General features: G+C 40.8%; 2 protein-coding genes across 2 annotated transcripts; both read right to left on the bottom strand.

Annotated features, from left to right (window-relative positions):
* Positions 1–34232: 34232 nt before the first annotated feature.
* On the bottom strand, positions 34233–98873 carry LOC122557632 (vesicular glutamate transporter 2). Its single transcript, XM_043705411.2, has 12 exons — positions 97696–98873; positions 95816–96068; positions 95250–95368; positions 71400–71514; positions 70183–70270; positions 69987–70073; positions 66517–66659; positions 61534–61683; positions 55274–55406; positions 42243–42353; positions 36454–36581; positions 34233–35069 (listed from the first exon to the last, which is right to left on the bottom strand). The coding sequence occupies exons 1-12, from the start codon at positions 97779–97781 to the stop codon at positions 34737–34739; spliced, it is 1746 nt and encodes a 581-aa protein (XP_043561346.1). The 5' UTR covers positions 97782–98873; the 3' UTR covers positions 34233–34736.
* Positions 98874–112617: 13744 nt separating this feature from the next.
* Positions 112618–143878, bottom strand: LOC122557631 (transmembrane 7 superfamily member 3-like). The gene is made up of 12 exons (XM_043705410.2): positions 143724–143878; positions 140488–140642; positions 138735–138870; positions 136005–136125; positions 129565–129736; positions 126300–126477; positions 122733–122825; positions 121178–121258; positions 119565–119717; positions 117105–117202; positions 114936–115098; positions 112618–114193 (listed from the first exon to the last, which is right to left on the bottom strand). The coding sequence occupies exons 1-12, from the start codon at positions 143836–143838 to the stop codon at positions 114021–114023; spliced, it is 1638 nt and encodes a 545-aa protein (XP_043561345.2). The 5' UTR covers positions 143839–143878; the 3' UTR covers positions 112618–114020.
* Positions 143879–144179: the final 301 nt, after the last annotated feature.

Below are 144179 nucleotides of genomic sequence, written 5' to 3'. Positions count from 1 at the left end.
TATGTTTTTTGCCCACTTGATTTTTTAAAATTCCATATCATCCTGTAAAACAGGTAGTATAGCAATGTCTGACCACACTGCTGTATATATGGAAACTAAGGCGAGGAACAATGGGACATCCCCTCGGCATTGGCGTATGGACCCCTTCCTAATGAAAGATAGTAAATTTGTAAAGTACTTCTCTCAAGAATTTAAAACTTTTTTAGAAATTAATTGAGGTACAGCTAGCAACCCGTCAATGATGTGGGAGACCATCAAAGCTTACACACGAGGCTTGATCATCTCCTACTCAGCGACCCAGAAGAAATTAAAGGGAGAACAACAGCGTCTGCTTGAAGCCCGCTTAAAAGCGGCTGAAACAGCATACACTGATAGACCTTCTATTATTAAATTGCAAAGGATTACAGCTCTTAGGACAGCTCTAAACACTACGCTTACTCAAACGGCTAAGAGGGAAATATTATTTGCAAAGCAAAGGTTATATGAATATGGCGACAAACCGTAGATACTTAGCATTTCTTGCAAAGAAAAAAAAGGCCCCTCAGACTATTACGTCTATCAAGGAAAGTACGGGTATTTTGACTCATGATCACAAAAAGATTAATGCGATCTTTAGAGAATTTTATTCTGAGTTATATAAATCACACGATTGTGAAGATAGGACGAAGAGGATGCAGTCATTTTTTAAAAAATTTGACTTTTCCAGGCCTAACTCCGGAACAAGTATCGGTCCTAAATGCTCCTCTTACACTCCAAGAAATACTTGATGCAATTAGGCAACTTCAAAATGGTAAGGCGCCGGGCCCAGATGGTTTTCAAGCTGAATTCTATAAAGAATTTACAGAAATACTGGCTGGTCCACTTATGGACATGTATAACTATGCATATAGTCAGGGCTGTCTCCCGCCTTCGCTGAAAGAGGCAAATATCTCTCTTATCCTTAAAAAAGGAAAGGACCCAGAAGATTGTACATCATACAGACCAATATCCTTGCTAAATGTAGATTTTAAAATCCTCTCTAAAACGTTAGCACTGAGACTAGAAAGGATACTGCCACATATTATAAAGGAGGATCAGACGGGGTTTATTAAGAGCCGTATATCATCCAATAATGTTAGAAGGGCTCTGAATATGATTCAAGCTTGTCATCAGGGAAAGATACCAGGAGTAGTGGTTTCATTAGACGCGGAAAAGGCATTTGATAGGGTCGAATGGTCATATTCGTTTTACATATTGGAGAGGTTTGGCGTTGGACAGGTGTTTACCAAATGGGTCTCAACATTGTATAGTGATCCCAAAGCAGTTGTGGTTACCATTGGATTAGGTTCGGATAGCTTCAGTGTGGGTAGGGGCTGCCATCAGGGATGTCCCCTCTCGCCATTGTTATTCACGCTAATAATTGAACCACTAGCAGAAGCTATACGAGCTGATCCTAATATAGTGGCCCCAAGGATTGGTACAGGTAAACATAAAATCACCCTTTACGCAGATGATGGTCTTCGATTCCTCAGTAACCCTTTGATGTCCATACCTCGCTTAATCCAAGTTATTAATACATTTAGTGCATTCTCAGGCTATAAAATTAATTTTTCAAAATCGGAGGCTATGCCAATGGGTGGCCTTGCTATGATACCCCGCTTAGCGGACGGATCCCTTTTTCCCTTTCGCTGGTCCCTGGAGGGCTTCTTATATTTAGGCATTTTTATTACTCCAGTATTTGGTCAGTTATATAAGGCTAATTTTGTGTATTTATTGGAAAGGATAAGGCAGGACCTCCAGCGATGGGGAGACCTACCAATTTCCTGGTTGGGTAGAATAGCACTAATCAAAATGAATGTTCTGCCCCGTCTCCTATATCCTATGAGAATGCTTCCGGTGATGCTGCCGAGAACAGCTTTATGTAAATTATATGGCTGGCTGGGTTCCTTTATCTGGAATCATAGGCGGCCCCTATGATTCACAGGCCACATTTGCTAGCCTCAAATCTTCTGGCACTACTCCTGTAGACAACGAGGACATAAAAATCAAGGCCAATGGCTCTGCAATCTCCTCCCTTGCTTCCCAGAGAATCCTAGGATAAATGCCATCAGGCCCAGGGGACTTATCTATTTTCACCCTTTCCAGAATTTCCAACACCTCTTCTCTACATACCTCAAAGCCATTCATTCTACTTAATGGTGACTCAGTATTCACATTGACAACAATGTCCTGTTCCTGATTGAATACTGACGAAAAGTATTCATTCAGTGTCTCCATAATCTCTTCAGCCTCCACACGCAACTTCCCACTACTATCCTTGACTGGACCTATTCCTACCCTAGTCATTCTTTTATTCCTGACATACCTATAGAAAGCCTTAGGGTTTTCCCTAATCCTACCAACTAAGGACCTTTCATGTCCCCTCCTTGCTGCTCTTAGCTCTCTCTTCAGGTCCTTCCTGGCTACTTTATAACTCTCAATCGCCCCAATTGAACCTTCACGCCTCATCTTTACATAGGCCGCCCTCTTCCATTTAACAAGGGATTCCAATTCCTTATTAAACCACGGATCCTTCACACGACCCTTTCCTCCCTGCCTGACGGGTACATACTTATCAAGGACACTCAATAGTTGCTCCTTGAACAAGCTCCACATATCAATTACGCCCTTGCCTTGAAGCTTACTTTTCCAAGCCACACATCCTAAGTCATGCCTCACCGCATCATAATTTCCCTGCCCCCAGCTATAACTCTTGCCCTGTAGTGCACACTTATCCCTCTCCATCACTAGAGTGAAAGTCACCGAATTGTGGTCACTGTCCCCAAAGTGCTCACCTACCTCTAATTCTAACATCTGGCCTGGTTCATTACCCAGAACCAAATCCAGTATGGCCTCACCCCTTGTTGGCCTATCTACATATTGTGTCAGGAAACCCTCCTGCACACATTGGACAAACACTGACCCATCTAACGAACTTGAGCTATAGCTTTCCCAATCAATATCAGGAAAGTTAAAGTCCCCCATAACAACCACCCTATTACTTTCACTCTTCTCTTGAATCATCCTCGCAATCCTTTCTTCTACATTTCTAGGACTATTAGGAGGCCTGTAAAAAACTCCTAACAGGGTGAGCTCACCTTTCCTATTCCTAACCTCAGCCCAAACTACCTCAGATGGCGAGTCTTCATCCATCGTCCTTTCCACAGCTGTAATACTATCTTTGACAAGCAATGCCACACCTCCCCCTCTTTTACCCCCACCTCTGACCCTACTAAAACATTTAAACTCTGGGACCTGCAACAGCCAATCCTGTCCCTGTTCTACCCATGTCTCCATAATAGTCACAACATCGAAGTCCCAGGTACCAACCCACGCTGCAAGTTCACCTACCTTATTTCGTATACTTCTTGCATTGAAGTATACACACTTCAAGCCACTTTCCTGTTTACAGGCACCCTCCTTTGAAATTGATGCCATGTTCCTAACCTCCCTACACTCCAGGTCCTGCACCCTAAAGCTACAGTCTGGGTTCCCATGCCCCTGCAGAGTTAGTTTAAACCCCCCCCAAGAGCACTAGCAAACCTCCCACCAAGGATACTGGTGCCCCTCAGGTTCAGGTGCAGACCATCCTGTTTATAGAGGTCCCACCTTCCCCAGAAAGAACCCCAGTTATCCAAATACCGGAATCCCTCCCTCCTGCACCATCCCTGTAGCCACGCATTTAACTGTTCTCTCTCCCTATTCCTCGACTCTCTATCACGTGGCATGGGTAACAAACCAGAGACAACAACTCTGTTCGTTCTAACTTTGAGCTTCCAACCTAGCTCCCTGAAAGCCTGCCTAACATCCTCAGCGCTCCTCCTACCTATGTCATTGGTGCCAATGTGGACCACGACTTCGGGCTGCTCCCCCTCCCCCTTAAGGACCTGGAAAACACGATCAGAGACATCACGTACCCTTGCACCTGGGAGGCAACATACCAAACGTGAGTCTCTCTCGTTCCCACAAAACCGCCTATCTGTGCCCCGAACTATTGAGTCCCCAATTACTATTGCTCTGCTCTTCTCCACCCTTCCCTTCTGAGTAACGGGGACAGGCTCCGTGCCAGAGGCCTGAGCCCCATTGCTTACCCCTGGTAAGTCGTCCCCCCCACAAGTATCCAAAACGGTATACTTGTTCTTAAGGGGAACGGCCGCAGGGGGTCCCTGCACTGGCTGCTTCCTCCCAGTCCCCCTCACTGTCACCCATCTATCTGCCATCTTTGGAGTTACTACTTCCCTAAAGCTCCGATCTATGACCCCCTCTGCCTCCCGAATGATGCTAAGTTCATCCAACTCCAGCTCCAGTTCCCTAACACGGTCAAGGAGGAGCTGGAGATGGGTGCACTTCCTGCAAGTGTAATCAGCAGGGACGTCCATGGCATCCCTCACCTCAAACATGTTGCAAGAGGAACATTGCACTGCCTTCACTGCCATCCCTCTGAAAGTAACCTTTTTTTAAAAAAAAACTGGGTCTAAAGAATAGAACAAGCAAAATGCAGCACTTACCTACTTACCACAACGGGTCTTATTATTTAGGTTAGAGGAGGAGGGCGGGTGGGAGACACTACCTCTGTAGTGCCTCAGGCTCTTCTCCTGCGCGCTTTTAAAGGGAAATAAAACCTACCCGCTGCCCCTGTGGTCTTCGTCACTTCCCCCTGCTGCTCCCGTTCTTTCTGTGACAAGAAAAAAAACACCGCTGCCCACTACCGGTAAGTAATTTTAAAACAAACTGTCTCACCTTAGCTGTAGCCTTCCGGGTTCCTTTACACTATTATCAAGGAAGAAATAGCAAGGTATCTCAATAGAAATTGTCTTGTTGGGCAGACACAGCATGGGTTCATGAAGGGCAGGTCATACTTGACAAATCTTTTGGAATTCTATGAAGACGTTACAAGCAAGGTGGACAATAGGGACCCAAAGCATGTGGTGTACCTAGATTTCCAAAAGCCCTTCGACAAGGTGCCGCACAAGAGGCTGCTGCATAAAATAAGGATGCATGGTGTTATTGGTAAAGTATTAGCATGGATCAAGCATTGGTTGACTAACAGGAAGCAAAGAGTGGGGATAAATGAGTGCTATTCTGGTTGGCAATCAGTGACTAGTGGCATGCCTCAAGGATTAATGTTGGGGCCGCAATTAGTTCCAATTTATATCGATGATTTGGAGTTGGGGACCACGTGTAGGGTGTCAAAGTTTGCAGATGATGAGTGGCAGACCTAAGTGTGCAGAGGACTGTGAAAATTTGCAGAGGAACATAGGTACATTGGGTGAGTGGACAAAGGTCTGGCAGATGGAATACGATGTAAATAAATGTGAAGTCATACATTTTTGTAGGAGTAATAGTGAAAAGGATTATTATTTAAATGGTAAAATCTTCCAGCATGCTGCTATACAGATGGACCTGGGTGTCCTTGTGCATAAATCATAGAAGGTCGGTCTGCAGGTACAATAAGTAATTAGGAAGGCAAATGCAATTTTGTCCTTCATTGCGAAAGGGATTGAGTTTAAAAGCAGAGAGGTTATGTTGCAGCTGTACAAGGTGCTGGTGAGACCAGACCTGGAGTACTGTGTGCAGTTTTGGTCTCCTTACTTGTGAAAGGATGCACTGGTACTATAGGGGGTACAGAGGAGGTTCACTAGGTTGATTCCAAAGTTGAGGGGGTTGGCTTATGAGGAGTGACTGAGTAGATTGGGATTATATTCATTGAAATTCAGAAGATTGAGGGGGAATCTTATAGAAATATATACAATTATGAAGGGAATAGATAAGATAGAAGTAGAGAGGATGTTTCCACTGGCAGGTGAAGCTATGACATGAGGCCATAGCTCCCTCAAAACTAGAGGGAGCAGATCTAGGATTGAATTGAGAAGGAACATCTTCACCCAGAGGGTTGTAAATCTATGGAATTCCTTGCCCAGTGAAATAGTTGATGCTAATTCAATAAATGTTTTTAAAGCTAAGATAGATTTTTTTAACAATAAAGGAATTAAGGGTTATGGTGAGAGCACGGGTAAGTGGATCTGAGTCCATGTAAAGAATAGCCATGGCCTAATGGAATGGTGGAGCAGGCTCGAAGGGCCGGATGACCTACTCCTGCTCCGAGTTCTTATGTTCTTATTCAGCAGCAGCACCTATTCTAGCTTAAGTGTCTATAATGATATCAGGGAGGTCATTTGGACTTATAAGATGCTATCCAAGCTGGACTCTCTCTTCATTTCAGATCCGCACCTACACATCTGCAGCTGAGGTCAGTAGGCTGATTAGGAAGAAAGTTTGTATAATGTTCCTTTGAGTAGATCACCATTTTGCTCTTGATTGGATTTATTGTGGTCACATGTACCTAAGTACAGTGAAAAGTTTTCTTTGCGAGCAGTACAGGCAGATCATAGTAAGCAAGGGCAAACAGAGCACAGGGTGCTTGGACAGAGTGAGGCATACAGGTTATGCTGCACAGGAAGTGCACAAAGCAAGATCAACATTATTTGAGGTTAGAGAGTCCATTCATCAGTTTAATAACGGCAGGGAAGAAGCTGTTCCTGAACCTGTTGGTGCATGTGTTCAAGCTTCTGTATCTTCTGCCTGATGGAAGAAGTTGTAGGAGAGCATTATCAGGATGGGAGGGGTCTTTGATGATGTTGGCAGCCTTTCCGCAGCAACAAATGTAAGTAGAGTCCATGGCTGGGTGGTTGGTTTCCGTGATGGTCTGGGCTGTGCAAAACACCTTCTGTAGTTTCTTACGGTCCTGGGCAGAGCATTTGTGTACCAGGCCATTATGCACCCAAGCGAATACTTTCTATGGTGTATCTGTAAAAGTTAGTGACGGTCCTCATGGACATGCCAAATTTCCTAAGGAAGAAGCATTGTTGTGCCTTCTTGACCATCGCATCTATGTGGGAAGTCCAGGTCAAGTTGTCAGTTATTGTCACTCCGAGGAACATGATGCTGTCGGCCCTCTCCACCTCAACTCTTTTGATATAGATGGAGGTGTGTTCTCTTCCCTTCTTTCTGAAGTCAATGATTGGTTCTTTCATTAAACTAATAGATGTTGATGACAGGGAAAGCTTATAGTTTGATATTTGCCTTTAAAATGAATAACTCTTTTTGAAACTAGTAATTCAATTTTCAAAGTTGAAGTTCAATATCAGCCCTGATTGCAGTGAATGTTGCACTGGCCTCAATGGCAAAAGCAGCCTATCCCTGTTCATACTTCTTATTACCTTCAGGTCAATCCTTAGGCTATCTCACTTTGCTTCTTTGATAACCTCTTCAATAACCCTACTCTGATGTGCAGGTGTCAGTGTTGGATTGGGGTGGACAAAGTTAAAAATTTAAGTTATCTCGAGAATATCACTTAAAAGAAGTTTTGGGATTTACATATTGATGAACTGAAACTTGCAACCCATTCGAAAAGATGAAAGACTCAACAGCAATCTAGGTTTGTTCAATATATCATTTCAGTTGCATGACACTGTAATCTTTTGCTATAAATTTTGTGTCTTATGATCCTCTTCCAAAGCTACCTAATGAAGGAGGAGCGCTCTGAAAGCTAGAGCTTCCAGAGAAGCCTATTGGATTATAACCTGGTGTTGTGCGATTTTTAACTTTAACCTACTCTGACTCTAGTCGTTCCTCTAAGTGAGTTATATTTTTCCATCAAAAATGTCTTTAACCATCATGAATCAATCATAGTCTCAGCAGCATAATCCCCAGTCCTAGTGGTTGATGATTTCCATTAGCTATGTCTGCTTTCAGCGAGAGGAAGCTCCCAAGAATCAGAAGGTGGTTCAGAATTTCCAAGATATCACCATTGATCTTAAACAACAGGAGGAAGTGTTTTTGCTGTAGGAGCTGGTTGTAAGAGGACCTTAGTTCTCCAGATGTTCAGTGCAAGTCTGATTTTGTCATCTATTTTAATGGAGCAACAATGACATGTAGCTGAATTTCTATATGAGCATGTGCATATGTTTTGCGCCTGAAATTTGAGTGATTTAAATCTTGGATTAAAGGAGTTATGTGTTGAACAGATTGCCATCAATTCTGCAAATTATCTCCACGTCTGTGAGTAATTTGCTTGAATGAAGTGCATTACTGCAGTGAGGATGATGAAGAAGAGAATTGGTACAATAAAGAACATCCTTGTTTGTTCATTTATAATTACATGAATATCTCACCATGTCCACACTAAACCACTTATTAGAGACTGAAAATTATTAGCAACTTAAATGATTCAAGCTATGATCAGTATTGATAAAGACACTTATTGCCCATTGGTATGAAGAAACTGCGTTAAGTATCCATAACATTTTGATATAAAGTAACTCGATAAAGAGAAATTCAATGCATGCCCATTAATATTTTGCCATTAAAAACTGAAAGAACTGCTGTAAAGAAATGCTGTAAATCAGAAACAAAAACTTCTGAAAAGCCCAGCAGGTCTAGCAACAACTGTGGAAAGAAATTAGAGTTAATGATTAAATTAAGTTCTGAGGAAGGGTCACTCGACCTGAAACATTAACTCTGATTTCTCTCCACAGCTGCTGCCAGACCTGCTGAACTTTCCCAGTGATTTCAGTTTAATTTTTTTGTCATTGTTAAGCTTCAGAACTGACCTGGATACATATTGATTCATAAGGCTTTTGTTCACGCAGAGCTATGCCAAAAAGAAGTATTATCATTATTGGAACACAAGCAATTTGCAAAAATATCAGAAAAAGGCAGAAGTTTGTCAAACTGCCCAGAGATCTGGTGAAGATGTAATGGGCTGAATGGCCTCTTTCTGCATTGTAATAACATTGTGATTCTGTGAAATGAATGCACTTTTTCCTTTGTTAGTGCTCAGAGCAAAACTGACATTGACTGAATTTGATGATCCTGCTGACTGCACAGATGGTGTGTACAACTCTTGGCAGACAGGAAATATTTATTTCAAAATTAAATATTAAAGTAAGATTAAAATAGCAAAGAACAGCTAATCAAAAATGCTTGTTCTGTTTGCTTTCAAAATTCAGCTCCTTCCTTATGGTGATGGATTTTCACTCTTCCTATTCTCTAGTTACTGACTTCATTCTCTCCTTGGCAACAGTCTGAGATTAAACCCGTCTCTTCTTATCCTGATATCATACTTTACCTTAAGCTACGTTTCTGAGTTAACATTTACATCATTACTCAGGTCACTCATCCTCACTACCGTTACATCACTTGACCTCATCCTTGTTTCAGCTAATTTACTACTTATAGCCTTACTCACACCTTCCTTATGTCTAGACTTGGCTATTAATCCATTCTTCTTTATCCTAACTAATCCATTTAGATTTTTATTATGTCTTAACAACTTTAGCTTTAACCTTCAGGGTTTTGAAAGTGAATGAGGTGGCCGTGAGAACAAGTGGTGGCTTCATAAAGTTTACAAAGTTGGATTCTCATAGTCTCACTGGGGTTTTGACTGCATTTTGCCTATGATTTGAGGTGGTCCCCTCAGTTAGCCACTATGACCAGATACAATTACTGTCCCATATGCACAAGCCTGATGGAAACTCATGCCTACAAAACCCGCAACATCCCCACTTAACTCTCCCCCAGTAAACAATGCAAGCCCTGTCTTTGAGGGCACTTTCTCTCTAAGATGGGTGGGCCATGTTAGGAATTTTCGTGACACCTGGTAGCCACCATGATAATAAAAATCTAGACCACAATCTTTCCCATCTCTGACTTCTCTGTGTGTCAAACATGCTGCGCTGGCTTAGATAGAAGCTTGGCTGTCTGGCAAGTAGCAGAGAGTGAGGATTAAAAGGTTCTTTTCAGGATGGGCAATCGGTGACAAGTGGTGCTCCACAAGGCTCAGTGTTGAGACCACAACTTTTCAATTTATGTATTAAAGATGGAGGAACTGACGGCATTCTAGCTACGTTTGCAAAGATAGGTGGAGAGGCAGGTAGCATTGAGGAGGAAGGGGAGGCTGCAGAAGGGTTTGGACAGGTTAGGTGAGTGGGCAAAGAAGTGATAGACGGAGTACAGCTTGGGAAAGTATAAGGTCATGCACTTGCATAGGAAGAATATTTTCTAAATGGCAAGTGCAATGAGATGTGAGAGTTCTCGTCCAGATTCTCTGAAGGTAAACTTGCAGGTTGAGTCAGTAGTTAGGAAGGCAAATGCAGTGATGGCATTTATTTTGAGAGGACTTGAATATAAAAACAGGGATGTACTTCTGAGGCTCTGTAAGGCTCTGGTCAGACCACAGTTGGAGTATTGTGCACAGTTTTGGTTCCCATTTCTCAGGAAAGGTGTATTGGCCCTGGAACGTGTTCAGAGAATGGTCCCAGGAATGAAAAGCTTAACATATGGGGGACATTTCAGGACTCTAGATTGATACTCAATGGTGTTTAGAATGATGAGGGGGGGATCTAATGGATATATACAGAATACTGAAGGGCCTGGACAGCATAGATGTTGGGCAGATGTTTCCATTCATAAAGAGTGTAGGAACAGAGGACATAGCCTTAGAGTAACAGGAAGATCTTTTAGAACAGAGGTAAGGAGAAACTTTTTCAGGCAGACGGTGGTGAATCTATGGTATTCCCTGCCACAAAATGACCTGTGGAGGCCAGGTCATTAAGTGCATTTAAGACAGAGATATATAGATTCTTGATTGTCAAGGGAATCAAGGATTATGGGTAGACAGCAGGAGAATGGAGTTGAGAAACTTATCAGCCATGTTTGAATGGTACAACAGACTTGATGGGCTGAATGGCCTAATTTCTGCTCCTATGTTTTCTGGTCTTATTAAAGTCATGAATGTGGAATCCCTATTATAGCACCCACTCTAAAGAAATTTTTCATTGAATTGGATATTCAATGCAATACCTCTATGCAATACCTGGAACAATCTGAAAATCTCCGATCAAAATTGGAGACTTTGGATAGTTCTGATGAAATTAAGTAACCTTGTTACTTGGGAATGTATAGACTATTAAATGCACAGAGAAAACCAACATACTGTGGATGCTGGAAATCTGGACTACTGATTATTAAATATATAGTCTTAACTCAGAAGTAATGAACAAATATACAACATACTTAGTTCATGTATGCCCAACCACACCTTCCGTAAACTATTTACATCCACCAGGACCCAAAACTCACTCTGGGATATGGTAACCACCCAGACACAACGCCCCTCCCCGACAGGACCCAACAACTACCCTGGGACATGGTATTCCAACCTCAGGACCCAACAACTACCCTGAGACCTAACAGCCCAACCCAGATCCAATATTTCACCATCTGGTGGATGTACCCTCCTGAAAAGCTACAGGGAGAGGCTGAACAGGCCGGGGCTGTTTCCCCTGGAGCATCGGAGGCTGAGAGGTGACCTTATAGAGGTTTACAAAATTATGAGGGGCATCGATAGGATAAATAGACAAAGTATCTTCCCTGGGATAGGGGAGTCCAGAACTAGAAGGCATAGATTTAGGGTGAGAGGGGAAAGATATAAAACAGACCTAAGGGGCAACTTTTTCATGCAGAGGGTGGTACATGTATGGAATGAGCTGCCAGAGAAAGTAGTGGAGGCTGGTACAATTGCAACATTTAAGAGGCATTTGAATGGGTATATGAATAGGAAGGGTTTGGAGGGATATGGATCGGGTGCTGGCAGGTGAGACTAGATTGGGTTGGGATATCTGGTCGACATGGACAGGTTGGACTGAAGGGTCTGTTTCCATGCTGTACATCTCCATGACTCTATGACTCTATGACCCCTACCACCCTATGCCCCACCCCTACCTCCACTGTCACTGGATGAAATGTTAACATATTCCCCCCATGACCTCTGTTACCAGTCCAAAGCATCCATTCTCTCTCCCTGACAGTCTTCACTTGACCTCATGTCCCTCCCTCACCCACCCCCTTCCTGGACCCAACCTGACCCTCTTGACCTTTGGTCCTGAGCCCATTTACCTGACAGACACCTCAAACACTGCACCTGATTTCTCCAGCCTGCCCCGACATACTTGACCCCTGTGCCTCATTGCAACTTGCAATTTACACCATCGCAGTACATATATCCTACATATGGGCACTCTGGCAGTTTACCTATGCAATACCACCTACCCTTTCATCACAATTACCTTCTATTTGCTGTTTGCTGTTGAAGTGGCTATCAGGGTCTTTAAGTTTCAGAATACAATACAAACATAGTTTGCTGTCCACTGCCAGTTCTGTGCTTCAGAGTAGAAGTAGTGTGCCCTATTTGTGAGGGCGCTCTAAAAACAATCTCCCCTCTGAAATTGCAGAGCTCTAGTCCTTCATTAGATAAGAAGGGCTAGAGAGGTGATCTGTACCTCCTTGGAAAATCTGGTCCAATCCACAGTCTGATCCCCACCCTGGTCCATTAGCCCTTCACCAACAGGGCAAAAACCAACAGCAGAAAGCAAATTTCATTCACATTGTTGACACCATATGCAAGATGAGACATACTCACCTGTTCACTGAATCCCAGTGCTCAGCAATCCCTCCAAAGATGATCCTGACCAAAAACAGAGAATGATGAGTGATCCTGAAATTGGTATTCAGTCTGATGACCCTGAGAAGTTTGCCAGTTGAACAACAGCTCAATAGGAAGAAAAAGCTTATTCTTCTGCAATTTCCATTATCGAAAAATGAAAGAATACAGGAAGAACTATACACAGCCTGAGACAGGGTATGATAAATAGTGAGACAGAAAGTTAGTACAACAAAAGAAATAATGAATCAATGTTTTGAAGGATCTCCACAAATGTTTTGAGCTACAAAATATGAAATGAGTGACAAATTCAAATAGTATAATTTGAACTTTCACAGTCAAAATATGACATTAGGGATGTGCACAGGTTATCAATCTTCAGGCCAGATTGCCAAGTTAATAAATATGTTACTATCTTGGATAAAAGTATTTCTGGGACATTCGAAGTACCCACAAAAACCTGCTTTCAGTCAATTGCTGGAACGGTAACAATTGTACAAAAAGGAAAAGAGATTTGAAACAGAGATCTGCCATGCTTTGTGCAAGTTTCCATGTGAGGGTCATGCAAAGTAACACAATAAATGGAATTGTTTTGTCACTCACTGGCACAGTCTCAAGATTTAACAGCACCATGAAATGCATTGTTTCAACTGGGAAAGAAAGAACAAACTGGTACCATAAGCCCAGTTTTAGTCTCCATTATTTGCTATTAACTCAACCAGGAAGTGATGTTGTGGAAATATAAGTGAAGGGCTGTTTCTGCCTTTCACCCTAATGTGAATCACGTACATTTCTGACTCTACTCAGAATCCTTTGACAGAAACAACCAAAATCCTTAGTTTAAAATGCTGATGAAGACACAATAGTGGCATGTAAATGTTTTATGCAATGTTCTGTTAATTGTTTCATCCAATGCACTATTTCATCCACTCATGCCTATGATAGAGATGTTGCAGTTGTTACTTTGGATGTAAGTCTACACAGCTGCAAAAACTACATTTATTGGACTTGTAGATCACTTCTGAAGTGTTCTCTTGAAGTGGGCTAAGAATGTGTGTGCTGTGAGTTCATGTATTGCTTTCTGTTGTATGTCTTTGGAAACAGCCATTGAAGGTTTGTGGTTGAGGTAAACTGTTCCTCTTTTCTGTACTGTGTATAAGAACCTATTCGTAGAACATAGAACGTTACAGTGCAGTACAGGCCCTTTGGCCCTCAATGTTGCGCCGACCTGTGAAATTAATCTGATGCCCATTTAACCTACATCTTAACGTCAGCGAGTCTATTACTGTTCCACTCCCCTATTACTCTCTAAGTGAAGAAACTACTCCTGATATCTGTCCTAAATCTGGCACCCCTCAATTTAAAGCTATGTCCCCTCATGTTAGCCTTCACCATCCAAGGAAAAAGGATCTCACTGTACAACCTATCTAATCCTCTCATTATCTTATATGTCTTGTTTAAGTCACCTCTCAACCTTCTTCTCTCCAATGAGAACAGCCTCTGTTCCCTCAGCCTTTCCTCGTAAGACCTTCCTTCCATACCAGGCAACATCCTAGTAAATCTCCTTTGAACCCTTTCCAAAGCCTCCACATCTTTCCTGTAATGAGGTAACCAGGACTGCATGCAATACTCCAAGTGCAGCCTTACCAGTGTCTTGTACAGCTGAAGCATGATCTCATAGCCCCGAAGTTCAATCCCCCTACCTATAAACACTAACACACCATATGCCTTCTTAACAACCCTATCAACCTGGGTGGCAACTTTCAGGGATTTATGCACCTGGACACTGAAATCTTTCTGTTCATCTACACTGCCAAGAATTTTACTATTAGCCCAGTACTCTGCATTCCTGTTGCTCCTTCCAAAGTGAATCACCTCACACTTTTCCACATTAAACTCCATTAGCCACCTCTCAGCCCAGCTCTGCAGCTTATCTGTGTCCTTCTGTAACCTGCTATCCACAACTCTGCCTACCTTAGTGTCATCTGCAAATTTACTAATCCATCCTTCTCCACCCACTTCCAGATCATTTATATAAATGACAAACAGCAATGGCCCCAAAACAGATCTTTGCGGTACACCACTGGTAACTGAGCTCCAGGATGAACATTTCCCATCAACAGCCACCCTCTGTCTTCTTTCAGTTAGCCAATTTCTGATCCAAACGGCAAAATCACCTTCAAACCTGAAACTCCGTATTTTGTGCAATAGCCGACCATGTGCAACCTTATCAAATGCCTTACAGAAGTCCATATACACCACATCAACCACTTTACCTTCAGCCATCTGTTTTGTCACCCTCTCGAAGAACTCGATACGTTTAGTGAGGCACGACCTACCCTTCACAAAACCGTGTTGACTATCCCTAATCAAACTATTCCTTTTCAGCTGATTATAAATCCTATCTCTTATAACCTTTTCCAACATCTTACCCTCAATTGAAGTAAGATTCCCTAGTCTATAATTACCAGGGTTGTCCCGACTCCCCTTTTTAAATGAGGGAACAACATTTGCTATCCTCCAGTCTTCAATCAGTGAGCATTGGTAAAGGATGAACCAATCATGAATCTTCACAAGAAGAGGCACTTGTCTAAACAACACGAGGAAGTTTATTGCATGATAGCACCATGCACCATGCAATTGTGGGCGGCACGGTGGCACAGTGGTTAGCACTGCTGCCTCACAGCGCCAGAGACCCGGGTTCAATTCCCGCCTCAGGCGACTGACTGTGTGGAGTTTGCACGTTCTCCCCGTGTCTGTGTGGGTTTCCTCCGGGTGCTCCGGTTTCCTCCCACAGTCACAAAGACGTGCAGGTCAGGTGAATTGGCCACGCTAAATTGCCTGTAGTGTTAGGTAAGGGGTAAATGTAGGGGTATGGGTGGGTTGTGCTTCGGCGGGTCGGTGTGGACTTGTTGGGCCGAAGGGCCTGTTTCCACGCTGTAATGTAATCTAAAAAATCTAATAGCAGCAAATGTTATGTTGACTAATTATGAATAATTACAAAGACAATCAGGAGCCAACACTGATCTCACTGGGATCTATTACTGGAATCCTTGATTTTTCACCCAGGACTCTGTGACATCATCAGACTAGATGGAGCCTAACGCAGTCTCCAATATTAACCATTTAAGAACCACTAATTCATAGGACCTCCCTCCCTCTCCCCCAAGCATTTTCCCCCATCAATAATATTTATACATTCATATATAACTGCTCTTAGATTTGTCAAAGACCCTTCAGACTATCAGGCTCAAAAGCACGTGGTCTGGAGATTTCACAGTTCTTCTGGAATATATATCCATTGGACTTGAAAGAACAGCACGTCATTGGCTTCATAACTGCTAACTTTAATTCTGAATTTGTGAGTATTCTTTTTATCTCTTGGATAATATTTCTGTGGTACCCAATATCTGACTTATTACCTTGTCTGGAGGTCCCTTAACTTCCTGAGGAATTCTATCCTGCTAATTGAGCTAATTACCTGATAGCATCATCTGAAGGTTGTTTAGTGTCATGAATACTCCTCATGGAAGTAGGGCAGTTTGCTACAAACAATGATCTGTTTCAGGTTTGGTGGTTGTTTAAAGGTGAGAAGTGGAGGTGTGGGGAAGATCTTGACGAGGTGCTCATCCTCATTGATAATGTGTTGCAGGCTGCAAAGATCATGGCGTAGTTATCCAGTTCCTGGGAAGTACTGGACAACAAAGGTACCCTGTCGGTTGCAGTTCATGTCTGTCTCCTGAGGAGGTCATTAGGTTCCTCACTGTGGCATGTCGGAACTGGCGGTCGATGAATTGAGCATCATACACCGTTCTTATGAGGGTATTCCTGACTATTTCCAAGTGCCCATTACGTTCCTCCTCCTCTAAATAGATCCTGTGTATGGTAGGTGTCACAAAGGCTGATAGCTAAGTTCCGTACCAATAGGGAGGGCCTCAACCGGGACCTTGGGTTCAAGTCACACTACAGGTGACCACCATTGCACTATACACACACACAGCCACTCCTACAAACACACACACACAAGAATTTCTATACACACACATACACACAGACATATATATACACAGACACGCACACAGACATTCACACACACTCCTACAGACACACACACACTCCCACACTCACACATGCATCCTCTCACAGACTTAGACCACTTTACACTCACACACGCACACATATACACTCTCTCACACAGACACAATCCCCCACCCCAGACGCACACACTCCTACAGACACACACACACTCACACATGCATCCTCTCACAGACTTAGACGCTCTACTCTCACACTCACAACCCCAACCCCAGACAGAAACACACACAAAAACCCACATGCACACATGTACATATATGTTTGTGGGGTGAATTTGTACTTGCAGAGTTACATTGTACTTTGCTCAAAAACTGCATGACTGCATGACCCCACCACCAGGGATATATTTCCCTCCCCACCCCTTTCCGCCTTCCGCAAAGACTGTTCCCTCTGTGACTACCAGGTCAGGTCCACGTCCCCCTACAACCCACCCTCCCATCCTGGCACCTTCCCCTGCCACTGCAAGAACTGTAAAACCTGCGCCCACACCTCCTCCCTCACCTCTATCCAAGGCCCTAAAGGAGTCTTCCACATCCATCAAAGTTTTACTTGCACATCCACTAATATCATTTATTGTATCCATTGCTCCCGATGCGGTCTCCTCTACATTGGGGAGACTGGGCGCCTCCTAGCAGAGCACTTTAGGGAACATCTCCGGGACACCCGCACCAATCAACCACACCACCCCGTGGCCCAACATTTCAACTCCCCCTCCCACTCAGCTGAATACATGGAGGTCCTGGGCCTCCTTCACCGCCGCTCCCTCACCACCAGATGTCTGGAGGAAGAACGCCTCATCTTCCGCCTCGGAGCACTTCAACCCCAGGTCATCAATGTGGACTTCAACAGTTTCCTCATTTCCCTTCCCCCACCTCACCCTAGTTCCAAACTTCCAGCTCAGTACTCTCCCCATGACTTGACCAGACTTTCCTACCTGCCTATCTCCTTTTCCACCTATCCACTCCACCCTCTCCTCCCTCACCTATCACCTTCATCCCCTACCCCACTCACCTATTGTACTCTATGCTACTTTCTCCCCACCCCATCCTCCTTTAGCTTATCTCTCCACGCTTCAGGCTCTCTGCCTTTATTCCTGATGAAGGGCTTTTGCCCGAAATGTTGATTTCGCTGCTCCTTGGATGCTGCCCGAACTGCTGTGCTCTTCCAGCACCACTAATCCAGAATCTGGTTTCCAGCATCTGCTGTCATTGTTTTTACCACCTTCATGTAAGACTCTGTTAACTCACCTTTTAGATTAGAATCAGTCTAAACATTATGGCACAGACAGGGAACACAGGGGGCTAACACCTTCAACATATTATCTGGCTGACACCAATTGTTACAGTTAACCTGAGAATGTAACTTTTTAAAAATGTTTTGTGATTTACGTATGAAAGAAGTGAAACTATCATGGTATTCTAACAGATGAAAGACTCAACAAACATTCAAGGTATTTTTCAAAGTATAATTTCAGTTACATCACACTGTAAACGTTTGCTATAAATTCTGTGCCTTACAATTGTGTACTCCACAACCACCTGATGAAGGAGTGGCGCTCCGAAAGCTAGTGCTTCCAATTAAACCTGTTAGACTATAACCCGGTGTTGTATGATTTTCGTCTTTGTACACCCCAGTCCAACACCGGCATCTCCAAATCATGTGACCAACTGTTGAGAAATGCAAACCTTGAAGTTAACTTCAGAAAAGACAAAGAACCATGAGGCAAGATCTACAAGACCAAAAGCTGATCACTTCACTCGAATCAGAGTGGTATTTGTTTAAAGCCAAACTTATACAGTACAAGTTAGAATTAGAGTTAGATTCAATTAAGTTAAAGCTAAGGTAAAGTGAAGTTAAATAGAGTGTACAAAGTTAAAAATCACACAACACCAGGTTATAGTCCAACAGGTTTAATTGGAAGCACACTAGCTTTCGGAGCGATTAGCCCCCTGTGTTCTCTGTCTAGATTGTTTAGATTGATTCTAATCTAGAAAGTGAGATAAATTCATGCAGTTTTTGAGCTCAGAGTTCTACATACTTCCAATTAAACCTGTTGGACTATAACCTGGTGTTGTGTGATTTTTAACTTTGTACACCCCAGTCCAACACCAGCATCTCCAAATCTTAAATAGAGTGAGTTAAGTTAGATGAAGTAAGAAGCAAATGTTGAAATGAATGTCTGATTTCTATTGAGTATTGATAAAGAAGGGTTTGTTGAATTAAAATCTGTGATGACTCTCTTTCTTTTCTGTGCCACATAGAGGTAGAATTCCTGATTCAATGTTTTGAGTATTCCTTTCAGGTAACACTGTCAAGTTGCATCTTCAACGTTGCTGTAGTCGTTGCTTCTACTACCTCTTCTTTCAGGCACTTGCACCTTCTGTGTAAAACACTTGCCTCTCATGTGTTCAAACTTTCCCCCTTTAACCTTAAACTGGTGTGCCTTAGTAATTTACATTTCTAATCTGGGAAAACAACTCTGATTATCCATTCTATCCAAGTTTCTCACAATTTTGTAAATGTCTGTTTGGTTTTATGATGTTTGAAGTTGAAAACATTTCCATCAGTAATGTAAAGTCATGGTCTTACTTACTGCTAACAGTATAAACCAGTGTTCCCTCCCAAACTAGGTAACATCAAAAAATGATTATTTATTTTCAAGTTCCATCAGCTATCCAAGAAGCTCAAAGAAATCCTCTACCAATGCCTCTTTATTGCTTAGTCAAAAACAATTTATTTTTAAACCAGTTGTTCTTTCGGAGCTAATTTAACACCTGGTAATGCAAGAAGGTTGAGATAAAGAAGTGTATACAGTCTCAAAAGTGACAAGCATTGCTAATGAATTACATTTTCAACTCTGTGTTGCAGTATTACTCACAGAAGGTCTTTTGTCTGGAGAATTATTCCACCTGAACATGTAGTCTCATCTCTGAAACTCATCCCCACAACAAATCTAAAATTAATGAGAAGTCCCTTGAGGTAAGTAAGTTCTGTTAAAATCAGGCCAATAGAATCATTAATTTCCCCATAAATGCCTCTGATATAGAACAATACAGCACAGAACAGGCCCTTCAGCCCACGATGAGACCAAGGAATCTTCCACTCAGTGTAGAGTTGAAGGGTACTACATGGATTCCCAGAGGGCCACCGTCTCCAGAAAACTCCACCTTCTTTGTCAAATCACTGTAAGCATGTTTTGAATGCTTGTCTGTCAGTCCTAAGTGATCTATTCTTACATCATCTGTTGGTGCCCAGTTCGCTCCCACTATGACAGGCTTCACGTCTTTTTCATTGGTGGGTGTTCTACCACATTGATCTCTGCATGAGTAATCCTTTGTAAGCATTTTTCTTTCTGCTTTGCAACAGTTTCCTACTTCAATATACCTTATGGAAGTGACCTATAATTTTACAGAAAAAGTATTATTTTGTCATAGCTGGACACTGCCTGTGCCTGTCAGGTTTTATTTGCTCCACAGCACTAACATTGACTCTAACTCTGACTCATACTATCTGCTGTTTGGCTTATTCTTTGTGTTGGCTTGTCATGTATGTCTATAGAGCATTTGTCTCCACACTGTCTCCAATGATATGGTCCTCCTCTCATGATTTGTTTATCAGTCTTCCTTGTTTCTGCGTTTGTTGAATTTTGAATAGCTCTCTCCAAAGTCAAATTTTTTTTGTACTGTTGCAAATCTATTCAAGACTCAACACTAATTCAAATAATAATTCTGTCTCATTTTAATTCTGATGTCAAAGTTCCTCATTCACAGTTTTCTCTTAGTCTGAAGAGGTAATTATTTGAATTATCTATGGATTTCCTTGGATACTGAACTCCACTGTAATATATTGTTTGATCTCTGGTTAAAGTAATTATTTAAAACTTTAAAACTTCAAAAGCATCTAACTTTCATTTATATTTTTATGACTTGTAACATCATCAGTTTTATATTCTATTCTATTAAATAAAATAGAGATTTTCCTTGTTCAGCTTGAAATTTGACATTTAGTTTTATAACAATTCTGTATCTTCAGAACTGTTTTCTTTACAATGTCTGATACTGTTTGACCCATCTCTGACATCAACTCTGTGAGATAGCATTTGTATTTTCAACCTTTTCCTTTTGTGTGGATATTTATTGCTACTACTTTAACACTGTTTGAATTTTGCCACATTTTAACTGCAGTCAATAATCTTCTCATATTTAAACTTTAAAATTAACAACTGACAATGTTGTTTTAAGTTGCTTGTCCCATGACACTTGAAAATTTTACACTCCACATTGCTACAATTTTATATTCTTGTCCTTGCTTAAAAGCTTTTAAACTCTGTACTAAATCAAAGCTATACAATATTATTTCCAACAAAATCTTAATCAGTATTATGGCTAAGCTGTAGTGTTTTTACTTCCTTAAAGTTTAAAATTGTGCTAATAGCAATATTGTATCCTGTACTGTTTGTTGAGGAGTTTTCCACCACTGTTCAAAGTGATAATTTCCCATCTTCTGCAGCCTAGTTGGAGTTTATCTATGGCAAGATGGATGCTTTCTCACAATTCTTGGTCTAAAGCAGAATGTATGTTTCTGTCCCAAAAGCCAACTCAGGAACTCTAAAAAGACATGAATTGCGCACAACACACACTCAAAATAAAATTGGATAATGAAGATATGGAAGATTCTCAAGATACAATCAGTGCACTACTGACATGCAAGACTCCAAAACAGGGGAGGTCCATGGCCTAGTGATATTATTGCAAGACTGTTGATCCAGAGACCCAAGTAATGTTCTGGGGACCTGATTTCGAATCCCATCACAGCAGAGGGTGTAATTTGAATTCAGTTAACTGTGGAAGTAAGAGTCTAATAATGTCCATGAATCCATTGTTGATTGTTGGAAATACCTGTCTGGTTCACTAATGTCCTTTAAGGAAGGAAACTGCCATCCTTACCTGTTCCAGCCGACATGTGACTCCAGACCCACAGCAATGTCGTTGACTCCTAACTAGCTTTTGGATTAGTGGTGCTGGAAGAGCACAGCAGTTCAGGCAGCATCTGAGGAGCAGCAAAATCGACGTTTCGGGCAAAAGCCCTTCATCGGGAATAAAGGCAGAGAGCCTGAAGCGTGGAGAGATAAGCTAGAGGAGGGTGGGGGTGGGGCGAAAGTAGCATGGAGTACAATAGGTGAGTGGGGGAGGGGATGAAGGTGATAGGTCAGGGAGGAGGGTGGAGTGGATAGGTGGAAAAGAAGATAGGCAGGTAGGACAAGTCATGGGGAGAGTGCTGAGCTGGAAGTTTGGAACTAGGGTGAGGTGGGGGAAGGGGAAATGAGGAAACTGTTGAAGTCCACATTGATGCCCTGGGGTTGAAGTGTTCCGAGGCAGAAGATGAGGTGTTCTTCCTCCAGGCATCTAACTAGCCCCTGGGTAATTTGCGATGGGCAATTATTGCTGGCTTGGCCAGCGACACCCTCATCCTGAGAATGAATTTTTAAAAATCTGAGTTGAGAACACTTAAATGGGAAATCTAACTCACCATAATGTTAGCTCAACAAAAGATCTAAAAGGATTGTCAAACCACCTGCACTGTTTGTATATGATTCGGAGATGCCGGTGTTGGACTGGGGGTATACAAAGTTAAAAATCACACAACACCAGGTTATAGTCCAACAGGTTTAATTGGAAGCACACTAGCTTTCGGAGCGACACTCCTTCATCAGGTGATTATGCTTTGGCTTCTGAACTGTTAAATTTTCAGTTATTACTCCTGTTTGCAACACTCTAATGCATTTACATTTTCACATTTAGTGATTTTTTTGGGATGTAGTGATAATGCTTTAAGGGATATGTTGTTTTATGAGTTTGATATGCTAGTGAGTCAAGGGCAACGTGTAAACTACATAGTCAGCTGCTATGTGCAGTGCAGCCACAGTAGTACCAAGAGAAACTTGCATACATACTCGTCTGTAATTGCAAATTAGAATCTAAGCTGTTATTAAACCTGCTTGGTCTTTTGAAACAAACTGAAACAATGTTGTGCAGTTCTTTCTCCTGATTCCATCTGCTGGTAATACTAGACAAGTCAAATCCACACATCTATAACACCAAATTAAAAAAAAACAAATTTACATATAGACAGTTTTGAAAGATCTTAAAATAATCAACAAAACAAAGTCTCAATCTTTTTCTTTTCACTTCTGTCTTAACCTGAAATAACTCCACAGAGGCCAGTATCCCATCACTCTTTATTTACGCATTGAGAGTCCTTGACACTGATCCAATTCTCTCAGAGAAGGCTCTCAGAGTGAACAGGATGTCTCCACCTCCTGTTCTTATCTGTCAGCCAGAGCTCCCTAATTGGACCAGGTTAACAGCCCCTATATGGGAACTAATTTTCTATGAAGTCCACATGGCAGACCTCGATACAATCACTACAAACCATTTAATTTCTTACTTAGCTAACAATTTCCAGTTCTGATGACTTAAAGCTCTTCTAACTTCTGACAGCTTTAAAACTTTTGTGTAAATTCTGACAGCTTAGAGACTTCAGAAAGTAAATCCTTCTACTACAGTGAAACTCTCTCCCTGAAGTGAAAGCTGATTCTCAATCGGACTCAAACAACTAATGGCCCCTTGTCTGTTTCCTCTGTATTTTATATATGTCGACTTAATAAACATTTTATTCATGCATGTCGTAGGTTTCCTACGCTAAGCACTTAACTTAGGTCACATGCACTTTTGGAAATTATGCCTTTAGTTCACTGTTCCAAATGACTTTCTGACATCTTTATAAAAAGTTACCTCTGAGAACTGACACCACAAATCTTGTCTACCTCTATTTTATATTCAAATTTTAAAGAGTAATCTGAACCCATTATCACACAAGATGATGTTTAAGAAGCTTGGCTTGCTAATAACTTTGAACTAATATGTGTCTTGCTGGGGTAAAAAGAAAAGAGTAAGTAATGCATCAAATGTAACTTCTTAATCCCTCAATGGACTAGGCTTGAACAAATTAAATCACTTGGCCAGAATTATTGTTTCTCAATATTAAGTATTCAGATGCTCAAACCAACTTTAGACTTTAGGAGGTAAAAACAATGACTCCAGATGCTGGAAACCAGATTCTGGATTAGTGGTGCTGGAAGAGCACAGCAGTTCAGGCAGCATCCAAGGAGCTTTGAAATCGACGTTTCGGGCAAAAGCCTTTTGCCCGAAACGTCGATTTCAAAGCTCCTTGGATGCTGCCTGAACTGCTGTGCTCTTCCAGCACCACTAATCCAACTTTAGACTTTAATCAATTTTAATGATGTCTAAATTGCATTATGCAGAGCAACCAAAGTTTAGAGGAACATTAGACAAATACTTTATCCATCAAAGGCAGCTGGTAAATCAGGACAAATTTGAGTTGCAATGGGACCCAGAGATAAGACTCCATAAAGCACAAACGTGATATGATAGCTGTGTTTTGTACATACCTGACTCTATCTCACTCCTGTTTAATTTCAAGCTCTTCATCGGTAGATTACAAAACTACAAAAGCTAAACTATAAAACTACAGCGAATAAAAGCCACATCAAGGATGATCACAGCCTTTTATTAGACAACAGCCTAGTGCTGGAAACAGTCCAGTGTTTGTTTTTTCTTAATTGAGCCTGGAAGCTATATAATGCGAGAAAGTTCAGAGTGACCCATATCAGTTGCAAATAATATTTAGGTTTCATTTATTGATAAAAGTATACAACATGAACTAACAAATGTTATTCATTTGTTTTGCTGTTCTATGATTGAGCACAGAATTAGCCCAAGGTCCCCCCAGTCATTAAACTTGCTAGACCCTTCACCTTATTAAGGAATGTAATAACGAGGAAAACCAATTATAGCAAGCTAACCTGATGCTAATTTGCAATAATGCCTGTATGCTTACTAGAGCAGTGAATTCATGTTCAACTAATCACTGTTACTACTTGATTTGTAGACACCACCTTGAATTATTAATCAAATGTTAGCGAATTTCCCATGGCATCAGGAAATGGAGTGAATTTTGGTCCACTTTACATTCGCTTGTTTTTTTCTTCATTGACAAGCTGTGAGCTTCATCGGCTAGACCAGTATTTAATCACCACCCTTAATTTCCCATGAGAAGGTGTTGAGCTGCCTTCTTTAACTGCTACAGCCCATGTTGCACATTGTACCCACAGTGTTGTTAGGAACAGATTTCTCGGAATTTAACTCAGTCATACTAAAAGAACAGCAATATTGTTCAAAGGCAGGATGGTGTATGACCTGAAGAGGATTGTGCAGCTGCTGGTACTCCTATACATCTACTGCCTTTGTCTTTTTACACATTTGAGTTTGAGGGCTTGAAAAGTACTGCCGGAGGAGGGTAAGCAAGTTGCCATGGTGTATCTTGCTGATGGTATGCACCGCTGCCACTATGCTGTTGATAGAGGGAATTAATTTTTAAAGTGGGAACCAGAAAGCTAATCAAATGGGTGTTGTGCCCTAAATGGTGTTGAACTGTTTATGCGTTGTACACTTATCCCAGCAAGGGAAGCATATTTCATCAAACTCTTGACTTGTGCCTTTTAGATGGTGGAAAGGCTTTGTGGAATTAAGTGTTGAGTCTGTCACCATAAAATTCTCAGAACCTGACATAATTTGCTAGTGACTGTACTTAAATGGCTGGTATAATTATGCTGCAGATCAATAATTTCCCCAGGATGCTAATGATGAGATGTTGAGTAATGCTCATACTTATGAAAGAGACACAGACATTGCTGGAGAAATGCAGCAAGTCTGGCAGCTTCTGTGGAAGGAGAAAGCAGAGTGAACATTTTGAATTTGGTATGACTCTTTTTCTGACCTGAGAGGTATGGGAACATTAGTTTTTTGGATTAATTAAAGGACTTTTAATGTACTAGTAATCCTTGATTTTTGATTAATGAGATTTTGCCATTTTATTTTCATTTTATCACCTATGACTCTAATAATCTTTACTGAAAACAAAATATGCTGGAAATTATAATGGATCAGGCAGCATCTGTGGAAAGAAAGTGAATGTTTCAAGTCTAGATGACTCTTCATCAGAGGCTCCTCCAATAATCTGTGCCTCATTCATGATAGCATGGTTCTTACCTGACTCCCAGTAATCTGGAAGAACAAACGCATGGCAAAACATAGCTTTCCTGGGCAGGTTCCTGTTTCTTCAGTTTGTTTTGGCTGTTGCCTGCCTCAATTAAGGCTTGTAATTTTAATTTTAAACTGTCCCCAAGGGTACTTGATCTTACCCCTGCAAAGCAGCAGAAGAGCAGCCTGAAGAATATTAACTTTCAACTTCAGCTAATTCAGATGAAGACCCACAGCCGTCCAAATCCAGATAAGCAACCTTGTATGTGAGGCAATAAAGATTAAACAATGTTATTTTTAATCATGTTCATATTAACTATGACTTTTTATATTAACATTTTGCTGTCTGTGTTTAACATTTCAGGAATGTAACCCAAACACTTACAGTGGTTTCCATGGGAATACCTATTTTGATTAAGAGGTTTCACTTAATGCCGTTATTCTCAGGGAGGTAACCATTGCATAAATGGAAGACTATCTGTCTTGAGTTTTTTTTAAATCAATGTGTGTTTTTCTATAACAGTAATGCTTTGAATTGGAAAATAGGTTTCATGTCAGCAAAGCTCCCAAGGTTGCCCGTTGGTGGTTGGTAGCTGACAAAAGCAAAATACTCCAAATGCTGGAGAGCTGAATTTAAAACAGAAGCATCATATTAGATTTGAAACGTTAATGTTGATTTGAACTATGTTTTCCAGGAGATAGATGAAGAAATGTGGTGATCAGGGCATATGTTGACATCCAATAACACTAAGTTGGCATAAGCTCTATAATTGGCCAGACATTTGTGTACAGGATCATATGTTAACAAAGAGGGCGTGCTGAGCCATGGAAATGGATAGCGAGGACTAGATGTTTACCAGAGATGTAAAGATCCTTGGGATGGGATAAAGAGGCATAGGTTAGCCTGTTAATATGAGGGCTATATGGAGGGCATTCGAGAGTCTGAGTTGCCTTTGAGTTTGCATGGGATTGGTTTGGATGGGTATGGGAAATATGTGTCGAAATACGATGGGGCAAATGTTTTTTTTTGGTTTCAATATATTTTTACTAAACCCAGAGCAGGAAAGAAGGCCTTACCATAGAATCACAGAATCCCTACAATGTGGAAGCAGGCCATTCAGCACATTGAGTCTGCACTAACCCTCCAAAGAGCATCCCACCCAGACCTACCCAATCCCTAAAACTCTACATTTACCATGACTAATCCACCTAACTTGCACATCTTGGGACTGTGGGAGGAAACTTGAGCACTTGGAGGAAACCCATGCAGACACAGGGAGAGCATACAAACTCCACACAGACGGTCACCCGAAGTTGGAATTGAACCTGGGTCCCTGCTGCTGTGAGACAGCTGTATGAACCACTATGCCACCATGCCACCTTCAGCCAACAGCCTCATATCTTATCCTCGGCCACCCCTTGCCTTCTGAGGACCTCCACAACCCGGAAAGAATTTCTGATCTTCCCAGGACACATCTCCACAGGACAGGGCTTGCAGGGATAGATAGTGTCTCGTCTCTATGCTCCTGACCCATGAACAAAAATCAAGGCCACAGAATTTCATTTCCCTATGGAACATAAAACATAAAACAGCAGAGCACAGTACAGGCCCTTCAGTCCTCGGTGTTGTGCCAATCATTTAACCTACTCCAAGTTTAGACCAAGCTACATAGCAGCCACGTCATTTACAAAATACCGTGCAAGGACTGTAACAAGCACTACATTGGACAAACACACAGAAAACTAGCCACCAGGATACATGACCACCAACTAGCCACAAAAAGACATGACCCTCTCTCAATAGTATCCTCACATACGGATGAGGAAGGACACCTCTTCGACTGGGACAATACGTCCATCCTAGGACAAGCCAAACAAAGACATGCACGAGAATTCTTAGAAGCATGGCATTCCAATCGGAACTCTATCAACAAACACATTGAGTTAGACCCCATCTACCACCCCCTGAGAAAAGGAACAGGAAGTGACTTCACCACAAGAAATAACATCACCACAGGAAATGACAACACCCAACCCAAAGAAACCCAAACACATAAATAGAAAGCAGGAATTTTCAGCATTGCTTCGCATGAGGTCCATTGAAGATGTTACCTAGTAAGGTAATGAAATGTCTGGAAATGAACCTTTCAGCTCAGCAAACAAACCTGCATTCAAAACCTCAACCTAAGCTACAAATCTTCTCAAAACTCACCAAGCTACATACCTTTCATTGTACTATCTTCCATGTGCCTATCCAAGAGTTGCTTAAATGTCACTAATATATCTTAGTCTACTATCACTGCTGGCACATACCCATCACTCTCTGCGTAAAGAACCTACCTCTGACATCTCCCCTAAACCCTTCCTCCAATCACCTTAAAATTATGCCCCCTCATGATAGACATTTCCACTCTGGGAAAAAGTCTCTGGTTATCTACTCTATCTATGCCTCTCATCATCTTGTACATCTCTATCAAGTCACCTGTCATCCTTCTTTGCTCCAATGAGAAAAGCCCTAGCTCCCTCAATCCTTTCCATTAGAAATTCCCTCCTGCCCAAGCAGCATCCTGGTAAATCTCCTCTGCACTCTTTCTAAAGCTTCCACATTCTTCCTGTAATGAGGCAACCAGAACTGAACACAATATTCCAAGTGTGGTCTAACCAGGGCTCTACAGAGCTGCAGCATAACCTCACAGCTGTTAAACCTAATCCTCCTGCTAATGAAAGTCAACACACCATATGCCTTCTTAACAACCCTATCAACTTGGGTGGCAACATTGAGTGATCTATAGACATGGACCCCAAGATCCCTCTGTTCCTCCACACTGCCAAGAATCCTATAACTAACCCTGTATTCTGCATCCAAATTCGACCTTCCAAAATGAATCACTTCACACTTTTTCAGGTTGAACTCTATTTGTCACTTATCATCCCAGTTTTGCATCCAGTCAATGCCCCATTGCAAACTACAACAGCCCTCGAAACTATCCGCCACTCCACCAATCTTCATGTTATCAGCAAACCATTCCACTTCCTCTTCCAAATCATTTATAAAAATCACAAAGAGCAGAGGTCCCAAAACCGAAGCATGTGCAAAATCACTGGTGACCAAGCTCCAGGCTGAATACTTCCCATCACTACCACCCTCTGTCTTCTGTGGGCCAGCCAATTCTGTTTCTCGTCAGCCAGATTTTCCTGTATCCCATGCCTCCTTACTTTCTGAATGAGCCTACCATGGGGAACCTTATCAAATGCCTTGCTAAAATACATGTAAACCATATCCATTGCTCTACATTCATCTGTCACAAAGCTAGTCCCTTTTTTCTACTAAAAACTGTTCCTTGGCTCAAGGAGACTCTGTCCTTGATTTTTTTTCAGATGGGCAATAAACCTGGCCGGACTCTGATCAGTCTGGTTTGGTACAGAGATGAAAAGGATTTTGAGAGGCCTTTTGTTTATATGTAAACAGGTGAGATTTCAGGCCAAAGTGGTCATACTTTAGAAGTAACCTGTATAAAGAAAGGGTAGAAGTCAGCTCTTCAACTAGCTGAGCTGAACTGGTGAGGTGTTCAACCAGGAGCTGTGTGGAAACTCTCTCTCTCTTTCTGCCCTTCAGCTTCAACCTGTAATCATGTGTTCTATTTATACTGGTTTTTAAAGGGAGTTTGCTTATTGGGACTGTTGTGTATATTCGGAACAGCATAATTAATTCTATTTTGGTTAGACTGAGTTTTGTATGGGTTCTTTGTTCTTTGCATTTCATTGTATAATTTTGTGAATAAACTTTTGTCTGTTTTTAAATCTAGTAGTCAATTTAGCTAACTTAATCCAGGTAATTGTCATTGTATACTTACAAAAAACAATTGCAAAGTTATGGTCTGAGCTGCCTGCTTAAGAATGTTTAGAATAATCTGGTTTAGTCCATAACACATCAATGTGTTTTTTTTGTAACGTCCTCAAAGAATTCAGTTATGTTTGTGAAGCATGACCTGCCTCTCACAAAGCTATGCTGATGATCTCTAATCAAACCATGGCTTTCCAAATAATCATAAATCCTCTCTAATACTTTGCCCACCACAGAGAAAAGATTGACTGATCTGTAATTCCCAGGATTATCCCTATTCCCTTTCTTGAACAAGGGAATAACATTTGCCACTCTCCAATCATCTGGCACTACTCCAGTGGACAGTGAGGACACAAAGATCATTGCCAAAGGTGCAGCAATTTCTTCCCTCACTTCCCATAGTAATCTAGGATATATCCCATCTGGCCCAGGAGATTTACCTATCCTTATGTTTTTCAAAATCTTCAACACATTTTCCTTCTTAACATCAACCTGTTCAAGCATATCAGTCTGCTTTGTACTCTCCTCAGAAACAACAAGGTCCCTCTCAGTAGTGACTACTGCAGCAAAGTATTCATTAATGACCTCCCCTACTTCCTCCGACTCCAGCTGCAAGTTCCCTCCACCATCCCTGATCAGCCGTACCCTCACTCTCATCATCCTCTTGTTGCTCACATAAGTATAAAATATTTTAGGGTTTATCTTAATCCTACCTGCCATGGTTTTTTCATGCCCCCTTCTAGCTCTCTTAAGTCCATTCTTCAATTCTTTCCTGGCTACCTTGTAACCCTCTAAAAGCCCTGACTGATCCTTGTTTCCTCGAACTGAAGTAGATTAGATTAGATTCCCTACGGTGTGGAAACAGGCTCTTGGGCCCAACAAGTCCACACCGACCCTCCAAAGAGTAACCCACCCAGACCCATTTCCCTCTGACTGATGCACCTAACACTATGGATAATTTAGCATGGCCAGTTCACCTAACCTGTACATCTTTGGATTGTGGGAGGAAACCGGGGCACCTGGAGGAAACCCACGCAGACACGGGGAGAATGTGCAAACTGCACACAGACAGTCGTCCAAGGCTGGAATTAAACCTGGGAACCCTGGTGCTGTGAGGCAGCAGTGCTAACTACTGAGCCACCGTGCCACCCCAAAGCTTCCTTCTTCCTCTTGACTAGATGTTCCACAACTCTTATCACCCAAAGTTCTTTCAATCTACCAATCTTTCCTCACCTCAGTGGGACAAGCCTTTGGCTAACATTTCAGCCTCACATTTTTCAAAGCCACAGGATAAATTAATTTGAAGGCAATTGAGTCCATTGTTTTCAGAATACAAATCTTAAAATGTTTAGAATCTGGTTGCTCCTTAATAAATTCAAAGGCTTTGATCCTCCTGGAGTATTTTCAATTGTTTACGAAAGGAAGAAATCTTAACTTCTCACCTACATCTGCCTTTCACAATGTTGAATCTATGACTGATTTATTTCCTTGTATGGTCAGATACACCATTCATATTGACTTTCTACATCTCGTTAAGGGCTTAGCATACACCTTTCAGAACTCAGGAGCCCTACTTTAAGTCAATCAACATCAGTTGGCTCTAGTGTTAGGGATCAGCTACATTGCTCTGTGTTGCACTTACCACAAATAAATGCATAAATGGTCCATCCTGTTGAAGTAATCTAAACAGCTCACAATTTACCAAGTGCAGTCTGATCAGAACACCATTTAGCTTTAACATGACATCTGAGGATTTGAGATCAGCTGGACTTGTTAATGTGGCCCAGTTACCTATTTTGCTTCATTTTTATGGCCCCTTGTACTATTTAGACATGGGGCCAACAGGTCAACCATTACTCCTTGGTACTTTTCTACTTGTCCATGCCCCATATGATGCACAGAGACAGATACCTGATCCTAATAAAGTCACACTGACCCACAAATGCACCAATAAATGTCTTGTCATCAATTGCTTCCAAACCTCATTAGAGAGAAAGAATGCAATGAAAAGCAACCTGCTTGTGGTGAATGCAATGTAATATCGCCTCATTGCCATTATATTGCCTTGTATTAAGGAGGTGATGGCCTAGTGATATTGTTACTAGATTATTAATCTAGTAACTCAAGTAATGTTCAGGTCCAAATTGACCTGTGGTGAAATTTGAATTCAATTTTTAAAAAATAATCTGGAATTAAAAGTCTAATGATGACTATGAAACCATTATTGATTGCTGGGAAATATTCATCTGGTTCCCTGTTGTCCTTTAGGGAAGGAAATATGCTGTCCTTACCTGGTCTGGCTGACATGTGACTCCATACCCAGAGCAATATGGTTGAGTCTTAACTGCTCTCTAAGCAATTAAAGATGGGCAGTAAATGTTGGCCTAACCAGCGATGCCTACATCCTATGAGTGAATATATATATTAAAAAATTATTTTTTCAATTATACCTTTCTTGCACTGATCTCCATAATTGTTCCTGTTGCTAGCGTTTGTATTCAGACACAAATGAACAGCTTTCATTTTTGTTTGATTACTAATCATGATTCTTTGAAATAAGAGAAATAACATTGACAATTTGTTAATGTTTTCAGAACCTGTTTCCTAGTCTTATCGTCCTTACAGGCAAAGTCCAAATTAGAAATTTAAAAGCATAGATATATAGGGTTGCACGGTGGCTCGGTGGTTAGCACTGCTTCCTCGCAGTGCCAAGGACCAGGGTTCGATCCTAGCCTCTGATGACTGTGTGGAATTTGCACATTTTCCCCATGTCTGTGTGGGTTTCCTCCAGGTGCTCAATCCAAAGATGTGTAGGTTAGGTGGATTGGCCATGCGAAATTACCCATACTGTTCAGGGATGTGTAGGTTAATTACATTAGTCATGGGAGATGTAGAGTAATAGGGTAGAGATATGAGTCTTGGTGGGTTACTCTTCGGAGGGTTGGTGGGACTTGTTAGGTCTAATGGCCTGTTTCCACACTATAGGGATTCTATGATTTGGTGATAAGTTCAGTCAGTTTACAGTTTCACTCTGCACCTTCTCTTACACCAGGTTTGTTCAAACAAATGAAAAGCCATGAAAAGTGCAAGAAATACACAACCCATGGAGCAAAATCTCATAAAAGACCTACATGTTCTTTTATGGGAGAGCGCACTTAAAAACTGTTTGTAAAACATCAAAACATCAAAATACTGTCCTTAAAGAAAAACAAGCATGGAGATGTGACTAGTGATTGTGATTCACTCTTTCTGCAAAGTATGGAAGGAATGTTTCATTTTCAATAGGAAAACATCCGAAGCGTCCAAAACTCTTGTAACAAGCTTACGACTTTCAAAATGGCCAATACTATCTGCTATTGTTTTGTTATTTTTGATGACGTGCTGTAAATGAAAAGGCACATCTTTAAACTATTTGCTTGAAGAACATAGCTTTTGTTTAAAAGTATAGATAGAGCTTTTTATTAACACTTCTTGCAGCAACAAAAGTGACACAGTCCACATCGTTCCAAAGTACACAGCAACAGCATGACCACGTTTCACAGCACTTTGAGGCACAAAGTAAGGGCAACACCTTCAGGTCAAATAGGTTTCCCCCTGTAGTAATAGAAGACATTCTCGACTTGTATACTGGACAACAGACATCAAAACAGCCTCCATCCACTAGTATAGTATAGCCAACAAATATAAACAACCCTTTTCCCTACACCATCTGAAATGCACAGTACAGCAGCAAATGGTTGATGCAACTTGGGAACTGTACCAATAATCAATAGAAATGTGATCATCTGTGGAGAGTGATTTCAATCTAGGGTGTGGCGTGTCTCAAGCAGAATCCAGCATAATTCTTACCGACAACCAAAAGCTATATCAAACTACATTAGTGGAGCACATTTAAGAATACAAGACGATGCGGGTTATTATGTGGATTTATTGCTTTTTACACAAATGCTGCAGTCCTTGATGAATCCAATAATATGGAGGGGAAATGGTCTTAGCCGAGAAGGACATTGAGTGATGCAACACCTAAACCTGATGAAGCATGCCACCTTTGGTCATTGATGAGGATTGCCACTCCAACTTCCTCTTCCTGGTTTGTCAGTTGAATATTTTGATGCAAATCCTACATATGGGGGTAAGATAAATTTCTGTTCAAGATTTTTACTATAAGTTAAAAATTTGCAAAGCATTAACTGCTTTGAAGTTCATAAATAATCTCTTTCTTTGGAGTGTTAACAGTATTAAAATACATCTAACACTTAAATAAGTGATTTGTTTTATTATAAAAGCTATTCACTTATCTAGAATATCAATAATTTACATTAAATTATTATTATATGTGTCCTATTGCAAATCTTTCTTGCATACTTCTTTTCATAGTAATGGCGAGACTTGTAAAATACAAACTGTTTGGTTGGCTTATTGGAAAATTGAAGGCAATCTTACTACACAGCCAAGATGGACATAATGATACATGCATTTTGGCTAGCAAACGTATGAAGACTCTAACCAGGATGTAAATGCATTTATTCAATGGGATTTTATTGATAAAATGATTCATTTAAGAAAAATGCATATTTTAGGAAGTACACGGGGCATTAGGTTTTAATTTCCTGATCCTGTTTGAGAAATCTTCATGCCCCAACTATCTGAATATCTACTTAATATACATTAAACTTTGGCTCAGATCCACTGGAACAGTTTAAAATTAACTCCTTTGTCTGAAATTCAACAAAATGATTCACAACCTAAACCTCCTTTTGAGCACCGGTGATTGAATTTATCCTTTATTTCTGAGTAAGGACTCAGTAAACTGCACACAGCCTCTCCTGTACTTAAACATTCTTATTCCTGTTAAATCTCCTGGCAGTTTACTGGTCAGCCAGCAGAAACTGAACGTCCCCCCCCCCCCCCCCACCAAACATGAAGCCCAAGTCATTCTAAAATGGTAAAGCCTGGATTGAGATGATGCACACCACCATTTTGTACAGATTGCACTCAAATGCTGCTTTGTTAAGTTGTACACCGTTAACAATGCCATTCTTATGTGTGGACATTCACACCACACAAGTCTGTGCAAACAATCACAAATGAATCTTGGACACAAACACTACAAAATATTGAATAGATATTTCTTTCTTTTAAAATTTTCTCCCTGTTATGAATAGTCCCCTTCTTCATGTTCTTTATAGTAGTAGGAATCTTTAACTTCCTCTTGTACAAACTCTTCCTTTTTCTCCCAGCCATTTGGCCAGCCACCATTGCTATAAGTGGTGGCCCCATAAGACTTTGTCGTGCCATAATTCTGAGTAATGTCCCCAGTTTCTTCCGCCAGTTCATCTTCATTTATAAAACCACATTTTTCATCGCTTGTTTGTTCAGGGTCTGCCCAAGGCTGTTTCTCACCAGATGCAAATAGCCCATAAAAAATGACTCCTGCGTAGTGCACCAAGGCCGCAATTAGAAAGACATACTGCCACTCGCTCTGTGTCTGTGAACAAAAAACATAGTGAAACCTATTTTGTATATCCACAATTTGCCTAAATAGTGTGGGCTTGGGATGTTACAAATGTGCACTGCTGAAAATCTCAACTATTCTCTTGGTATTCCTCTTCCAATATTACTCCTCTCCCCTTAATCCCCTCGCCCCTTCCTGAAGCATGCACAGATATCATATTCTTCAATTACATCAAAGAAGAGACTGTGGTGTAGTGGTTTTGTCACAGGACTAGTAATCTGGAATGACCAGTGCATGTGGTGGAGAATGGGTTGAATCACATCATGGGAAATGGTGACAGTTGAACTCAATAAAAAGCCAGCCTAATTGTGACCATGTAACCACCATTGATTATCATAATATTCACTATCTTCCTTTATGGAAGAAAATCTGCACCCTTACCCAATCTCCACAAGAACAGCATTGTGGTTGACTCTTAACTGCTTGTCTGGGCAATAAATGTTGGCCTAGCCATATGAATGAACAAAACAAAAAAAAATCTAGATTTATAATTTAATTATGCTGCTTGTACTTAATTATGATGCTACTTGGATAGATCTCCCAACTGAAGATTTTCAAACCAAACTGAATGTAGATATTGGGCTTGTTATATTGTAGTGGCGTGCTGGCTGTTTGGAAGTCTGTGGAAGAATATAAAATAATATTGTCCATTGGACAATTAACAAGGAATATCAAGTCATCTAATGTAAATCCCCAAACTGTCAAATGATTCAGTGATGGTCAAATATTGTGCAACAATTTGCATAAATTGCTATGAAGCAAGAGCCTTTGCATGACTGGAGAAAATTGAGCAGCACAGGTTATGGCAAAATAGATTTTACGTAATGATATTACTTTAACTTGCGCAATAACAATTTAATATCCAAAATCATACAAAGCATTTTATAAGAGGAAAACCAATATTCCTCAATATTTTAAGAATACATAGCCCAGACAATGATAGTTAATTAATTAGCCTGGGATGCCATATTTATAATTCTAAATCCTATTCTAATGCTATAATTAAAAGTGTTTTTTTACAACACCTTCAGAATAGTTTGCAACCAAAGGTCTGTACATTTTAATTCATCCAGTGTGGCACACAGCCTGGAGCACAAAACAAAAGGAAGGCCCTGGCTAAAGCAATAATAAACCCAGGCTAGAATTGCATCTTTGATGCCCTGTACTGGCTGAAGTACAGGAGACAAGAAATTAATTAACACACCATAGACAGAGACTCCCTCATACAGAATAATATTGCCAACCCTTTCTAAGCACAGGACAATCAGTTTGTTGATGTAGTATTCCAATACCTTTTTTAAAAATTCAATTCCACTCAAACAGTGCTTTATAGTTGTTGATCAAACAAAAGTTGTACCTTGTTTTTTGTCATTGCTCCAACAATTACTGGACAGACCATTCCAGATAGTGTTCCCACGCCATTGGAAATTCCCATGAGAATACTGGCATATCTTGGTGCTATATCCAAATGATTAACATTGAATCCTAAATGCAAAGTGAAAAAAAAGGTTATAGAAGTGTCTATGTTGCAAAGCACAGTAAATAATTAACTGGGGAGTCAGGCAATGGTTTGCTTTTAAGTCCACTGTAAAACTGCAAACTGAAAGGCACTCCTATTCATCACAATACATTTAAATTGCTTAACTAAACAAAGTCTTAGTAGAACAAAGTGGAAGTTCAGTCAAGTGCAATAATCATTGGAATCCATATCGAAGAGTGTAAAGTTACTTATATGGGCTAACAAGTAGTAAGTAACATTCATGCCTTACAACTGCAGGGCAAAGGTCATCTCCAATAAAGAGAGAATCTGTATCACTCCTCAACATTCAATGGCGTTACCATTTGAATTCCCAGCCATCAACATCCAGAGAGTTACCAAAAACCAGAAATAGAATTGAACTATCCATATAAACACAGTAGCTACAAGAACATGCTAAAGGCTAGGAATCCTGTAATAAATAACTCACCTCCTGACTCCCTAAAGCCTGTCCATAATCTGTATGTTGCAAGTCAGGAGTGTGATGGAATATTTTCCATTGGCCTACATGAGCGCCTCTCCAATAACACTCAAGAGCATTGACACCATCTGGGGCAAAGCAACCCATTTCATAGGCACCGCATCCACTAATATTCACCCTCCCCACTGGAATTGGATTTTCCCCAGTTAACCATTTTTATTTTGGATTGTTCTTTGAACTTTTACATTGCATCATAAAGTTTAGGGTGACAACGATCACTGTCACTTAATGTCCTCCTAATGACACTTGATCCACTTGGCTCATCTCATTCCCAAGAACCAAGTCTAGGAGTGCCACTCTTCTTGATGGGTTGGAAATATTCTAGTATAGAAAGGTTTCATGAACACATCCTCACTATTCTTTACACTTCTACTGTCCCAGTTTATATTTGAATAAGAAATATTTCTCATTTTTACCACCCTATAATTTTGCACATCTAATTTCTTGCAAACTTGTTCATCTACATCCTTCTCACTCGTTGGCGCCTCTCCAATAACACTCAAGAGCATTGACACCATCTGGGGCAAAGCAACCCATTTCATAGGCACCGCATCCACTAATATTCACCCTCTCCGACACTGAGAGCAACAGTGTTATGAACTATCTACAACATTCACTACAATAGAAATTCACTGAGGCTCCTTCTATAGTACCTTCCAAACCCATGACTGTATCAGTCTAGAAGGATATGGGAATACCAGCAGCTGCAAGTTCTCCTCCAAGCCACGCACCATCCTGACTTTGAGCTATAAATTATGTGTCCTATCAACCTACCCCACTAGCTACCTGATGAAGGAGCAGCACTCTGAAAGCTTGTACTTTCAAATAAACCTGTTGGGCTATAACCTGGTGTTATGTGATTTTTAAAATTTTGTCCACCCTAGTACAACACTGGCAACTCCACATCTTGAAACATTTTGCCATTCCTTCAGTGTCACAGGTTCAATATTCTGGAACATCACCCTCTCCTGCCTACCTTCCCTCACTAATGTGTCCATCAACAGCAAATGGACTGCAGCAGCTCACTGCTACCTTCTGACGGGCAACTGAGATGAGAAACAATTACTAACCCAGCCAGCCACTTCCCACAAGTGAATTACGCATAGCTCTCAGAGCTGTCTTCTAGCTAAGAACAAAGAACAAAGAAAATTTACAGCCCAAGAACAGGCCCTTCGGCCCTCCAAGCCTGTGCCGATCCAAATCCACTGTCTAAACCTATCGCTCATTCCTAAGGATCTGTATCCCTCTGCTCCCCACCTACTCATGCATCTCTCCAGATGCACCTTAAATGAATCTACCATGCCTGCCTCCACCACCTCTACGGGCAACATGTTCCAGGCACTTACCACCCTCTGTGTAAAATACTTGCCGCGTACATCCCCTTAAACTTTTCTCCTCTCACCTTGAACGTGTGACCTCTTGTTATTGAATCCTTCACCCTGGGAAAGAGCTTATCTCTATCTACCCTGTCCATACCCTTCATGATTTTGTAGACTTCAATCAGGCCCCCCCTCAATCTCCTTTTTTCTAATAAAAACAATCCTAATCTACTTAACCTCTCTGCATAGCTAGCGCCTTCCATAACAGGCAACATTCTCGCAAACCTTCTCTGCACCCTCTCCAACGTGTCCACATCCACAAGTAAAAGGAGTATTCCCCTCCTTTTACTTCCCTCCCTGTCCTGGCTGAAGCATCTATATCGTCGAACATTTAGTTGCCAGTCATGCCCTTCCTTCAACCAAGTCTCTGTGATCACAATAATGTCATATTCCCAGGCGGGAATATGACACTCCACCCTCACCCACTCCAACCTCTCACCCTCGGAACGCGCAGCCCTCCACTCCCTCCGTTGCAACCCCAACCTCACTATCAAACCAGCAGACAAGGGAGGCGTGGTAGTAGTTTGGCGCACCAACCTTTACACCGCTGAGGCCAAATGCCAGCTTGCAGATACCTCCTCCTACTGCCTCCTTGACCATGACCCCACCCCCCACCACCAAACCATCATCTCCCAGACCATCCATAACCTCATCACCTCGGGGGATCTCCCATCCACCGCCTCCAACCTCATAGTCCCACAACCCCGCACCGTCCGCTTTACCTCCTGCCCAAAATCCACAAACCTGACTGCCCGGGCCGACCCATTGTCTCCGCCTGCTCCTGCCCCACCGAACTCATCTCCACATACCTTGACACCGTCCTGTCCCCCTTAGTCCAAGAACTCCCCACCTTCCTGAAGAAAGGCTTATGCCCGAAACATCGATTCTCCTGTTCCCTGGATGCTGCCTGACCTGCTGCGCTTCTCCAGCAACACATTTTCGGCTCATATTCCCAGGCACCAATTCAAGCCCTAAGTTTGTCTGCCTTACCCACTATACTCCTTGCATTAAAGTATATGCACTTCAGACCACCAGTTCCTTTAGGTTCATCTGTTCTTTGCCTACTCTTCCCCTTGGTAATGCTAACTCCATCTAGAATGTACAAATTGTGATAATGGATTCTTGTAAAGACAGTCATGCTGCACTAATCCAATAATGGAAATCCTCAGGCTAGTGTCAACAGAGAGTTAAATGGAAGGCTGTTTTTTTGTAGTTCTCCAGAGTTTTTTTTATAAAAGATGAATAGGTTTTAAATGACTCCCCTTTTACAATTTGACAGTTCTTTGATAGATTATTGGTCCTCACAAGATTCTGCACTTGTTACAAACAAACATGTGATTTTTCTAACAATAACAAGGGGCACCTGAAGTCTCCCAAAGGGTACCTTTACACCATCTAGGGGCAGCTTACCGCCCTCTAAAATGACTCAGGACCAGATTTAAAGAGGTACTTTACCTCTCTGATGAGATATTTTAACTATCTGAATGAATCCACAAGGTTCAGACCTACTCTTACCTTGGCAAATCCACACATAACTTTTCAGACCCTGGTACTAAATATCATCCAGGAGTGGAGGCAGTGGATGATTCAAATGGCCAGCTGCCTCTCTAACTCACACATGAATTCATCCTGAACCAACTCTATTGCTGACCCTGTGAAAATGAGAAAAGTCACTTTCAATAGACAATAGACAATAGACAATAGGTGTAGGAGTAGGCCATTCTGCCTTTCGAGCCAGCACCACCATTCATTATGATCATGACTGATCATCCTCAATCAGTATCCTGTTCCTGCCTTATCCCCATAACTCTTGATTCCACTATCCTTAAGAGCTCTATCCAACTCTTTCTTGAAAGTATCCAGAGACTAGGCCTCCACAGCCTTCTGGGACAGAGCATTCCATACACCCACCACTCTCTGGGTGAAGAAGTTTCTCCTCATCTCTGTTCTAAATGGTCTACCCCTTATTTTTAAACTGTGTCCCCTGGTTCGGTTCTCACCCATCAGCGGAAACATGCTTCCTGCCTTCAGAGTGTCCAATCCTTTAATAATCTTATACACCTCAATCAGATCCCCTCTCAGCCTTGTAAACTCAAGCGTATACAAGCCCAGTCGTTCCAATGTTTCAGCGTAAGATAGTTCCGCCATTCCGGGAATTGACCCCATGAACCTACGCTGCACTCCCTCAATAGCCAGAATGTCTTTCCTCAAATTTGGAGACCAAAACTGCACACAATATTCCAGGTGCGGTCTCACCACGGCCCTGTACAACTGCAGAAGGACCTCTTTGCTTCTATACTCAATTCCTCTTGTTATGAAGGCCAGCATGGCATTAGCTTTCTTCACTGCCTGCTGTACCTGCATGCTTGCTTTCATTGACTGATGTACAAGAACACCTAGATCTCGTTGTACTGCCCCTTTACCTAACTTGACTCCATTTAAGTAGTAATCTGCCTTCCTGTTTTTGCCACCAAAGTGGATAATCATACATTTATCCACATTAAACTGCATCTGCCATCCATCCGTCCACTCACTTAGCCTGTCCAGGTCACCCTGTATTCTCCTAACATCCTCCTCACATTTCACCCTGCCACCCAGCTTTGTGTCATCAGCAAATTTGCTAATATTACTTTTAATACCTTCATCTATATCATTAACATACATTGTAAAAAGGTGCAGTCCCAGCACTGATCCCTGCAGCACACCACTGGTCACTACCTGCCATTCCAAAAGGGACCCGTTTATCACTATTCTTGCCTTCTGTCAGCCAGCCAATTTTCAATCCATGTCAGTATTTTGCCCCTAATACCATGTGCCCTAATTTTGCTCACTAACCTCCTATGTGGGACTTTATCAAAGGCTTTCTGAAAGTCCAGGTATACTGCATCCACTGGATCTCCCTTGTCCATCTTCAGAGTTACATCCTCAAAAAATTCCAGAAGATTAGTCATTCATAAATCCATGCTGACTCTGACCTATCCTGTTACTGCTATCCAGATGTATCGTAATTTCGTCGTTATAATTGACTCCAGCATTTTTCCCACCACTGAGGTCAGACTAACTGGTCTATAATTCTTTGTTTTCTTTCTCCCTCCTTTCTTAAAAAGTGGGACAACATTAGCCACCCTCCAATCCACAGGAACTCATCCTGAATCTATAGAACATTGGAAAATGATCACCAATGCATCCACGTTTTCTAGAGCCACCTCCTTCAGTACCCTGGGATTTAGACCATCAGATCCTGGGGACGTATCAGCCTTCAGACCTAACAGTCTCTCCAACATCATTTCCTGCCTAATATAAATTCCCTTCAGTTCAGGTCCTTCAGCCACTATTACATCTGGGAGATTGCTCGTGTCTTCCCCAGGGAAGACAGGGGCAGGATTTATTCGATTTCTAAAAACTCCTGTTATTTTCACTGTGTGGAGAGACTCTCCGATATGGAAAGGTTCTTGGCCTCATCACTATTGTTTCAGATGTAGTCACATCATACAGATAGCATTCTTTTCTGTCACATCATGAGATATTTTGATATTCAGATATGTAGAAGATTCAGTTTCTGATTTATACTACAATATATTCAGAAATTGTGCAATAAATAGTAAAGCATTGTTAACAAAATCAAACTACAGTAGAATTTAGAAATTTGAAAAATATTTAGCATTCCTAAAGGCAGATACAGTTCAGTTGACAGATAAACAGCAAAATATATAACATACTCTATTGAGGTTTTTACGGTATTGCCTCACCTGATATAGCAAAACCGCTGAAGCCAACAGCCATGACAAGGAATGAAATCGCAACCCCTCTCGTATGTGAGTAGCCCACCACAAGAAGAAATGTTGCTTCCATTCCAAAGCCTATAGGAAAATAAACGACATGCAGTTACCTTCCAGATCAGAGCTATTGATAATTCTGGCATTATGGTATTAATGATATATATACTGTAGTAAATGAATAATCTCCTGACATTATGAAATCTGTCACAGTTTAGGACTGCAACATATTGTTACAATTGAAGACAAGGATGTCATTCCTTTCTGTTGTAGTCCCACTCTTCCATTGTTTACAGTAAATTTTAATGGAATTGCGTTGGTGATATGGCCAATTATCTCAGTCCCAGACCCTCTCAAGTTCAATGTTAAGAACAAGTCAACCAGGTTCCTTTAGTAAACTGGTTTATTACCAAAAAATCGGTTTACTCAAAGAACGATACAAAGATTATTGACAAACAGTTTAGATTACGCAGATAGATATATATTTTACAAATAAACACATCCACATCCACATACAAACACACAAGCACACACGGAAACTCTCAGGAGGTGTGGTAACTTTAAAGTACTTTTGCCATGTCACAGCTAAACTCATGAAAAAAAGCTAAGAGATTGAATCATAGAATTTTACAGTACAGAAGGAGGCCATTTGGCTTATCATGTCTGTACCGTCTCCTGAAAACGTAACCAGCTCGACAAATTCTCCAGCCCTATCTCCGTGTGCCTCTAAATCTATAACTTTCAAATATATATCCAGCCCCCTTTTGCAACCTCATATGGAATGTACCCTCATCAATCTCTCAGGCACTGCATTCTAAATCTCAACAACTCTCTGAGTGAAGACATTTCTCCACATCTCACTCCTAGCTCTCTCGTTGACAATCTTGAAATCGTCTCCCCTCTGACAGTCCAAATAGTGGAAACAGAATTTCCTTCTTCACCCTGTCAAAATTATTCAGAACAGCTTTCAATCTTGTTTGATACAAGGAGAATAAGCCCAATTTCTCCAAACTTTCCTTTGTATCTAAAATCCTTCATTCCTGGTATCATTCCAGTAAATTTCCTTTGCATTCTCTCCAGGGTTTAACATCGAGAATAAGGTGCCCAGAATTGAACACAATACTCCAAATACAGTCTGACTAATGATTTGTGGAGGTGTAGCATCACTGCCTTACTTTTATACACTATACCTCTATGTATAAACCCAAGGAGCACATAAGACTTAATAGAGTCATAGAGATGTAAACAGACTCTTCAGTCCAACCTGTCCATGCCGACCAGATATCTCAACCCGATCTAGTCCCACCTGCCAGCACCCTGCCCATATCCCTCCAAACCCTTCCTATTCATATACCCATCCAAATGCCTCTTAAATGTTGCAATTGTACTAGCCTCCACCACTTCCTCTGGCAGCTCTTTCCATACACGTACCACCCTCTGCATGAAAAAGTTGTCCCTTAGGTCTCTTTTATATATTTCCCCTCTCATCTGAAACCTATGCCTTCTAGTTCTGGTCTGCCCGACTTTGTCTATTTATCTTATCCTATCCATGCCACTCATAATTTTGTAAACCTCTATAAGGTCACCCCTCAGCCTTCGACGCTCCAGGGAAAACAGCCCCAACCTGTTCAGCCTCTCCCTATAGCTCAAATCCTCCAACCCTGGCAACATCCTTGTAAATCTTTTCTGAACCCTTTCAAGTTTCACAACATCTTTCCGATAGAAAGAAGACCAGAATTGCATGCAATATTCCAACAGTGGCCTAACCAATGTCCTGTACAGCCACAGCTTAAAAATGTATTGCTGGAAAAGCGCAGCAGGTCAGGCAGCATCAAAGGAGAAGGAGAATCGACGTTTCGGGCATAAGCCCTTCTCCTACTCCTTTGATGCTGCCTGATTTGCTGCGCTTTTCCAGCAACACATTTTTAAGCTCTGATCCCCAGCATCTGCAGTCCTCACTTTCTCCTGTACAGCCACAACATGACCTCCCAACTTCTGTACTCAATACTCGTACCAATAAAGGAAAGCATACCAAATGCCTTCTTCACTATCCTATCTACCTGCAACTCCACTTTCAAGGAGCCATGAACCTGCACTCCAAGGTCTCTTTGTTCAGCAACACTCCTTAGGACCTTACCATTAAGTGTATAACTCCTGCTAAGATTTGCTTTCCCAAAATGCAGCACCTCGCATTTATCTGAATTAAACTCCATCTGCCACTTCTCAGCCCATTGGCCCATCTGGTCAAGATCCTGTTGTAATCTGAGGTAACCCTCTTTGCTGTCCACTACACCTCCAATTTTGGTGTCATCTGCAAACTTACTAACTGTACCTCTTATGCTCGCATCCAAATTATTTATGTAAATGACAAAATGTAGAGGACCCGGCACTGATCCTTGTGGCACTCCACTGGTCACAGGCATCCAGTCTGAAAAACAACCCTCCACCACCACCCTCTGTCTTCTACCTTTGAGCCAGTTCTATATCCAAATGGCTAGTTCTCCCTGTATTCCATGAGATCTAACCTTGCTAATCAGTCTCCCATGGGAAACCTTGTCAAACGTCTTACTGAAGTCCATATCGATGACATCTACTGCTCTGCCCTCATCAATCTTCTTTGTTACTTCTTCAAAGAACTCAAAAAAGTTTGTGAGACATGATTTCCCATGCACAAAGCCATGTTGACTATCCCAAATCAGTCCTTGCCTTTCCAAATACATGTACATCCTGTCCCTCAGGATTCCCTCCAACAACTTGCCCACCACTGAGATCAGGCTCACCGGTCTATAATTCCCTGACTTGACTTTACTGCCCTTCTTAAACAGTGGTACCACGTTTGCCAACCTCCAGTCTTCCGGCACCTCACCTGTGACTATCGATGATACAAATATTTCAGCAAGAGGCCCAGAAATCACTTCTCTAGCTTCCCACAGAGTTCTCGGGTACACCTGATCAGGTACTGGGAATTTATCCACCTTTAACAGTTTCAAGACATCCAGCACTTCCTCCTCTGTAATCTGGACATTTTGCAAGATGTCACCATCTATTTCCCTACAGTCTATATCTTCCATATTCTTTTCCACAGTAAATGCTGATGCAAAATATTCATTTAGTATCTCCCCCGTTTTCTGTGGCTCCACACAAAGGCCGCCTTGCTGATCTTTGAGGGGCCCTATTCTCTCCCTAGTTACCCTTTTGTCCTTAATATATTTGTAAAAAACCCTGTGGATTCTCCTTAATTCTATTTGCCAAAGCTATATCATGTCCCCTTTTTGCCCTCCTGATTTCCCTCTTAAGTATACTCCTACTTTCTTTATACTCTTCTAAGGATTCACTCGATCTATCCTGTCTATACCTGACATATGCTTCCTTCGTTTTCTTAACCAAACCCTCAATTTCTTTAGTCATCCAGCATTCCCTATAACTACCAGCCTTCCCTTTCATCCTGACAGGAATATACTTTCTCTGGATTCTTGTTATCTCATTTCTGAAGGCTTCCCATTTTCCAGCCGTCCTTTTACCTGCGAACATCTGCCTCAAATCAGTTTTCAAAAGTTCTTGCCTAATACCATAAAAATTGGCCTTTCTCCAATTTCGAACTTCAACTTTTAGATCTGGTCTATCCTTTTCCAATGCTATTTTAAAACGAGTAGAATTATGGTCGCTGGCCCCACTGATACCTCAGTCACCTGCCCTGCCTTATTTCCCAAGAGTAGGTCAAGTTTTGCACCTTCTCTCGGTACATCCACATACTGAATCAGAAAATTGATTTGTACACACTTAAGAAATTCCTCTACATCTAAACCTTTAACACTATGGCAGTCCCAGTCGATGTTTGGAAAGTTAAAATCCCCTACCATAGCTATCCTATTATTCTTACAGATAGCTGAGATCTCCTTACAAGTTTGTTTCTCAATTTCCCTCTGGCTATTAGGGGAGTCTATAATACAATCCCAATAAGGTGATCATCCCTTTCTTATTTCTCAGTTCCATCCAAATAACATCCCTGGATGTATTTCCAGGAAAATCCTCCCTCAGCACAACTGTAATGCTATCCCTTATCAAAAATGCCACTCTCCTTCCTCACTTGCCTCTCTTTCTATCCTTCCTGTAACATTTATATCCTGGAACATTAAGCTGCCAGTCCTGCCCAATCCTGAACTATGTTTCTGTAATTGCTTTGATATCTCAGTCCCATGTTCCTAACCATACCCTGAGTTCATCTGCCTTCTCTGTTAGGCCCCTTGCATTGAAATAAATGCTACCTTGTCCCTGCCTGCCCTGACTGTTTGACTCACTTCTGTTCTCAACTGTACCAGTCTCAGATTGATCTCTTTCCTCACTATCTCCCTGGGTCCCATCGTCTCCCCCCACCATCCCCTCCCTAGTTTAAATCCTCCCAAGCAGTTCTAGCAAATGTCCCTGCCAGTATCTTAGTCCCCTTCCAATTTAGGCGCAATCAGTCCTTCTTGTACAGGTCACTTCTACCCCAAAAGAGATTCCAATGATCCAAAAATGTGAATCCTTCTCCCATACACCAGCTCCTCAAGCATGCATTCATCTGCTCTATCCTCCTATCCTGCCCTCACTAGCTCGTTGCACTGGGAGTAATCCAGATATTACTACCCTTGAGGACCTTCTTTTTAAATTTCTGCCTAACTCTCTGTAATCTCCCTTCAGAATCTCAACCTTTTCTCTTCCTAAATCGTTGGTTCTAATGCGGACAATGACCTCCTGCTGGTCCCTCTCCCCCGTGAGAACATTCTGCACCCTCTCTGAGACAACCTTGATCCTGGCGCCAGGGAATCAACACACCATTCTGCTTTTTCGCTGCTGGCCACAGAAACGTCTGTCTGTACCTCGGACTACAGAATCCCCTAACACAATTGATCTCTTGGAAGCCAATGTACCCCTTGTTGCATTCGAGCCAGTCTCAATACCAGAAACTTGGCTGTTCGTGCTACGTTCCCCTGAGAATCCATCACCCCCTATATTTTCCAAAACAGCATACCTGTTTGAAAGGAGTATATCCACAAAAGACTCCTACCTTAGGTGCCTACCTCTCTTACCCTTCCTGGAGTTAACCCATCTATGTGACTGTATCTGAGACCTTCTCTCCTTCCTATAACTGCCATCCATCACATACTGTTGCTGTTGCAAATTCCTCATCGCTTCTATCTGTCTCTCCAACCAATCCACTCGATCTGATAAGATTCACATCCAACAGCATTTATGGCAGATATAATCCGCAATAACCCTTAAACTCTCTTTAAACTCCCACATCTGACAAGAATACATATCACTGTAAAGGCCATTTTTGCTCCTTCACAATCTACAGACCCAGAAAATAACACCGTCTCATTCCTCTACAAAACACTGCACCAGGTTAAATTAATAGCTATGGCTTATATTTTAAGTTTAATCGAGAGACTTATCTCCAAAAACATATAATCAATAAAGAACCCACTGTACTCACTAATACAGCCTTTCTCTTGGACAGATTTAAAACAACAATTAACTTATCTGATTCTGTGTTGTGAACTTCGCCCAAACCGCATCCTCCAAGATTAGTTGTGAAATTCACTGTTTGTTAATTTTCTCAGATGCACTCTGATGTCCAGCGACACATGGCTTGCTTAGCAACATTTTGGTAAGAATGCACTTGAACCCTGAGGTCCCTCTGCACCTATACTCAAGGTTGCACCATTGAGCCTGTATTGTGTGTCCTCCCATAATGGATGATATTAGCAAAGGATAGAGTGGGGCTCTGACTGAACAAGCCAAGAGTAAACTGTTCACTGAATTTCTCTGCATTGAATTTCATCTGCCAGGTATCGACCCATTTGGCTAACTTGTCAATTCCCTCTGAAGTCGCTATGCATTATTCTCACAATTCATTTGCACATTTAGAGATTTGCCCCCAACACCCATCTCCAAATCATTTGTATACATCATAAAAAGCAAAGTCAGCTCCAGTCTTAGAAATGCCCATCTATAGAAATATCTATTTCCTATCCTTTAGCCATCTTCTAATCCATTCTGCCAAGGTCATCAATCTTATACATTTCTGACTGGCTAGCCAACATGCCATGTGGCATAGTATCAAATGCTTTCCAAAAGTCTAATCGTACAACTTTCAGAGCACTGCCCTCCTCCACTGTCTGTGTCAACTCATCAAAAACTCAATTAAATTGTCAAACATAACCCTAACTTTGACAATGCTATGTTGACTATCCATTATTAACTTATTTTTATCAAAATGTATATTTATCTTCTCCCATATTCTGACCTCCATCGGTTTTCCACTATTGACGTCAAGTTGACAGGTCTGAGGTTTCCTGGGTTATCCCTTGCCCCATTTGTGAATAGCAACATCGCATTTGCAATGCTCCAGTTTAATCCTGTGTTCAGTCGGACCTGGAAAATGACTGTCAATGACTCAGCAGCCATCTCCCTTACTTCTCTCAACAATCTAGGATGGATGCTGTTCAGGCCTGGTGACTTCTCTACCAGGATTATTGCCAACTTTTTTAGTACCTCTTCTTTATCTATCACTATACTGCTCAACACCTATTGTCGCCAACTTATAATTTAGTAAAGACAGGAGTCAAAGTATTCATTTAGTACCACGGCCGTACTCTTTGCTTACTATCCCGTTTTAACACATCACTTTGGTAACTTGTTATGTTCTCTCTACCTTAATTATTTTGGATTATTTGTTACTTTGGTTAGACCCTCAGAATGTTAATCTGATCACCTGCAGAGACTTATTATTCAATGCTCCTCTTACACCATTTGTGTGATCTTTTGATTTCTCTGCCTATAAATTCTGCACCTGTGTGTTTCTCTTCACTTTACCTGGAGATCCCTGCTCCTTCCAAGTGCAACATTGTACCAAATGGCCTTTCCTTGGCAAAATATCCTTTGTTTGAAAGTTCAAAATATATTTAGGTGGGTCCACAAAGTCTTCTAAAAATAATAATCAGATCACATCTCATAACAAAATGTTTATAACAGTTTGGGTTACAGAATGATAGAATATTCATCACTTTGTCTGGATGGGTGTAGTCAAAACAGCACACAAGAAAATTGACTCCATGTTGGCAAAACTGTTTACTTAATCAGAACCATTGCCAATGAATTCATTATCAATCCCTTCCACAGCCAACCCACTGCATCCATTCTGCAGTGAGTAGTTTAGCAACTCGTCAAAATTACTTCATTCATATTCCACAAACTCTTGAATTCTATCATCCAGAAGGAGCATGACAACGCATGGATATATCTTGGCCTACAAGTTTAAAAATCAATTCATACATTATTCACACTGTGACCATTACTTTTCATCATATCAGGGACACAATCCAAACAAAATAGTGGAAATACCATTACCATTTGACATACAACAATTGAACAGTTGTCAACCACCAACTCAGAACAGCCATAAATGTGCCCTTTCCCTGAGACTTGGGAGAGGATTTTGCATTTTGGGTTGAGGCCTTGCTATAAGATCAAATGCAGGCCCCGCACATATCCTTTCCTCATGCTTCCTTTAAATCATCTTTATTCCAGCCTTAGCCTCTTTTTTGCATTTGAGATACTGTTCCAGATTTCCATTATTATTATTATTCCAACATTGTGTTCAGAGCAAGGATTTTACCTGCATCATCCGCTTAGTGGCCTAAGGCAGGTTCACCCTCCAAGCCAGGAAGGTAACTGTCCTCTCGAAGCAGGAAGGCCAATGGCAGAACTTCCAGCATTGAAGAAACTGCAATCTGAGGTTGAAATAGGGAGGACACCTTGATCCTGAATCATCTCTAAACAGTTTTAACAAAAATGAAGCACAAAATGGGCACAGCCATCAGCATTACGGAAGGAATCCGTGGTTACAGCAATCACCAGATGGACTTGGGAACCCTCAAAATGGGGGGTTCAGGAGTATTGGCCCCTGGTTGGGAACCAAAATGTGCACGGGGCAGCTGCCATGCTCTCGGTGGTTCTGTGGATGTCTAGAAAGGTCCAGCTGCCTGCCAACTTTGGGCATTAGTGACATTTTAATGAAGAAACTATTCTGCACTTGAAGGCAGATAACTGCACCATTCCTGATCTGGCTTCCAGGAACATGTCTCAGGAAGCAGTGTGCCCACCAATGGCACCAGTGCCCGCTGCCCCCTCAGAGTAAATGTTCTGCCCCAAACAAAGGGTCTGTACATAGTAATTAATTCTGTGTGAAGGAAGCAAACTTCCTTTGATGCAGCACCTTGTTTAGAACTTAAAACAGCTCTGAGTATTTTACAATTAATAATTCCAACTTGTACTATTGTCACTGCTATTATGTATCCAACACTGCTGCCAATTTGTGCTTTTCACAGTTACAAAAACAACTAATGTAATAAATCAACAATTTAAGTAAATTTGTTGAGGTGTTACAAAGCCTACTAGAGATTCCCAAAATTACAGATGATATAACTAAAGCCTAGAAAAATTAGACCAGGAGGAATCCATGTGAAACCCTTTTAACCTGCTCTGCCATTCATTATAGTCATGCCTGAACATCTAACTCAGTATCCTGTTCCCATGTTCCATCATATTTTTTGATCTCTTGAGATCCAAGTACTATAACACATTTCCTTCTTGAAATTCTACAATGATTTGGTCTTGACTGTTTTCTATGGCCCATAAAAGAACCATAAAACACTACAGCTAATATATTAAACCATAAATCATAATTTAAATGCTATAGTTTTGAAAAATGATTTACATTAGTTATTTATGTTTCTGTTCAACTTATTCTGTAATACATAGTAATTCTAATTGACAATTTTTCATAGTATTAACTATGAAAGGTGTTTGTATTTCAAATGCCATCATAACTATAGAGTGCATCAACGCAGCAGTGTAATAAAATAATTTTGAACCTCAGAAGCAAAATTACAAAACACTATATATTACTAAGCAACTTAAGTAGTTTCCAAGGAGATTTCGAGAGGTAAATCAATTCATCAATATGATGATGAAACAGTTGAACCAAAATTATCACAGACATTGTTGGCTTTTGCAAAGGTCTGAAGGCAATGACACAATGAAATATTAATCTATGGTAGATTGCAAAATTTGAAGTCAATAAAGAAAAAACTGGAATGAGAAAGCTAGCCTAATGGTGACCACATAATCACCATCAATTACTGCAAATAACCACCTGGATTGCTGGTGTTCCTTAAAGAAATCTGCTATCCTTACCCTGTCTGGACTATGTGTAACTCCAGACCCACAGCAATGTAATTCACTCTTGGCTGCCCTTTGGACAGTAAATACTGGCCTGGCTAGCAGTGCCCACATCTCATGAATAAATTTGTGAAATGTGTGTGTCTGTGTAGAGTTTGTACATTTGCCCTGTGTCTATGTGGTTTGCTTCAGTTTCCTCCCACAATCCAAAGATGTGCAGATTAAATTAATTGATCGTACTAAATTGCACATAGTGTTCAGTGATGTGTAGTTTACATTCATTAGTCAAGGAATGGGTCTGGGTGGGGTTGCACTTTGGAGGGTCAATGTGGACTTGTTGGGCTAATGGCCTGTTCCCACACTGTAGGAATTCTAATTTTCAAAAAAGCTACAAAATCTGGACCATTGTGCTAATGATGTACCATTTTAGGATTGTGTTGCCCGCCGTGATGTAATTGAATAATAAGGTGTATTCAATTTTCTAATAATTGGTGTTAATCTGGTCAAGCACACACATTTAATAAATTTATTGTGCCAAAGAAACTAAGCAGGTTGTGCAGCATCAGTTTAGAATATCCAAAAAAGAATCATATCGAAAGCACGGACTATGCTTCTCTTTGTGCAGATCTCCAGCATCCGTAGTATTTTGCCAATGTTTTTCCTCTATACTTCTTAGCAGCCAGAATTTGCAGATGTGTGGCCTTAGATATTCCACCATATTTCTGATGAGGCCTGAGAGCGGCTCTAAAGAAATATCTAGCCAAGAAGTTAATGATTAGCAGATACTGAGGTGGAGATAAGTACCACCTCATAGAGAACTCAGGACTAAATTGGATTACCCAGAACGCTTCATAACATGAACTGGGGTTGGAAACAAGCTCTTTGTTTTGATATTTTATGAAACATATAGATCTCTTATGTTAAGCTAACATGCTATTGGGAAACCTGCGTCAAGACAAACTCAATATTTTATTCTGCCAATGAAGTAATCTTGCTATAGCTTGGGGCAATTTCAGAACTTCAGAACTGATTGTTATTTTCTTACTGTTAGTCTGTAATTTTGTTACTAATTGTACTTCTTCTCTTGTGTTAACGAGATTGAACTTGACCATTCCTTGCAGAATAGATGTTTTGATCGTTTCACCCCACAATCCTTGAGGTTATGAATTACAAATGAATCTGTTTCCATCCTTTGAACTTGATTGGACTCCAGAGGCTGAACTGCAAGGTCATATTCCATTACAGCAAGTATTCTTTACTCTTTGCCTGCATGCCCTTAAACCCATATAAGAAATCTGATATTCGCCAACAGCAAACGTTTCTGACCATATTTCATTCAAGCCATGTATACAATAAAGCAGCAGGTTCAATAATCAGGTTATGTATCTAAACAATATTCTATTATTCTCAATATTGCAGATTGCTCAAATGACACTAACCATTTATGTTCATAAAATATCGTCAACATAAGAATACATCTCAAGGCACTTCACAGTGGTTTTATAAAACAAGTTATGACACCAAGTCACATAAGAAAGTATTAGGTTTGATGACCAAAAAGCCTGGTTAAGGACACCGATTGTGAGGAGTGCTTTTTTTTCGTTCTGAATGACAGATAGTGACTAGTCAGTACTGCAGTGATCAATACTGGGATCACAGCTATTCACAATAAACATTAATGATTTAGAGGAGGGAATAAAATGTAATATCTCAAAATTTGCAGATGACACAATGCTGAGTGGAAGCATGAGCTGTGAGGAGGATGCAGAGATGTAGCAGTGTAATTTGGACAGGCTGAATCAGTGGGCAAGTGCATGGCAGAAAAGATATAATGTGGATAAATGAGAGGTTATCTACTTTGGTAACAAAAATAGGAAGACGGCTTATTATGTGAATGGCTGTAAATTGTGAGAGGGGAATGTTCAAGGAAACCTGGGTGTCCTCAGGCACCGGTCACTGAAAGTAAGTGTGCAGGTGCAGCAGGCAGTAAAGAAGGTAAACTGTATGCTGGTCTTCATAGGGAGAGGATTCGAGTACAGGAACAGGAATGTCTTAACGCAATTATACAGCGCATTTGGTGAGGCCACACCTGGAATATTACAATCAGTTTTGGCCTCATTATTTGAAGAAGGATGCTATAGAGGGAGGGCAGCAAAGGTTGATTACCAAATTGATTCCTGGGATGGTAGGACTGATGTATGAGGAGAGGTTGAGTCGGTTAGGATTGTATTCACTGGACCTTAGAAGAAACCTATTAAATTCTAACAGGACCACACTAGTGAGATGCAGGAAGGATGCTCCTGATTGTGGGAGAGTCCAGAACAAGGGGGAGGAGTTTAAAGACTGAGATGAGGAGAAATTTCTTCACCCACAGAGTGGTGAGCCTGTAGAATTCACTACCACAGGAAGTAATTCAGGCCAATATGTTACATGCTTTCAAGAAGGGGGTAGATATAACTCTTGTGGCTAAAGGAATCAAGGATATTGGGGGAAGATGAGATTAGGGTATTGAACTTGATGATCAACTGTGATCATACTGAATTGTGGAGCAGGCTCGAAGGGCTGAATGGCCTACTGCTATTCCTATCTTCTATGTTTCTATGTTTAAAAGAGTAAAACGTGGTGCAATAAGGGTATTCCACAGCTTTAAGGACAAGGCAATTGAAGATAATGCTATCAATGGTGAGAGATTAATATTAGGATGTACAGGAGGTCAGAATTAGAGGAGTTCAGATTAAGAGAGTTGCTGAGCACTCTTGTGGCACAGTGGCATGCCCTTATCTCTGAGCCAGGAGATCTGAGTTCAAATCCCACCTACTTCAGGGGTGTGTCATAAAAATACTGAACAAGCTAATTGGAAGCTATCTGAAAAGTGAATCATGGGTTCTGATGGTGCAGTGGTAACTTCTTAACAAATAGGTCTGGACTAATAACATTTCTGATTGGGCTGATCAGAAAATATATTTAGGTATTTTCTAACCCTAACCTTATGAGATTAAATCAGTCAATTCACAACCTTAGTGTCACATTTGACACCAGGATGAACAACTGGCCTCACATTTGTGCCTATATACTAAGATACATATTTCCACTTCCATACCATCTCCCAATTTCGCTTCTGTCTCAGTTCATTTGTTGCTGAAAATTTAATCCTTGCCACCATTGCTTCTCCAATTGAATATCCCAATGGCTGGACTCCCACATTACGCTCTCATTGATGTCACCCAAAATTTTGCTGCCTGTGCCTTAACTCATACCAACTCCCATTCAACTGTCACCCGGTTTTAAATTTCTCATTGTTATTTTCAAATTTGTGCATGACCTTCCCCTTCTCCCTCCACACAGGGTTCAAATTCCTCTGTGATATCTGCAAAGGTCTAAATCCGAGCTCCAAATTTAAGTGTTTCCAATTTTAACTCTTCCACCATTAATGGCCGAGACTTCAGCTGCTTAGGTCCCAAGCTCTGGAATATGCTCCCTACCTTTTAGACACTCCTTGACTACACTTTCAGCCATCTGACCTAGTTTTTTTTATGTGATTCGGTGCCATTACATTCTCTATAATACACCATGAAACACGGTTTTGTTATGTGAAAAATGTCAAATATACACATGTTGTTGTTGTAGGATCTACACAAAAGAGTCAAGTGTGAACTACTATATTCCAAATACGAGGTGTACCACTCTACGGCAGGTATAGTTTGAATGGAATGAGTTTAGAAATTTTTAAGCAACATTTCAATAGCACTGCCCCTCCCACCCCTAAAAACAAGACATACCTCCACAGTTCATTATCTTTCTGACATTTGTGGTTGAAAGTATCCTTTTGCTTCTGAGGTGATCAGCAATCTGCCCACCAATGGGTACCACAATCGTCATGACAAGATGGGGCAAAGCTGATAGAATCCCCACCTGGAATGATAAAATAGTTAAAGGCAACAGGGAGTATTGTTTATCCACTTTTATAAATGGACAGAAACAAATATGAATTACTGGAATTAAATTACTGAAGATTTTCTCTGATAAGATTGTGAACAGACTGACTTAATCTCATTAACTCTTCAAATATATTTTCTCATCAACCTGCTCAGAAATGTTACCAATGGGGGGCTGTAGCTCAGGCCTATTTGCCAAGAAGTTATCACTGCAGCATCAGAATCCCTACTTCACTATTCAGATAGTTTCCAATTAGCTTGTTCAGGGATGTTATAATATACCTTTAGAGCAGATGTGACTTGAACCCAAATCTCTGGCTCAGAGATAAGAACCACTCCCACTGGAAAACAAGACTCCTCAGCAACTTTCTTAATCTGAACTCCTCTAAATCTGACCACTTGATGTCAAGTCCAAAGTAGTTCAAAGGCTACAAGAAGGTTAGGACTATGGTTTTAGAACAGCCCAGCAGTTTTCATCCACTCTCAGTCTATTATCACATTGTATGGTTTGCCTTCAGCTCAGACCACCCATTCTCTGTTACCCTTTGCTCTCATTATCACTTATTCCATTTCTCTTCCGTCCTGGATCGCTATCCGCAATCCACTCCACCTACCCCCTATCATGTACCTCTCTCTCTCTCCCTCTCTCTCTCTCGCTGGGTTCTATCACCACCCATCCTCTCACCTCTCCCATCCCATCTCCTCCCCTAACCTCATCTTCAGCATAAATACCAGATTTTCCTAGTTGCTGTCAGTTCTGCAGAAGAGTCACCAAACTCATTATGTTAATTCTGCTTTCTTCCCATAGATGCCATCAGACCTGTTGCATTTTGACAGCAATTTCTGTCTTTGTTTCACCAGAAGGCTATCAGTAGTGAATTTGCAGTAAGTTTTTGCTTAAAATACATGCTGTTTTCAATAGGATCTCAATAGGTATTGGCAAAAATAACACAGTGTAAAAGTACACAAGGATGAAAAGAAAGTTATTTTGATAAAGAAAAGAGGTGTTTGTAAACTGCTATAGGGAAAGGTGAATGGACCCTGAAGAGTATTAGCTTTGCTGTATGCAAAGCCATGATTTCACTGGAGACGTTGGCCTATTATTCTTTCACAGGATGAAGGCATCACAGCAAAGGCAGTATTTGGATCCCATCCCCAATTGCCCTCACATTGAGTGGATTGCTCAGTCACTTCAGAGCACTGTTTAGAGACTTTTTGATAGATCTGGAATCACATGCAGGCCAGACCAGGTTAGGATGGCAGATTTCCATCCCTAAAGAGTATCACCGAAATGTTTGGGGTTTTAATGACACTTGTCATGTTTAATACAGTTAATTTTTAATTCTGGAATTATCAATTGAATTAATTTCCACCAAAGCAGGTTGAATTAATATCCTTGGGAAATTAGCTCTGCCTGTGAATCATGAGCACAGTGACATTAACACAACACTTTTGTCTTGCCTGTTATAGAGTCATAGAGTCACAGAGTCATCCAGTACAGAAGCAGACCCTTCAGTCTAATCAGTCCATGCCAACCATTATCCCAAATTAAACCAGTTCCACCTGTATTTGGCCCATAACCTTCCAAATCTTTCCTATTCATGAACTTATCCAAATGTTAGAACTGTACCTGCATCCATCGCTTTCTCTGGTAGTCCATTCCACATGCTAATCACTCTCTGTGTAAAGAAGTTGTACCCTCATGTCCTGTTATATCTTTCTCCTCTCACCTTAAAAATATGCCCCACAATTAATTTTTAACTTTGCTATTATCAATTAAATTTAAATTCCCATGACAGCAACTTTGAACCCATATCCAGAGATAATTAGCGGGGCCTATGGCATTAACACAATACCTCCATTGATGTGTTGAATATTTAGACTAAGCTAAGAATGTCTGTGTTCATGAAGATGTAAAATATAAAAAAAACTCAGCTCAGCTCCATTGCTTTCATTCTAATGATGTATCACAGAGCCTTTTACTTGCAATACCTTTCCTAAAAGGCTTTCATGTCCAATAAACATTCAACATAATATACTTACATCTAAGCACAAACTTGAGAAGTTTTTGAAAACCAATTTTGGACCTCATCTCACATATTCATTATTGTGAGATTAACCAAACAAGAAAACAATTTAAGTGTGTCGTGTGAAGAACTAATTAACTCTTCACGCACAATTGAGAGCAGTTATGAATTTGTAATAAGGAGGCACCAAATTACAAATGGATGAAAATCTTTTTTTAAAAATATGGAATTATAGAAAAACCATGACTGTCATTAACAGTGACTGGCCTCTGTATTTTTAACCAGGCTTTTCAGTCTTCCTGGAATTCTGGTGAGATTTTGGCAAAATGGTAGTTCCAGTGGCCAACTCCTAATTCTACCTTTGGCATCCACAGTATTTTGATTTATTTATCCTAACCCTGATTTCCTGGGTTCAGACTAAGTAATGCATTTTAGATAAAGGCAGATGTGACAATTAACTATCACTCTTTATGAACTCTCTTCCAACCTCTTCCATCAGGCAGAAGATTCTAAAGCTTAAACACACGTGCCACCAGATTCAAGAACAGCTTCTTCCCCGCTGTTATTAGACTTATGAATTAACTTCTCAAATTTCAAATTTAATGTTGATCTCGCTCTTTGTGCGCCTTCCCTGTGGTTGTAATATTGCACTCCTCACTCTGTCCAATCACCGTAATACACTTTCTCTGGCATGATTTGCCTGTACTGCATCCAAAACAAAACATTTCACTGTACCTTGGTGCATGTGACAATAATAAATCAAAATTTTTAAAAAAAGTACAAACCAAATGAAGCACTTTTAAAATGCAGTCACTGGGACAACGTCATGATGCACAGAAGACAAATTGCAAATAGCAGGACCCCAACTCATTGATGAGACAATGACATTTAAGAATGGTGCATGAGGGACAAATAGTGGCCAGCACACTGGGGGAGTAACCAATTGTCCACTTCTTTGCATTGTAACATGGGATCTCACATGAACATTTGGAAGGACATGGTGTTACCATCACTGAATCCCCCGCTGAGGTTTATCATTGACCAGAAACTCATCTGGACTCACCACATAAACACAGTGGCTACAAAAGCTACGAATACTGTGGCAAGTAACTCAGCTCCTGACTACCCAGAGCCTGTCCATCATCTACAAGGCACAATTCAGGTGTATGATGGAGTATTCCCAACAGCTTGAATGAGTGATCCAGCTCCAGAGATTTGACACAATCCAGGACAAATTTTCATTGGGAGCACATCTGCAAGCATTCACTCCCTCCACCACTGACACTCAGTAGCAGCAGTGTGTACTATCTACAAGATGCACTGCAGAAATTCACCAAAGGTTCTTAGACAGCACTTTCCAAATCCACAACCACTTTCATCTAGAAGGACAAGGGCAACAGATACTTGGGAACACACCACCTGCAAGTTCCCCTCCAAGCCACTGACCATCCGGACTTGGAAATATATTGCCATTCCTTTACTGATGCTGGGTCAAACTCCTGTAATTGCCTCCCTAAGTACATGTGGGTTTACCTACAGCATGTGGACTGCAGCAATTCTGGAAGGTAGCTCGTCATCATCTTCTCAAAGACAAGTAGGGATGGGTAATAAATACTAGCCAGCTAGTGAGGCTCCCTATCCCACCAGTGAATAACAAAAAAGGTTCAAATCCCACCGTGGCAGATAATGTAATTTGTGTTCAATAGAAATCTGGAATAAAAAGTTAGTTTAATGTAGCCCTGTCAACTGTATTTAAAAACCCATCAGGTTTTTTAATATTCTTCAGGCAAAGAAATGTGCCATCCTTACCTGGTCTGATCTACATGTGACTCCACACCCTCAGCAATGTGGTTGATTTTTAACAGCTAAATAAAAACTGAAAAGAACTGCAGATGGTGGAAATCAGAAGCAAAACCATAAACTGCTGGAAAAGATTAGCACGTCTGGTAGCATCTGGGGGGAGAAATCTCGACCATGGACATGCAATCACTTTACACATCCATTCCCCAACATGATGGTCACAAGGATCTCCACTTCTTCCTGGAAGAAAGGCCTGAATTCACCACCCTCCTCCACCTGGCCGAACTCATCCTCACCCTTATCAACCTCTCTTTTAACTCCTCTCACTTTCCTGTTTGACCTGAAATGGACACACATCTGGTCCTTATGTCTGTAAGGTTTGGATTGTATGCTTGGAATTTAGATAATGACTTACTGGTATGATCAAAAAGGTATAAAGATGCTCAAATTTCCCGTTTTCTTCGGAGTTTAGCTTTGGTCTAACAGGATTGACACTCTCCTTGACGCACTCGAATAGAACAATCATAAACCTGGACCAGTGGTTGATTATTATAAGTTATTACAATTCACTTTTTTCAAGAAATAACAAAGGGGATTGATGAAGGAAGAGCAGTGCACGTGATCTATATGGACTTCAGTAAGGCATTCAACAAGGTTCCTCATGGTAGACTGGTTAGCAAAGTTAGATCACATGGGATAGAGTGAGAATCAGCCATTTGGATACAGAACTGACTCAAAAGTAGAAGACAGTGGGTGATAGTGGAGGGTTGCTTTTCAGACTGGAGGCCTGTGACCACTGGTGTACCACAAGGATTGGTGTTGGGTTCACTGTTTTTCATCATTTAAGTAAATGATTTGAATGTGAACATAAGAGGTATGGTTAGTAAGTTTGCAGATGACACCAAAATTGGAGGTGCAGTGGACTGTGAAGAAAGTTACCTCAGAGTACAATGGGATCTTGATCAGATGGGCCAATGGGCTAAGGAGTGACAGATGGAGTTTAATTTAGATAAATGTGAGGTGCTGCACGTTGGGAAGGCAAATCAGGGCATGACTTATACACTTAATGGTGAGATCCTGGGGAGTGTTGTTGAACAAAGAAACCTTGGAGTGCAGGTCCATAGTTCCTTCAATGTGGAGTCACAAGTAGATATGATAGTGAAGAAGGCATTTGGTATGCTTTCCTTTATTGGTCAGAGTATTGAGTACAGGAGTTGGGAGGTCATTTTGCAGCTGTACAGGACATTGGTTAGGCCACTTTTGGAATACTGCATGCAATTCTGGTCTCACTGTTATAGGAAAGATGTTATGAAACTTGAAAGGGTTTAGAAAAGATTTACAAGGATGTTGTTAGGTTTGGAGGGTTTGACATATAGGGAGAGGCTGAACAGACTGGGGCTATTTTCCCCAGACCATCGGAGGCTGAGGGGTGACCATGTAAAGGTTTATAAAATCATGAGGGACATCGATAAAGTAAATAGACAAGGTATTTTCCCCAGGCTGGGGCAGTCCAAAATTAAAGGGCATAAGCTTAGGGTGAGAGGGGAAAGATTTAAAGGGACCTAAGGGGCAATTTTTTCATGCAGAGGGTGGTGGATATATGGAATGAGTTCCCAGAGGAAGTGGTGGAGGCTAGTACAATGACAACATTGAAAAGACATCTGGATGGGTACATGAATAGGAAAGGTTTAGAGGGATAGAGCTGGCAAGTGCTGGCAAATGGTACTAGATTTATTTAGGATGTCTGGTCAGCATGGACAAGTTGGACCAAGGGTGTGTTTCCATGCTATTTCTCTATGATTGTATGACTCTATGTTTCCTATACCTAAAGGTATGGAGAGATGTGTAAAGAACTGGGCAAAGATACCCAAGAGGACATCTCACCTCTTTCTCGCTAATTCACTCATTTATGAGAACAGTCCATGGACGATCTTCTTGATCCAATACCAATTAAGGCACTTAAATGGTCAACAAGATATGCAAAGGCATTAAATTCCCACTCCCTGATCAGTTAACTTCTTGATAGTTGAGAATAGTGGCTAGTTGGCAAAGAAGGTGACCTACCTGCTGAAGTGGGGAAGAGAACTCCAATTCCCCTTTAGCTTTCAGATTTTAAAAAACGGATTTGTGAATGGCATTTATTTAGAACCAAACCCAGAATGTGGAGGTTAATAACAAAGTTTGAGCAATACTTTACTCTTTAAAATAATTGTATCAAACAGAACTGGGCTAAGGGTCTATCCTGCTCTCAACAGAAACATTTGGAATGAAAATTACCTTGCTGATTTCAAATCCAAACACTTCTTCAAAGTAGGCAGGTTGGCTAATCAGCAGCAAATAGAAAGTCCAGCTTCTACAGAAATTTGCCACTATTATTGCATAGACTGGCAGAGAGGTAAAGAACTTTCTCCATGGTGTTTTGTATTTCTATAAAATAAGATATAAACATAATTAATTTGGGGTTTTTGTTGATTTTATTATATCAAGTCCACGTATAAATTATAATCCATTTACTGTATTTTTTGTTTAGAAAGTATCAGAACTAGAATCACTGAAACAAAAATCAGTGCCCTCTTCAAACCCAGTGCCCTCTCCAAACCCAGTGCCCTCTTCAAACCCATTGCCCTCTCCAAACCCATTGCCCTCTCCAAACCGGTGCAATCTCCAAAGCCACTGCCTTATCCAAACCACTGCCCTTCCCAAACCCAGCACCTTCTCCAAATCCAGTGCCCTCTACAAACCCAGTGTCCTCTATAAACCCAGCACCTTCTCCAAATCCAGTGCCCTCTACAAACCCAGTGTCCTCTCCAAACCCAGTGCCCTCTCCAAATCCAGTGTCCTCTCCAAACCCAGTGCCCTCCCCAAACCCAGTGCCCTCTCTAAATCCAATGACCTCGCTAAACCCCGTGACCTCTCTAAATGCAGTGCCCCCTCTAAATTCAGTGTCGAGAGTATGGTGTTGGAAAAGGACAGCAGGTCCTGATGAAGGGCTCATGCCCGAAACATCGATTCTCCTGCTCCTCGGATGCTGCCTGGCCTGTTGTGCTTTTCAGGTACCACACTCTCAACTCTGATCTACAGCATCTGCAGTCCTCACTTCCTTCTCTAAATCCACTGCCCTCTTCAAACCCAGTGATCTTTACAATGATATTGTCTGAAATAAAATTAATATATTTTGGTTAGTGGAAGTGTCAAGTGATCAACATCCAATTAACACAAAGACTTAATCTTATTTAAAGCTTAGAAGTTAACTATTTAAATTATTATCCAGTTTGCTCTTACAGCATAGTTTTAACTAATGAGGTGTCAACAATAAAATAATATATATTTAACTGTTCTAATGTTTTATTATTTCCAAGTTACTTCAGGAAGAACTTCTGCAGCTCTGTGGTGAGTAATTCACCTGCTCAATGGCAAATCAAACAAAAGGCTTGCCTGTAAAAATAAAAGGTGTTCACTGAGAATAATATGTCACTTGTTGCATTTCATTCTGGGGCTGTAACTTTTCAGATGCTTTCTAATCAACCTGCTCAGAGGTGCCATTGGAGACTTGAACCTAGGCCTCCTGAGATAGGGACACTACCACTGCACCATCAGAGCCTTTCAGCTATACCATTTCATTTATCTTCCAAAGAAAGACATTTTATTGTCCAATTAAATAATTACTGCAGGATCTGAATGTTTAACTAGATTGTTCTTTAATGTCTGAAGACATAGTTGCAAACTTGATTTTGTTCTTGTGCAGCTCAAAAAACAATCACTAAAGGAAAGCCCCAGTACTTTCGAAATGGCACTAACAGGGTAAAATCACCGTGTTCTGTTAATATTGAGTTGAATATTATTCTTATACAGTAGTACCACTCGAATGGGATTTCTCCAAGTTTCAAGCTCAGAGTCCCTGTCTGATGCCATCCAACTCTGGTTCATTGTTTGATTCTATTTCAATCTCTTGAGTTGTCATTTCTCTGAGTGTAGAGACTGTGAGGTCTGCAGATGCTGGAGATCAGAGTTGAGAGTGTGTTGCTGGAAAAGCACAGCAGGTCAGGCAGCATCTGAGGAGCAGGAGAATCGACATTTTGGACCGAAGCAATCCTGATAAAGGGCTCCGGCCCGGAACATTGATTTTCCTGCTCCTCGAATGCTGCCTGACCTGCTGTGCTTGTTCAGCAACACAGTCTCAACTAATTTCTCTGAATGTAGCAGGATCTACTGCAAATAATTCAGCTTCCTTCTCTGGTGAGGACCTGTATGAATGATCCTCCTCAATACGTTGACATTCATATGCAGGTCAAAAAGTGTAGCAGCTTTCTCCAAATTCGATTTGGGAGTTCAGCTTGAAGTGTCAATTTTCCTGCTCCTCGGATGCTGCCTGACTGGCTGTGCTTTTCCAGCACCACACTTTTTGACTCTGATCTCCAGGATCTGCAGTCCTCACTTTCTCCCAGTTGACATTTATATGTCTCTGCCACTGCTTGTACACTGACTCTGGCTGGAATTATTCTGTTCCTGCCATTTTGTAGCCCATCCATGTTAGTCCTGTCACATTCAACAACAATTTGTCTGCATTTCCTGTAATATCTGCTGATGTTATGTAACCATTACTAACCCTCGTCTCTTATCATGCTCTTCATTATTGGCTCCCTAAATAACAATGCCATCTGAGGTAAAGTTGGACCGAAGGGTCTGTTTTCATGCTGTACATCTCTATGACTCTATAAGTCTGCTCCTGAAATTCATAATATCACCTTATGGATATTGTATTGTAAATCTCTGGTGCTGAACTGAAGGCAAATCGCAATCCTTTGTATCTGTAAAGTTTTCAATGAGGAACAAACGTTGTCATCTTCCTTGAATTAAGATAAAACTGGCAAGTTGGCATGCCTCCCAAATCGAATTTGGAGAATACTTTGCCTGTTGATAAGTATTTCATCCACAGAAGGAACTAGATGACATTCTCCCTCGTCATCTCTTCATTCATCTGTCAGGAATGGGTCTGATATCACAATTTCACTGAGGCAGAGTGCTGCTTCTTCAACTGACTCCATGATCTCTTGGTTATTGACATTCCTAGATCTTTGCCTCACTTTCCCTCTTAGGCTAAAAAGAGTTCTGTGTACAGGCTGCGATACAGACCTCATGTTCTCATCAATGATTAATCTCACTTGTCAGAGTTGTAACTCCCCAATTCCTTGAAATACTCATCCAAACCCCTCTCTATACTTCACATAAGATCTAGCACAAAATTTACACTCAATCTGTTTTGCAAAACACTCAAGACTTGGGCTGTTTCTCTATTTAAAAAAGACTCCCCATTCTCCTAACTCACTAGAAATTCTATCCCTATATTACAACATTTACCCCTCACATCTTCAAAAAAGCATCCAAGCCATTTAAAGTGTTTTTTTTAGATGGGTAAGGATGAACTATTTTGATATATTTTTTGAGATGTCCACTTGATTCTCTATATCTTCATTTCATCCCACGAAGCTCTGTCCATGAGATTCCTGCCACTTCCTCAATTGACAAGAACATTTACTTCGACCATCAACAATCACTGGAACGTTCTCATGATTGCTCCCATTAATGGAAACCACATCATCATGATTGGCTATGCTTGTCCCCGCTCTCTGCACCTTCTTCAAACCATCTCACAGTTGTGCTACTTTCATCTCTTTCCTTTACTAATTCTCCAGGCAACCCTCTTTGCTCAGCTTTGCATCTACACTTCTGGACAAGATGTACTTTAGCCACACAATTTGTACATACCCTTCCTGTAGAGAGGCAGCAGACGCCTCTCCCATGAAACCCAAAGTTGCTACATCTTTGTGTGTCTCAAACCTCTGATGTGTACAGTTACATGTACCTACACTCCATGGCTCCACTTAGAGCCATAGAGTCATAGAAATGTACAACATGGAAAAAGACCCTTAGGTCCAACTCATCCATGCTGACCAGAAATCCTGAATTAATCTAGTTCCATTTACCAGCATTTGATCCATATCCCTCTAAACTCCTCCTATGCCTGTACCCATCCAGATGTATTTGAAATGTTATAATTGTACCAACCTCCGCCACTTCATCTGGCAGCTCATTCCATACACGCACCACCCTCTGCATGAAAAAGTTGCCCCTTAGGTCCCTTTTAAGTCTTTTCTTCTCACCCTAAACCTATGCCCTCTAATTCTGGACTGCCCCAACCCAGGGAAAAGACCTTGGCTATTCATCCTATCTATGGCCATCGTGATTTTATAAACCTCTATGAGGTCATCCCTCAGCCTCCGATGCTCCAGGAAAAACAACCCCAGCCTATCCAACCTCTCCCTACAGCTCGAACCCTCCAACCCTGGCAACGTCCTTGTTAACCTGAGCTTCTCTCCTGCTGATGGTGAAGGTGAGACTACATTTCTTGTGAAATTGTTCATCCAATGCTTCAAGTGTAGCTGACTTTGTTGTTTTATTTTTAAGTCTAAGAGCTGATGGAAAAGTTCTTTCCTCCCCCATCATAATTCCAACAGGCACTGAAAAGAAATGTGTCCAAGTGTTGAGCTCTCAGTTCATTACATGTTTAACTATGTAAAGGAAAGCTCTTTATACATGTTGGTGTATGTAATAAAACATATAAAGTCCTGATGGACGGGACAGGCTAGATGCAGGAAGAATGTTCACAATGCTGGAGAAGTCCAGAACTAGGGATCACAGTCCGGGAATAAGTGGCAAGCCATTCAGGACTGAGATGAGGAAGAATTTCTTCACTCAGAGAGTTGTGAACCTGTGGTCTTCTTTCCCACAGGAAGATGTTGGGGCCAGTTTGTTAGATATATTCAAGAGGGAGCTGGACATGGCCCATGTGGCTAAAGGGATCAAGGGATATGGAGAGAAAGTGGGAATGGGATATTGAGATTGCATGATCAGCCATGATGATAATGAATGGTGGGGCAGGCTGGAAGGGCCAAATAGCCTACTCCTTCACCTATTTTCCGTGTTTCCATGTTTCTAATTATAAAGCTCAGTGCTTGTGTTAAAAAAGAGTATACATGTTACAAGCAAATAAGGTACAGTTTCAACTTGGGCATAACCCATGATTCAGGACAACATTGTGTCCAAAATTCCCTACTTTGGGATGCCCTGATGGAGAAAATTTAATCAATGCAATTACGCACACACAGAGCTTTTGTGCATATGTTTGAGTTTCTACAGTTGTGTTTGTGTTTAATTAACTTAGCATTCCCAAAAATTAAGTTTGTATAAAAATATCCATACATCTATTCCTCCAATTAGTTTGGCACTTTCTCCAATGCTCTCTTCAATATAGGTGCGTTCCTCATCTGTGATAGTTGGATGGGCTGCAGGGCTTTCATAGGATACCAGAATCCAGAACATATACCACACTATTCCAAGTGATCCTAATTCAAGAGGAAAAGCAAGAAGTATTAAATTGTGTATAATCAGAAGTTAAATGTTACTGCACAAAATACCCCTGTTCTACAACAGATCAATTGCTAGTTATTTAATATCTTGTTACTCAGTTACAACATTTCACTCAAATTGTTAGCATCTGCAAACATGGAAAGACAGTTTGACTGCTGGGCAACTGAAATATGTACAAACAATTGCTAGAAGTACACAGCTGCACTATCAATATTAAAAAAGGGGAACAGTACAATATTTTAAGAGATTAGTGAACATAACAAATCATCTAAATACATTTAGCAAGGTATCACACACAACATGAAAGTACATTGAACAATCGTGGATAGTGGAAAGGGCTCAGATTAATAAATAGTTGAGTAAAAATGGTTACCACATTTTGAAGGCAGACTCTTGCTAACTCAGTTTCCACTGACTCAACTTTGAAACATACTTGAGAAATTTTCTTTCACTCGTTTATCTAATTTTTTTTGTACTAATGCACAAGATCCACTCTGCTCAACAACTTCTCAACAATAATTTTCTGAATCTACACTGATGGTGGATCAACACCCATGGCCAGTATATTGTAAAATTACCCTGAAGATAATGATACTTAAATTTTTCAATTAAAAATAGCTACATGATAAGGGAGATATCTATGACTTCAAATTTATGTGCTGTGTTTTTTTAAACAGACCATGGGAGTGCCCTTCAATTTACTCCAGAACATAACCAAACCAGGAAATGCTGAAGAAACACAACAAGTCTAGCAGCATCCATAGAGAGAAAAACAGAGTTAATATTTCAAGTCCAATACTTTTGTAAATCCTGATAAAGGGTCACTAGATTTGAAATGCTATCTCTGTTTCTTTCTATAGTTGCTGCCAGACCTGTTGAGTTTCTCCAGTACTTTCCTTTTTGTTTGAGATTTCCGCAATGCAAAGTTTTTTTTGTTTTTAATCTGCAAAAATAACTTTTCTTGCTGGTCAGGAATCGTTATAGAAATAACGCTGTCTGAAGATGTGCAGGTTAGGTGAATTGGCCAAGCTAAATTGCCCATAGTGTTCAAGGATGTGTAGGTTAGGTGCATTAGTCAGGGGTAAATATAGGGTAGGGGGAATGGCTGTGGGTGGGTTACTCTTCGGAGGGTCGGTGTGGACTTGTTGGGCCTAAGGGCCAGTTTCCACACTGTAGGGATTCTTCTATGATCTAACTCAAATTTTTCTTACCTATTTTAGTGAGGCATGATAAAACAGACCATGGGAGTGCCCTTCAATTTACTCCAGAACATAACCAAACCAGGAAATGCTGAAGAAACACAACAAGTCTAGCAGCATCCATAGAGAGAAAAACAGAGTTAATATTTCAAGTCCAATACTTTTGTAAATCCTGATAAAGGGTCACTAGATTTGAAATGCTATCTCTGTTTCTTTCTATAGTTGCTGCCAGACCTGTTGAGTTTCTCCAGTACTTTCCTTTTTGTTTGAGATTTCCGCAATGCAAAGTTTTTTTTGTTTTTAATCTGCAAAAATAACTTTTCTTGCTGGTCAGGAATCGTTATAGAAATAACGCTGTCTGAAGATGTGCAGGTTAGGTGAATTGGCCAAGCTAAATTGCCCATAGTGTTCAAGGATGTGTAGGTTAGGTGCATTAGTCAGGGGTAAATATAGGGTAGGGGGAATGGCTGTGGGTGGGTTACTCTTCGGAGGGTCGGTGTGGACTTGTTGGGCCTAAGGGCCAGTTTCCACACTGTAGGGATTCTTCTATGATCTAACTCAAATTTTTCTTACCTATTTTAGTGAGGCATGATAAAAGTATTCATCCAGTTTGAAGAACTAGTTTGATTATATAAACTATATTAGCACATATGTATTCTACAATACCTCAGATTAAAGAATTTTACAATGAAGAAAGGGACCGTTAACCCATTTGGGTCACTGCTGCCTCTTTTAAAAGGGACTCAATGAAACTTCCCCCCCCCCCCCCCCCCCGCCCCTCCCCCCACCCCCACCCTCTCCACCGGCCCCGCCGCTTCATTCTTCTCCCATAGACATGATTTTTTTCCCTTTTCCCATTAATAGCAAGCTGCCTTTGGAAATTTCTTGTTGAATCTGCTGCCATCATCATTTCATTCAATGTGTTCCAGATCATAAAAGCTTGCTCATCTCACTTCTGGCTCATTTGCTAATTCTCTTACATCTGCATCCTCCAAATACTGATATATCCACTTTCACCATATTCATTTCTTTGGAACCTATCTTCTTTTAAACACATCTAATAAATCTTCAAAACTTCTCCATTGCAGTGTTTCCACAAAAATCTAGATCCTTAAACCTGGCATCATTCTACTTTTTCCACAAGTGTGGTGCCCATAATTGAACACAAAGGGGTAGAAATTCATTTTCATAGGATGCAGGTGCTAAAGAGGCATTAGTGAATTAGCCACCCACCCAATATTAAATTCCATTAAGTTGCAATAGTACTGAGTTCCAAGTGGGTGATTTAAGAAGATGATAATTTGCAATAGTCAATTTTGTGCAATGATCCATGATGAGCTTCAACCACAATATTCCAGCTGAAACCTAACTAAGGTTTAGCAGAACATTCACGTCCTCTTACTCTATCAAGTCAGAAATCTCATTCGCTTTCCCAATGTTTAAATGTAGTCATGAAATGATCTCTATGAGTATATTTCTAAACAGCTTTCTAGATTCTTTTTAGAAATGACACAGAAACTTCTATTTTCTCTAAGAAAAACACTCTGAAACTGTTGAGCTACTTTGCAAGTTGTAGTGATGTAGTTTCAGAGTTACCTGTTTTAAAAAAGCTTTTCATAGAATGTAGGCATCACTGGCAAGGCTGGTGCTTCTTGCCCAACTCTAACTTAACTTTTATTGAGGGCCTTTCTCAGCTAACTCACAGGGTGGATAAGAGTCAACCACATTGCTGCACATTTGGAGGTACAAATAGGCTAGACCAGGTAAGTGGTTTTCTTTTCCTTAAAGATCATTTGTGAAAGAGATGGATGTTTACAACATTTGCTTAATAGTTGCATGGTCCCATCAGGTTAGCTGTTATTTCCAGAATTTTATTGAATTCAATGCACCATCTGACATTGTGGGATTCAAAGTCACATCCCCAGAACATTAGCCTCTAGATTAAAACTAAGCCATTCACTTCCTATATTTGTATTCATAACCACAAATGCAGAAATTAATAAAAGAAGGAAGGGCTCTTTTTACATTCTGAAGCCTGATGGCAGGTTGTATTTGGGGCATATTGACTGACAACCACTAATTTCATTGGAATATAGAACTTACCGTACACATAGAAAACTGAGGGCCATCCAGTGTATTGCACCAGTATCCCAGCTAGAGGCATCGCAACAACTGCTCCGGCGTATGAACCTGCAAGAAAATCAGTGTGAAACAATATGCAAACAAGATCCCAGTCAAAGGTTATTCTTCAAACTTTTAAATCTTTTGAAAAGTAACTTAGAGGAAAAAAGATAATTACCACAAAATGAAGTGGTTGCCAGTCTGCTTCTCTCCAATGGCGGTGCCCACTTACTCCAAATGCCATGGCAGGCTGGGTACGTGACTCCCTGCAAACACACATCAATTATGTTTTTACACAGAGCAAAAGTTTCAGACAGGTCTGTAATTTTGCTATCAGTCAACAAAGCAAAAACCAATATGTTTATTCTTTCAGAAGTACTAATGCAGACAAAACAGAGAAAACTTCATTAAAGAGTTTATTTGAGAGGGGCAATTGTATCTTGCTGTTCAGTTACTGTTATACTTCTTTGCAATCACACAGTGATTTCTCAAACTTACCTTCAACACGTTAATAGTCAGAGTCATAGAGATGTACAGCATGAAAACAGACCCTTCTGTCCAACTTGTCCATGCTGACCAGATATCTTAGATTCATCTCGTCCCATTTGTCAGCACTTGATCCATATCCCTCTCAAACCTTTGTATTCATGTGTCCATCCAGATGCCTTTTAAATCTGGTAATTGTACCAGTCTCCTCCACTTCCGCTAGCAGCTCATTCCATACACGCACCACTCTTTGTTTGAAAAAGTTGCCCTTTAGTTCCCTTTTAAATCTTTTCCCTCTCATCTTAAACATATGCCCTCTAGTTCTTGACTCTCCCACCCCAGGGAAAAGACTTTGTCTATTTACCCTATCCATGTCCCTCATGATTTTATAAACCTCTGCAAGATCACCCTTCAGCCTCTGACACTCCAGGGAAAACAGCCCCTGCCTATTCAGCCTCTCGCCAGAGGTCAATATCGCAAAAACGAACCTGAGAAACCAGACATCTGTATTATTTCAAAGTACTCTGCAAAACCAATTGAATTGCAATGCTAATTAAAATATTAGTTATTAGTTTCCAGTTAGTACCCCAACATGATAACGTATAATCTGGAATAAAACATTACCATCTCAGCAGTATAATTAGCAGCAAGAACAATTGTAATTGTTGGGAACTAAAATAGCAAAGGTTGAAAATGCATGAAAAGTCAGCCAACATCTATAAATAGGTCAATGTGTAATGGGAGTACAGCTTTTACCAGTTTAAATGGATAAAGCATAATGGACAAGCTGCAAAACGTCAGAAGCAAATGTAGCATTCTTCAGAGCTGACAACATTGTATCACAGTCACTCTGCGGGATTCTGTGAATTACTTGGTGTTGCTCCTGTACTCTAGGAGAGTTAAACATACCTCTACCAGTCCCTGCAGGATCCTGACGAATATCACAAAACCATAGTGCACTTTAGCTGCAGATGGGATAAGCATATTGAGAGTCGAGGTGAGAAAGATGGCAGCGCCAAATACTCTGAAATAGAGCAGAAGAAATATTTCTATCAGATCTACACAATAAATATTTACAAAACAATTTGCACATTAGTTTGTGAACACAAATGTTCTGATACTGATAACTTTGTTGTTATTTCCTGAACCTTAGTAACAGATTTTACAATCCTTCAGTGGTTAATTGTGACTGCAGAGTTTCAAGAAGGCAGCTTTCTCAAGGACAACTCAGGACAATGAATTAATGCTGGCCAGCCGGCAATGCCCACGAGTGAAGGGAAAATAAACGACCAAACAGTGCCTGAAGCAGCTGGCATTATCTGTACAATACTTTATAAATTAATATTTCTTTAGCTTTTCCAGTTTACTGCATAATGCAGCTTTTCAGATTATGTAAGATCGATTCAATTTGTATTGTATTTAATGCAGTCTGAGAAAACAATAATGTAATTGGACCATAGAATTTTAAGTTGAGTATCAGGTTGTGATTTTATGCAGTCGAGAGTGGTGCTGGAAAAGCACAGCGGGTCAGGCAGCATCCGAGGAGCAGAGAAGTCGACATTTCAGGCAAAAGTCCTTCATCAGGAATGAAGGGCTTTTTCCCGAAATGTCAACTCTCCTGCTCCTCAGATTCTGGCTGACCTGCTGTGCTTTTCCAGCATCACTCTCGACTCTAATTTCCAGCATCTGCTGTCCTCACTTTTGCTCTGTGATTTCATGCAGTTGTTCCTTTCATCTGAAGTTTCAATGCTGTCACATTAATAGGACCAACAGGAGGTTATTTAGCCCCCTGAACCCGCTCTGCTGTTTAAATATGATCTCACTGATCTGTGGCTTCACTCTATAATTTGATTGACATCTCCTAATTCCTATGATTAATAAGACTCTATCAATATCAGATTTAAAATCAATATTTGATCTAGAATTAGTTTCCAGAGCGGAAAAACATTTCAAGTTTTCTACCACAATTAATTTAAAAGTGATTTTTAATTGTACTCCTGCATGGTTTGGTACTAATTTTGGAATGTAATTCCATAGTCCTAGCCTCCCCAGTAGTATTGAATATTTTTGAATAAAATGATCAAATTATTCCATTGAATTTGAAGATCACAGTCTGAGTTTATGTAATCTAACTTTAATTTAATCGTTTGAGTCCAGGTATTATTCTGGTGAATTCATATTGCTCTCCCTCCAAAGGTCAATCATTCCTTCCTAAGGAAGTTCTTGTGGCACATGATAGTGTCCCTACCTCTGGGCCAGAAGCAAACAGAAACAGAAATCGCTGGAGAAATTCAGCATGTCTGGCCAGCTTCCGTGGAGAGAAAACAGAGTTAACGTTTCAAGTCCAGTGACCTAAAGGATTGTGGTTCTGTATAGTTTAAGCATGGATCCTATGCTAAAATATCAGCCAAGTACTCATAAAGGTGAACAGCAGGACTGTGATGGATATGTTCCAATGGCAAAAGTGAGGACTGCAGATGCTGGAGATTAGAGCCGAGAGGGTGATGCTGGAAAAGCACGACAGGTCAGGTAGTATCCGAGAGCAGGAGAATTGACATTTCAGGCAGAAGGGCTTTTGCCCGAAACATCAATTTTCCTGCTCCTCAGATGCTGCTTGACTTGCTGTGCTTTCCCTGTGCCACACTCTCGACACTATAGTCCAATAGCAGTCATTTAAGAAACCACACATAAGAGGCCACTCCATTAAGGATGGTGGCCTGTCTCTCTTGGATAATAATCTGATCTGAAGACCAGCAAAATAGTGGCCTTAGCAGTGCCACGTGTAGTACACATGGAGGAAAACACCAGGATAGGATGTCCTCATAGATCCAGCAGAAGATATTGATAAGCATGGGTGAGATGGACAGTCCGGGTGACTAGGGGGTGAAACTCCAGTGGTTATTGAACACACAGATGCAATCACTGCCATTGGAGAGTCACTCTAGACCACAGACCTCCGAAAACAAAGCTTTCCCTCTCAACAAGGAAGGCAAAAAGCTACTGATGGCCCACTTCTAGGAATCTAGCAGATTTGCTGTGTGATGGCAGCCATTCTGACTGTGAGCAAATCCCAAAGGGGTCATAGAATGGCTGGCAATAGACCAATTAATTAGCTTCATTGTCTCCAGATGGTGGGCAGGCAAGCTATTTCCATTCTTACATTTCATCCATTGTCATACTGGCAAGAACATGTCGCACTTCCATCCCAACACACCTTCCACTGCAATTTTAGCTCCTCCTGTGCCTTACATGCCATCTCCAAAGGACTGATCATATTCACTTACATAGATTCCAAACTGTCTATGGACCTCCACTTTTTCCACATTTCTGTTATTCAGGAAGTACTCCATTGTACATTTTTGGATGTCAAGAGTGGGTGATCTTATATTTGCCTAGATTGGAATTAATTTGCCATAGTCTGCCCATTTACTGAATCCTTAAGTATCCCTTTGTAATTGTATATGCTAGTTTATATTACATACAATGTACTCTGTCTTTTTGCCATTCACAAACCTGGGTGTGTTGAATACAAGCCCATCATCTAAGTTGACAATAGATACTATGAACAGATGTTGTTCCAATATAGATGTCTGCAGGACAGCACTAGCCTCATTCTACTAATCTGAGCACCTGCCTAATACCTCTACTTTCTGAGTCCTGCAACTCAGTTAATGAAATTCAACATTAGCTTCATAGTTTGCCTCAGATTTCATGAGCCTTGACCTTAGCAAACAGCCTCTTATCAAATGTCTACTAGAACTCTACCTTAATTATATCCACAAGTATTCTTCCATCAACTATATTACTCATCTCTTCAAAAAAAAATCCAATCAAGCTTGTCAGGCACAACAAAATCTGTATAAATCAATAAGTCTCTCAGATGGTATTCTCATTTGAGGGCCTGACAACAACTCTTTACTAATCCATGATGGCTTCTCTGATCAGCAGCAATTTTTTTAAAGTGTTTCAGAGTATTTATTCACATCATACTTAATCGTAGACTCAAACAATCTCCAGTCAACAGGTGTCAGACCAGCTGGTCTTTAATTTTTCCTCATTTGCCTTCCTAAATAGTGAAAGCATGTGCTCAGTTTTGGTGATTCAAGACAATTTTGGAAGATTATAGTTAGGGTATCTGTAATTTTCTCAAGGATTTCCTTTAAAGCCCTTGGATGAAAAACATCTCAACAGCGGCAGAGAAAGTATTTAACCTCTGAGTCTATTCTACTATTCAATGAAATCGTGATTGATTTGAACCTGGGAACGTGCCAATCTTGAATACTATCATTACCTGCAATGGTGTTATTTTGTTTACCTTAATTTTAGTGAGTCTCCGCCTTAATTCCCACAGAGAAAAATGATAGTATTAACAAATCTAGAGCCACTTGATTATGCAGAGGCATACAGAGGAAGATAAAGCAGAAGAAAATAGAGCTTAAGACTATCTCAACATGTAATATTTTAGGAAATTTGGAGAGTATAGAAAGCACAAGGCTGAAATTAAAAATGAAATTAGGGAAGTAAAAAGAGGGGAAGGAAGATTAAGAAAATGCTTTATTTTACATCAAGATCAAGAGATAGACCATAAGATATAGGAGCAGAATTAGACCATTCAGACCATATGGTCTGCTCCACCAATCGATCATGGTTGATACATTTCTCAACCCTATTCTCCTTCCTGCTCCCCACACTCTTAATTCCCCTACTAATCAAGATCTATCTATCTTTGTTTTAAATCTCAATGACATAGCCTCCACAACCTTCTGCAGCAATGATTCATCACTCTCTGGCTGAAGAGATCCCTTCTCCTACTGTTGGAAACATCTTCTCCACGTCCACTATATTTAGGCCTCTCAGCATTCTGTCAGTGTTAATCACTTGGAAAGGTATGGAATAATTTATGGCAGTAAGCATGATTTTCTTAAGGCTGCGATGTGTTTAACTAAGGGAGCATTCTCGACACTCTATTCGAATGGCAGTCATTTAAGAAACCACACATGAGAGGCCAATCCATTAAGGATGGTGGCCTGTCTCTCTCTTGGATAATAATATTAACTGAAGACCAGCAACATAGAGGCCTTAGCAGTGCCACATGTAGTACACATGGAGGAAACCACCAGGATAGAATGTCCTCATAGATCCAGCAGAAGATATCGATAAGCATGGGTGAGATGGACCGTCCAGGGACTAAGGGGTGAAACTCCAGTAATTATTGAAGACACAGATGCAACCACTGCCATTGGAGAGTCACTCTGGACCACAGACCTCCAAAAACAAAGCTTCCCCTCTCAACAAGGAAGGCAAAATGCTACTGATGGCCCACTTCTAGGAATCTAGCAGACTTGCTGTGTGATGTCTGCCATTCTGACTTTGAGCAAATTCCAAAGGGGTCATAAAATTGCTGGCAATAGACCAATTAATTAGCTTCATTGTCTCCAGATGGTGGACAGGCAAGCTATTTCCATTCTTACATTTCATCCATTGTTATACTGGCAAGAACATGTCGCACTTCCATCCCAACACACCTTCCACTGCAATTTTAGCACCTCCTGTGCCTTACAAGCCATCTCCGAAGGACTGATCATATTCAGTTACATAGGTTCCAAAGTGTCTATGGACCTCCACTTTTTCCACATTTCTATTATTCAGGAAGTACTCCATTGTACATTTTTGGATGTCAAGTGTGGGTGATCTTATATTTGCCTAGATTGGAATTAATTTGCCATAGTCTGCCCATTTACTGAATCCTTAAGTATCCCTTTGTAATTGTATGTGCTAGTTTATATTACATACAATGTACTCTGTCTTTTTGCCATTCACAAACCTGGGTGTGTTGAATACAAGCCCATCAACTAAGTTGGCACTAGATAATATGAACAGATGATGTTCCAATATAGATGTCTGCAGGACAACACCAAACACATTCTACTAATCTGAGCACCTGCCTAATACCTCTACTTTCTGAGTCCTGCAACTCAGTTAATGAAATTCAACATTAGCTTCATAGTTTGCCTCAGATTTCATGAGCCTTGACCTTAGCAAACAGCCTCTTATCAAACGTCTACTAGAACTCTACCTTAATTATATCCACAAGTATTCTTCCATCAACTATATTACTCATCTCTTCAAAAAAAAATCCAATCAAGCTTGTCAGGCACAACAAAATCTGTATAAATCAATAAGTCTCTCAGATGGTATTCTCATTTGAGGGAGGTGATGGCTTAGTGGAATTGTTGCTGGAGTGTTAATCCAGAGACCTAGGTCATTTTCTGGGGAGCCAGGTTTGAATGCAGCATATGGTGGAGTTTGAATTGAGCAAAAAAATCTGGAAATAATTATTTAATGATGACCACAAGGTCAATGTCGATTGGCAAGAAAATTCATCTGGTTCACTACTGACCTTTAGGGAAGGAAACTGCCATCCTTATCTGATCTGGCCTACATGTGATTCCAGACCCACAACTGTGTGTTTGACCATTAACTGCCCTCTAGACAATTTGAGATGGGTAATAAATGCTGGCCTGGCCAACGACAGCTCAACCCGTGAAGGAATAAAAGGAAATAACCTCATTTTTCTTTGACATCCTCAAAATCCCAAATTTTTGAGTAAGTCAAGGAGGATTGATACGATTTGATATTGGATTCTGGATTAGTGGTGCTGGAAGAGCACAGCAGTTCAGGCAGCATCCAAGGAGCTTTGAAATCGACGTTTCGGGCAAAAGTCCTTCATCAGGCCACATTAATTTTAGAAAGGCATTTGGCAAGGTCTCACAGGGCAGACTGGTTGGGAAAATTAAAGCCCATAGGATACAGAAGCATGTTGTAAGTTGGATCCAAAATTAGTTCCATGACAGTAAACAATGGGTAATGGATGACTTATGCTTTTGTGAATGGAAAGTGGTTTCCGGTGGTGTATTACAGGGCTCAGTATTGGGTCTCATGGTGTTTGTGGCACATATTAAAGATTTACACTTAAGTATGGAAGGGCATGTTTGGGAAATTTGCAGATCCATCTTATTGATAATACAAAGGATAGGTGTCGACAACACAATGATATCAATCATTTAATTGAGTGGACAGAAAAGTTGCAAATGGAATTCAATCTGGGGAAGTACGAGGTTATGCACTTGGGAAGGATAAATAATGTGCAGGAATGCAAAATATGCTGAAGGATATTGAGAGGGTAGAGGAAGTGAGAGACCTTAGAGTACAGGTCCACAGGTCCTTGAATGTGGCAGAACAGGTAGGTAAGGTAGTAAAGAAGGCGCATGGGAAGCTTTCGTTCATTGGGTGGCTCAGTCGCATCTGCTCAGATGAGGAGACATTTCATTTGCTAGCCTCCCAAATGTCCACCTATTTTGAACAATGTGCTTTTCCTCTCTCTGTTTTTCCAGACAGCTCTCCGCTGCACAACCTCCATTCCCTGTTCCACTGCTCTAAACCCATTCCATGCGATAAAGACAGAGTCCCCTTTGTCCACACCTATCACCCCACCAGTCTCCGCATCCAACGCATGATCCTCAAACATTTCCACCAACTCCAAATAGACCCCACCACCAAGATCATCCTCCCCTCCCCACCTATCTCTGCCTTCTGTAAGGACCGTTCCCTCTGATAGTCCTTAGTCCATGCCAGCCCCTCCACCGAACCCCCAGGTACCTACTCCTGCAACCAGAAAAGATACAAAATCTGCCGGTACACTAACCCTCTCACCTCCATCCAGGGCCCCACAACCCTTCCAGGTGAGACAGAGGTTCACCTGCCTCTCTTCCAACACAGTTTACTGCATCAGGTGCTCCCAATGTGGTCTTCTCTACATCAGAGAGACTGAACATAAACTTAGGGAACGGTTCACTGAGCATCACAGCTGGGGCCAATCGGACCTCCCAGTCACTGCCTATTTCATTTCTCCCAACCACTCCCTTTCCGACCTGACCATCCTTGGCTTCCTCCATTGCCAAAACAAATCACAGCTCCTATTGGAGGATCAACACCTGCCTGGGCACCCTACACCCTACAGAGCATTTAGTTCTCCAATTTCAAATAACCTTCCTCCCCATTCCCTGACACTCTTCCCAGCCCCTCCCCTTCCCCTTCCCACAACCGGATTCATTCCTCCCATTGACCAACCAGGTCATACGCTCTACCTGTCTTTACCTATCCCCACCTCACCTCACCTCACCACCCCCTTTATCTGCTTCCCCCACAAGCACCCCCAGTCTTGAGGAAGGGTTACACCTGAAACATCAACTTCTGCATCTCTGATGCTGCCTAGCTTGCTGTGTTGATTAGATTACTTACAGTGTGGAAACAGGCCCTTCGGCCCAACAAGTCCACACCGATCTGCCAAAGTGCAACCCACCCAGACCCATTCCCCTACATTTACCCCTTCACCTAACAGTATGGGCAATTTAGCATGGCCAATTCACCTAATCTGCACATTTTTGGATTGTGGGAGGAAACCAGAGCACCAAGAGGAAACCCACACGGACATGGGGATAATGTGCAAACTCCACACAGAGAGTCGCCTGAGACGGGAATTGAACCCAAGTCTCTGGCGCTGTGAGGCGGCAGTGCTAACCACTGTGCCACCGTAGTGCCTGTGTGTTCTCCCAGCCTCCTGCATGTATTTAATACAAGAGCAAGGATGTAATACTGAAAATATATAAGGTACTAATTAGGACATAGTTGGCATTTTGTGCACAATCCTAGTGACTGCATTACAGGAAGGACAGAATTGCTGTACAAAGAAGATTTGGAATAACGTTGCCAGGATTTGAAAATTGCAATTATACAGAAAGATTCGAAATGCTAGGCCTGCTTTCCTTTGAACAGAGGAAGCTCAAGGATGACTTAATGGCAGTGCACAAAATAACTTCAAGCAGTCAAAACTATATCATCGTCTTGAGTGTAAATATTTACAAAGATTAATTATTCAACCTATCTGCCAATTGCTTATTTTCATTTTGTTTAATGATAATCAGTTTATAGGGTGCCATATTTCTACAACTCATCCATTTTTCCTGAGTGTTAAGACATGACTAAGATCCATATTGATTTTGATATTCTTTGCAAGTTTTGTTCTGTAATCACTGTTGTCTCCTTTGATATTTTTTGCATCTCTTCCCAATTCCAGGAGCTGCATTGTTTTGTTTTTAATTTTTGTGTGTTTATTAATGTTGTCCTTTAACTTATTATTCATTCATGGCATTTCTTTTAAATTTGGAAAGTAGGCAATTTGTTCCATAGAGAAATGAACAGGCTCTGTACAACTTAAAATCATTTTTCAACATCTCCCACTGATTTCCTGTAAATGTACTGAGCAATGTAACAATGTAAATGTAACACATGAGCAGGAGCAATCTATGCAGACTCAACCTTATTTAATTTAGCTTTCAAACACTTCATTGAACTTGTAAGCAATAATGTCACTCTACTAGTACTTCTCAAGTCCAGGTTCTGAAGCTGTGAGTTTGAATCCCATTGCAGCAGATGGCAAATTCTGAATTCAATAAAAATCCAGAATTAAAAGCTAGCCTAATGGTGACCAATGGAGAAAGTGAGGACTGCAGATGCTGGAGATCAGAGCTGAAAATGTGTTGCTGGAAAAGCGCAGCAGGTCAGGCAGCATCCAAGGAACAGGAGAATCGACGTTTCGGGCATGAGCCCTTCTTCAGGAATAGTGACCAATGTCAATTTTTGTATAACCCCATCAGATTCCTTCAGTTAAGGACATCTGCTATTCTTATCCAGTCTGGCCTATATATGGCTCCAGTCTCAATATGATTGACACTGATATAAAAACCAAAGGAACTGCAGGTGCTGGAAATCAGAAACCAGAACAGAAATTGTTGAAAATACTCAGCAGGTCTGGCAGCACTGGTGGAGAAAAATCAGAGTTAATGTTTCTGTCCCAGTGACCCTTCCTCAGAACTCTGACTGACTCTTAACTGCCAACTCAAATGGCCTAACAAGTTCAGTTCTAAGACAATTAGGTAGCCAGTAATACCTGCAATCCATGAATTTTTTTTTAAATTATTAAGCAAATATTTATTTACCATTCAGCCATTAAATAAATCTACTCATTGTGAAATCAAATTGTCCTTTGCTAGGTGAGGAAATATTATTGCAGCAAGTCTCTCTGTACACGCTGGGCAAATTCACTGTCTTTCTGGATGAGAGAGACTTCTTGTACCAATCTATATACAAATTAGAAACCTTCAAAGCCACTCTGTCAATGTTTTTAGTAAATAGTGCAAATGAATGATCTATTTTGGTGTTCTCTTGAGGTCTCACCATTAGAGTTACTAATTTCAGACAACTCTATGTGACATGAAGAAACATCTAAGGTTGTTGGATACAATACAGACTATTGACCCTGACTACATCCTAGCTTCAGTGTTGAAGACTTGTGCCCCATCCACATCCTTAAACATTTACACATTGCCAAAGATGGACACTGACAGCATGATCTATCACTGACAAGATGACTCACCAAGACCCATTCAACAGGACCTTCCAAACCTGCACCTTCTACCACCTGGAAGGACAAGGGGAGTAGATACATGAAAACACCACAACCTGCTAGATCCCCCTGGGAAATCAACTGGGACTATATTCACTGGGGTTTAGAAGAATGGGGGTGGGGTGTGGTGACCTCATAGACACCTATAAACTTCTAACAGAACTGGTCTGAAAGGATGTTGTAAGCAGTCCAGAACCAGAGGTCACAGAGTGGGTCAGTTAAGATGGAGATGTGAATTAATTTTCACCCAGACAGTTGTACATCTATGGAATCCTCTACCACAGAAAGCAATTAAAACCAAAACATTGTAAGTTTACAAGAAGGAGATAGATATAGTTCTTAGGGATAAAGGAATCAAAGGGTATGAGATTAAAGCAGGAAAGTACTATAATAAATAGGAATGGGAGTAGGTCATTCAGCCCCTCAAGCTTGCTGTGCCATTCAATGGGATCAATTGACCACAATCCTTTCCCTATAACTCTTGAATCCACCACTGATCGAGAATCTATCTATCTCAGCACTAAATATAAACAAGGACTCTGCACCCTCATCTCTCAGCTCTGAGAGAAGAAATTCCACCTCATCTCAGTTTTAAATTGTCATCAGTTTATTCTGAGACTATGCCCTCTGGTCTTAGACTCTCCCCGATGGGAAACATCCTCTCAGCATTTACCCTGTCAAGCCCCTTAACAATCCTGTAAGTTTCAATTACATCACTGAAATCTTTATAGAGAGAGGTTCCTGAAGAAGGGCATGTGCCCGAAACGTCGAATCTTCTGTTCCCTAGATGCTGCCTGACCTGCTGATCTGTTCCAGCAATAAAGTTTCAGCCTCAATTACATCACTCCCATTGTTTTAAACTCCGGAGTAGAGTCCTAACCTGTTTAATCTTTGCTCATAAAACAATTCCTCTGTATTAGGGATCATCCTTGTGACCCTTCTCTGAACTGCCTCCAATGAAATGATATCTTTCCTTAAATAGGTGGACAAAAACTGCTCGCAGCTCACCTGTACTCCAACCCCCTTGAAATAAGGGCCAACATTCCATTAGCCTTCCTGATTCTCTGCTGCACCTGTGTGCTACCTTTCTGTATTTCACACCCCACCTCCCAGTCCATTTTTGTTGCAACTTTCTGTGATTTCTCTTAATTTAAATAATAATCTGATCTTTACTTCTCCCTTACAAAATGAACAACTTTGCGTTTTCCCACCCGAAACTCCATTTGCCAACATTATGCCCACTTACTTAGCCCATCAATATTTCTGGGAGCCCTTCTCACAATCTGTCCTGCCACCTATATTAGTGGCAACAGTACATTCACTTCCTTCCTCGAAGTCACTAATATCTACTGCAAACAGTTGAGGTCCAAGTACTGATGCCTGTGGAACCCCACTGGTCTTGGGTCACCAAGATGAAAAAGAATCCCTTTTGCCACGACCGTATTGGATGTAGATGATCAGCCCTGATCCTACTGAAGGGCAGAGCAGGTTTAAAAGGCTGAATGGCCTACTGCTGTTTCTAGTTCCTATGCTTCCAAGCCACTCTCCAGCCTGACTTGGAAATATATCGCCAATCGTTCTGGGTCAAAATTTTGGAACTCTTCCTGAGAGCAAGATGGGTGTACCTAAACCATATGGCAATAAGGGGTGGACAATAAATGCCAGTGAGGGTCACATGGCAAGAACAAATAAGTCTATACATATTTTTAAATGCATAATATTGATGTTTACATGCACTCTCTGGGTTACTGTTTAAGCCATAGATATCACAAGGACTCGTGACTAAATTAAATGAATAGGTAACGATTCTCATTGTCTGTCTGACCGTTAGAAACCTGCACAATTGTTGGAGAACTGGTTTCTGTGCTGGCTGAGCTCCAGCCTGTGTGTAAAAGAAATTGAAACCTGCACATACTCAAAGCCAAGCGCCCAGCTCCTTGCCACAATACCCAGTGATTCACATCACGCTTTCCTACAGCTGAGTGCGCTGGAGAATATCTTACTGTCGTTCCCCGCCACTCGCTTCCCCGAAAGAAATAATTCTAAATGTAAAAACCACTTCACGATGGGAAATGAGATGGATTTCCAACATATGGTGTCGTGATTTTAAAAATAGACTCCCAGGTGCAGGAAGTACAAAGATTCTTGTGTCTGGTCTGTGCAACAGGAACAGAACTCGAGCACATTAACGTGTTTTTTCCACATTCCTTTGTGGAAAGATAAATGTACCAAAGGGAGCCACATGGCCTCTAATCCGTTGATCATTTACTAACTGAAGATCACACGTCCATGAAAAGTCGTTGGCAGATAATTTTCATCCCTGCCTCCACCGGGAAGCTAATGGGGACGTTGTTTGTGCATTCGAATGTGTCCTTTTACTGAAACGTCAGTGATGTATGAAACGTGCTCAACTCAAAACGCGACCTAATTTCAGCCAACAAAAACTCCCCACGTCAAAGAGGCATTCTTACTGCTCTTTATTCGAAAAGAGAAATCTGTGCCAGGCTACCAGGGCATCCTCTTCGGAGAATGGATGGGCCCAATGGCCTCATAGCCGAAGAGTGTGGCGCTGGAAAAGCACCTGAGGAAGCAGGCATAAGCCCTTCATCAGGATCTTTCACCTGCAAACAAAATGCTGCGGGTGCTGGCAATCTATAATAGTCTCAGATTGAACTGTTTCTCTCTGCAGTGATTCCTGCTGACATTTTACAGCATTTTCTGTGGGTTTTTTTAAGCGCTGCTACTTCGATTTCTGAGTATTATTGTTTGGATCCGTATAAACGCTACAGACTGGGGGCTGACAGGCTGCTGGGGTCCAGTACAGTTGTAGTATCCCTCCGTCTCCGACCAGAGCCAAGTCCCGCAGTTCCTTTTCATTCCTGATGAAGGGTTTTTGCCCGAAACGTTGACTTTCCTGCTCCTCAGATGCTGCCTGACCTGCTGTGCTTTTCCAGCACCACACTCTCGACTCTGATCTCCAGCATCTGTAGTCCTCACTTTTGCCTAGGTATGTTGCTGTCTATCCAGAAAGGATTTAGAACACCCTGCGTTAACATAGCGCCGGCTTTACCTCATTCGGGTCAGCGAGTAACTGAGGAAATAGACCCGAAAGCCGGGATAGATTGGTCTGTTGTGCTGACGACACTTTTCACCCGTTCTGAAGAAAGGTCACTCGACCCTAAACTTAAACTCTGCTTTCTCTCTCCACAGATGCTGCCAGACCTGCTGAGTTTCTCCCACGTTCTCCGTGTTTGTGTTGATTTCCAGCATCCGCAGTTCTTTGGGTTTTAATTTTCCTTTCATGGGAGGTTAGACTAAATATTAAAACATTGCTGGAACCAGACGTTTACATGTTAGTGGTTATGAATTTAACACCAGGGCTGGCCCTGTCTCTGGGCCAGGAGGCCTGGGTCTAAGTTCACTTCACATCACGAAAGGGCAGAGCTTAAAAAGCTTACGGTTTCAAAAAAAAACCTGTTGGACCATAACCTGGTGTCGTGTGACTTCTGAGTCCAACACTGGCACCGCTACAGCATCAGTCCAAGCGGTTCACAACGTGTTTGAATTTTTTAAAATGGAAAACCTACAGTGCAGAAACAGGCCATTCGGCCCAACGTGTCCAACCTACCTAACTTGCACATCTTTTTGAGAAAGGGAAAAAAAACCATCTTTGGACTAGGTGAGGAAACCGGAGCAGCCGGGGTCAACCAACGCGGACACGGGGAGAATGTGCAAACGCCACACGCACAGTCTGTGAGGAATCGAATCTGGGTCCCTGGCACTTTCAGACAGCAGTGCTATCCACTGAGACACCGTGGTCACACCCAGAATGTGCTTGAATAGGTTCAATATAATAAATCAGACTAGGGCCGTTGTGATATACAGGTACAGCCTGTACCTCTGACCTAGGACACCCAGGTTCAAGTCCCACCTGCTCCGGAGAAGTGTAACAATACCACTGAACAGGGTGACTCGGGGAAAATGTCGTCATGGGGTCACTTTAGTGAAATTAGATGCTTAAACATTCATCGAGTTTTATTCACCGGCTGGTCATATCAGCATAGGAACTTGGGAGGGCTAGTGGGTGGAGAGACACTGTCTCTCGGGACAACATTTCAATCCTGTCAGAAAATCTAACGCTGCTTCCTGACACATTCACCTTCCTATTCTCCGCAAAGCAAAACGTAGATTAAAATAAACGAATAATTAAGAACCATTTGGGGCCGATTAGGATCTCCCAAGACAAAGTCACAACCACCAACTCTCGAGTCAAAGACAGAAAGGGAACGTGTTCAACGGAAGATTGAAAACGATTTCTCGATTCACTTTTCAAAGGACAAATCCATCGAGAATACAACAGAGATGAAGTCAGAATATTCCTTCCTTAAAATGATGTTTAAAATGAATTTCGGATGTAAAATGTATATTCTGTGAACAAATAAATTGTCTTGTGAACCACAATCTCACTGATGGATGAAATTTTAAAATAGCCAATAATCATTATGTAAATACTATGTTGTAGACAGCAGACAGTAAATCGTTATAAAGACTAAATATTGAATTAATGTGAAAGCATATCGTTTGGCGATTAGGGACCATAGTTACTGTCGAAATGGGTCGTTCCTGGTGTCTTAATCTTTGACAGATATATTGTCATCCTCCTGTGACTTGTTCACACTTCAAAACACAGATCAAACTGAGTCCCTGTTCTATGATGACACCGACAGAACTTTTAACAATGGTTTCATTGCCAAATTAACGGAAGAATTCGTCAATTTGCAAAGGTTTTATGTTTTAAACCACAAGTATGAAGCTGATTGGCACAGAAACTATAATAAAACAAAAATAAACTGCGGTGCCAGAGAGCTGAAGCGGGTTTCTGAAGAAGGGCCATTTGATTCGGAAAGCTAACTCTGCTTTCTCTCTATATATTGCTGTCAGACCTGCTAGGTTTCCAAAACAATTTCTTTTTGTTTCAAATAGACTATGCAAGATTGAATGTAAAGAATTTCTGTACACATCACGCCACTGTTTGCATCGCCTGTAACAACGTCAGGGTACAGCAGTATTTCAGAAGCTTAACACGGGAGAGCCAGTGCAATATGAGAACGTGTTCAGACTGCATCGCTGTGTACTGCTACACTATATGTAAAACCTATGCTTTGCCACTGTCTGATATCTCCTCCCATGTAACTTCGAGCCCAAAGTCGCTTGCCTTACTATTAATGACCACTTAATCCCGAGCAATCAGGAGGTATTTGTCATGAGCTTTTGGATGAATTTTCGTTAATCCTTCTTCGCTAAGTTTTTTAAAAATTAATTTCCGCAGAATGTAATAGAATTACACATGTTTTGACTATTGGTACATGTTTATATGTGTTAACCTGTTAACTGGGCAAGAGTTGTACTGTCTTTTAAAAAAAATAATTTGGGATGTGGGTGTAGCTGGATAGGCCAACATTTATTGCTCAGAGGATTGTCAACCACATTGATGAGGATCTGGAGTCAATTATAACCTATATGAGTAAGAACAGCAAGTTATCTCCCCTAAAAAGGCATTAGTAAACCAGATGGGGTTTTCCAATATTCCACAGTTGCCATTGGGCTAGATTTTATTCACAATCTGCCATGATGGGATTCAAACACAGTGGTCAGTGGTCCAAAGACATTGCTGTTATGCTACCACCTCATACACAAACCACACACATAAACCACACACATACATAAAACCACACACATACATAAACCACACACAAACAAACCAATGATTACAATAATTTTCTAAAATCATTGTTTCGATTGCCTACTTTTTCTATGACCAGCACATTCAATAGTTCAACTATTTTAGGCACTTGTTAATTTATTAATTTGGTTTAATATATCCACAATTCTTTCATGGGAACGAAAAAGAGTCACTAAACTCAAAATGTGTTAATTCTTCTTTCCCTGTTAGACCTGCTGGATTTCTCCAACAACATCAGTTTTTGTCTCTCTTTCATAGGACCTTTTGTTTCTAAGTTAAACACGCAAATAAATAATTAAACAAAATTACTGGAAATAAACCATATTTTTTCCCAATGGAATTGCAACTAACTTATGTATTTAAAATTAAATAATCTTACAAGGTTTGAAAGAAAGTTAACTGTTAAGCATGATTTCAGAGACTTTAACCTTGCAAATGATTGCATAGAAAAACACATAATTTCACTACATAACCCACATTAATTAATAAGGCCAATCTCTCATTTCAATATTTTCTTAAAATTGTCTTGTAATTTCTGCTTTTGATCATTAAGGTTTGTTCACAAGGGATCAATGATCAGACCCTCCATACAACTTACATAAGAAAGACAAAAATCGTTATCTTGCTTAGAAATTGATTGGATCACAGCAACTTGGGAGTCCTAGTTGTTTGTCAGAACACTGTCCACCAGATGGGAAAATAGGCCAACGTCTGGAATCAACCCAAAGGATCACTCTACATCGCCTCCCCAAAAATAGGGAACAACATACTAATATACTAATAAAGGATACTTTAAGCATTTCTGCACTTGAAATTGGAACAATATTACTGGACTGCTCAAGATATGTCCTCATTGACAAAATTCCTCAGGCCTTCTTTTTACTAATTATATTAGCGAAGAATTAGTTTTTTTTCTTTCATGATATATGGGCCTCGCTGAAAAAGCCTATAATTGTTCCTTATTTGTTTTGTCTTGCTGGGACCATTTAGCAGAGCAGATAAGAGTCAACCACATTGCTGTGTATCTTAAGGCACATGTAAGCCACATTGGGTGCGCATGGAAGATTTCTGTCACTGAAGGACATTGGTGGATCAGATAAGTTTTTTATACAACTAATGCTTTACTTCATAGGCCCGATTTATTCATTGACCTTAAATCACAACAACTCCTACGACAGTATTTTAAGCCATAGCCCAGGCTTCGAGAAATCTGATTGGTCAGGCTATGTGCCTCTTCACCATCATCAAATTAGGAGAAGATGGTAATAAGATGATGGCAATGTAAATGCACCACCATTTAAACCTAATTCAATATAAGTAATGGTTGGCACATTTTAATAAAGGATTTGCCTCTGTTCAGCAGTGTAATTACAAGATTTCTTCTGCCAATAACTGAGAAGCGCTTAGAAATCAGAGCTTTTGGAGAGATTCTGGAAATGCAGATGGGTGTACTTCAGCACTGCAGCATGCAAATTTTGTAATTGCTGAGGACACATTAACACTACTCCAGAGGGTTTGCCATTTGAAATGGCAAGAAAAATAACAATGAAAAATTGGGTTCATTGTCCATTGATTGCAAATAAATTAGATTTTTAAAAATTACATCCTTATTTCCAGGCTTTCCCTTAATAAAGGCTTAATGTAGTAGCCAGTCCACCAGGAATTAAAATGGATTGATTAGTTTCATATAATCCCATTTCAAAATAAAACTGACAAAAGGTAAAAGATGTTAAACGGTAAAATCTAAGAATTTTAAGCATAAATTGTTAAATAATTTTCATATTGGTTTCAAATGGATTATTTGATTGGTTGTTTTATTTAATCAGCGACGCTTCTATTTCTAAGCTTGCAAAAATATATTTTCTTATTGAACATAAATCGCATCGATGGTTCTGATGTTCCAGTGCCTATGCAGCAACAATCAGCTTTGTGCAATGTTTTGAGGAACATTTTCCCACAACTGCTGCCATATGTGTCCATTCTTACCCCAGACTTTGTCATTGGAAATATCGGTATGGTTGGTACTTAAACTGATTCAATGTCAATAGTGAGAAGCTGTCTGTTACTTTTAGGAGAAGTGAAGGGAGATAAATCACGCATCAGGGTATTGAGTAAGAAGACTCAAATTCAGCATTTGAGGAAATTATTGGAAGGGAGTCAATATATCTGTGATTCTATGTTTGGAAATTGCAAAATTACAATGCATTTTATTCAGTTTTTCAATTGAATGAGCCTGAATCTGACAGTAACATAATTATTCACCACAATTTTCATTTTATCTTTATTGGATTTCTGAAGTACATCAAAATGAAATACGGACTCATCCTAATGACATTGGGATGGAAGACATGGTCTTTGTAATTTATCATAGTCAACTATAACAATGTGGCTGTGATCTAGTGAAAAACTGTTTACACTGTTCAACTTTAGGTTTGGAAATAGATAGAATGATGCACAGATGGATAGACAAATCTGGAGCTTCTAACTGCCTGTTAGTATCATGGCAGATTGAAATGGAACATTATAAAAAGCAAAGAATTCTTAAAAGAGGAAAAAATTTCATAACTGAACAAAAAACTAAAATCTAATATTGGATTAAACATTCCAAATACTCATAATTGTGTGATTTTAGGAATCTGTCAGCATGTTTATGTCTGCATTTTGTTAGTATGTTGTCTGTTGTTGGTTGTGTCCTTGGCAGTAAAGTATTGAAAAACTAAATGATGTTAGAAACTAAGGAATGGGATTGTATACTCGTGACTTAATGAAATTATCTGAAAATTCTCCTGGCACTGTTTTATTAATGGAGTTGATAATCATTTATGGTTTAGCACCTCAGTTCCAAAACTGAGGTTAGCATTTATATAAAACAAAGAACTGTAGATGCTGGAAATCTGAAACGAAAACAGCAGTTGCTGGAGAAACTCAACAGATCTGGCAGCGTCTGTGTAGAGAATGCAGTTAATGTTTTGAGTCCAGTGACCCTTGTTCAGAATGTTGTGTTCTCCTGAATTTCTCCAGCAATTCTGTAATTGATTGTTTCAGATTTCCAACATCCACAGTTATAGAGTCATAGAGATGTACAGCATGGAACAGACCCTTCGGTCCAACTTGTCCATGCCGACCAGATATCCCAACCCAGTCTAGTCCCACCTGCCAGCACCTGGCCCATATCCCTCCAAATCCTTCCTATTCATATACCCATCCAAATGTTGCAATTGTACCAGCCTCCACCACTTCCTCTGGCAGCTCATTCCATACACGTACCATCCTCTGTGTGAAAAAGTTGCCCCTTAGGTCTCTTATATCTTTCCCCTCTCACCCTAAACCTATGTCCTCCAGTTCTGGACTCCCCGATCCCAGGGAAAAGATTTTGTCTACTTATCCTATCCATACCCATTCTTTGTTTTATTGTTTTTTCTAATTTAATGGTCTTTTTGGCATTCTGTGTATTACAGCTGATACTATTTCTTTTTTCCTGTTATTTTCTTGCAAAGAAGAATATTATTCATTGTCTAATTAAGAGATTACATAAACGTTTTTATGTCTAAGTTAGGACCGAATTACACACACCATCTGCATTAGAGGGGTTTTTGTCATACGGTGGTAATGTACCTTTGGGTCAGAAAGTATGAGTTCAAGTCCCACCTGCTTCCGGTATATATCACAATGCATTGATATAAAAAAACGACACATCAACTGCATGGAGCATGTCCACCAGATGAGGTTGAACCATAATAAAGCTGTGAACCAATCCAGCTGTATTTCCCGTCCATGAGGATCACTTTGGACTGGTGCTTTCTCCCCAAATAGCATTGCGGTTTGGATCTTGTTCAGACACTTCCTGCTACCCAAGTGAACAAAGATTGTCTATTAAGGCAATGCATGAGCTGATTCATCAAAAAGCTCCCTTCATCTTTCTAACCAACATGTTCAGTGATGCCATTACACGCCTCTAGGGTAGGTGGGACTTGAACGCGGACCTCCTGGCTCAGGGGTAAGGACTTTACCACAAGAGCCCTCACCCTTAAAAATTTGTTTTTAATTGCCCTTAAAAACTTTCTTCCATGCTCATTAGAGCTACACACTCCATCTGGCTCCTTTGGCCATGATGATCGTCTTAACAACCCTGAAACAGAAATTGGTAATTGGTAAACCGGAAATGGCCGGATAGGGGTTTTTTTTAATTGGATAAGGACGCGTGGCTTTCCTGCTAACGTTACAGAAAAGGAGGGTCGTGTGAGATTGAAGAGCGGGAATATTGCCTCGGAAACGAATCCCGGCATTGCATCATTTTACCTCTTGGGAATGGTCCACAAGACGGAGAAGATGACAAGGTATCAACTGGCGAATGAATGGACTGATTTGATAAGATGCCATTCTGTGTGAGGTGATCTCACAGGCACGTGATCAATGTGAGTGCACGCAGTAAATGTTCTGCCCCTTTGCAAAGTCATTAAATCGAAATGTGGCCACCTCAGTAGTTAACAACAAGTGATTCCCAAATAAATATCATTCTCAAGGTTCCTGAATTGTGTGGTAAAAGGCCATAATGTGCTTAAGCAAACACCGAGCATCACATCTTTAAAGCGAAGTCCGAACTTTCGTTGAAAAATATTATTCTGTTAAACAAAAACGTATATTTTATTTCAATCCTAAGTATTTTTCTTTCCTCACCATAATAATAAATGTATAATCTAACCAACAAACCATACTGGTACTAACATAATATTACCAGCGGGATCAAGAAGAAGATAGATATATAGTCATTTGCGTTAATAAGAACACATGATTTGGGGAGAAAGTGAGTTGGATGATCAGCCGTGACCATATTGAATGGTGGGGCAGACTCGAAGGGCCGAATGGACTCCTTCTGGTCCTATTTTCTGTGTTTCCATCTCCCATTCAGAGCCAGGGAGGGAAAAATCCTCAATCAACGGAGGAACTGCTACAATTCTAAATATGTTATTTCGATATTTCAAAAGCTATTTCTTCTGAATGCTCCCTATTTTCAATCTTATTCGATAATAATTCAGATCAAATCAAATCATAGTCATTGTTTTACAGATGCTGATCCCTAACTCTGGGAGGACTGCACAGATAAAGTGGAAAAAGTCCTGTCAGGATCAGAGCAAGATATTTCCTTTTATGAGCTCTATGTATCAAATACATAGCTAAATGGATATGACTAAAGGACAGCAGTTTATTGTTACACCTTCACGCTGACTGATGAATTTCTATGCAGCCACAGGGGGCGAGAACATATTTTGGAAATTTTCAGGAATTTTGTTCGTTTGGGAGTATCACCAAAATTTCCGTATTTGTGCGCCGCAATTTAAAAAAAAACAAGGATTCAAAAATAGATTCAAAGATAAACAAAGAAAAAACAGGAGTGGTAAAGCTCCACCGGAGGTTTAGCCACGACTTTCAGGGGCAGAGAACAGGTGTATAGCGAGACATCCTCCCGAATTGTTCTCCATCAGGGGGAACGGCGGGGGTGGGGGGGGGGGGAGACTAATACCGCAGCGGCCTTACTGTTGGAATAGGGAAACCTCTGCAAATATGGGCACAAAATCCTGCGTTGGCTGTTTTATTTGCAGCCATCTCAAATTTAGAATTGCGAGAGAAATCAACTTGCATGTTAGGAAGATAGTGTAGCGTCTAGTAACAATGCACTTTAATGAAGAAACGTTAGGAGGAGTTTGCAATTCGTGCCAAGAACCCCTCCTGTACAAATTACTGAGCTCCTTAATCGTGGTAACCTGTTGTGGCCGACACACATCCTCAAGACTCTAACGTGGCGAGGTCGCTGTGAATCCCACCGGCATTACTTAATCGACTTCACCTCTCCACCACTGGGACTAGTAATCTGGCAATGTGTTACGTACTACTCAAGATGGACCACACCTCATCCCACTCCCAGCGCCTAACCGCACACTCAGGGATCCCATCCCCTTGTAGAGGCGAGCTGGGTTCACAATTTCTACCCGAAAGCTTCACCACTTAAGAACAAATGACAACGAAATCACTGGAGCACTGGACAATCAAACAAGTCTAACATTCCCCACCCACTCCCAGCCCCTACCCCACGTTACTAATCACTTTCCACAATATTTTCTTTTGGGGAGAAATATGAATCGACTACAAAATCTCTGGGCATGCAGCCGCTTTGTAAGTGAATGTGCCCTCAACACAATTTCGCTCATTCCTCTCGGATTACTCCAGGGTTATTTCCCCAACCTCAGCTGCCCTGTCAGCTCCGGACTATAGCGTGGTCTGAGTTCAGCGACTGTTATTCAGACCCTGAGAAGGGTTTCCGGACTCGAAAACGTTAAATCTACTTTCTCTCCGCAGGTGCTGAGTTTCTCCAGCATTTTGTTTTTTTTTTGGTTCGTTTGTTTCAGATTTCCAGCATCCGCAGTTCTTTGTTTTAGACTGCTCTGTTCTTGCTGAGGACGTGTTCCCGACACACATCGTGTTGTCTGGGCGTAAGAGCCATTATTTTGGTGAAGGGGGTGTAATTATTGTTAAGAAATGAAGATAGACACAGGCACGCGGGGTCTTTGCGGTTTTCAGAAAGTTAAACTACCTCTGTTACTTAATAAAAACGTAAATGTGAAATTGGGGAATCGGTGACAAATCGCAAGGCTAAATTAAAAATCACATTACATTCTGACAGAAAATTAACGAATTCTGTCAAATTTGAGGGAAAACTTTGACGTAAAATCCAAAAGATGTGCAAGTCAGGGTGAATTGGCCATGCGAAATTGCCCATAATGTTAGATGCATTAGTCAGGGGTAAGTATAGGGTAGGGAAATGGGTCTGGGTGGGTTACTCTTCGGAGAGTAGGTGTGGACTTGTTGGGCCGAAGGGCCTGTTTCCATACTGTAGGGAATCTAAAATAGCTATCTCAGTCTATAAAGCCTCGATCTTAAGGGAAAAATGCACGAATATTCTTAATTTTCTTCAGGAAAATTAACGACTTGTGCAGGATTTTCCGATGGCATCCCGCTATTGTTCCCTGTTATTTTCAAGATCCAATTGAGACAACGGTTCGAAGCTTTATTCCCTCTTGATCCATAGTATACAATCTGCTCCTAACTGAGCAAAAATCTAGACGCTGTAAGTCGCACATTGCAGTGTCAAAATAACATCTACATCGGATTGGGGAATGTGTTAGCTCAGATCGGACACGATGGCTATGAATTCCAGATGCTGTGCACGTTTCAAATGGTGTCTAACATCCAAGAATGGGAGACTTTTTTTTAATATCTTGCATCCTTCGACTCACAGAAAGGCTCCCCCTTCACAATCACTTTCAAATCACAGCGCCCTTCAACCCTTTTCTGGGCTCGATTTTGGCGCAATGTTACGCAGACCTGCACCAACCACACTGAACACGTCCTCCTGCAGCTAAAGTGTGTCAAACATCTTGCCAAGACATGTGACCCTGCACACAGATGAAAATTGGGCACGGCTTCTGACTGGATGAATTGCATTGGGACTGGCGCTAGGATCCAGTCGGCAGAGTGCGTGACTCGGATGGGGATGAACTGAGTTGGAATCTCTGGGGATCTCATTAACAGGTTGGATGAAACCCCATGTGCACCGGATTATTAGTAAAGCACCATAGAAACGGTTCATCCACAAGCTGCTCCTCAACCCAGCTTTACAGTTGGCACAACATTCTCTTCAATCACAGTCTGTTTAGTTAACGCTCATCCACAATGCTACTTATCTGAAAATCGTCTAATCTGTTCATTTATCCACAGGCCGGTATCAAAGTAATCGCTCACGATTTTCGTTTGGTGTAAATAAAAACACAACAAAAATAACGTGTTTTGGAATAGACGTTGCAATTAACCTGATTATCGGAGAATATTTTATGACCCTGCAGTTCTATTTTATGATCAACCCATTACTTTCTTTTGAAGAAAAGGTTGGAGTCAAAATTGAGATTAAAACTTAAATTAAATGTCAGTAGTATTCTGGTAATTATTATAATGTGATCATAGGAGAAACCTTGCAGATCCTATTTAGAAACAGAAATATGCACGCTCATCAAATGGCCATAATCCTGCTACTTCCCTCACCAAAAGAATGCTAATAGAGCAGTCGATGTTTTGTTTTGGAATAGAACGGCAAATAACGCTACCAACTAGAGTGTTTTGTTCTGTAAATATCCAGTTTATGTTCCCCGCCCCAAAAAAAAGGGTAGAGGTGTTTCCCACCAATTAATCTTTTGAATAACATTTGCATTTCCCTGTTCAATAATTTGTCTCTCATCAGATTTTTCGAATTGAAAATCTTCAGTTTAAAATCAGGCATCATCGGTAAAAGGTTCGGTTTGACGCTAAAAACAGAACTGAACGTATATGATGGGTTAAGGTCCTCTCTTGTCCCTGAAGCGTTTGCACTAAGAGACCCAGGTTGGCACCTCAGGGAAAACGCACCAGAAATTCGCAGCATATCTGAGATGAGTAATTTTACCTGTTCGCGGCCAATCTAGACGCTATGTAACCTCCGGGAATTTGCGTGACGATATATCCCCAGAAGAAAGAACCGTGGATCATTCCTACTGTCTCGGGGTCCCAGTTAAACGTCGCTTTCTTGCGGTAAAGAGAGGGGTGAAAATGCAGGTCATGTTATAATGTAATAACTGGGATAAATCTCATACATTTATATATATATAATATATATTATATATATATATATATATATATATATACACACACACACCCATATCAAATGGCCAAACTTGTATTTTAACCTTCGTCTTTGAATGACCTGTTCAGTTTATTGTTACAGGGTATATTTGAGGATACAATGAGGAGAACAACATTTAATTTGGTTTAGCCATAGCTGTAAATATTTTGTCACTGTAATAAAACAGGGAAATCACGCTATTCTGCAATATTTTACATTTTGCAACCATAAAATCAGCCTTCCCAACTTATGAGAGTAAATATATAGAATTAACAGGAAACCGTGTTGCTTTGGGTTTTAATTAAAATTACTTTTTTTTCACAAGCGAACGAAGGGTTTGCCCTTCTCACCTTCTTAATAATTGTATTCCCGTGATGGATGGTGCTATTGTTGACCATGTCCACGATCGCTACGCCAAGATTACACCTGATCCCGAAGGAGATACAAAAGCCCAGGCCACTCATGATGGCGATGATATACCTGCGCGGTAGCCCAAAGCAGGTACAATCGCAGAGCGGCGGCTTCTTCGGCCGGACATTCTGTACCCTGCCATCCTCCGTCAGCTCGATGTTCTCTGCTGGTTGTTGCCTCTTTTCTAGGACTCTGAGTCAGGGAAACATTGGATTTCACACGTTCAGCAGAACATTGCTTTCATAGTGTTTCGAACTGCAGTTTCAATAGACAGAACACCTCCTATCTCTGTTACCTTTGCTGCTTTGTTCAAGCGGTGTGCAGTCTGGATACATCGGCATTATATGTTCTCGAAATATAAAATTAATAAAAACCCTTGGCCCCCGTTATGTTGGTGCAATATATGAGCACATAAGCACACAATATAAAATGTATACGAACAAAACAGGTCATTCGTTGGATAGTTTATTTTAATAGACACACAGCTAACCATGGCAACTTTATCTTAGTGATGGTATTTTCGTGCGCTATATACTTATTTTGAGGTATTTATTTCTCTCACAAGTGTCCAATCCAGGGTCTAATATTCTTTGCCTGACGCAAATTTGCTGGAACAGTAACAGATGCAATATTTAAAATATATCGGGATGATTTTTGTCCATGTTAACGACTCGAATAGAGAAAATAGAATTAAATTTCCGATCATATTGTTACTTCATCGTGGAGAAAATGATGTAACAAATGCATAACAACCCTAATACATACAGGGGAAAATAACGAATTTCTCAGGCAAGAAAAACCTGTTATATTGAGTGGAGGCTTTAGCCCAAGTAAATAAAAAACATTCGAGTATTTAAAAGAAAATATTGTTGATAAATGCACTCATTGCTTAAAATATAGTTAAATGTGACTTAAAGTAAAACGATGTTAGAAGTCTGTATAGAAAAAAAGATGGTGATGATTGTGAAATAAACTATAAAGCGATTAATGTGACAATAATCGATTATTAATCCATATAGGGCGAGTGGTTAGGATGGAGATGTTTGGAATGCTTGCATTTACTCTAGAGATATTTATTTTGGAAATTGATACATGGAAGCCGTTGTGCTTTTTTAAAGTAATCAGGTTTAGCTTTAATTGTTTCACAGGAAGCGTTGACTACTTTTGTCACTAAGATCTGTATCGATCTGAAGACATGTATTGTATAATTGTTGTTTTGATGGGGAGACACAGCAGTGTTACAGCTCTTAAACAGGTCGCTGTGCCTGCCGCGCTGTGAATTAATGCAGACGCAGGCATTCATTCTGATATGAATTCTTTACACGTTTGCCGCCCGGTTCTTCAGGTGCAGATTGGACACAGAAACTCCAGATCAGGATCACAATACCATGAGTCGATTTCTCAGGTCCCCCCCCCCCCCCCCAAAAAAAAAATCCTGTTTGTAATGTTTCCTACAATACCCGTGCTCGATTTAAAAACAAAATCTGCTTATGATTGAAAGGATAAAAATGCCAACAGTTATAGCCAAGTGATTGCATTCAGTCCAGATAGATAAGGGGGTGTAGAATCATATAGATAGCTATGGAGAGAAAGTGAGAGCAAGAGAGCATTGAGTGGCAAATTGTCAAGTTTGTCTTCATGTGGCATGACTGAGGTCTATATGAACATTATTCGTCATTATTACACGCATTTAGCATCAATCTGATAACATTTCCAGAAATAATTTGGAAGATTTACAACGTTATTAATCTAGGGTATTTAAAACCTTTTTAATGTATATAGCGCATCATATTTTGACAATTATTGTTAGCAGCCTTACCTGTACAGATGGCTAAGGGACTTTCCAGCAAAATTTTTGAGCCCCTCTTTGGTCGGAGCAAAAACCCGTTCCTTTACAGTATCCATACCCTCCAAAAACAGCTCGGGGATATTCTCTTATGAAAGTGTCATGCTAAAGATCTTGACTGTTCATTCGAATTAATTTGATAGAACGACCGAGTGCTCTCCAGCTACGGAAGAGGACGCGACTCCAACATCAGCTGGTATTCTGCGGCAATTCGAACTTCAAAGAGGAAATGGGAAAGTCTTATTTGGACGATCGCTTCCAACCACTGAACATTCAGAAACAGCCATAATGCTCAGGAAACCTTGTTTCAGAAATGTAACGTTGCAGTGAAAGGAAGAGGACCAAATAAACAAATAAATAATTCCTTGGATGTAGATTTCGTCAAATAAAGTACATACATGCAAGCAGTGACAACTTGTCTCCAAGTCTGGTCTTGGCGAGGTTTACCCAGTATAAGCGGCTGCTGGCGTTTTCAGAACCTTGGACAGCAGCAGCAGCGCACAACAGAAGTGTTCCAAGAACGAGAGGGAGGGGGCGGTGGGGAAGTGTGGGGGGGGAGAGCGATTGGCTCGCTAACTTTCTTGGGGATTTGACCGGATTTCAGCAAATCCCTCACCGTCACCAGGCTCCTTCCAGGCTTGTGGATGCTATGGAAACTGCATCAGAGATCCCATCATCTCGCCACCGGTTTCCACAGGCGAGCCGCTGCCTCACAGAGGTTGGAGTTTATTAAAAATTGACAAGTTTTCTTTCGGTTCACATATGCGCCCCCCGCCCCTCCTCCTCCTCCCCGCGAACGTAAATCCAAGCCACGATTTGTTTTTATTCCTGAATGTACCTACCCAGCTCGCCTTCTATTAAGGTTGCTGGCTGTTTGAGTATCCATGAAGACCCAAGTACACGTTCATTGGTCTTTCCCTTACATCAGGGAAAAAGAGATCAAGATTACATGCATACAAAAAAGGTCAATGCTTAGGCAACACAGCACCATATATAAAGCCGTCTAATAGTCCCCCTTTTCTGATTAAAACAGTAGTTTACTGATATTAAACATCATCCCCTTGAGACCTACATACAGATTTGAACATGACCTGGCATTGAAAGCACAAATCGATAGGAGCTAAAAATTTAATCAATCTTTGAAAACAAAAGTCGCATAAATTTGACTTCATGTTCGAATGGCTGATGAAAGACCCAAGACGTTAAATAAGACTAAACATGTTGCTGCACCAATTATCAGAGTGACATTGGCTTGTCTAGGCGATGTCTCCGCCTACTGGCTCAGGATGTCACTGCTCAGACTCTCGGTACTGTAAAGACACAGAAAGCTGTCAGGAAATCCTGCGCCGTTTATGGGTATTAGATTTCCTATTTTTATATATCTTTTAAAAATAAAGCTTCGATGCAATTCGACTTTTGGCGTTGCTTATAAGAGGAGAAAGCATACGGTGATTTAATAAATTCATTTTAACCAGAATAACTGAAAAGACTGTTTCTATTTGAATAATGATTCGTATTTGGTCAGGAAATTTATTTTGCAGCTGCCGTCACACAATCTTTTATTTTAATTCCAAAAATGGTATGAATGCCGTAAATTAATTCGCATAAATTTCTAATTTATATCCCATAAAATCTATGATGATGAAGAACATTATTTGACTTGGTTACTCGTTTTACACATTGCATCTCACGTCTGTTTAAGGAGTAAACTTTATCCTATATCTCAATTTTCAAAGCTGATAGCTTTTATGCAAAAAAAGTACAGAGTTTATTTTTGTTAACCCTTTTCTGTCACCAAGGCTGTGTAAGTAAACCAAATGTATTGATTTAATCTTCAAATTCTCCAAACATTCTAATACATATACTCCTTTACGAATTGCATGCCTCTGGATGGTCATTTCAGTAGATAATTGTTCACAACTGCACCAATCCCAGATTTTATACTTTCAAATTGTTGAAAAGAAGGCACATTCCATTATCACCTGATCATTCTTGCCTGGGAAGCTAACACTGGGATGCTCTTGCCTAACCCTAAACCAAACCTTTTCTTTCTAGAACAATGTCCAGAATTCAAACAAATAAGTTGGAAGTCTTCCTATCAATCATCCCCATTGGACAGTGACTAAATCAGAATTTAATCGAGTTTGATGTCCACAATGAATATTTGAGGTTATCGTAGTTGTGGGTATGTTCGCTGAGTTGGGAAGTTGATTTGCAGACGTTTTGTCCCCTATTGAAGTAACATCTTCAGTGCTTTGGAGCCTCCTGTGAAGTGCTGCTGTACTGTGTCTTCTGGGATTTATTTGGTTCTGTTCCTGCTGCTTCCAGTTGCTTCTTTTGGTTGTTCATTGTAGCGGCTTGTATATTGGGTGTAGTCAATGTGCTTTTTGATGGATTCTGTGGCTGAGTGCCATGCTTCTAGAAATTCTTTGGCTGTCCTCTGTTTAGATTGTCCTATGATCATTGTTGTTGCCCCAGTCAAATTTATAGTCCTTGGCATCTGTGTGTGTGTGCCTACTAGGGACAGTTGGTCGTGGCATTTAGTGGTTAGTTGGTGTTTGTGGTTATGGATTACTAGTTGTCTGTCTGTTTGTCCTATATAGTGTTTTGTGCAGTTTTTACATGGAATCTTGTAAATTACGTTTGCCTTGCACATGATGGGTATTGGGTCTTTTGTCCTGGAGAGTTGCTGCCTGAGTGTGGCTGTTGGTTTATAGGCTGTTGTGAACCCGAGTGATTGGCAAAGTCTGGCTGTCAGTTCTGAGACATTTTTTTAATGCAAGGTAGCGTGGCTAGTGAGTTAGATCATGGCATGTCCTCATCACATTGTTTATCTGTTAGGCATCTGTGGATGAAGTTGCGGGGATATCTGTTCTTGCCGAAGACACTGTGGAGGTGTTCTTCTTCTTCCCTTTATAGGTTGGGTGTGCTGAGCATATTGTAGTCCTTTTGAACAGTCCTAATGCACCTTCTCTTGTGTGCGTTTGGGTGGCTGCTGTTGGCTAATTCAGGACCTGGTCGGTGTGTGTGTACACTTTGGTGGTGCATTCACCATTCTGTGTTTTTGTACCATCACATCCAGGAATGGGAGTTGATTGTTGGCCACTAAATGCCATGACCAGCTGTCTCTAGCAGCCATACACACAGATGACAAGGACCACAAATTTGACTGGGACAGCACAGCAATCATACGACAAGGTAAACAGAGGACAGCCAGAGAATTTCTAGAAGCATGGCGCTCAGCCATGGACTCCATCGACAATCACATAGACCTGGACCCAGTATAGCAGCCACTGTAACGAACAACAGGAACCGGCAACTGGAAACAGCAGAAATGGAACCAAATAAATTCCAGAAGACACGGTACAGCAGCGCTTCACAGGGGGCTCCAAAGCTCTGAAGATATCACCGAGACAGGGGGCAAAACATCTGCAAATCAACTTCCCAGCTCGGTGAACATACCCACAACCACAACAACCAGCACCCGAGCTACAAATCTTTATACAAACCTTAAATATTTGAAGTTATTTCTGGTTGGCCTTGCTGCAGAGATTCACTGAACTTCCCCAGCAGAAGCGTGAAATAATTCCATGCTGGCACAAACTTTTCTGGAGCAGCCACTCAATACAAGTGAACTTGGTTAAACATTTATTTGATTATATTAAAATCCAAAAGACTAGCTCATACACATGAAATACCGCCATACCACTGCATGATGTGCTTTTAAAAACAATCACATAATTTGGACATTGCAAAATTGAGCAGTCAATCCTTTAGATCCCAACAATCTAGTTCAAGTTGACCACAGAAGGTAACTAGGAGAACAACAAGACCAACTTGCTTATACTTTGTTTCAAAAGTGGATCTTCTACTCAGGAAGTCCATCAACATTAAGGATGACTTATTTTTCCTCAGGTTCAATGCGCTCTGAAAAAGTCCAATGCACAAACTGTGGACTCTGCCACATATAGCTGCCTGGAGGACCAGGCATATCAGATGATGGAAGATTTGTGAGCTCCCTCTGATGTCTTGACATTGCCTCTGCCTGCATCCGAGGAGTTCTCCCGAAGGCTTTGTTACCTTGCTGAATAAACCTTGACCAAATTGGTTGATTATAGCCATGGATGAGTTGGACAGAAGGGTCTGTTTCTGTGCTGTACGTCTCTTTGACTATGATTCCAGAGTAAACAGAAGTGATTGATCTCTTTGCCAATCCTTTAAAGATATCCCTAAGGACAATTAGCTTCCCTCTTATGAATCCCCTGCCAAGATTGAGTTCCAAACACAATTATTTCAGGAATCTGATATTAGGGAGATAAGTTATGGCTCCCATATAACAGAGGAGAAAGTGAGGTCTGCAGATGCTGGAGATCAGAGCTGAAAATGTGTTGCTGGAAAAGCGCAGCAGGTCAGGCAGCATCCAGGGAACAGGAGAATCGACATTTCGGGCATAGAAGGGCTTATGCCCGAAACGTCGTTTCTCCTGTTCCCTGGATGCTGCCTGACCTGCTGCGCTTTTCCAGCAACACATTTTCAGCTCCCATATAACAGAGCTGGCTTTGATGTCAAGGTTACAGTTAGGGAAATGATACTGCTGTTGGACCACTTTTCTTGTTACTGGATTTGGAAGAATACATTCTTTCTCCAGTGCTTTGAAGTACCTGCTGTAGATCATCCAATTCTCTGAACTATTTTGTAGCCTAAGGATCACTGCTACTCAGAAACCTATAACCTACATCTGAATGAATAGAGCTCTAATGTATCAACTTCTGAAACAAGTTAGAAATGGAATTTACTGCATCATTACATTTATTTAGTTTGTTGCTTTTTTATTCCCTCATCTTCCTCCCACTCCAGAAGGCACAATACTCATGGGTTTAGTTTCATGAATGTCAGCAGTTCAGAAGGGTTCTTATTAAAATGTTCAAGATAATGAGGGTCAGACACGCATGAAAAATCATACACAAACCAGACCTTACCAAAACAGATTTATTTATAAGCCATTTACCAGGATGTTGCTGGGAATGGAGGGTTTGAGTTATAAAAATAGACCGGATAGGCTGGACATTTTCACTGGAGCATCGGAAGTTGAGGGGTAACCTTATTGAGGTTCATAAAATCATGAGGGACAAAGATAAGATGAATAGCAAGGGTTGTTTCCCTATGGTAGGGGAGTTCAAAACTAGGGGGCATATTTTTAAGGTGAGAGAAGAAAGTTTTAAAAAGTATATGAGTGGAACCTTTTATACAGATAAGAGTTGGTTATGTTTTTTTACAAAGAGAGTGGGCCTCTTTATGGTAATGCTGCTCCTTTAACAAGGATCGCAAATGCAGAGACTCTGGGAGGTCTGGTTGGTGGGGTTTTAGCAATCTGGCTGTTCAGTCAGGTTTGAGGCTGCTGGTCAAAGAAACAGCTACATGGAAGAAGGTGTTCCATACTGAATCTCTCTGCCATCTCTCTCTCTGACATCTCTCCTGTTAGACCCTGTATTTGATTTTATCTTTTGGGCCAAAGGGTGTTTATGGGGATTGTTGCAGGAATTTGCAACAACATCATTAAGGTTGGATAACCTGTTAGGTTTTCAGATAGGTTAAGTTATTCTATATTTTGTTCTCTTTTGTTTGTGTTTCATTCGGTAATCTTGCAAATAAATTCTGTTTTGTTTAAAACTAAGTGGTTGGGCCAGCTGCATCCCACCTGCTTAAAACAACGAGCAAAGTTAGGGTCCAGGCTACTTTCTTGAAATGTTTTGATGGGGTCTGGTTTGGTCCGTAACACCTTGCAGTAATGTTTATATCATCTATAAATAAGGCTGAAGTGCGAGATGGCTGGAGAGTGGCAATTAGTGTCATTGGGTCATAGAAGGGCTTCAGGAAGCCCTCCTAAAGAAGGGCTTATGCCCGAAACGTTGATTCTCCTGTTCCCTGGATGCTGCCTGACCTGCTGCGCTTTTCCAGCAACACATTTTCAGCTCTGACCTCCAGCATCTGCAGACCTCACTTTCTCCTCATTGGGTCATAGAATCAAACAGCGCAGAACCAGACTCTTCAGTCTAACCAGTCCATGCTGAATATAATTCCAAACTAAACTTGTCCCATCTGCCTGCTCCTGGCCCATATCCCTCCAAACCTTGCCTATTTGTATACTTATCTCAATGTCTTTTAAACATTGTAATTATGCCCATATCCACCAATTCCTCAGGAAGTTCATTCCACATGTTGTGACTTTGTTTAAGAAAGGCTGTAAGGAGAAGCCTAGGAACTACAGACCCATGAGTCTGACTTCCGTGGTGGGTAAGTTGTCGGAGGTGATTCTGAAAGATAGCAGTTAGGTGCATTTGGAGGGAAAGAACTGATTACAGATAGTCAGCTTGGTTTTGTCCAGGATAAATCATGTTTCATAAACTTGTTTGAGGTTTTTGAGAAGTAACCAAGCACATTGATGAAGGCAGAGTTGCAGACATTGTTTACCTGGACAGTAGTAAAGACTTTGACTAGGTTCCACATGGCAGACTAATTAGTAAAGTTAGATCATGTGGGATTCACGATAAGCTTCCAATTAGATACAAAATTGGCTTAATGGCAGGAGACAGAGAGTGACAGCGGAGGGCTGTTTTTCGGACTGGAGTGTTCCACAAGGATCAATCCTGGGTCCACGTTTGTTTGTCATTTGTATAAATGATTTAAATGAGAATATGGAGGGCATGTTTAGTAAGTTTGTGGACAACATCAAAATTGGTGGTATAGTTGACAATGAAGAAGGTTATCTGAGGCTACAAAGAGATATTGATCAACTGGGTCAATAAATTAGATTAGCTACAGTATGGAAACAGGCCCTTCGGCCCAACAAGTCCACACCAACCCACCGAAGAGTAACCCGCCCTGACCCATTCCACTACCCTATATTTACTCCTGACTAATGCACCTAACATTAGGTGCTTATGAAGGGCTTATGCCCGAAACGTCGACTCTCCTATTCCCTGGATGCTGCCTGACCTGCTGCGCTTTTCCAGCAACACATTTCCAGCTCTGATCTCCAGCATCTGCAGACCTCACTTTCTCCACCTAACATTATAGGCAATTTAGCATGGGCAATCCATCTAACCTGCACATCTTTGGATGCTGGGAGTAAACCAGAGCACCCAGAGGAAACCCACGCAGACATGGGGAGAATGTGCAAACTCCACACAGACAGTCACCCGCGGCTGGAATTGAACCCGGCCACTGGCGCTGTGAGGCAGCAATGCTAACCACTGAGCCACCGCGCCACCCACAGCAAACCATTTGGCTGCATCCCAACCAGACCCACCCCACTACCCTATCTCAGTAACTCTGCATTTCCCATGACTAATTCACCTAACCTGCACATCTTTGAACTGTAGGAGGAAATCGAGGCACCCAGAGGAGACCCACACAGACACAGGGAGAACGGGTAAACTCCACAGACAGTCGCCTGAGCTGGAATCGAACCCAGGTCCCTGGCGCTATGAGGCAGCAATGCTAACCACTGAGCCACCATGCCACCTAGGCTGAAGAGTTACAGGTGGAATTTAATTTGGATAAATGAGAGATATTTCATATTGGTAAAACAAACAAGAGCGGGATTTATACAAATAAAAGTAGGGCCTCGGCTAGTGTTGTAGAACAGAGTGACTAGGGGTTCAGGAACATAATTCTTTGAAGTTTGCATCACATGTAGACTGGGTGGGTACTCCTTCACATACACCATATCCCACCCCATCCACCCACCTTTTCCTAGTTACAATCAGTACTGAAGAAGGGTCACTGGACCTGAATGTTGACTCTGTTTTATCTCCACAAATGCTGCCAGACCTGCTAAATATTTCCAGCTATTTCACTTCTTGTTTCATGATTGGGTGGCTTGGCTAACTTCCTAACTCAATGGTGCTCAAGCCAATTAGTATGTTGTAATTATTACCTTATTGTGCTGCATTACGTCAGGTGAGACTAGGCATGAAAACCTAGTACCTATTAAGCTGTATTTTTTTTATTATGTAATGTGGTACCCCAATATAATGGAATCTTAAGTGGCCAATATTAAAATTCTTCCTTTCTCTGCAATGAAGGATGACAAGCTTATTAGATTACTGAACATCATAATAAATCTGAATCATTAAGGGAAGAAAGTTTACTTTCAATTTTTATTGATTTTAAGGAAATACTCAGCAGATCTGGCAGCATCTATGAAGAGAGAAAGAGTTTAGGTCAAGTCCAATAAACCTCTTCTTCAGAGCTAGATTGTGATGGATTTTACATTGATGAAAAAGAAGGAGGAGAGCTGGAACAAAATAGAAGCTGAGAGAAAGGTTTTGGAGCAGGGTAATTAAAGATCAAAGATGTCATGAAACAAAAAGTAAAGGGAGTGGTGATGATCATAATGAAGAAAATGTATTAGTCCACAATGAGTTTTAATAGTGAAAAAAGTTAAGCTCTGTCAGAAAACAATAAAACAAAGCACAAGAAAACAATACAGTGTGGTAACCGAACACAATGATGGAACCAAAAGGCTGTAAAGTGTCTAGATTAGATTAGATTAGATTAGATTAGATTACAGTGTGGAAACAGGCCCTTCGGCCCAACAAGTCCACACCGACCCGCCGAAGCGCAACCCACCCATACCCCTACATTTACCCCTTACCTAACACTATGGGCAATTTAGCATGGCCAATTCACCTGACCTGCACATCTTTGTGATGGTGGGAGGAAACCGGAGCACCCGGAGGAAACCCACGCAGACACAGGGAGAACGTGCAAACTCCACACAGTCAGTCGCCTGAGGCGGGAATTGAACCCGGGTCTCAGGCGCTGTGAGGCAGCAGTGCTAACCACTGTGCCACCATGTCTAGTTGTGGGCATCTAAATTTGACAGTGACAATTTGTTCAGAGGCTGGTTGACAAATAGTAGAGAAAGTCTAGTTAACAGAGACAAGTTCAGATGATACCTGTGTAATCTGTGATCAAATGAAATAGGAGCGCAAGTAGACCATTCAGCCACTTGAGCCTGCTCTGCTACATAATACAAACATGACAGATCTGCTCTCATTTCAAATTCCACATTGCCACCTATCCCGATTCATCTACCTAATAAGAATCTATCCGCTTCTGAATTAAAAGTATTCAATCATCCTGCCTCTAACACCTCTAAGGCAGAGAATTATGTAATCCTGAAATGCTGAACAAACTGCCTCATATTGATGGTATGTATAAAACAGAGCAATATGCAAGATGCAACCTAAGAAATGCTCATGAAACAAAACAAGAAATGAAATAATTCCTTTTTATGTGTTTGGTGTATTTTCTAAGTGACAGTTACAAATTCATGATGCTGTGGTATCAAAGGTGTTGAATGATATAAATTTGGATCAAGGAGTCAAATTCTTCAATCAGAATTTTTCAAAAAATATACTTTATTAAGATAACTTCTGCTTCATGGTATACATCTAGCATGGATCATCTCATTTGTAGCATGCAACTCAATCTTTGTTATTTCTCTAAAACACAAATCTGGAAATGAAAATTTTGTTTCATTTCTACGAAACAAAAGATTGAAAGATTTATACCATAATGTCATCTTTTTCAAAAGACATTGTATGAAGCAATTCAATGTGGATTATGAGAAATTGGAGTGAACCTGCTTATGGATAAGTTTAACAAGCATCAATGCTGTGGGTGAAGAATTCCTGAAAAGTGTTTCAGATAGTGTTGTGGAACAATAGTCAGAGCAACAAACTAGGGCAAGGCTATGTTATATCTAGCATTGTCTATCTGAAAGGGATAAATTATTAACCCTGTTGCAAAATAAACTTTAGGGAATAATGATCATAGAATGATAATATTTCCATTAAATTTGAAGGAGGTACAGTTTAATCCAAAACTTTTAAATGTAAAGCAGACAATTATGAAGTGATGAGCAAGAAGGCAGCTGTGGTGTACAGAACAAATATATTTAAAATGTTTTATGATAGATGCTTAAAGCATTCATGCTTTTTTTCAGAAAAATATTCCTTTATTAGATTAGATTCCCTACAGTGTTGAAACAGGCCATTCAGCCCAACAAGCCCATACTTACACTCCAAAAAGTAACCCACCCAGACTTATTTTCCCTAACTAATGCACCTAATACATTGGGCAATTTCACCTGACCTGCACATCTTTTGGAATGTTGGAGGAAACCGGAAACCCACGCAGACACGGGGAGAACGGCAGACCCCCCACAATCGCCTGAGGCAGAAATCAAACCCAGGTCCCTGGCACTGAGGTAGCAGTGCTAACCATTGAGCCACCATGCTCCCACAGTGCCAAAAAAAAACAACAGGCAAGAAGGCCAGGCTAACAAGTGAATTAAAGATAACTCTGTGTCACAAGAGGTTGTTTATAAACATTGCAGGCTTGAGAATTGGAAGAACTTTAGATTTGGCCAAATAGGACCAAAATATGATTTGAGAAAAAACAGACAATATATTACAAATGTAAACTAACAAGAAATCTGAAAAACAGATTCCAAATGTTTCTATAGATATGTAAAATGGAAAACGTGTGCAAAGCAAAATCTGGGTCCATTTAAGGCAGGAGGGTTTTTTAATTGCGAATAGAGAATAATCTTCCCAGACTACTGTAGAAGCATTACATTCCAGAGAGCTATTTATAAATTTATAAATATTCATGACATCAAAAGGACATGGACATAACATAGGAATGTGGATTTGAAGTAGATGATCTAGAATGACAGAGCAGACCCAAAAGGGCTGAATAACATATTCCTATAGCTATGTTCAGAAAAACAGAAGAGGTATTGCGTGCAAAAGCTTAATTTCAAATAAACGTTACCTTTATCTTGCTTATTATGATTTTTTAAGAAAGTGTTCTCAGATAAAAGGTATTGGAATCAATGAATAATAGTCTAGTGAAACATTTTCAAAATTCCATTGATAATGCACAGCACTATGTCCTCGGAGGAAGACTGTAATATATTGGAACTGCAGCAGTTATCAGATAGATAGAGAATTGACTGTACTCAAACAGAAGTAACAGCTCTGATTAGACACCAGAAACAAAAGAACATTGATAGGCACTGATGTTACAAATTAAGACAAGGGCATCGGTGGAGTGATTTTCAAGATAGAGGCTGACAAACTCAGGCATAAGCACTCCAGATGAAACATGTAACTTGATCTATACACAAGAATTAGGATTAACATCTAGAAGATGTCACAATATGGACAGGAGCAGCAGAATGCTATTAGAAGGGAGTAGTTTAAAGCACATTAAAGGATGACGAGTAATAAAAGAAACTTAGTTTCTTGTTACTGAAGTATGAATCAATGGATGTCCATAATAGGTTGTAGCAAGCCTTCTAGGTGAAAGTGAGCACTGCAAATGCTGGAGATCAGAGTTGAGAGTGTGGCACCGGACAAGCACAGCTGTTCAGGCAGTATACGAGGAGCAGGAGAATCAAAGTTTCGGGCATAAACCCTTCATCAGGAATGAGGCTTGTGCCGGGGGGGGGGGGGCTGAAAGATAAATGGGGGGGGGGGAAGGCTGGGGAGAAGGTAGCTGGGAATGTAATAGGTAAATGAAGGTGAGGGAGAAGGTGATAGGTCAGAGAGGTGGGTGGACAGTTCAAGAGGGCGGTGCCAAGTTGGAGGTTTGAGACTGGGATAAGGTGGGGGAAGAGGAAATAAGGAAGTTGGTGGAATCTGCATTGATCCTGTATGGTTGCAGGGTCTCAAGGCAGAAGATGAAGCATTCTTCCTCCAGACGTTGGGTGGTTAGGGATTGGCGATGGAAGAGGCCCAGGATCTGCATGTCCTTGGTGGAGATAGTGTGGTTGCAGGGTCCCAAGATGGAAGCAAGCCTTCTGTTAAATAATAAAAAACAAGATTGGAGCAGCATGGTGGCTCAGTGTTTAGCGTTGCTGCTTCAGCGCCAGAGGCGCGGGTTATTTTCCCAACAGCACTCAGGGTCAGCCTACAGCAGGCTCAGGAAGGCAGCTCACCACCATCTTCTCAAGGGATCCAAAGATGGGCAATGAATGCTGATCTGCCAGCAACATTCATTAAAATGTTAAAAAGGCAGAGAAACTGAACAATAATGTATTTATCTTTAGAGAGGATGATATAAACAAAACTCCCAGAAATACAATAGAACCAAAGGAGCAATTAGTAAATAAAAAGTAGCATTGATGAAATTAATAGGAATGATCTGCAAATTCCTTGGACCTGATGCTCTGTGGAGAGTGAAGGAAGAGATGACCACAGAATGGATGCATTGGAGGTCATCTTCTAAATATTTCTACATCCTGAAATGGATCATTCAGATTGGAAGATGGTAAATATATCTCCACTATTGAAAATAAGAAAGAGAACAAATGGAGAGCTATTAGGCCAAAGTAAGTTGGCCTAATATCAGTTGTAGAGAAACTACATGCATGTGTTATAAAGCATATGACAACAGGACACTTCAAACATTATGTTTGACAGACCTCAGGCTTTTGACGATAAAATTAGTAAAGTAAATAAGGGAGACCAGTAGATTTAGTATGGTGGATTTTCCAATAGATATCCCACACAACATATTAACAAACAAAAGTAGAGCATGTAGGACTGGGGCAACATACAAGCATGGTTGAAGGTTGGTTAACAGATAAAAAGCAGGGTAGCAATTATTCGGTCATTCTCCGCTTGATAGACTTTGGCTAGTGGGGTTCAGCAAAAATCAAAGGTTGGACCTCAGTTGTTAATAATCTATATCTATGATCTGGACAAAATCCAATACTTCCAAGTTGGCTGATGACACAGAATAAGGTGAGGATGGGAGTAAAGAGGAGGATGCAATGAGATTTCAAGTGGATTTACACAGATTGACCGATAGGCAAAAGGATTTTCCTGCTCCTTGGATACTGCCTGAACTGCTGTGCTTTTCCAGCACCACTCTAATCCAGCATCTGGTTTCCAGCATCTGCAGTCATTGTTTTTACCTAGGCAAGAGTATAGCCATGAATTATACTGGAAAAATTGGTAAGAAAACAAAATGCTTGATACTGAGAACTTGAGATTTGTTAGTGGCCAAAGGGGCAGTTGTGACCTTGTTTATTGAGCCACAGAATGTGGATGTGCAGGTACAGCAATTAGGAAGGGACTAAGATATTGGCCTTCATTGCAAGCAAATTTGGTCAGCATTCTCTCCCATTTCTATTTCTACTGTTGTGCAGACCTCCGATGTTCATATGTGACAGCGACTTTTTGAAACTGGATGCTCAGAATGACATTGGCACGCCAACTGATGTGCACAGACCCTCCTAGTCATCGTGCAACCAGGCAGCTTCTGGGGAACATATGATTTGAACACATGAGTACAACATCTTGTTTCAGTTGGAGACAGCCTTCGTGAAACTGCTCCAGGAGTAGCCTATGGTTTGGCACTTCACCACAAAGGATATATTTACTTTCATTGCACTCCCTAAGTTCAGCAGACTGATTTGTGAAGTGACAGGACTATCTTATGGAAAGATTTAGGTCTGTATCAGGTGACTAAAGACATACAGGATTCTCAGAGGGTAGCCATTTAGGACTGAAATGTAGTGGAATTAAAAAAACTCATGGAATGAGGGCATAACTGACTAGGCCAGCATTTATTGCCCATCCTAATTATCCAGAAGGCATGTAAGAGTCAACCACATTGTGGGTCTGGAGTCACGTACAGTCATAGAGATATACAGCATGGAAACAAACCCTGTAGTCCAACTCGTCCATGCCAACCAGCTATCCTAAATTAATCCAGTCCCACTTTGTCCATAGCTCTCTAAACCCTTCCTATTCATTTACCCATCCAGATGTCTTTGGACAAAGTGAGGACTGCAGATGCTGGAGATTCAGTCAAAAAGCATGGTGCTGGAAAAGCACAGCAGGTCAGGCAGTATCTGAGCAGTAGATTCGATGTTTCAGGCATAAGCCCTTCATCAGGAAGACATGTAACCACGTAAGGATGGCGGTTTATTCTCTAAAGTTCATAGTGAACCAGATAGATTTTTCTGACAATTGACAATGATTTTATAGCTCTTAATTGCAGATTTTTATTGAATTCAAATTCCACCATCTGCCATGTCAGGATTCAAACCCAGGTCCAGAGAACATTACCTGGGTCCCTGGATTAACAATCCAGCGATAATACCATCAGGCCATTACCTCCAAGAGTGATTGTTTTCACTCAAACTGACGAATCTTAATTTATCCCATGGGGTCATGAAGGCTAAGAAATTGAGCACATTCAAGACAACAAACAGTAAGTATATTAATGTTAAAAATAAATGGTTAAATGCTAATAGATAGGAAGTGTTATGGTATATTGTAGCAACTGATGTTTAAGTAGAGCAATGACGGAATGGTCCAGTAAGCTCAAGGAGCTGAATGAATTACCCCGTTCATATCTTCTGCATTGTATTCTATCAACATAGATAGGTAGGAAATAAGTTCAACAAATTACAAAAAACATGGTTTGTAGCATCTAATCTATATAACTATTTTGTTTTGTAGAGTGCCATTATTGCAATAGGATAAAGTAAAACTAAGATAGGCAAGTTAACAGGAGATACAACAATGGAAGCCACAATGATCGGGCTATTTTTCTGAATTGGATTATATACTTTCTCTTTTCTGCTTGGGGTATGAATGAAAGATATAGTCTCTGGGGCACAGAAAATACAGTGAAAAGAAACAAATGAAAAAAGAGAGAGCAGTTGACACTTTAAGACCATTGTCCATCAAAAACACCTTCTCCACAGCATGTTCTGGCCCAAGGTACAGTAACAGTAATATACAGAAACTGGTTAGGCAATTTTCAAATGGAACAATTATAGATATAAGCACAAGCATTTAATACAGGTAGAAACTTTAAATTTTATTAAAGTGCACATAATTTAGAAGCTAAATTACTTCTTGATACTTTAGGCCAAATGCAGTTCCACACAGAATATGAAAAGAAACAGATCTGTGGTAATGGTGTACATTTTGAGTTGTGATTTTTCTGAAACTTAGTTGTTCCAAAACAACCGTTTCTCTCTCCACAATGTTGTCAGACCCGATAGGATTTCCCAAAACTATATTCTTTCAAGCTTCCAGTCTAGGTGAAGGGTCACAGTTTTTGGCACGATGTGGTATCAGGGGTTCAGTTTGATGAATACTCAGATTGTTAGAACAGGTTTTATTTCCTCCAAACGTCCCTGGGTAACTATTCAAATTTAATTGAGTTGGAACCCTCTTATATCTAACTCTGGCACAGAAATGGTGAAGTCCAGACACACAACTCCAATATGTGCTGCTGTAATGACTGTCACACCCCATGGGAAGTTTGGGTCATTGGCACTAAGAGCAATGTGGAACTGCATTATATGTTAGATTAAACCATAATCTTTCACTTTTGCCATAATCTTTCATTTTTGCAATGGAGTACACATTCTGTCTAGATTGAAAAATCAGGACGGAAATGATTGGTGCCTGCTTGCTCCAAGCATTGTTTAAACTAATCTGGTATACAATCTGATAAAAGATTCCTACAATAGCAGATTATCAAGATGGAAAGCATGAACAATACCCCTGGCTATCATCCAAAGGTGATGAACACATCTATCCCTTCATTATAATCTTATTCATGGTCTTTAACTCAGCACCAGGCAGAGATTGAACCTGTAACCAGTCAACTGATTCATTGATTGTAGATCCAGAAGCGAAAGTGACTTGTAAATACCTATGTGCAAGGCAAGCCATTAAAAAAAAGACTTTTTATGATATTTTTGCAGGTGGTTAGAAACTGAAATCAGAAACATTAGATTCAAATGAAACAGTATTTCACAGTTGCATCACAACTACATTCAGGTATTACAAAAGAGATTGAAACTGTACGATTCAGGTGCAAAGGGCAAGAAAGTTGTACTGAAAGAAATAGAACTAAGTGTAGCATTATCCTAAAATGTAAAATAGGTATTACCAAAGTACACAGAACACATTCATTACAAGCTTGCAATTAGTAAAAACTAACAAAAAAAAAGTTATCCCTTTTCTCCCAAGTGGCAAATATTCAATTCAATGGAGTTCAAAAATTAATATATTTCAAGCTCCTCCAAAACAAATTCAATGGATATCCCAATGTAAAACCTGAAAGACCCACAGACAATGCAAATTCTACATTTGGAAAAATAGTTAATGTAGAATTCCATAACATCAATATGGGTCAAACAATACAGAAATGAGCAAATTATACAGAATTTTGCTGTTGTGTGTTCATCATATTTCAGGTGGCCTTAACAAAGGTGTTCGTTCCCCAAAGGCTGCATGTCTCCTCCTCTTCCAGTTATCATATGGACAGGGTGGAAAAGGTAATCGATTTCTTTCCAAAACCAACTGCAACGCTGTACCACTGACAAACAGCACTGCCCAAACAGCAGTCAGAATATAATCTGGGAAAAGAAAGAATTAAAAATACTAATTTACTTTCAGTGGGGACCATAAAATCTCCATTAGTTCTTCTTTTCTAAATTAAGTGTGTCTCCTTATGCACTTATAAAGTGAAATTGGTGACTCAGGGGTTAGCACTGCTGCCTCACAGCACCAGGGTCCCAGGTTCAACTCCACCCTAGGTCGACCGTCTGTTTGGCGTTCACACATTATCCCCAAGTCGGTGTGGATTTTCTCTGTGTGATCCAGTTCCCTCCCACAGTCCAAAGATGCGCAGATTAGGTGGATTTGCCATATTAAAATTAGCCACTGCCTTCAGGGATGTGCAGGCTAGGTGGATTACAGGGATCGGGTTGGGAGGGAGGTGGGGTGGGGGTGGGGGTAGGTGTAGGTGGATGGTTCGAGTGGGATACCCTTTGGAGGGCTGGTGTGGACTTGATGGGCCGAATAGCCTGCTTCCACACTGTGGGGATTCTATGATTGCTCTATTGGGATTTATATAACCACTGCAGTTGCTCCTCCATAGTAAACTTACATTGTGGAGAACTGGAACACACCGGAATACAAACATAAATGGTCACCAATTATTTATTCATGGGAGTAAGCAGACTTCACTAATTAGCATAATTCACTAATCCCATGTAAAAAAATGGAGGTCATAAGTGTGTCATCAGAACCACCCCGAACAAAACTATAATCAGTTTTCTTCAACCCAAAGAGGAAACTTTTACTCAAAGTACCTACCAGTATGCTGGAATGGAGCATCACTCTTCACTTTTGCAAAATCTGGGTATATTGCTCTTTTAATGATATTGACAATGATGAATGTCAGGCTGGTGTAGACATATAACCCAACTGCAGTAATTACAGCATAAGAGCCAACCAGTGCACAGCTGATGATGTTCAACTGTTTAAAGAAAACACACACACACACTATTAAAAGTAATTTCTTTATCCTACAGCCCCATTTCACAATAATACTCAAATCATTTCATATGAAACATGAAGGATGTATGAATTCGGGTGACAGAAACTCTAATTCAGAGTTCCACCAAATCTTGAACTGCATTAGCTGGTGATTGTGCAAATAGTCTTTTTTTTAAAAAAAAGTTATTCATTCACAGGATGAGGACATCACTGGCTAGGCCAGTATATATTGCCTATCCCTAATTGCCCAGAGGGCATTTAAGAGTCAACCACATTGCTTTGGATCTGGATTCATGTGTTGAACAGACAGGTAAGGATAGCAGTTTCTTTCCCTAAGGGACATGAGTGAACCAGATGGGTTTTTTTCCAACAATCGGCAATAGATTCATGGTCATCATTAGACTCAATTCTAGATTTTTTTAAAAATTGAATTCAAATTCTACCATTACCATTGGCAGGATTTGAACCTGGGTCCTTTGATCATTACCAAGGGCTCTGGATTAACAGTCCAGTGATAATACCAGTAGGCCATCTCTTTCCCTTAAAATTTGACTCATTGAAACCCAAAGTAACTACCCTCACACCAACACCAAAAGAAATGTATAAGTATTTGGGTGTATAGAACATCTGTAACATGCCTGACCTCCACTGACAGGAATATTGACACAGTCATTATTTTGTACACAGGCAGAGGGGAGGTGGTGTGCAGTGGCAATGGCAGATGGTGAATTTGAATTCAATAACAAAAAAGGAAAAATCTGAAATTATCTAGAATGTCTTTCTTCAATAGAAATGAAAACCCTAAAATTAAGCTGGATTGTCTTAAAAACCCCATCTAGTTCATTAAAGTCCTCCAGGGAAGGAAATCTGTTGACCTTACCTGGTCTGACCTCAGACCCACAGTAACGTAGTTGACTTTGTGCTGCCCCCTGGGCTATCAGGGGTGGGCAATAAATGCTGGATGGCCACATCCCGTGAACAAACACTAACACGTGGCAGCCAATTTACATTGGAAGATGTGACTCATTCTCTCTCACCTCCCACCAGTTCATGTACAGTTTCTCCTGAAATTTGCTGGAAACACAAGCTGGTAATACCAACAGACATTAGTGAAAAATCAGGACTTGCCCCCATCCAGTTCCTTAACCAAGTGTGACTTCACCTGGTGTTGAGAGACTTTTGACCTTGTCCATCCTAGTCCAACCCAAGCATCTCCACATCATGGAGGATTGGAAAAGGAACAGAATCAATGGTGTATTAGAGACAAATCAGGTGCAGATAAAGAAATAACACGAGTGTGAGAGAGAGAGGAGAGAAAAAAAGAGAGAAAACAGAGAGAAAGAAAAGAGAGTGCGAGAGAGCAAGAGTTAAGGTAATGTTTAAACATTTGTTTAAAAATGCCCTCTAACAATTTACTCTTCATGGGTAAGGATCCACCTGCTGAAATTGATCACTTTCTGTGCAGAAAGATTGATTGCCATTGGTGGATCATCAATTTCTTCATTAAAACATACACTGCACTATTAATTGTCCTAAACTTTTTTTTTTTGCAGGAATTTAAATGGATATTAATCTCCCAATGCAGCAATGTCACGCTGTAAATCACAGCACATTTTTTTCCCCATAGGAGTCGAATTATACTGTAACAAAGATAAATGTCAATGATGCAGTGTTAATTTAGCCCAGAATCTGATTTTTAGTTGAGGAATGTATGTTGACTAGGAGACCAGTTAGCTACTGCCTTTTGCAGTGCTTTATAAACAATCAGACAGACAAATCGGGCATATTCTAAAGATCTCAAAGACGTTAGCCCAATGTATTGAGATGGAATGTTGATGGATACATACCAGACTCAGCAAGGTGATAAACTAGATGAAAATGGCACATTTTGAAATTGGTACTCTACACACTTTTCAAAACAAACCTCTTTAGGTTGTAAAATGTCTATGATTGAGTTGGGAGAGCAAAGTAAATACAAGTACTCACTGTCCTTGGAAGCAGAATCAGAACAGTCGGCACCAACAGCATCACACAGGCAAAGATAATCCAGAAGTTGATGTCATTGCGAAATATGGCAAAATTTGCTATTTGGAAAGAACAAATAAATGTGACTATCCTCAGAGACAAAGGTCAACATGGAGAGTAGCACAAACCTTTAAAATAAAGACATGTAAAAGATTTACACCACATACATGTGGTCAGCAAGTAAACAGGGATTTTTGTTTTAGTCATATTCCTGGTGAAGGGCTTATGCCCGAAATGTCGATTCTCCTGCTCCTCAGATGCTGCCTGACCTGCTATGCTTTCCCAGCAACACACTCTCGAATCTGATCTCCAGCATCTGCAGTCATCACTTTCTCCACATTACCAAACAAGCCAACTGAAGAAAAAAACTAAAAAACAGAAAATCTTGGGAGATCTAGATGTCGACTGACCAGCAGCATCAAAGGGAAATAGTAACTTTTGCAGGAAAACATCCTAATGCACAACAGCCCAAATCTTATGGTAAGACTAATGGTAGGGCTATCTAGCACTCAATGTTATTTCAGAATAAATTGGATAGCAATTCTCATCGTGTGCTCAAAGGTCTGGGGCTAGTCTAAGGTTCAGACGAAGCACGATGAAAACGTGCAACATTTCTAAACATGGGATCACAGAATTTGTTTTTGCAGATGTTGTTTGATTGTTGGCAAGACAGCTGGTTTGCAATAGAGGGATGCCAGCAGTGTGGGTTTAATTCCTGCAGTGGCTGAGGTTACCACAAAAGGACATTCCTCCTCAAGATAGCTTCTTGCCTGAGGGATAGCAACCCTCAGGTTAAACCACCACCAATCACCTTGGCATAGGGCGACACTGTGGTTCAGTGTTTAGATTGCTGCCTCAGTGCTGGGAACTCAGGTTCAATCCCAACCTCAGGCAATTGTCTGTGTGGGGTTTGCATGTTCTCCCCACGTCTGCCATCAGGTGCTTCAGTTTTCTATTACAGTCCAAAGATGTGCAAGTTAGGTGGATTGGCCATGTTAAATTTCCCCATAGTGTCCAGTGATATGCAGGCTAGGTAGGTTAGCCATGGGAAACACAGGGAGAGGGTGGGATGCTCTTTGGAGGGTTGGTGCAGACTCAATTGGCCAAATGGCCTCTTTACACAACGTAAGGATTCTACAATTCTCTTTGCTGCCACCTCACTCGTCTTCACTATTACAAGATTCCTGTTATGCAAGGAATCAAAGATTATTGGAGGTGGATGGGAATGTGGAACTCGAAACAAAGCAGACTAGCCGTGACCTTACTGAGTAACAGAATTAGGTTCAAAAGCATTGGGTAGAACACTCCTACTCCCATAAATTCACATTCATATCCTCGCTAATCTTGGATCCATTTATTTGCTGAGCAGTTACTACTACTGCATTGGTCATAGGCATTTATTAGATCTCCAAATCTATTTATACAATTTGCCAAAATAATAAAATGTTCAGCATCTTCGTAATTCAAAAAGCAAATCGTAGGATCAGGCAGAATTAAAATGGCAGCAAAATCACTACAAACTAATATGACTTTTAATACCACCTGAATGCTCTGGTCTTAAATCCTTTCAGCCATTGCAAAGTAACAATCAAAAACTAATTGGGTATAGTTATAAATCACACAACACCAGGTTATAGTCCATCAGGTTTAATTGGAAGCACTAGCGCTGCTCCTTTATCAGGTGGTTGTGGGGTACAAAACTGTAAGACACAGAATTTATAGCAAAAGTTTACAGTGTGATGTAACTGAAATTATACATTGAAAAATACCTTGATTGTTTGTTAAGTTTCTCATCTGTTAGAATGTCCATGTTAGTTTCTCTTCTTTCATTTGTAAATCACAAAACTTTTTTTTAAAGTTACATTCTCAAGTACGAAGTGAAAAAAACATTTTGCAATTTACATATGGAAAAAGAGAAACTAACATGGACATTCTAACAGATGAGAGACTTAATAAACAATCAAGGTATTTTTCAATGTATAATTTCAGTTACATCACACTGTAAACTTTTGCTATAAATTCTGTGTCTTACAATTGTGTACCCCACAACCACCTGATGAAGGAGCGGTGCTAGTGCTTCCAATTAAACCTGTTGAATTATAACCTGGTGTGTGATTTTTAATTTTGTACACCTCAGTCCAACACCGCATATACAAATCATAACTGGATATAGTAAGGATAAATGAGTGTATGCATTGAGTCATCGGTTGTTTAGAGTCATAGAGTCAGAGATGTACAGCATGGAATCAGACCCTTCGGTCCAACCCGTCCATGCCGACCAGATATCCCAACCCAATCTAGTCCCACCTGCCAGCACCTGGGTTTCTCTAAACTGATATCATACAATTCAGAAACAGATGAAAATACATGTAATTACTCCCACATAATCTGCAGGCTTATCAATTTTCACCTTTGACTTACCGAGTGGAGTAAAGAAAATGATTGCCGCAACCAGAAATCCAAGCACGATTCCCACAAATGTTACACAGGATACAGGAACACCGAAAATCCACCTAATCAGTGTGACTACTACACCACCCAGCAGTCCTACTCCAACCATAATTTCAAATCGCCCTGGAAAGAAAAGAATAGCATGTCTTAAGGAGATCAAATCATGCCAAAAGGCTGAAAGTAAATGCACAACCAGTCTTTCAGACATTACATTTTAAATTCTGTTCATTATCAGCAGATAATACAATGTATATCTGTTGTAGATAATTCTCTCATTTCAGAAAAACAGAAATTGAAGTGGACACTCTGGTTCTCATAGGATTCTCAATTTTGCCCTATGAAGCTTCCAACGTAATAGCAGCAGTGTGTATCACCTGCACAATGCACTGCAGCAACTCATCCAGACTCCCTAGACATCATCTTCTGAACCCACAACCTCTACCACCTGGTACCCCAAGGACAACTCAGGTGCATGGGAACACCAGCAAGCTCTCCTCCAAGCCAATCAAAATCCTGTCTTAGAGCTGTGGGCAGCATGTTGCCTCAGTGGTTAGCACTGCTGCCACAAAGTGCCAGTGACCTGGGTTCGATTCCAACCTTGGGGGACTGTGTGGAGTTTGCACATTTTCCTTCTATCTGTGTGGGTTTCCTCCGGGTGCTCCAGTTTCCTCCCACAATCCGAAGATGAGCAGGTTTGGTGAAGTGGCTAAGCTAAATTGCCCATTATGTTCAGGGATGTGTAGGTTAGGTGCATTAGTCAGGGGAAATGTAACGTAATAGGGTGGGAGAATGGGTCTGGGTGGGAGACTCTTTGGAGGGCTGGTGTGGACGTGTTGGGCCAAATGAGCGGTTTCCATACTGTAGGGATTATAAGATTCTAAGAACTATGCTCCATTTGTTCACGGTTGCGGAGTTGAAATCTGGGATTTCCCTCCCAAACAGAAGAATTGTGGGTGCGAGCACATCAAATGATTGCAGCGGTTCAGTCAGACTGCTTTACACCATCTCAAGGGAAACAAATGCTTGCTCGGTCATCAACACTGACATCCAATGTCAGTGAATAGATTAATTTTTAATTCTAAGTTAAACTCAGTAAATCTAGTGAGTAACTAAACGTTACAGCTAATATCTATTCTCTGTGCTTCATGGTGATTAGTGTAGCTAGTAATGGGATAATTTAACCAGTTTGTTGTGAGGAACTGTTTCAGCGGTTCGGCCTAGCAACCACTGGGAACATTTAGGAACCTTGTGGCACAGTGGTAGTGCCCCCAACTCCATCTGCCACTTCTCAGCCCGTTGGCCAGTTCATCAAGATCTCGTTGAACCCTTTGACAAATTTATTACACTTAAAGCCTGTGCTGCATTACCTTAACCAAATCAGAAAAACATTTGTTGCAACACATTTCTAAGTGTGAAAGGTAAGTTAATTTTTTGTTGAGGAAACCAGGTGATTGAAAATTCATCTCGAATTTGGAAGATAAGTTATGTGGCAATATTTCCAGCCTTTCCACATTAAATGCATGGTTGAACAAATCGGAAACAAAATAAACATTCAATATGCTGAATTTCTATTCCATACTCACTGATGAAATCCAATGTAGACAATCGAGTTGCCAACACAAAACTGATGAATCCAAAGACCAAAAAGCCAAAGAAAAGAAATTCTACAAAGAGAGGAGTGGAAAAAGAGAAAATAATCTGACTTAGAAATCCAATCTGTCAGAGGGAACAGCACTCATTCATCAGGCATATCCATAATATCAAAGCACTGTAATCCAAAACGGTTAAAAGAGCAATAGCTGTAAAACCATGCCATGTGGGACCTTAATATTTATTAACTGACCCTACTTAATGGGGAAGCAAACCAGAAGGAGAAATGATGGGAACATGATGACAACCATCAAAACCATACAGCATAGATACAGACCCTTCATCCAGCAGACAAGTTTTTCGTCAGAATCACAGATCATAGAACCTTTACAGTGTGGAAGCATCGCATTCGAGCCATCAGGTCCACACTGACCATCTGAAGAGCACCCGACCCAGACCCAACCCTTTATCCTATCCCTGCACTTCCCACAGCTGATTCACCAAACTTGCACGTCCATGGACAACTTAGCAAGGTCAATCTACCCAACCTTTGCTCTGTGGGAGGACACCAGAGCAGCTGGAGGAAACCCATGCAGACATGGGAAGAATGTGAACCTCCATGCAGACAGTCACCTGAGGTTGGAATCAAACGTGGGTGACTGGCACTTGAAGCAGTCGTGCTAGCCATTGAGCCACCATGCCACCCAGTTGTGTAATGTGAAGCTGTAATTTTCCTACCACTTATTATTCCACTCTTTTGAAGCTTTTGGTCTTGTGTTCATAAGAACAATTATCTTGAATTTGAGATTTAGATTAGATTAGATTACAGTGTGGAAACAGGCCCTTCGGCCCAACAAGTCCACACCGACCCGCCGAACCGAAACCCACCCATACCCCTACATTTACCCCTTACCCAACACTACGGGCAATTTAGTATGGCCAATTCACCTGACCCTGCACATCTTTGGATGGTGGGAGGAAACCAGAGCACCCGGAGTAAACCCACGCAGACACGGGGAGAGCGTGCAAACTCCACACAGTCAGTCGCCTGAGGCGGGAATTGAACCCGGGTCTCTGGCGCGGTGAGGCAGCAGTGCTAACCACTGTGCCACTGTGCCGCCCACAATTTGCCAACCAATCAGCACAACTATCAATCAGTTTAAAGGTCAATTGCCTTTTACACTGGTAGTTCATGTGAATTGTCCCAATGAGTGCAAGGTGCAAACCTTTGACAAAATGTAATTATTCTTTGATGGTCATGCAAATTGATTCTTATCCCTAAACCAAATGGACTGCAGCAATTCAGGAATGCAGTTCACCACCACTTTCTCAAGGGCAGCTAAGGATTGGCAATAAATGCCAGTGAAATCCACATCCCTTGAATGACTTTGTTCAACACAATGTAAAAATTGTTTGAGTGAAACAATACTAATCCACAATTGAAAATATGAGGAAGGAAGACTCCAGAAAAAAGGCAGATGAACTCAATTATACACAAATGTTACAATGCAAAATGAACTCGGAAAGAGTAATCTTTTGAGAAATTACCTGCTTCAAAGATTCTATGTCCAATAAAACAGAGTATTAAGCCATAGATTCCAAGTACTGTGCATAGAACCTGCACATAGATTAAATTTCTATCTACAAATTAAAAAAAAAAACTTGATTAGGATTGAACCTGTTAATTTCTAATAGACTGCAAGATGCTATTCAGATGACAAGTAAAAATAACAACATTAATGAGAATAGATTTGGCTCGTCGGTCAAGTGGCCAATCGACATCAATAACAGCTAGTATCAAAATATGTTTTCATTAACAATTCATATCTTATAGCATTCCCCTTGCACGATGAGATATCTCAAAATCATTGTCACTCCTTGGTTTTCATATGGAAAGCTGTAATAATTCTTTGTGGCTGAAGAGAAGAAATTATATTTTCCTAGGTGAAGTATTAGCTGACAGAACAATGTGATAACTTGCATTATTACAAGGGATGGGCCTTTGCTCAAAAATAAGCACATCTTGGTGAAACTTGGCATTTAACTGCCAGTTATCATTAACTGGAGCATTCTCCATGGCAAAACCTCTGCCAGCCAGAGTCCGCTTGACAGTCAACTAGCACCTTCTCTATTTTAAAATGCCATTCCCTTTACATTGGTATGCTCACAAAGTCTACATGAGTGCCCTTGTCTAGCAATACCAAAGTTCCATACTGTCAAATGATTGCAGAGGAATTTCATTCAGACAATAAGATGATGCAATCAAGTTACTGGCTTTGACAACAGATCGCATTGACACAGTTCGGTCAAAAAAAAAAATCAGTGGCAAAAGGGAAAGAACGAGGCTGTTATCATTTTAAAAACTATGAGACAGGTATCCATGTCTTGACTTGACTCCTGGGCACAATGATCGGAAATTCAACATGAAAGCGGAGATGTGTCATAAACATACTGAAAGTAAAAATGACAACTTAGCAACAACTGGATCGAATAGTGGTTGTCCCTTCTCAGGAAGGTAACAGTATAGATCAAGAAAGTACAGTGACAGTTCACCAGTCGGAAGGAATTTAATTAGGGTTATGCAACTGTGATGGTTAAGGCTGACCCAATTACAGTGTGTGCTACAATGAATGGATTTCTAGGACAGGTGGGTGAACAAAACTTATTTTTTGGTTGGTAATATGGGATACAATTTGTCTCAACAACTAATACATAGAAAAGATAACATGATGGAATGCCCTTAAAAATCAAAGGTAAAATTCATTGAATATTTAAAATGGATTGGGATGTTGAGAAAAATGTGGATTGCTGGAATACAAGTTTGGTTAAAGACAAAAAAAAACCTACAGTTGTTGGATTCCAAAGTAGACAAGCAGCATCAGGAGGTGGAGAAGTCAATATTTCGGGTGTAACCCTTCTTCAGGACTGGGAATGGGTGGGGGGGGGCAGGGGCGTGCATACAAAGGGGGTGGCAGGGGCAGGGTGGTGAAGTGGGGATAGGTGAAGACAGTTAGAGGATACAACCTGGTTGGTCAATGGGAAGAATTAATCCGGTTGGTGACAGGGAGCAGTGGAAGGGAGGGGGAGGGGCTGGGAAGGAAGTGGGAGGAAGGAAAGGGGAGGTATGGAGTTCTCCAATTTTAAATAACCTCCCTTCCCCCGATTCCCTTAACAGCCCCTCCCCTTCCTTTCCAATCCTTCCAGACATCTAGTGGATTCATTCCTCCCACTGACCAACCAGGTCGTACTCTCTGCCTGTCTTCACTTATCCCCTGCTCTCATCAGCCCCTTTATCTGCAGCTCCCCCTACACCCACCCCCAGTCCTTAAGGAGGACAATATAAATTGGTCATGACTAACAAAACTAACTCAGAAAAGGCCCTTGCACTCTCTGTTCAAATATCCCACAGACTTTGTACTGGTAAACAATTATACAAGGATTTTCCATTGGTGAAAAATTGCAACCAGATGGGAGATGAAACGCAAAAACTATGCAGATCCACCAATGTCATTTCTGTCAAATTGTGGTAGAACTTCTCATTTTTCTGCTTGTGGAGGTGGTCAAGTTTCTACTCCAGTATTTCTGGAAACTGTTGAAGATTAAGTTATCAACAAAACAATGTCTGGCATACCAGAAACCTCCATCTGGACTTGAATGTTAAAGCACAAGCAGTAAAGTTTATTCCTTGTTATAATTTAACACAGCATCTTAAACTGCATGCTGGAGAGATTTAATCTCATTTATAAAGGCCAACATTTAGTACAAGTGCAGACTGGGTGATCCCACCTGATATTAGAGTCAAAAGAAAATACAAATTTTGAACGCATTAATTGGCTGTGCACTTAATGGGCATCACAAACAGGCATTTTGCTAAAGCACCCTATAAACACCTTTACTGTATTTGTCCAGTGTCAAATCTTACTCCTATAACATAAGTACATAAACATTACTAGTTAAATATTTGGCAAGCTTCCCGTTCTAATCAAAATTGCATCACTGAAAAATAAATCATTAAAGTAAATAATTGCTTGGAAAATTACTACTTGCTGCAATTTTTAAAAAGATTAATTTTTCATAGACTCCCTAAAGTGTGGCAACAGGCTATTCGGCCCAACATGTCCCATACTCAGAGCCGATCCCTGTATCCCTGCATTTCCCACAGCTAATGCACCTATCTACACTTCTCTGAACACTATGGGTAATTTAGCATGGCCAATCCACCTAACTTGCACATCTTTGGATATGGGAAGAAATGGAGCATCCAGCAGAAACCCACACAAGAGAATGTGTAACCTCCACACACAGTCAGTCAGAGGGTGGAATCGAACCCAGGTCCCTAGAGCTATGAGGTAGCAGTGCTAACCACTGAGCCACCATGCCACTCTTTATATTTGGTTCCTAGGAGATGGCCACATGTTTATCAGCTTCAACTGAACTGATCTAATCTGATCAATTACTTTACCCAAGATTTTGAACTTTGGGCAAAGATTACAAACTGTGGAAGAATAGTAGTTAAGGTTATGGGTGATGTTTGGGTAGGCAGAAATGTGGAGTAGTCAGCCACAATCTGACTGAATGGTACATCAGTCTCGAGGACCTGAGCAGCCTGCTCCCAACTCATATGTTAAAAGAATATGCTCGGAGTAAAGTTGCCTTTGATATTTTCAAATTTAGACAAAGACGTGAAGGGCAGATTTGCTTTTGTAAACAGTGTGGTTCATGCGTGGAATGAACTTCCTGAGAAAGTGGTGGAAGTAGACACAGTTACATTGCTTCAAAGACATTTGGAGAAGTACATGGATTGGAAAGGTTTGGAGAGATGTGGGCCAGGAGCGGGCAAGTGAGACTAGTTTTGGATGCTGTTTGGTATGGACTGGTTAGACCGAAGAGTCTGCTTTCATGTTGTATGACACTATAACAGCCAAAGCCCAGAAATGGCAAAAGTGAAATGGCTCTTGCACCCGTCTCCAGCCTCAATGACAAGTTTCAACTTGGCGAGCAAACACATTTCCAGTTATCCACCAATTCAAACTCTCACCGATTCTGTTGTGTGTATTTGGACAATTACAAAATGGTATATGCAAAGGTTTAGTTGAAACTATATTATTTCGTTACCTGAATTCTCACAGAAATATCCTGGAGGGGACAAAGTGCAGGCATATGTGGAAACAGGGATATAAGATGCAGAGGTTCTCCAAACAGGGTCCCTGACAATGACATTGTAGATCACTCCAGTGCCAATATATGAGTTTCCATGGATTATCGTCTGCTCAAATGAACTTGCTGTGGTGATCTGCAGTTATAAGAGAAAGTGCATTCAAGTACATCAATTAACTAAATTAATATCCAAAGAGATAATTCTTCACCTTGACTCAAAATGGAGGCCAAGTCTTTACTTATTAAATTCAAGTTAGAATGAGAGGATGGCACTGACAGCAGTTAGTGCCAAGTATAAGAAGCAGTGTCAAAAATAGGTTGTATTTATCCAGGTTTATTTCATCCTACAATACAAATTCCAGGTAGTGTGAGATTCATCACAAGGATGAAGAAAAACACTACTGGCCCTCCATTCATTCTTCACAATTAAAACTCAACTTCTAGACAAAAAAGATTATCCACCTAATTTGTACCCATCCCACTCAAAAACAAATTCTCTGTTCAATGCACTGCAATTTTTTTCTATTCAGATAATTATCTAATTTCTTTATTGATTCAATTGAAACTCTCACCACACATGGGCAGATTCCAACTAACAGTTGCCCAAAGTCCCCTCACCTCACCATGGCTTCTTTGGCCATTGCAATTAATTTGAGACCTCTGATTCTTGACCTTTCACCCTTTATGGTGTGTGATGGCCTTGTGGTATGATTGGTAGATGATCGCTATTAATCCAGAGACCAAAGTAATGTTCTGGGGACCTGGGTTCAAAGTCTGTCATGGCAGATGGTGGAATTTCAATTCAATTTTAAAAAATTGGAATTAAGAGTCTAATAATGACAATGAAGCCATTGTTTGATTGTTGGGGAAAACCTATCAGGTTCATTAATAACCTTTACGGAAGGAAACTTACATTCTTAGTTGGTGTGAACCAGAAGTGACTCCAGACCCACACCAATGTTGTGGTCTCTTAAACGCTCAAAAACTGTTAACAATGGGCAATAAATGCAGTCCTAGTTAGAATAACCCACATCCCATAAACAAATGTATATATACAGTATATATGAACAAAAGGGAACAGTTTGAGACCTTATTTATTATTCCACTGCCCTCATGATTTTGAATGTCTATCAAACCTCTGCTAAACCTTCCCATCTTCAAAAGATAGCACTCCCAGCTTCTTCAATCTACCATGTGCCTGAAGTTGCTCATCCCAGGAACTATGCATTTAATAACTTCTGCTCTCTAAAGCATCCTAAGTGGGACGTTCAGAACTGGACACAATACTTCAGTTGAGGAAACTCTTAGATTAAGTATAACTTTCTTGCTATTGTACCTGATGGCATTATTATAAAGCACAGGATCTTACACAGATTATTAGCAGCTTTTTCAAACTGCCTTGTCACTTCTTATATTTTGGGCCTTGCCTCTGCACAATTCCCTTTGTTATATCATCTCTTCTCATTCTTCCAACAGAAATGAATCACTTCACACCCCTCCCTGTTAAAAGTTTGGGAGAAGATTTGTAGCTCGGGTGCTCGTTGTTGTGGTTCTGTTCGCCGAGCTGGGAATTTGTGTTGCAGATGTTTCATCCCCTGTCTAGGTGACATCCTCAGTGCTTGGGAGCCTCCTGTGAAGCGCTTCTGTGATGTTTCCTCCAGCATTTATAGTGATTTGTATCTGCCACTTCCGGTTGTCAGTTCCAGCTGGAGGAAACATCACAGAAGCACTTCACAGGAGGCTCCCAAGCACTGAGGATGTCACCTAGACAGGGGACGAAACGTCTGCAACACAAATTCCCAGCTCGGTGAACAGAACCACAACCCTCCCTGTTAAATTTCATTTACCATTTATCCACCCATTCCCCCAATCCCTACGTTTATCACTGGCCATATAACCATTCAAAATACCGCCAAAGCTTGACGTCTGCAAACTTTGACACCCAAATCCAAGTCGTGAGGAAATATAATCAAGAAAAGCAGAAATCCTATTACAGCTCTGAGGGAACCCCTGCATTGATCATTGCCTCCTATCACCCAGTCAATTCTGTATCCATGCTACCACTATCTTTTTATGCCACAAGCTATAACTTTGCTGACAAGCCTGTCATCTGGAACCTCATCAAATGCTTTACATCACATCAATTGCATTACCTTTATCAAATCCCTTACTCCTCAAAAACCTCAAATTAAATTTTATATCTTTAAAAAAAAAACCCTGGTTTTCCTCAACTAATCTAAACCTTCCTAGTGATTGTTGATTTTGTCCTGAATTACAGCATAACTTCTGATCACTTTCCCAGGTTAAACGGATTGGCCTGTCTATGCAGCCAAACAAAGAGCAGGTGAGTTCGCCTTGGTGTTGTGACCACTATTTATCGCATTTTCAGCTACATTGCTGTAGGTCTGGAGTGACATGTAGGCCAGACCAGGTAAAGGTGACAGATTTCCTTTCCTCAAGGTTAATAGTGAACCAGACAATTTTTTCTGATGATCGACAATAGTTTCACACAGTCATCATTGGACTCTTAATCCCAAACTTTACTGAAGTCAAATTTCACCATCTGCCGTGGCAGGATTTGAACCTGGGTCCTCAAATATGACCTGTGTCTCTGGATTAATAGTTCCGCCATCGCCTCTCCCAAAAATATCACATTGGCAGTAGAATTAAAGCTGCTAGTGAGAAGTTACAGTACATGATTTGGCTTTTGTGTTTCCTATATTAAAACAGTGACCACATATCAAAATTCTTTCAGGATGGCAAGGCCACAAAACGTTCTGAATGTCCACTCAAAAAAGATGAAAATCTGCTGTAAGCACAAATGAATTCTACGTTTTTCTTATTTCTGGCAGCTGTATAGCACGGCTTTGACTTGCTATAGCTGTCAGTCTAGAAAATAGTAGTTTTAATTACTGGAAGCAAATATCTTGAATTCATATAGCATCTTTCACATCACTTAAATGAACAAAGTGCTTTTCATCAAACAATTATCCTGAAGTGCATTTGCTTATATTGTCAACAAACAGCAGCCAATTTGTGTACAGTGAGATACACAAAAGTGGCTACTTAATGTAAATATTTGATCAAAATTAAACCACTGTAAAAGGGAAAATATAAATGGTTATTTTTCAGTTTGAAAGTGACAAATATTGTATGTATTGTGAGGCTTCCAAAAGCTTCAAATCTGGGGATTACTATTGTAGGCAGGATAGTAAGTATTTACCTTTATTCCATTTTGTTCTATCTTTTGAACAGATGACATTTGACTCAGTCCTTTCAATAAACTTTCCACGCTGAGGTCATTCTCGGGTAGAAAATATTGATATATGTCATAGGTCAGTCTCCATCGTGTGGAAGCATCTGTCTTCACATCACAAGCAGGAGGTGGCAGCAGCCTAGAAGATGAAAGCAAATAAAGATTATCAAGTTAACAGCATACATTATCCATTCAAACAGGTTCCTTGAATACTTACGCCTTTCTTTAAAAAAGACAATACTTAAAGTTCACTATTCTTCTGCTCTGCAAATTGCCCCTGCTCAGGAAATACTGGACCTCCATTCATCTTGCTTTTAGTTACAAACTAATGTAATCGCTGGTTTCACCACACAGTCAGCAGCCAATATAATCAACAAAAGCAAAATACTACAGATGTTGGAAATTTGAAAATAAGGGAATGCTCAGCAGATGGAATCGCTGTATATTGGCCCATTGTGTCTGCATTGACAAAAACTACTCCAAACCTACTCCAGTTCCACTTTCCAGCTCTTGAACCATTGCCTTGAATGTCATGACATGTCAAGTGTGCATCCAAGTACGCTTTAAAGGTTGTGAGGTTTCCCATCTTAACTACCCTCCCAGACAGTGCATTTCAGACACCCTCCACTGTCCGGGTGAAAACACGTTCCTCAAACCCCTTCTAAACCTCCAACATTTCACTTTAAAATTATATTTGCATTCTATTGATCCATCAACTAGGGAAACAGCTATTTTCTAGTCACCCTGTCCATGCCCCTCAATCTTATACACCTCTATCAGGTTCACTCTCAGTCTTCTCTGCTCTAAAGAAAGTAACTCCAGTTCATCCAGCCTCTCTTCATAGCGTAAGAGATTTAGTTGCATCTGTGGAGAAGAAACAGAGTTAACACTTCAAGTCCAGTGTTGTTCTTCTCCAGCTCGCTGGAACATCTAGAAGACTGTTCCAATTGTTCAAGGTTCTGAAGATTATGTCATTCAAGCCAGACTGGCTTTAAAAAAAATTTTTTAAAAATTTCAAATCTCGAGAAGGACAGGGGCAATGGTTGCATGGGAACACCATCACCTCCAATTTATACACTTTCATCATCATTAGATTAAGATCCAGGCACTGGGACTTTACATTCAGAAAACAGACTACAGCACTTTAACAGAGTGATGCACTTCTTTCTCCTCAACAGTAATGATAGATGGATAATAAATGCTGGCCTTCAGTGACATCTGAGAGTGTGCATGCTTTTTTTTTTTTACAAGAAAATGCAACAATCCTACTCAAGTCTACACATGATCAAAACCTCTTTCAAAAAGCCTAGAGCATGAGAATAATTTTAAATTATGCAATCCAAATAACAGGTTTTTGGAAATATATTTTACACAGTTTAAAGCATCTAAAGACAGTTGCACAAGTTTGTAGCTAATAATGGATGGGCATTTAAATTCATTTCAACTTACAAAATAAATAGATATCTTGTCACATGAAAATTAAAAAAAAATACAAAAACTGTGTTAGGAAGCTGGAGCTGGATGAAGTTCAGATCATTCGTGAGGCTGAGGGTGTAATAGAGAGGAGTTATAGTGAGGAGTTATAGGATAGAGGTTTCTAGGTGACTGTTAAGAGAGGGAAAGGGAATTGGCAGATAATACAGGGATCCTCTGTGGTCATTCCCCTCAATAAGAATTATACTGCTTTGGATATTATGTGGTGGTGGTGGTGGGTGGAGGTACGTACCAGGGGAAAGCCACAGCAGCCAGGTGTGGCTCAGAAGGGAAGGGGAGAGATTAGGAGAGTGACAGTGATAGGAGATTCAATGGTTAGAGGAACAGACAGGACATTCTATGGTCCTGAGCAAGATTCCCAGATGGTATATTGCCTCCCGGATGCCAGGCTCAGGGATGCCTCGGATAGTGTCTACAGGATTCTTAAGGGAGAGAGTGAGCAGCCAGAAGTCGTGGTACACATCGGTACCAATGACATAAATAGGAAAAGGGATGAGGACCTGAAAAGTGAATATTGGGTTAGATTGGAAGTTAAAAAGCAGAACGAGCAGGATAGTAATCTAAAGATTGCTACCGGTGCCTCGGGCTAGTGAGACTAGGAATAGAGAGCGAGTGCAGCTGCAGGGCTAGTGTACAGACAAGGCTTCAAATATGTGGATCAATGAGATACCTTCTGGGGAAGATGGGACCTGTACAAAGAGGATGGGTTGCACCTGAACTAGAGGGCTACTAATATCCTGGCAGGAGGTTTGCTAGAGCTTTTTAGGAGGGTTTAAACTTGTTTGGCAAGGGGATGGGATCAGAGGATGGGTTACCTAGTGAACTGGCAGATATTGCATGTAGAGGACCTGTGAGGAAGGACAGGCAGTCGACAGGGCAAAGTTGCAGTCAGTATGATGGGTTAAAGTGTGTCTATTTTATCGTAAAATATGTCAGGAATAAGGGTGACTAACCCGGAGCATGGATCAGTACTTGGAGCTACAATGTTGCGGCCATTACGGACTCTTGGATATCACAGGGGCAGGAATGGTTGCTGAATGTTCCGGAGTTTAGATGTTTCAAAAGGAATAGGGATTGAGGTAAAATAGCTGGGGGAGTGGCATTGCTAATCAGGGACAGTTTCACAGCTGCAGAATGGGAGGTTGTTGAGGAGGGTTTGTCTACAGAGTCAGTATGGGTGGAAGTCAGAAACAGGAAAGGAGCATCACATTATTGGGAGTTTTCTACAGACCCCCCCCAATAGCAACAGAGACACAGAGGAACAAATGGGAGGCAGATTTTGGAAAGGTGCTGTGGTAACAGGGTTGTTGTCATAGATGACTTCAACTTCCCTAATATCGATTGTAACCTCCTTCGTGCAAATATTTGGATTGAACAGATTTTGTCAGGTATGTCCAGGAAGGATTCATGACTCAATATGTAGATAGGCTGGCGACAGTGGAGGCCATATTGGATTTGGTGCTTGGCAACGAACCACATTTGGTGTCAGATCTCTCAGTGGGAGAACATTTCGGTGATTGTGATCACAATTCGCTGACCTTTACTATTGTCACGGAGAGGCGGTATGTGAAAGTATTTAGTTGGGGGGAGGGGAATTACAACACTTAGGCAGGAATGTGGAGCATAAATTGGGAATAGATATTCTCAGGGAAATGCATGACAGAAATGTGGAGATTGTTTAGGGAGCACTTGTGTGAGTGCTGCATAGGTTTGTCCCACAGAGACAAGGAGGGGATGGTAGGGTGAAGGAACCTTGGATGACAAGGGACGTGGAACATCTAGTAAAGAGGAAGAACGAAGCTTACTTAGGGTTGAGGAAGCAAGGATCAGGCAGGGCTCCAGAGGGTTACAAGGTAGCCAGAAAGGGACTGAAGAATGGACTTAGAAGAGTTAGAAGGGGGCATGAAAAAGCCTTGGCAGGTAGGATTAAGGAAAACCCTAAGGCATTGTGAGGAACAAGAGAATGGCAAGAGTGAGGGTTGGGCCGATCAGGGATAGTGGAGGGAATTTGTGCCTGGAGTCGGAGAAGGTAGGGAAGCGCCTTAACACATAATTTGCTTAAGTATTAAAAGTGAGAGCGACCTTGTCATTTGCGAGACAGTATGAAACAGGCTGATATGCTCGAACAGATTCATGTTAAGGAGGTTGTGCTGAAAACTTTGAAAAACGTAAGGATAGATAAGTTCCCTGGGCCAGACTGGATGTACCCAAGGTTTATATGGGAAGCGAGGGAAGAGATTGTGGGCCATTGGAAAGGAGCAAGAACAAAGTAAATTACAGCACAGCCCTGCAAGCCTGCACCGATCCAGATCCTCTGTCTAAACCAGTCACCTATTTTCTCAAGGTCTGTGTCCCATTGCTCCCTGCCCATTCACGTTTCTGTCTAAATACATCTTAAATGACGCAATCATGTTTGACTCTACTACCTCTGCTAGCAATGCATTCCAGGCATTCCATTGCTTTTCCTGATAAAGGGCTCTTGCTCAAAAAGTTGATTCTCCTGCTCCTCGGATGCTGTCTGACCTGCTGTGTTTTTCCAGCACCACACACTCTACTCTGATCTCCAGCATCTGCAGTCCTCACTTTCTCCCAACACATTCTAAACACCCACCAACCTCTACATAAAGAACTTTCCATGCATATTTCCCTTAAACTTTTCCCCTTTCACTTTAAACTCATAAACCCTAGTAAGAGTCCAGCACTCTGGGGAAAAAGCTTCTTGCTATCCACTCTGTCTACACCTCCCATAATTTTGTAAACATCAATCAGGTCCCCCCTCAACCTCAGTCTATCTAATGAAAATAATCCTAATCTACTCAACCTCTCTTCATAGCTAATGCCCTCCATACCAGGCAACATCCTAATGATCCTCCTCTGCATCCTTTCCAAAGTTCCACATCCTTTTGGTAATGTGGTGACCAGAACTGTACAGAGTATTCCAAATGTGGCCAAACCAAAGTCTTATATCATTGTAACATGACCTGCCAACTCTTGTACTCAATACCCCCTCCAATGAAGGAAAGCATACCGTATGCCTTTTTGACCACGCTACTGACCTACATTACCACCTTCAGGATACAATGGACTTGAACACCCAGATCTCTGTATGTCAATTTTCCCCAGGTCTTTTCCATTTACTGTAAAGTTTGCTCTTGATTTGGATCTTCCAAAATTATTCACCTGATCTGTGTGTCCTCACTGTCCACTGGAGTAGTGCCAGATGATTGCAGGGTGGAAAATGTTATTGGAGGAGAAAGTGAGGTCTGCAGATGCTGGAGATCAGAGCTGAAAATGTGTTGCTGGACAAGCGCAGCAGGTCAGGCAGCATCCAGGGAACAGGAGAATCGACGTTTCGGGCATAAGCCTGAAGAAGGGCTTATGCCCGAAATGTCGATTCTCCTGTTCCCTGGATGCTGCCTGACCTGCTGCGCTTTTCCAGCGACACATTTTGGCAAATGTTATTTCCTTGCTCAAGAAAGGGAATAGGGATAATCCTTGGAATTACAGACCAGTTAGTCTTACCTTAGCAATAGGCAAATTATTGGAGAGGATTCTGGAAGACAGGAGTTATGATTATTAGAACAAGCATAGTTTGATTAGGGATGGCAAGCATGGTTTGAGGGGAGCAGGTCATGTCTCACAAGCCTTAGTGATTTCTTTGAGGATGTGACAAAACGGATTGATGAACGTAGAGCAGTGGGTATGGTGTATATGGATTTTAGCAAGGCGTTTGATAAGGTTCCCCATGGTAGGCTCATTCATAAGGTAAGGAGGCATGGGATAAAGGGAAACCTGGCTGTCTGGATATAGAATTGGTTGGCCCATAGAAGACAGAGGGTGGTATTCAGCCTGGTGCTCGGTGACCAGTGGTGCTCTGCAGGGATCGGTTCTGTGACCTCTGCTCTTTGTGATTTTTATCAACAACTTGGATGAGAAAGTGGAAGGGTGGGTTAGTAAATTTGCCGATGACACAAAGGTTAGTGGAGTTATGGATAGTGTGGAGGGCTATTGTAGGTTGCAACGGGACATTGACAGAATACAGAACTGGGTTGATAAGTGGCAGATAGAGTTCAAACTGGAAAGTGTGAAGTGATTTATTTTGGAAGGTCAAAATTGTTTGCAGATTACAGGGTCAATGGCAGGATTCTTAGCAATGTGGAGGAACAGAGGGATCTTGCTGTCCATGTCCATAGATCCCTGAAAGTTGCCACCCAAATTGATAGGGTTGTTAAGGAGGCTTATGGTGTGTTGGCTTTCATTAGCACAGGGATTGAGTTTAAGAGCCGTGAGGTTATGCTGCAGCTCTATAGAGCCCTGGTGAGAACACACTTAGAATATTGTGTTCAGATCTGGCCGCCTCATTATAGGAATGGAGTAGAAGCTTTAGAGAGGGTGCAGAGGAGATTTACCAGAATGCTGCCTTGACTGGAGGGCATGTCTTATGAAGAAAGGTTGAGGGAGCTCGGGTTTTTCTCATTGCAGTGAACAAGGATGAGAAGTGTCTTGATAGAAGAGTATAAAGATGGATGAGAGACATAGAAAGAGTGGAGAGCCTGAGACTTTTTCCCAGGGCAGAAATGGCTATCATGAGAGGGCATAATTTTAAGGTGATTGAAGGAAGGTTTAGTGGAGATGTCAGAGGCAGGTTCTTTACACAGAGTGGTGGGTGTGTAGAATGCACAGCCAGCGGTGGTAGTAGAGTCAGATACATTCGGGACACTTAAGCAAATCTTGGATAGGCACATGGATGATAGTAAAATAAAGGGTATGTAGGGGAGTTTGATCTTAGAGTAGGATAAAAGGTCAACAATACACCGAGGCCCTGTACTATATTGTTCTATACTGGCCAAGCCAGAGAACACAAAAATAGGATTACTTTCAGCTGTCAAAAGTCATGGTAGCTGTTGACTTACCCGATTATACCCAAGTTAGCTGGTGCAAACATTACAGAAGTTTCATAACTGTTGTAGGCTAAGTGCAAATTTGGGTCATTTTCTAGGACAAACTCTGTGTTGCAGGCACCTGGTACTGGATCTGTAGGAAAGAGAGGAAAGATGATGAGCTAGTACATTTATTTTATGAACAGAATATTTGGTGAACATTGTTTTGATCTTATAATCTTTGAATACTGGGGATGAAATTCAACTGGGGCTGGCAAAACGATCAACAGCACATTTGCCAACTGTTACACACCCCATCAAAGTTTGTTTTGTAGTGAATATGTATAGAGCTAATATACTGCCCATTCTGTGTTTCAAAGTTGAATTGTACTGCACAATATTTTCACATTCTGCCCAGTTTACGAGTAACCCAGAGTCCTATTTTATCTCTCGATGCTCAGATTAGCACTTCCATCTGAAATTGCAATGCATAAAGGCTTTTTGATGTGCCAAAAGATTAATATGCATTCACGAGATATTCAGGTAAAAAAAAAGAAAGCTACATTTTAAAGTGCCATAAAACGTGACAAAGCATCCCAACGTACAAGGGGATTGGAGTAGGTGACTGTAAGTACCTTCGAGATGTCAGTTTAAGGAACTTTTAAAAGGTTGTCTTGATGTAGCATTGTGAAAGGATCAAGAACGAACAAAATAACTGAAGGCTTATTTGCTAACAGTCAAGTGGAAAGAGTGTAGAACATTCAGCTGTGTGAAAGTTACACAACTGGACGTAATGCTGGAAAGATAGAATGGAGGAAGATCAATAAAGGGACCTGAAAAGGTTGGAGAATAATTCCAAGATTCCTATGTTAATTCCTACTACTGCAAGATAAGACAGATATCATTGTTCACCTTTGTGAAAAATCAGTTGATCTACTGCTAAAACTCAGTGAATGTTAGGTTTTCACTGAGAGAATCTCAGAACCAGGATTCATACAATTAATTAACATATGCAGCAAAAGACCATCCATAAAAATGGAAAGGAAAGGAAAAACAGAATGATTGATTTTTTTACAATCCTGACAATTAAAATGAATTTAAAACAAGTTGGAAGGTTAAAGGAAATCAACTTTTGAAGGCATACACTGATCCAGAATGAATATCATTGTTGCGACTAGCTTTCTATTCCAGGTTAATTGATTAATTTTAAAATATCCACCAGCTTCTGTGGTTGGATTTGAACCTACTTTCCCCACAATGTTAGCCTAGGCCCTGGATTATGCCACTTTTCCACCCGTGTCACACAAGTATATGCAGTGCCTTTGCATTTCTCAAGGTATTATGAAGTGTTTCACTGAAATATGACAGTCAAAAAATGGCCACCAAGTCCACATATACAGAACAGCTGCCGAAAAGCTTGATAAAAGGAATTGGTTTTAAGGAGCATTTTACAAATGAGCAAATGTTTAGGAGGAAAGTTCAGCGTTTAGAGTCTTGGAGCTGAAAGCAGGTCATCTCTGGGAAAGGAATGGAAACTGGAGTGTGCCCAATATGCAGAATGGGAAAGGTACAAAGACCTGGGAGATGTGCTGGCCATAATGGATTGCTGGGCCATGGAATAATACGTGCTTAAAACTTTTAAGTTCAGGCAATACTGGACACGGAGCCAACGTAGGTAGCGAGTGTGGGGTGAACATGTTTTGATTCAGTGTAAGATGCAGACAGCCAATTTAAATTAGCATGAATTTATAGACGTTGAAAGGTCAGCCAGGAATGTAGTGGAATAATCTGGATTGAGAAAAAAAAAAGATTATTGTGGCTTTCAGCAGCAGGCTAGTTGAGGCAGAAGTAGAGACAGGTCGTAGGACAGAGGTGGAAGTAGATGGGCTTGGTAACAGTGATCATATGGGGGTCTTAAGCTTAGGTCAGGGTCAAATAGTGATGGCTATATGGTGAACATCTCAATAGCCAAAACAATTATGCCTAGTGGCAGATATAGGGACTAGTGTGTAGAAGGCGGTACACAGCTAACAGGGTCTATTGGTCACGAGTCAGTATATAAAAGCAGTACTTGAGAAATCCCCACTTCTCTAGGCAGACTGGTAAAATTATAAAGCTTGCTGTAACAGGGCCATGCTTTGTCAAGTGACTTAAATCTACTATCTGGCCAATGTTCCCTTTAAAACTTAATTGCTATGTTGATATGGTCCATTTATTTTTAAAAAGGCAGCATAGTCCCTTTGAATGGATTTTGCACAGCCTTGCGTACATGCTTCCAGAACAAGTTCTGTGTGGTACCAGCATAGGATGTAGGGAGAATATTGTCTCAGATCCAACTTAAATACTGTCAAGCACTGAACAGTCACTCTGCTGCAATTTGCCAGGTCAGAGAGGGGAGGAAATGAAATGACACCTACAGCAAACCAGTCAGCAACTCATAGCTTGAAGTAACCATGCATAAGGTTTCAAACAGTCTTCAGCTGGCCAAACCACCATCTGCCCAGTCTTCGGATGCTTGCTACTAATTTTTCAAACTTGAATGAAGATTTGTGAATTGAATTTCTCCCTTTAACTTTCTTACTTGATATGTTGTCCATTTTCAAATTTGTGCAATTGCATGTTTAGGAAATGCTGCTGTTAGCAGTTTTACACTAGGGGCCACTGTTTTACAGGTGCACAAGAAACATCCACAATGATAAACTGGACAATGTTGGTCTACAGTTTATTATGAGGAAGGCAAGAAATCTCTATTAGCTCATGTACCGAGAGCATCGTAGGACAAAGCAAGCAGGACTGCTGACACCGGCTCTTCTCCAGCTCGAATGTAGAATGTTGATGAGCTTAACATCAGCACAACACCAGCAGTCGAACCTGTGTACGATGCATCTGCAGGAAAGAACTGAGGCAGAGGAAACAGGAAATGAATTAACTCCCTTAAAGAGCATCACTGACAGAGATCACATGCCTGCCATAACTGCTATTAAAAGCTACAGCTAGAGCCTGTGTAAAGGATTTGAAACTAGATTAAATATCATTACTTAATTTTAAATAGTCTTACATTTGGATAACAGTCAAAGAAAGATCTCCAGGGTAAAATTTATAATAAAAGCAACATAATATGGATGCTGGAGTCTGAAACAAACAATATTGCTGGAGAAACTCAGGAGGTTTGGCAGTATCTGTGGAGAGAAATCAAGTTAATGCTGAGACTGGTATGATTTCTTCTGCAGAAGCGCCATTGGACTCAAAATGTAAACTGCTTCTCTCTCCACATACACTGCCAGATCTGCTAAGATTCTGTACAAATTATAATGCATTGGTTGGCAGTCTTCTTTTGACTGCCACATGGACAGAAATCATCTGCTTTTCAAGCTACAGACTGAAATCCAAGTTTATTAAACTGATGTGGACTCCAACTGGTCAAATTCCACTTATATTTTAGTTTATTTGTAACACTGGTAGGGTGCTTTCTTGCCTCCACCATTACTTGGAAACATATTGCTGTTCCTTCAGTGTCACTGAGTAAAATTCTAGAATTCCCTTCCGAATGGCATTGTGGGTCTACTGACAGAAAATGAACTGCAATGGTTCAAGTCACCAGCTAATCATCACCTTCTCAAGGACAACTTGCCAAACCAGTAACCATGCATTAAGCAAAAGTCCCATGGAGCCCAATTGGTATAAAACTTTTGGTTAAATAAAAAACTAGGAGACTGAACCAATTACTGGTTCTTTAACCTAAAATGGTGAAAAGACTATTGAAAAGAAAATGGAGATCGCCAGCTAAACAGATTTCAGAAACTGATACCGGGCAGCAATCTTCTCATTCTGGGAGGCAGTGGTAATGTTGCTGGACTTGTCACCCAGAACCCAAGCCTGGGGGTGTGGGTTAGAAGCCCACAATGATAGATGGTGAAATGTGAACTCAGTTTAAAAATAACCTGGAATGAAAAGCTATTCTAAATGGTGACCACGTAACTACTGTCAATTGATTTTTTTTAAAAATCAGATCGGGTTCACTAATGTCTGTTAATGAAGAAAATCTGCTGTCCTCATCTGGTCTGGCCTACATGTGATTCAAATCCACAGCCATGTAGTTGACTCTGGTCAATTAGGGTTGGGCAATAAAGGCCAGCCCAGACAACGACACCAACATCCCATGAACAAATTAGGACTGGCAGTATATGTGGAGAGAGAAACAGTTTATGTTTTGAGTCCAATGACTCTTCTTTAGAAGAACTCATACCAGACCCAGCATTAATTTGATTTCTCTCCAAAGACATGAAAATATCATTTCCAAATGCTCCACAGTGGAATGCAAACAGCATTGCATAAACTTTATTTCAATACTGTTGTTAAAAGAAGCCAAAAATCTATAAATGTTATAAAATTATTTTCCTTCACTCAATTTCCACCTGACTAACAGTTAAATGTATTAGAGGACATAAAAAAAAACAAGAACAGATCAGACCAATTTTAATTAGTCTAATTCTTTCCTTCAGAAATGTTTACTTACCTTAGAGAGAGATACTGTCACATTTTGCATGTGAGTGTACACTTGAGCAACCACAAAGGTAGTCAGGCTACTAATGTTTGTAACCACAATGCGTTTACATTCATTAGGCTCCAAAACAACAGAAACAGGCTTCATAAGAGGAACTTTAACGTGACCTGTCACATGAAAGAATCAAAACAGAAAATTACATCACTGATAAACTTCCAGCTACAATTCTTCTCAAGATATACTTCAATAATAAGCAGCTTTAAATTCCTTTATACAAACAAGTTGGATTAAGCATTGCACCATATTCTCAGCATGAAATGCAAACTTACACTTTATACATTTGGCTGTGAAAATGCCACAGGCCAGATTACTTATTTATTTTTGCCATACAACATCTGAATACAACAATTATGATGAATTGCTGCCTGCCACAGAACAAGGGACAAACTTATCAGGAAAACTTACATTCACTTTTTAAAAAGCATTATCTCAAAGTAAAGACATGTTTGGGGGTAAGAGTTAACAAGGAGAAAGTGAGGACTGCAGATCAGAGCTGAAAAATGTGTCGCTGGAAAAGCGCAGCAGGTCAGGCAGTATCCAAGGAGCAGGAGAATCGACGTTTCGGGCATAAGCTCTTCTTCAGGAATTCCTGAAGGGTTTATGCCCGAAACGTCGATTCTCCTGCTCCTTGGATGCTGCCTGATCTGCTGCGCTTTTCCAGCGACACATTTTTCAGCAGGGAAATAGTTAACAGCAAATTTCGCCCAATGGTTTAGAATCAGATTAGAAATAGGCTGATAATTCAATTTTCATGCAATTATAGATTAAAAGGTTGAACTTTTGTGTGGTTAGGAATTATTATTGATGCGTCCCATGTTGTGACAGGTGACTTTAGTCTTTCAAAATAAAATCTAAGAATGCTCAGTATGGTGAGGCACGTGGAAATCACAAGTGATAACGAGAAGCTATTGTGTCATTATGTGATTACAGCAATGCTGGTTTTAAAAGTGTACTTCAAGAGAAGCTCTATAAAGCAAGTATTTTTATCTTTATGCAAGATTGTATTGAAGCTTATACAGGAAACAAATTTACACCTCACAGTTAACAGAAATTGATCCAAAGAAACGTTTTAATTGTTTAAAATATTCTTTCACAGAATGTAGACATTGCCAGCAAGGTGCCATTTGTCACCCATTCCTATTGTCCTTGAACTAAATTGCTTATTAGGGACATTTTAGAGGACAGTTAAGAGCCAACAACATTACTGTGGGTCTGGAGTCACATGTAGTCTACATCAGGTTAGGACTGCACATTTCCTTCCTTAAAAGGATATTAACAATCCAGATCAGCTTTTACAACAACTAAGGCAGCTCCATGGTCATCACCACTGAGAATAATTTTCAATTCCAGATTTATTATTTGAACTTGTGTTATCTCAATAAGAATGGCAACAAAAGCTTGATGTTTTCACAAAACTGATGGGTTCATTATTAACACTGACAAAGACAAAAGGCCATGGGTTCAAAAGCCACTTTGTAGTACATAGCCTAGGTTAACATCTTAGTACAAGATTTGGTGCAAGTATGGAATGAGCTGCCAGAGGAATTGGTGGAGGCTAGTACAAATTGCAACATTTAAAAGGCACCTGGATGGGTATATGAATAGGATGGGTTTGATGGGCCAAGTGCTGGCAAATGGGACTAGATTGATAACATCTGGTTGGAAGAAGGACTGAAGGATCTGTTTCATAGCTGTACATTTCTATGAAGTATGACTATAATAACCCATGCAAACAAATTCAGCAAGTAGTTATTAATTAAGTAGCTTACAGGGTTTATTTTTAAATGAACCATTGCAAATCATCCAAGATTAAGTGTTTAGATAATTTCAAAACAATGTGGTCAGATATAATGACACATCTAGGAAGCAGGTGGAATCTGACCTAGGCCTTTTGGCTCAACAGGATGTGACACTATCACTACAGGAGAGGAGCCCCAGAGTTTCACTGCTGTACATTACTCAAGTTTATCGATTAAATGGATTTGAGCTACAAGGAGAGGTTGAATAGGCTGGGGCTATTTTCCCTGGAGTATCGGAGGCTGAGGGGTGTCTTTATAGAGGTTTATAAAATCAGGATATGGATAGGATAAATAGACTTTTACTTGTGGTGAGGGAGTCCAGAACTAGAAGGCATAGGTTTACAGTGAGGAGGGAAAGATATAAAAAAGACCTAAGGGGCAACATTTTCACACAGAGGGTGGTACGTGTATGGAATGAGCTACCAGAGGATGTGGTGGAGGCTGGTACAATTGCAACATTTAAGAGGCATTTGGATGGGTATATGAATAGGGAGGGTTTGGAGGGATATGGGCCAAGTGCTGGCAGGTGGGACTAGATTGGGTTGGGATACCTGGTCGGCATGGACAATTTGGGCCGAAGGGTCTGTTTCCATGCTGTACATCTCAAATGACAACATTAATTAGACTACTTCCCTCAAACAACCTCAGTGGTCATGGTGGCTCAGTGTTGGGATTCTATGATTCAGATACACTCCTTCTTATTTCAGTTCAGGGTGGGAAGGGGAGCAAGAAAAGGGAAGGTTGGGGTGAGTGTATGGGAAAGGAAACAGTTGGGGGGGGGTAGGAAGTGAGGTGGGTTTGGGCAATTCTTGTGCAAAAGGATTCATAAGTCAGCATGATAGCAAAAAAAAACACATAAAATTTCCATATAAAAGTTTCTGAACGTTTTGCACCAGCCTTGAGCAGTTTTTGAACTGCATTGGTAAGTCTGGAATTAATTCTGCACTCATGCCACCTCCACACTTCTGTCGGTGACTTATCACCCTGTACACCAAACCCTCCCTTCAAAAATATTTACAAAGCACACTTGGAGGCAGGGGAGGTGGGATTGTGAAGCCCACGACATAAATGTAAGTTCACCACCCAAACAAAAGTAATCACTAACACTTTTATTGTTTAAAAATGACACTGAAGAAAGACACAACATCCAGTTAAGAAAGTTGAAGTAAGCGTTACAGACTGCGAAGGGAAGTTTTCTATGGAAGTTTAGAGCAGGAATTCGTGGGGCGGTGGGGGGAAAAATAAAGTAGTAAAAGCAGTTTAAACGTATCCAATTGCAAAAGGAATCCGAGCAGGTTTGGGAAAGGAGTGTATTATTTGGGGGCGGGGAATGTGGATCAGCTAAAGCGAAAGAGATGCCCAGAAAGAAGACTGCAACAGCCCACTCACCGAGAACCACAGACTCAGGTGAGGTCCCTGCACCGACGGCCAGCAGCAAAGTAGCCAGAACACAGCAGCACCATCTCCACATCGTCCCTTGTCGTCCTCCTCTGAAACTACCCATCAAACTATCAACCCCTCACCCCCGTTTGGACCGCAGCTACATCCCAAAAAATACACGTCACATCCTGAAATGTACATGTCTGAGCTCCACCTCCGGACATAGTCACTGCATTCTTTCTGGTATCCCTTTCCCTTTCGTTATTAGCCGCAGCACCGACTTCTGCACTGATTTGGACCTGTTTGTAGGAATGATCTGTGTTGGTGCAGGTTGTGTTTTGCTGCAATTCTCTCTCTCGATATTGGAATTGAGTTGTAATTACAGAGTGATTGTAACAGCCGCCAGATGTCGCAAGGCTTTGTATACTTTTCCAACAAGACATATTGTTCATAAAATCTAGAAAT

This window comes from Chiloscyllium plagiosum, unplaced genomic scaffold (genome assembly GCF_037043375.1).
Source record: "Chiloscyllium plagiosum isolate Xiang-an unplaced genomic scaffold, Cpla_swu_hap1 HiC_scaffold_18, whole genome shotgun sequence".
NCBI classification, from domain to species: Eukaryota; Metazoa; Chordata; class Chondrichthyes; order Orectolobiformes; family Hemiscylliidae; genus Chiloscyllium; species Chiloscyllium plagiosum.
This window is presented reverse-complemented; position numbering and strand designations above follow the sequence as displayed.

Excerpts from the sequence above, each read along its gene's own strand:
- LOC122557632 (XM_043705411.2), bottom strand. The coding sequence starts at position 97,781 with ATGGATACTGTAAAGGAACGGGTTTTTGCTCCGACCAAAGAGGGGCTC. Across the intron at positions 71,515-95,249 it reads TCTAGATTGGCCGCGAACAG|AGTATTTGGCGCTGCCATCT; the intron begins GTAAAATTACTC and ends GCTCTATTTCAG. Across the intron at positions 70,271-71,399 it reads TCCTGCAGGGACTGGTAGAG|GGAGTCACGTACCCAGCCTG; the intron begins GTATGTTTAACT and ends GTGTGTTTGCAG.
- LOC122557631 (XM_043705410.2), bottom strand. The coding sequence starts at position 143,838 with ATGGGTAGTTTCAGAGGAGGACGACAAGGGACGATGTGGAGATGGTGC. Across the intron at positions 126,478-129,564 it reads TAGAACAAAATGGAATAAAG|ATCACCACAGCAAGTTCATT; the intron begins GTAAATACTTAC and ends TTATAACTGCAG. Across the intron at positions 114,194-114,935 it reads TGCTCCATTCCAGCATACTG|ATTATATTCTGACTGCTGTT; the intron begins GTAGGTACTTTG and ends TTCTTTTCCCAG.